A 144,179-nucleotide genomic window follows, 5' to 3' on the forward strand; every position below is an offset into this window, starting at 1 on the left:
CATCGCCAAGCTGCTTTCATTGGGCAGAATAATGCCATTTACAGAGATTCGAAAAGGCACATCACATGTGGAATTAAACAATCAACTTTATTTTCACCACTAAATTTTATCACCTCTTCATGTAATTGAGAAAATTATATCCAATAAAAATTTAACCTTCAGATAATCTTTTTACTTGAGGCAAAAAACTACTAACAAACCAATTTCTGAATGTTGAGATGTCGATCCAACCATGGTCTGTACGGTTAGATCATTATCCTTTTCAGAACCTCCAAGTCTGATAGCAACATGGTGGAATGCATGGAGTTCACTCTTTCCAGAAGTCATAATGGGGAAGAATTTTGTATATGATATAGGGTAGTAAAATCACACTATCATCACAAATCATATCAATGTGACACATCGAGAATAATTCATTGCCTTTTCTAGGTATTTGTCATTTCTACGATATATCCCTATCTTCTTCCCTGGATCATCACTCAAGTTAGAATCGTTGTAATTGAAAATATTTGAGTCAGTCATATCTTTAAAGTTTTTTCAAGGTCACTGAAATATTTCTCAACATTTTGTCATACTTCATTAGTGAGTATGCCCAGTCTTGCCCAGGAAAGTTGTTTTTAAATTTAGAAACTGTTCTGTCTCGTCTGTCTAAAAGGGATTTAGCAAATATGCACAAAGCCAAGATTGTGAGGGGATGTCCCCCCCATTCAGAACATTTGGCACCAGCTTTAGACGTAATTTCTCCTCATTTCCGGCAAATACTGGCTGTGCTCCTGGCCCTTTTACCTTTCCATAGTACTTATTGAAAATCATACTACACAGTATGTTAAATTTTTTGGAAGCATCCTGCAAGATCATACGACCTTCTGCAAAAGCTGTTACATCTCGCTCCATCATCTCTTCATTATAACTTCGATAGGTGCGAGCGCCTAAAGGCTGTGTACACATTCCTGGTATAGCATTGAAAGTAAAAAAAAAGCATATAAAACAGTCACCATTGCAAATATATTAATTGTTCATGTTAAGAATGACAAAAAGAGAAAAACTGCTAGATCCGGGGATGAGTTTGATTTATGATCAAAGAAGTCCCATGCCCATAATCAATCACACCCCATAAAAATGAATAACCGTAAGTGAATGAAATTTTTGAGGCCAGAATATAAAATAAGATTTGTTTCTCAAGCTAATCAATAACATAGCAATCTAACCTATAATTTCTTTCTAGCGCCTTTCATATCCAGTCTGGTACCCTTAAAGTTAGTTAAGCCTTTGAAATAGTTAAAATGCAGTACTCACCTTTTTTTATTAAAATCGCTGATATAGATTCTTTTGTACATGTAGCACTTGGGCAATGACAAAGAGTGAGGTGCTGTGCTGCCAATGCAAAAAATAAAATTGTACAATTGCGTCCAGAAATGAAGCAATTCTTCTTTTTAATAATTATTAATTTCTTTATAACATTCACCATGAATCAAAGTAACCGCATTCCACAGTACATCATGACCTTGAATATAAGTGGTGGTGTCCTCCTAGGTAACCTTGATCAGATACTGTCATTGTCTATAAGGTCTGGCCTATTTGTAACTACAAAGATTAAGATATTTCCATTGTATGGGGACTGCAGAGTTAGCTGCTTAAGACAGTTTTCAGAACATGTGTTCAAATGTATTTCACATGACTGTCTGTCTGTGCCCCACACAATGAATCCATAGGCATCCCAGTCTGTATTTGATAGGTTAAAGTCGCCTCCAACTAGTATTATTCATGATCTAGATATTTACACACTACTGACCATAGGCTTTCTTTGAATGACTCTAGAACTGCCTTAGCTGAATCGGGTTACCAGTAAAAATGTCCAACAGTTAACTTGGTTTCACCCACAAATCTTACATATGTGTCCAGGGAAACTTACTGTTGCTGTCCACTTCGACTTCAATACAGACAATGTTTTTGCCAACTGCAATGAATACTCCCTCTCCTACGGCCTCAAATCTGTCCTTCCGATATATGTTCCACATCTCGCTAAATACACTCCTGGAAATGGAAAAAAGAACACATTGACACCGGTGTGTCAGACCCACCGTACTTGCTCCGGACACTGCGAGAGGGCTGTACAAGCAATGATCACACGCACGGCACAGCGGACACACCAGGAACCGCGATGTTGGCCGTCGAATGGCGCTAGCTGCGCAGCATTTGTGCACCGCCGCCGTCAGTGTCAGCCAGTTTGCCGTGGCATACGGAGCTCCATCGCAGTCTTTAACACTGGTAGCATGCCGCGACAGCGTGGACGTGAACCGTATGTGCAGTTGACGGACTGAGAGCGAGGGCATATAGTGGGCATGCGGGAGACCGGGTGGACGTACCGTCGAATTGCTCAACACGTGGGGCATGAGGTCTCCACAGTACATCGATGTTGTCGCCAGTGGTCGGCGGAAGGTGCAAGTGCCCGTTGACCTGGGACCGGACCGCAGCGACGCACGGATGCACGCCAAGACCGTAGGATCCTACGCAGTGCCGTAGGGGACCGCACCGCCACTTCCCAGCAAATTAGGGACACTGTTGCTCCTGGGGTATCGGCGAGGACCATTCGCAACCGTCCCGCACACCGTTAGGCCGTCTTCCGCTCACGCCCCAACATCGTGCAGCCCTCCAGTGGTGTCGCGACAGGCGTGAATGGAGGGACGAATGGAGACGTGTCGTCTTCAGCGATGAGAGTCGCTTCTGCCTTGGTGCCAATGATGGTCGTATGCGTGTTTGGCGCCGTGCTGGTGAGTGCCACAATCAGGACTGCATACGACCGAGGCACACAGGGCCAACACCCGGCATCATGGTGTGGGGAGCGATCTCCTACACTGGCCGTACACCTCTGGTGATCGTCGAGGGGACACTGAATAGTGCACGGTACATCCAAACCGTCATCGAGCCCATCGTTCTACCATTTCTAGACCGGCAAGGGAATTTGCTGTTCCAACAGGACAATACACGTCCGCATGTATCCCGTGCCACCCAACGTGCTCTAGAAGATGTAAGTCAACTACCCTGGCCAGCAAGATCTCCGGATCTGTCCCCCATTGAGCATGTTTGGGACTGGATGAAGCGTCATCTCACGCGGTCTGCACGTCCAGCACGAACGCTGGTCCAACTGAGGCGCCAGGTGGAAATGGCATGGCAAGCCGTTCCACAGGACTACATCCAGCATCTCTAGGATCGTCTCCATGGGAGAATAGCAGCCTGCATTGCTGCGAAAGGTGGATATACACTGTACTAGTGCCGACATTGTGCATGCTCTGTTGCCTGTGTCTATGTGCCTGTGGTTCTGTCAGTGTGATCATGTGATGTATCTGACGCCAGGAATGTGTCAATAAAGTTTCCCCTTCCTGGGACAATGAATTCACGGTGTTCTTATTTCAATTTCCAGTAGTGTATATCAGAGCTTTCCACTTCGGGTTTCAACCAGCTCTCGGTCCCAAGAATAATTTGAACGTGAGAGCTACCCTGGGCGACAGTAAATTCAGGAACTCCGTTACAAATACTTTGACAGTTTACTGATAAAATTTTGAGAGTCGAAGTGTCTTTACTCTGACCCACAGTCTGACTTCCTTTGTTGTGTATCGACTAGCGAACGTTCATCAGAGTACCTCAAACTACTGTCTAGTCTAAAAGACCCTCATGTGCACTCCACAAGTATCCTGCTATGCGAGTAGCGGGAGCCGTCAAAACTTTCTTCCAGAGAAATCTCGACAGTGCTGTGATGCGAGGTTACGTGTCGTGATGTGATGGGATGGCCACTGCGGACGTCGCCATTTGAAATGCATTGAGAGTGTTTTGACAAGACAAAACGTGACGTGTTATGATGATCAGTGTGAAATGGCCTTTAGACTGCATAGTCTGCATGTCTTGATTTTACATAAGAAAGGAAAACCAGCTATTAGTTTTTACAGCATTACAAAAATAAGGAAGCAATAAACATGAAAGACAGTCATGTGATAATGTTCTGGCGTAACCACAAGACCCTAAACGAATATGAAGTACGGAATACCAGAGAAGGTGGTGAGGAATAGCTCGCTGCCAAGCACCGAGCCGCGCCAGGAGCGCTCCCCGTAAAAAGTGAATATAAGCGCCGCTCCTGTCAGCCTTGTCCACTCAGATCGGCTGTGTACAGACATTAGTGGAGTGTGCTACAAGAACCACTAGTTGAGATCCTTGTCAGTTACTTGTCTGGACTTTGTCTATAGCAGCAAATGTTACTGTCTGCATATCACTTGCGACACCAATTAACTCCAAAGTTAAGTATTGTCAATTGTTTTATAGAAATAAATCTACTAATGTTATTTGCTTGTATTGTTGTAAACAATTCCGAGAACGCTGTATTCTTTAGGCACCCTATAAGCAACGAGTGGGCAAGATCCAACAACTGGCGATGAGGTGTTACAAACAATCCCCATACCTGACCATTGCATTTGCGTCTTCTAACGAAACATCTGCATTAGCTATGTGGCATCTAATGCTCGTGGCTGCGGCCCGATGAACAGGGGCTGGGATAGGATTGGTGGGCATGTCTGGCCAACGATGTGCGCCCTATGGAACAAGTTTAGTGAACAAGAAGAACGGCTTGAGTGGTTGTCCCAGTTCAAATCACATCTCATCGCCCACGACGTCCCAGCTACTGTGAAACATCCATATCTATTATCCACGGTCGGAAGTGCAGTGTTAAGATTAATTCAAAAACTTATTTTCCCAATGCCACTCCGATTGAACTTAATTATGAACAGGTGGTACAGGCCCTAACAAACGATTATGACCAACAAGTGAATGCGGTAGCAGCTGGGTATCAATTCTTTAATTGCAAAAAAACGGTCAGAACGACGTTATTGTGAGTGGGTAACAGATTTGCAAGGCATGACAAGGAAATACAAATTCAAATGTCCTTGCAGTGCTTTATATTCAGGTATTATGCTGCGTGATGCGATCGTGTACAATGTGCATGATGTCAAAATCAGAGAACAAATTTTGAAACATTGCTATCCATCACTTCAGAATGTAGTGCAAATACTAGATCAGTATGATTCCAGTGCCTTGTCAGCTCATACATTGGAGCAGCCAGCTATTTGTCAGGTTGAGTCCCTTGCTGGCGGCCGGCCCTTTCTGCACTGGCGGCATGTGCTAGCCACGCCGAGTAACCACCACCTCTCCATGTCGCGTCAGCAGCTCACCAAACAGGCGGCTACACAGGCGAACAGGGCTAAGTCTTGCCCACAGTGTTATTCACAGCACAAGAGCCCCTACCGACAAGCTCAGTGTTAAGCTTGTGGTAGGAAAAGACATGTGCAATCCGCATATTTGCAACGGAACAAACATAACAATTCGGCGCACTCACAAAAAAATCTAGTCACAAGGCCCATGCCATTAATGTAGTATATTCCCAGTCTGCAATGGGCATTAGCAAAACAAGCAAGCGTGCAGTTTCTACAGAGATAGCTCAGTCAAACAAACTTTTCGTTCCATTTACTTATTTGCGGGAAACGTGTGAAATTTCAGTTAGACATGGGTGCCTCTGTCACATTGCTAAATCGTCACACACATGAACTGAAAACTAGCACGCAACTGATGGCTTATAATGGACAAGACATTCCCGTTTGCAGAAAATGTACTCTGCCTGCCTTGTATTGCTCACATACGCAAACAGTGACTTTTTAGTGTTACAGTCACGCGAGTGTGAGAATATATTTGGACATGATTGTTTTGATTTGTTTGGCTTTAACATTCAGGACAATGTGTTGTCAGTGTCCTTATTTAAAGCAAAAGACAGTGTAGCTAGCTTGCTAAAACAATTCCCAGAACTCTTTTCTGAAGGTTTAGGCAAAGCTAACAATTTTGTTAGACATACTACTCTGAAAGACAATGCTCAGCCGAAATTTTGCCAGGCCACAACTGTTCCCATTGCCTTATGGGACAAAGTCATTGCTGAAGTTAAAGGATTGCAAGATAATGGAGTTAATGCGCTCATATCAGCTAACCAGTGGACAAGTCCACTAGTTTTGCTTCCCAAACTTTTAGCTCGCATTCGCCTCTGTGTTGACTTTAAATCTACAGTCAACAGACAAACTGTGACTGATACTCATCCACTGCCGCGCCAAGAGGATCTTATGGACAAATTAGGTGCTGGATGCTACTTTACAAAAATTGATTTACGTGACGCGTATCTTCAGATACCACTTGATGAGTAATTTCAAAAAGAGTGTGTAGTGAATACTAACTTGAGTTTGTTTAAATATTTGCGTTTGCCTTTTGGCAGTGCTTCCGCACCCGCTATTTCGTAGCGGTATTTGGGACAGCTGACTGCCCAAGTGCCAAGTAGCTCAAACCATTTGGACGACACTGTCATGGGAGGTTGTACACCTGAAGAATATCTTGCAAATTTATGTGCTTTGTTTCATATGTTGTCTGATCCCCAGGACTGAGGTGTAGACTGGGCAAGTGTGATTTTTTTAAACCTGAGTTGCAGTATCATTGTCATGTCACAAACAATCATCGTGTACATCCTCTGCAGTCGCATTAGTTAGACATACGAGATTTGCTACTTCCTCGCAGTAGCACAGAATTGCAGTCAGTTTTAGGTCAAATGAACTATTATATTCAGTTCATACCGAATGCTGCCCAAATTGCATCTCCATTGCATCGCTTTCGTTGCAATACTGTCCCCTTTGTTTGGACAGATGGGTGCCAAGTAGCTTTTCAAAAGCTTAAAGATGCACTGCTCAGTGATCACTGCTTAGTTCACTTTGATACTGACAAACCAGTTGCACTGCAAGTTGACGCTTCCTCCTACGGAATCGGTGCAGTGCTTTCGCACAGATTTGGTGCTTTCGCATCAAAATTGTTGTCCAAAGCGCAGTGTAACTATTCACAAATTGAAAAAGAGTCTTTAGCTATTGTGTGTGGTGCCACCAAATTTCGCTACTATTTTTATGGTAGAAAAGTCTACTTAGTAACGGATCATAAGCCTTTGCAGTCCTTGTTTCATCCGACGAAACCGGTTCCTGTACGAACTGCCCGAAAATTTCAAGGATGGGCTTTGTTGTTGTCTCAATACAAGCACAAGATTGTGTGTCGCCTGACATCTCAACATAGTAATGCGGACTCGCTTTCACATCTTCCGATTGGCCTTAATACAGACTTTGACGCTTCTGCTGCATCTTGTTGTCACATCGATGCTCAGGATTCTGAATTGCTTCAGTCTTTTCCACTGAACTATGAGACAATTGCACAGGCCATGGAAACTGATTCAAATCTGAACATTTTGCTCAACTACAATCGTACATCTTAGCCTCGTTCCTTGCATAGCATACAGAACTTTGTAGTGCGCCAATAATTCGCATGTCAGCATAGCTTCGGTGTATAGAAAGGTGTGATTCTTGTTCAGAATGACAATGGACAGTCACGTGTGTTGATTCCTAAAGTTTTACAGAAAGAAGTGTTGCAGTTACTTCACCGAGGACACCGGGGGATTGTTCGTATGAAACAGTTAGCGTGTCGACCCTGTACTTGACAGGGCATGGATGGCCAGATAGAATAGATGACGTCATAGTGTCACGCATGCGCGGAAAGTCAGTCCGCTCCATCACAAAAATTCCCTGTTTGGCCTGAGTCACAATCGCCATGGAAACATGTGCACATAGATTTTGCGGGAACGTTTTGGAACAACTGTGAGAACGAACTCGACAACGTCCCATAGCACAATTCAGGTGTTGTCAGAGATTATTTGCCTAGAAGGGTTATCTGAAGTAACAGTGTCAGACAACAGACCTCAGTTTATGGCAACTGAATTTGAAATATTCTGTGAATGCAATGGCATACAGCATCTAACTAGTGCACCATTATATTCGCAGGCAAACAGCGAAGCGGAACGTTTTGTAAGAACAATGAAGCAGCAGATGGTCAAACTTCGCTCCACGCACACCAGACATCAGGCACTGCAACTGTTTCTTGCCTCGTACCGTTCGTACCCACGAGATGGACCATCGCCGGCGGAATTTCTTCACGGCCGCCGCCATCGCACACTGCTCCACTTGCTTCACCCTCCTCAGCATCCGGTGCCGCAAGAAAGCCGCAAGTATCGCTTCACGCCGCATGATATTGTCTCTTACAGGGCTTTTAGCGGTAGCAGACGGTGGGCGCTAGGCAAGATCGTCACTCCACTTGGCGATTGCATGTATCTTCTTTCAAGTTCAGATGGTTTGCAGCGCCGCCATCAAAATCAGCTTCGCCTCTCTCATGTACACGATGATTTTCAGTCTCTCTTCCCCCAGATTCACTGGTCCAGAGGACAGAGCGGCCACAGCAGCCGCCATAGGTTGTCATCACAACACTGCAGGACGACCCAATGGAGACAGAGCCTTCGCTTCCTCCACCTCATCTCATCCTACCGATGGAGCTGAAGCCGCCCACAGCGCAGCAGTCGCCGCCTTCTTCATCTGGTTCATGGCAGCAGGAGGTGGACACGTACCATTCTGGTCGTTTTCCAGGGGATATTTTTAGCAGAGCTCAGGCCGGATGGCGGGGTGCAGCCGGAAGCTTGATGTCCCCTGGAGCCTCAACTACTGGCCTGACGTTGCACCCAAACTCCTGCATCCCCCGCCGTGGTCGCACTACAGACATGACGACAGTCCGTCGCTTTGGAGAGGAGGAATGTTTTGGCACAGCAGGGACGAAGACGGATAATGGAGAACCAGAGAATGTGGTAAGGAAATGTCAGCCAATAGCTCTCTGACAAGTGCCGAGCCGCGCCAGGAGCGCCCCCCACTAAAAGCGAATATAAGCGCCGCATCTGCCAGCCTCGGCCACTCAGATTGGCTGTATACAGACATTAGTTGAACGTATTTGCGGAGCGTACTGCAAGAACCACTAGTTGTGATCCGTATCAGTTACTTGTCTGAATTTTGTCTATAGCGACAAATGTTACTGTTTGCATGTTACTTGTGACACTGAAGTAGCTCCAAAGTGAATTATTGTCAATTGCTCCATGGAAATAAAACTAGTAATGTTATTTGCTTTTATTGTTGTATAGCATTCCCATAACGCTGTATCCTTAGGCACCCTATGAGCAACGAGTGTGCAAGATCCAACAAGTAATCGGACAAAGCGGGTTCTGGGACCATTTTGATGTTAAATTGTTATTAAATTTATCACGCAAATTAATTAATTGAACAATTAATCCGCCTCATACTCTAATGTTGTCATGTGTTTTCCCCAGCTGACATGTGGGCCCCGCTCAGGGAACTTCCAGCCCCCTCCCAGCACCATTGGAAACTGCGGGAAACGGAAATTTTGGCAGAAAATTCAAAAATGGCGGGAAATTCAAATTTGTTGGTGGGAATATCAAATTTTGTGTGTGTTCACTTTGAGATTTGGAGTCCAGTTGGTCTAGTTCACAACACCACCACCACCAGAAGGAGCAGTTGACCCTCCTCTGCTTCCCTCTCCCCTTTCCCCCTCCTTCCCTGGGAAGTAATCCAGTATGATGGTCCAGGAAAAAAGGGTGAAAGTCAATGAGAATACTGAATTGAATCACATGATAGGCTTCAGCCAATAGTATCACAGTGTCTGGTGACAGCAGCAGAGGAGATACAAGGTGGGCTTAGCAACTCCACCTCAGTCTCACTCACTCTTGGACCGCAGCAACAGAAGAAGACCCATAAAGTGTCAGCGGCAGCAATAGTTGAGATTGAGCACAGCCCTGCAGAACAGGAAGAAGTGGAAAAGTAAGTATCACATATTACATCTTTGTCTGTAGTTAACATTATTATTGGTTGTTTCATGTCTTGGTCTGTATGTGACACTTCCTCCTCCTTGTTCAGCAGTAGCCTTCAACCTGTTGAGGCCTACAGGCATGACCACCAACACGTTGACCTGTGATGTATCTGGACCTGCAGATAAACTAGAAGTGCCATCAATGAATAAAAGCAAAATAAAAGAAGATTCACCTCATGACAGTTGCTGAATCTCTGGAAAGGTGCAATGCCAGTAAGTTAACATTTCTGATTGCCATGCCACCTGTTTTTCCACAGGCCAGTTGACTGACCAGTTTGGTGGTGGGGACATACATGTGCAAGTTTTCGTTGTCTGTGGAAATGTGGCTTCAGTTGTGCTTTTCCACAGCTGCCTCCAAGTAGATCATTTTCAAATTTTCTGCACTGTGCATGTGCAGCTTTGTAATAGTTTCAGCCATCAGAACCCTTTGGGTAATTTCAAATACAAATTTTGGTGTTTCATTGTCTGGCCATGTGTAGCACTAGTTGACACCTCTACTCTCTTCATGTTGCTCAAAAGTTCTGATTTAAATAATGAAACAGTGCACTGGGTACATGATTTTTTGTCCTTAGCACTATGTTTTTCCAGAATCTATTCTCATTGTCAGATGAAATTAAGTATTTTGTGAGTTGTTTGTATGTGTGTTGTGCCTCTTTTCCACAACACACATACAATTACTCACAAAAACTTACATAAATGTTTTCACCTGACAATGAGAATAAATTCTAGAAAACTTTTAAATGCTAATATCCTTCTCAGGTATCTCAAAGAATTCTTTAATGGCCTAAAACGGATGATCTGACAACAGCTGTACCTCTTAATTAAAAAAAAATCCATAGACTGAACATGAATTGGCAATTTATTGAACATTTTGAGTGGGTTTGCTTTGTGGGAATTTCCTGTTCTTGCTAATCTGTGGCATGGTATGTCTAAATTACCCTTAGCTCTGGTGTTCACGTGTTTCCCTTCTGCCAATATATTCTGAAATATTATTTTTAATATAGAGTACAGACACATAAATGTATAAATTTATAATTGTGAGTATTATGAGTGTGGAAAAAAGAGGACGACAGTGCTTCCTATGACCCCTTTTACATATTATGTGTAAGATTTTTTTTTTTTTGTAATTTCAAGATGTTCTTGAAGTGAGGGAAGTGCCCCCATCTAATCAGACCATACTAAATATGTGACTGGAGGTTAGGTACTGCACTGTGCCTACTACATTATGCAGTTTAAGCAGACATGCACATACGCTGTGAAATTCCACAAACAATATAAGTAATGGTTTGTGTGTGGCTTGTTTTCTGCACAGTGGAGAAGGCACAGTATCTGATAACCACAAAATGATTGCTACAATGCAAGACAGGCAGCGCAACACACATATACTGCTGTAAATATTTCATCATTACGATGAGAAATTCTTGAAATGTGTCATGTGAAGCATGAAAAAATACGTAAGTGGTGCAGAGTGTCATGACCTTATTTAAAGAATGAATGATAGTTGTAAGCTTTCCAAAACCATTGATTATGAAGAATGAAATTTAGTCAAATGTTTCTGCTTCCCACTTGTCCTCGGTACTTCTGGGAGAACTAGTGATACAAGATGTTAACTGAAGACGTTCTTAATTATTCCTGATTTCACTATCCTCTTCAACATCCTGTTTTTTTTTTACATATTTTGATTACATACATATAACGAAAACATTTGATTAGTGTGTCTCATTGGTTTTGGTAACAAAAATTTTGCTTCTGATCGACAATACACTGCCGGTAATTAGTACCAAATTTAATAAACAACTAAATACACTCCTGGAAATTGAAATAAGAACACCATGAATTCATTGTCCCAGGAAGGGGAAACTTTATTGACACATTCCTGGGGTCAGATACATCACATGATCACACTGATAGAACCACAGGCACATAGACACAGGCAACAGAGCATGCACAATGTCGGCACTAGTACAGTGTATATCCACCTTTCGCAGCAATGCAGGCTGCTATTCTCCCATGGAGACGATCGTAGAGATGCTGGATGTAGTCCTATGGAACAGCTTGCCATGCCATTTCCACCTGGTGGACCAGCGTTCGTGCTGGACGTGCAGACCGCGTGAGACGACGCTTCATCCAGTCCCAAACATGCTCAATGGGGGACAGATCCGGAGATCTTGCTGGCCAGGGTAGTTGACTTACATCTTCTAGAGCACGTTGGGTGGCACGGGATACATGCGGACGTGCATTGTCCTGTTGGAACAGCAAGTTCCCTTGCCGGTCTGGGAATGGTAGAACGATGGGTTCGATGACGGTTTGGATGTACTGTGCACTATTCAGTGTCCCCTCGACGATCACCAGAGGTGTACGGCCAGTGTAGGAGATCGCTCCCCACACCATGATGCCGGGTGTTGGCCCTGTGTGCCTCGGTGGTATGCAGTGCTGATTGTGGCGCTCACCTGCACGGCGCCAAACACGCATACGACCATCATTGGCACCAAGGCAGAAGCGACTCTCATCGCTGAAGACGACATGTCTCCATTCTTCCCTCCATTCACGCCTGTCGCGACACCACTGGAGGCGGCCTAACGGTGTGCGGGACCGTAGCCCAGCTTCTTGGAGACGGTTGCGAATGGTCCTCGCCGATACCCCAGGAGCAACAGTGTCCCTAATTTGCTGGGAAGTGGTGGTGCGGTCCCCTACGGCACTGCGTAGGATCCTACGGTCTTGGCGTGCATCCGTGCGTCGCTGCGGTCCGGTCCCAGGTCGACGGGCACGTGCACCTTCCGCCGACCACTGGCGACAACATCGATGTACTGTGGAGACCTCACGCCCCACGTGTTGAGCAATTCGGCGGTATGTCCACCCGGCCTCCCGCATGCCCACTATACGCCCTCGCTCAATGTCCGTCAACTGCACATACGGTTCACGTCCACGCTGTCGCGGCATGCTACCAGTGTTAAAGACTGCGATGGAGCTCCGTATGCCACGGCAAACTGGCAGACACTGACGGCGGCGGTGCACAAATGCTGCGCAGCTAGTGCTATTTGACGGCCAACACCGCGGTTCCTGGTGTGTCCGCTGTGCCGTGCGTGTGATCATTGCTTGTACAGCCCTCTCGCAGTGTCCGGAGCAAGTATGGTGGGTCTGACACACCGGTGTCAATGTGTTCTTTTTTCCATTTCCAGGAGTGTAGTACTGGTAACTGCCCAAACATTAAAAATGCCGGAAATTACCTAATTTTAAGAAAAATTATCGTTTGTTTAGTTGGTATGGAGCGGCAGCAATATGTCCACAGGTTAAGAATCTTACAGCATAGCAAGCTTATTTTTACTAAAGTGAGCCATCTTAATGTGTATGTGTCATTTACAACAATTAATATAGTACATTATCAGCTCTTGTGATAGGCTCCTTGTATGCAATAGAAAAATTTGTTCATTTCGAAAGTGACGTTAAAGGATAGTGAGATCCTTTTGCTTTTGATAAGCCAGGTTTTATGCAACACATTTCTACAGAAAAATCACTCGAGGGTATAAAATTACACTAGAGTGTACTAAATTTTCACATAAGTTTGAGATATATAGTTCCTTTAAAAGGCTAGCAGAAAACTGCTACTTTTTATTTTCAACGTCAATCCTACGAGACTGAACACAAAAACCTTGGCACATGCGCGCGCTGGAAACTTTGAGTTTGAAGCAGGCTTGTTAAGTTAAAGGCTTTGGAGCCAATCAGAAAACTTCCTTTGATCAGTCGAAATTGTATGCAGTAGTCCATTGACTGCAATTCGGATAGAAACCACGAGAACTGGGAGAATGCCTGCGTCGAACGCATCCGCGTGATTGCACTTGTTGCAACTGTATTTTGAACGAACGTATTAATAAGGTCGGCTGTGAATATCCACACAAAACATTCATCTCTGCACTCAACGCTCCCAGCAGGGGCAACATCTTTGATTATACGTGTATATGTTTTGTTTATATGTAATGTTCGCGGGGAAGTATTTAAACTTGTGGTGCATGTTCGTGTAGTTATTGGTGTATTATCGTGTTATTTAGGTTTTGTAAAAAGATTTCACCATCTGCTGCTGTTCAAAGCCTCGTCCATATGGCGGAAGTACTCCTGAGTACAGCCGAAAAGACTTACATTTTGCACGGTGTTGACGAGGATTTTAGAACGGACGGGAGGAACAGACGAACGTACAGACCCATCGAATTAGAAACAGAAGTGGTAATTCATGCAAATGGTTCGGCTCGCTTGCGCTTAGCAAACACCGATATTTTAGTGGGCGTAAAAACAGAAATTGACACTCCTTTCCCCGAGAGACCAAACGAGGGGAAGATAGAGTTCTTCGTTGACTGCTCTGCAAATGCGACGCCTGCATTCGAAGGTAGAGGAGGTGAAGACTTAGCCACAGAAATTAGTGCAAGTTTGGCAAGAGCGTACATGTCTTCACAAGTTTTCAACCTTTCGCCTTTGATAATTACACCTGGTGTTCATTGCTGGAAGCTATATGTTGACATTCTTATCTTAGAATGTGGAGGTAACCTTTTTGATGCAGTCTCATTGGCAGTTAAAGCAGCCTTGCACAATACCAGAGTGCCAAAAGTCGAAAATGAAGGCAAGGATGGTGACGAGGAAATGCTTGTGTTATCGCAGAATTATAACGACTGTACCCATTTGGATGTTTCAAATACTCCTGTTCTAATTACACTTTGTAAAATAGGCGATAACTGTGTAGTTGATCCGACAGCCGAAGAGGAAGCGTGTAGCGTTGCAAGTGTGGTCATAGCAGTAACTGAATCCGGTTTAGTGACCTCAGTTTTCAAGACTGGGGAAGGAAGCCTGAGCCCCCATACATTTCGGGATGCTCTAATTGAAGGCAGAGACATAGGCTACAATCTTAACAAGACACTGAAGAATGCCTTACTTAGAGAAGCAGAAAAGGTAAATGAAGGAGGAGTGTATGAACCATACGGATTTTTAAAATAGCGGATATATGGATCCATAGAGCTGTTTTGTGTCATTTAATTCTGATGTGCATAAAAATAAAATATTTAATGCCATATTGTTTGTTACCAAGTCGCTTGGGGTAGTAAAATTTTTCTTTGAGTTGTAAATATCACATGATTCCAAGCCAAGAAATAACTTAAGACGTAACCAGTTAATACTAAGTATGATTTTCAAGAAAATGTGTAATTTGCTAAGGTGTCATTTTTGTCAGGCTTGAAAGTGTAGGCTAATTTCAAATTGATTTGATTTATTATTTTGTATCTTAGTTTTTGTACAATAAAATAGCTGCATATTTTCCAAAGACATCCTAATACTGCTTCTTTAATTGCCTGTAAGATTAAAATTATCATGTTGAAAGTTAAGTAATGCACTTCACAGGTGCAATTATGATGAAGTGACATTTTTATCAGCCGCACCATTAGTACCTCAGTGAATGATGATATTCCCTGCCATGGGCAGAATTTTGATGCAGTATGGATTGGATTGAGAATTTCTGGATGAAATTTTGCTAAACAGAAAAAAAGGAAAAGAAAAATATGTTCCTCTGTTTAAGAATATCAGTAATAAAATTTTTAAACACATTTGAAATTCTTTATTGTATCCATATTTCTGAATCAAATTGTGTAATGGATGCTGCATAGAACATTAGCATTTCTCACTCTTCATTTAACATTCTCCTGACACCACAACAAGAAATATTGTGCCGAATATGTCACTGGTTAAGCAAAATTCTGAATTCCTGAGGTGAATCAGTGATTTATTCTGTAAAGTCTGATTTGAACAATTTATATGCATTGCAACTGTAGTAATGGATGTATGGGATGGTACTCTGCTGGCTTAGTTTTCCCCCCTCCCTGTCATTTGAGATATCCATGAGTACAAAGGTATTGAATTTTGAGCATGGAGAGTAGGGCCTGTTGTCAGTTCACAATTACAGGCAAGCATAATATGCCTCCCATACCAGCAGCTGCGCAGTTCCATACTGAATATGTTTCCCATTAATGTGTAGGATCATAAATTGTCATCACTTTCTTAAGTAGTTTCACATATGTTTGTGAAAGAAACATACAGCACTGAGAAAGATAAGCTCATAAGAACAAATCACAATTATGTTACATACTGCAATTTTCAACAACGGTCCAGTAGCTGGCAGCTGAGGTATCAGAGTAGTTGTTGCTATGGTCGGCATCGTGTTAAGTCGCCTTGTTATTCTGATCCAGATATAACTTATTTTGCTATTTAGTGCAAGAGTGTTGATTTTGGCATGGAATGGCCATGTACATGTGAAAGTCAGTTCTACATGTGATACACTGAGTGAGATGCTGTGGTGGTTACGACATTGCCTCTCGTCAGGGATGAGGAAGGTTCAAATATTATCCAGATCTAGACTCTTAATGGTTTCTCTGAACATTATTAGGCACATGCTGGACTGATTTCTAGGGAAATTCCGTGGTCATCTTCCTTACCCATCCTTGCCCTATCCTACATTGTGCTCTGTCTATGAAGACCGTTGTCAATGGGCCGTTACACCGACTCTTCACTTACATGTAATAATCTTCGAAGTGTTTCTAAGGTTACATGTTAAGTCATCTGCACATCAGTATGTACATCTATTTGTACCATGAATACAAGTAGGCCTAGTTGAATTTAATTCTGGGATTTTTGTTGTAGTCACACATTTTTTATATTTTATTTTAATTCTAATCCATTTTCTTTTTAAATGTTCTGTATTTCTTGTTACAGTGACTTGTACTGATTGTTAGTAACTCTTAATTGTGCCTGTAGTCAGGGGTTTATTGGTATTAGTTTGTTTCTGACCCAGTTCTGCTCAGACTTTACCTTAAGGTGACAACATCCATAACTGCATGCTTGTTAGGGAAGCTTGAGCAAGGTTGCACAAATTCCTGGTGGCTACACACAGTTCAAGCATGGTTGTCCAAGCATTAGTTTGTTTGCCATGAAGTGTCGAGCTCAGATGATGATGCGCTTGCTTTGGCAACACTTTTGCTTGTGTTACAGAAAAAAAGAGAGAAGACTGGATATGAGGAGTAAAGAATGGTTAAATAAATGAAAACATAATTCCTGTATTAACTGTTTGTGATACACGCGCTATGGAAACTATCTCTCAGTGCTATTGATCCTTCTTGTCTCATTCTCTGACTTGACCTACAGTACAGTACCTTTGTACAGAATGTAATTTATCAGAATCAAATAAAAATTAAATCAAAGCAGATCATTGACAAATGCTTGCACAAGCCTCCCTGCACTTGATACACACAGTCAAACATATACATGCATGCACAAGCATGCATAATCGAAAAATGATCAAGCATCGAGCAGCTTGTACAGTGCTGATGCTGGCACAGATTTATCCTACACATGCTTTATCAAGCATGGTTGCACAAGCCTGCTTGCCAAGCTTGTAGTTACATGTGAGGCCACCTTTCATCAATAAAGGATTCTCTTGTCTTCTTCTCCACAATGTATCTTCACTTAACTGACACCAGATGTCAACTTTATTCTGTGATGGATTCATGATGTGGCATCACATGAGTAAAAGGAGAGTAAACATAACATGGACATTATTTATGTTCATGTAGCAGGATGTGAGATGTAGGTTAACTTAGGAGGGGATAGTTTAACTGAGAGTTGGGGGAGCTAGTAAATGTGAGGTCACAAGAATGTTAAAAGTGCACTTAGGTTGACAGCAGGTTATCCATTCCATGCCACAGTTTGTAACTGTTTGTGGAGTGAATGATGGAAAGTGGACATGACAAACACTGAGTCAGATAATTAGAAAATATGGCAAAATCATGAGAAAATAGTGTTTTATAATCATCATGATGATGTGGAGTGTTCAAAATTATGTTGTAGCATAATGGAACAGGTTGTGAAGAATGTTGTCATAAAACAGAATATCTTTAAAATTTGAAAGGTCCTCTAAGGGTCCAGGGTAGCCACAACCTCGGGAATTGGTACATTTTGAAAGTACCCTACTGTAGCATAGCGACTGTATTCGGTCCAAAAATGTGCCCGAGCAGAAGTGAGTTACAATAGAGTCAGACGCAGGTGTGTGAGAGTATTATGAATTGCAAAGCAAAACACAGCCAACAGGCATTGCAAAGTGGAGCCAGCTGGGTGCAGTATAGCAACAGCTGACGCTGCAGTACACTAGCAGGACGACAGAAACCTTTCCTCCCTTGCCACCACAGACGTATTTAGAGTACATGCCTTAATCCCTAAACAAACACAGTCTGGAGTCTGTAAATACTCGGCCATAACTGTAATAAGCTACTCTCATCTCAGTATCATAGCCTGCAGCATAAGCTAGTGCCATCCTTGAATGCAGTATGGAGTTCACTACTCGAGTACAAGACAGGGCAGTGTGTCCTGAGACACAAGTTAGCCGCCTGCTAACTGGAGGAAGTTCACAGCTATCATCAGCTATGCCATCATGCTGTCATCATGGTCACAGCTGGAAACATTGCTGGCAGCAGCATTCAAGTAATGCCATGCTCAGCCCCACTCTTTGCGATGTCAGCAATGTCGACATCTATTGTTCTACATGAGAGGCGACTGGATGCCAGCACCAAGCTGTTCCTGATGTACTACAGCCAAGGGCTGAATAAAGAAACTGAACAAATCTACTGTTGTCCTGACACCTCATTTCATTCCCCATGGGTGATAATCCAAGGGACATTCAACGCCACAGAGTTTTCTGAATGATCATTGGGCTATGCTACACATCAGTTTGTCTCCACAGCCAAGTTTCCTCCAGTTGCATTCGTTGACTTCGCAAACTCACAGTCAAACAGTAATCTTTCAACATACCCTAGAGTTTTGGCTATGCTACAGATAATTACTTACCGCAGTCTATTTTCCTCGAGTCACATTCATTGGCTTCACCAACTTATAACCAGGTCATAACATTGGAATGATATCCTAAGGAATGTAAAATACAAGAAACCTATGAGAAACTAATCAGTTTATGTAATCCATAATAACCAGAACAATATTTGTCAATCTCGTGCTACCAATGTTGAAAACAAAAGTAATTGTTTCATGTCTGCCACTGAAACAAGCCATTTGGTTCAGTGATTCTCATTTGGCTACTGTACACTAACACCCAGTCACCTATAAGCAACTGTGATGTGACATATCAATGTCGATAACAGATATATAACAATTCTTGAGCCTTTATAATGATAAAATATGCTCACGAGATTTGAAGAAAGTTTATTTTTATTGGTAGTTATATTTTGGATATGATACTGTGGTAGGAGTGGCATGCGATATGTACAGGTCTGATGTAAGACGTAGAGGCTTCCCATCTACGAGGCAGGATGGCAAGTTAGCGTCTCCACCTTTTGTGAGCCACTTGTTCCTTAACATTGCGGCTTGGAGGTGTTTTGCTGTCCAAGAGGAAAGGGTTGTCATGAAAATAATGTAAACAGAGTGATAAGCAAGTGACCTGCATTGGAAGTATGAATCATCAAAGTAGGTAACAGCAAGAAATTTTATTAGACTTGTCATCATCAGGGCCAAGAGAGGGACAGATCATAATTCCACAAATCACACTTCCTTGACCACATTTCACTTCACAGTTAAAACAAATTGCGAACAGCAGCATACAGTTGAAGAACACCTGACACCATAAGTACACTTTAACCCACAAGAATAATTGCAATTCTTGTTATGGTGTGCACTTCACAGATACTGGATTTTTATGATCAGTTTGTGTCTGCAGTTTTGTTGACTCCAAGGGTTAAAACAGAGGGGGAGTGCCAGTAGGTTCAGAATTTCCCCATGGACATCTGTCCCTCTGAAACCTGTACTGGGGATACCAATTTATCTTGCACTATAGCTTAGCTGCACTGATTGCTCTTCTCAGTCAATTTAATGGTATAGTTTCCTTTAATTGCCGTTTGTGGCTTGAAATTAAGGATTACTATTATAATGTTTGAACTTTTGTACTCTGACATAGTTGCCTTTGAAGTTTCTCTTCCCTGTAAATTCTATGAAATAATGAGTAATAAAAAGATATTCCATCTTGCCATCTTCTTGCCTGTACCAAGCGAGTACAAGTCTTCAGAGAGATTGTTGACTCCGTACCATACACTCCCTCAGTATTTGGCTTCCACATTTTGCAACTGTAAATAGCTTGAAGTATCCTTCTAGACTGTCTTACTGTTTTTCATTCTATTTCTAACTGTGATTCACTGTTGGGTAATGAACAGATCATTCAAAAAGATTTGACACACAATCTTATTTTTAGCTGGGTGGTTAGGTTGTAGCAGCATTTTCAACCTGTGCTCTAAATGTGCAAGTGAAAGCCTTTTTTTCCCCTTAGATTTGTCTTGTAACAGCTTAATTATCACTGTAAGGCAATATTTACACTGAGGTGACAAAAGTCAAGGGACAGTGATATGCACATAGAGAGATGGTGGTAGTATTACATAAACAAGGTACAAAAGAGCAGTACATTAGCTGAGCTGTCATTTTCACTCAGGAGATTCATGTGTAAAGGTTTCAGACATGATTATGGCCGCATGGGGCATTTCATTTCGGAAATTGTTAGGGAATTCAATACTGCAAGATCCACAGAGCCAAGAGTGTACCAAGAATACCAAATTTCAGGTATTACCTTTCACCACGGACAACACAGTGATCAAAGGCCATCACTTAATGAGAGAGAGCAGTGGCACTTGTGTACAGTTACCAGTGCTTACAAATAAGCAACACAGCATGAAAAAAAAAAACACTGCAATCACCTTTGCCAGCAGCATGACATTGCCTGCAGTCCCTCTGCTAAGCTCGTGACTGACCGTTGACTGGAAATGGTTACGTTCAGTACTTGTAAACCATTTGCAAACATTCATGGACTTCATGTTCTCAAACCATGATGGAATTTTTATGGAAGACAATGCACCATGTCATAGGGACACAGTTGATTGCAATTAGTTTTAAGAACATTCTGGACAATTCTAGCAAATGATTTTTCCACCCAGATTGCCCAACATGAATCCCATTGAACATTTATGGGACATAACTGAGAGGACAGTTCATGCACACAATCCTGCACTGGCAACACTTTCACAATTGTGGATGCCTATAGAGGCAGCATGACTCATTATTTCCGCAGGGGACATCTAATTGAGTCCATTCCATGTCAAGTTGCTGCACTACGCTGGGTACAAGAAGCCCGACATGGTATTGGGAGGTGTCTCATGGCTTGTCACTTCAATGTGTTGCCCTGTTACCATATGTGAGCCCTTTGAAAGCACCCATCTGTTGTCGACTCAATTCTTTCCCAGTCACTGATTTGGTTTTGTGCACAACAAAAAGCAAGGAGGGACTGCTGTTGTTACTTTTCACGAGGGCATGCTGCTTTTCCGTATGACTAAATGATGATGATATCCTCTTGGTAAATATTCTGGAGTTAAAATAGCTTTTTATGAAGGCAGTAACTGTTCTCGAAAGAACAGATACCATTGGTGACTGTGCAGCTTCTCTAGAATAAATGATAATTAATCGAAACCCTCAGCTGCCGACAGCTGTCCCCATCAAGGTATATCAACAACACCTGTCGGCAGCTGAGGATTTCAATTAATTATCATTTATTCTAAAGAAGCTGCACAGTCATCAATGGTATCTGTTCTTTCGAGAACAGTTACTGTCTTCATATATAGTTAAATGCCATTGACCTTCATCTGTGCGAATGCGCACAGGTTGCCCTAACTCTTACAGGAAGCATCACCTTAGTGTGCGCGAGTAATGAGTGGATGGGCAATATCTATTACAAACATTACGTAAGTAGATTGTGGACAGTTCGGAATGTTGGTCTCACGGGAAGTATGCGCTATTCATTCTGTGTCATCGGTGGCTCAGATGGATAGAGCGTCTGCCATGTAAGCAGGAGATACCGGGTTTGAGTCCCAGTTGGGGCACACATTTTCAGCTGTCCCCATCGAGGTATATCAACAACACCTGTCGGCAGCTGAGGGTTTCAATTAATTATTGTAAAATAGCTTGCCATTCGGATTTCCATGCCGAGACTACACAGGATAATGTCGACAATGTAGGAAAAGACATTGCTACTTATTGTAAAGATGGCCGGCCGCGGTGGTCTCGTGGTTCTAGGCACGCAGTCCGGAACCGTGAGACTGCTACAGTCACAGGTTCGAATCCTGCCTCGGGCATGGATGTGTGTGATGTCCTTAGGTTAGTTAGGTTTAAGTAGTTCTAAGTTCTAGGGACTGATGACCACAGCAGTCGAGTCCCATAGTGCCCAGAGCCATTTGAACCATTTTTTATCATAAAGATGGCACGTTAAATTGCAGATACGCACAATTAAAAGACACTTAAACATAAGCTTCCAGCCACTGCCTTCACCATTAAAAGATAAAGGCGCACCATTCATTCACACTAGCAACTGCACCTCACATACACAACTACCATCTCTGGCAGCTCGAGTCAGAATGCGAAGACTGGTATTCTACTGGTCTAATTCTGAAATGCTACTCCCCTTAAGCAGGTAGTGAAGTTAGAAAATTTAAAAAGGGAAACGGATAGTATGAAGTTAGATATAGTGAGAACTAATTGAGTGTGATGATAGGAAGAACAGGACTTTTGGTCAGGTCAGTAAAGGGTTATTAATACAAAATCAGATACAGACAATGCAGGAGAAGATCTAATAATATGAAAACAGAAATGCGGGTAAGCTACTATGAACAGCATAGTGAACACATCACTGTAGCCAACACAGAGACAAAGCCAACACCCACCACAATAGTACAAGCGTGTATACCACCTAGCTCGCAAATGGTGAAGAGATTGAAAGAATATACGATGAGATAAATGAAATTATACAGGTGGGGTAAGGCGGAGAAAATTTAATTGTGATGGGTGACAGGAATTTGGTGGTAGTAGTAGAAGGAAGAATTGCTGGAGAACATGGCCTACAGAAAAGGAATGAAAGAGGTGGAATTTTGTACAAAGCATAATTAAATCATCCCTAACACTTGGTTTAACAATCACAAAAGAAAGTTGCACATGTGGAAGAGACCTGGAGACTCTGGAAGGTTTCAGATTGACTTTACAATCGTAAGACAGAGATTTCAAAACAATATTTTTAACTATTATACATTTCCAGGGGCAGACTTGGACTCTCACCATAACTCATAATTTATTGGCTATAAACTGCAGTCCAAAACTGAAGAAACTGCAAAAAGGTAGGAAGTTAAGGAGATAGGACCTATTTAAATTAAAAGAACCAAATGTTGTTGAGAGTTTCAGAGGAATATTGTACTGGCTATATTGTACAGAAGCAGGGGGAAGAAATACAGTAGAAAACAAATGGCAGGCTTTGAGGGATGAAATAAGGAAAGGGGCAGAAGATTAAAAGTAAACGGATGAGGCCTTGTACAAATCCTTGGCTGACTCAAGACACCAAATTTAACTGATTAAAAGAGAAATTCATAAATGAAGCAAGCAAAGGGTAATATTTACATCTAAAAATGTGAATAACAGAAAGTGTGAAATTGTCAAACAGGAATAGATATATAACAAATTCAAGGCTGTAGAAGTATGCAAAACCAGTGCGAAATTGTTAAACAGGAACAGATATAGCATAAATGCAAGACTGTAGAATTGTGCAAAACCAGGGGAAACGTAGGTGCTACTTGTAAAAAAATGTAATATATACCTTTCAAGAAAAGAGAAGCAACTCTATGGATATCAAGAGCTGAAATGGCAAGCCAGTGCTAAGCAAAGAAGGGAAAGGTGGAAGGAATATATAGTGGGTCCATATAATGGGAACACACTTGAGGACAACATTATAGAAAGAGGAGAATAATTAAGTAAAGATGAGTTGGGAGATATGATATGGCAAGAAGAATTGGACAGGCACAGAAAGACATAGAGGAAAAAAGGCCGGGGCAGGATTCCCTCAGAATTATTGAGATCCTTGGGTCAGCCAGCCAGCCATGACAAAATTATTCAATCTGGTGAGTAAGATACATGAGAGATCAAATACCTGTGGACAATCATTCCAATTGCAAAGAAGGCAGGTGCTTTCAGGTGTGAATACCATCAGTTTAATAAGTAATGGTGTCAAGATACTGACACAAATTATTTACTCAAGACTGGAAAAATTGGTAGAGGCTAATGTTCCAGAGAAATGTAGGAACATGCAAGGCAGTGCTGACCCTATGATTTATCTTAAAAGATAGGTTGATGAAAAGCAAATCTACATTTATAGCATTTGGAGATAGCTTTTGGTGATGTTAGATGGCCTACATTCTTTGAAATTTTGAATATAGCAGGCATAAAATATAGAAAGCAAAAATCTACAGCTTTTACACAAAACAGACTGTAGTTGTAAGATTTGAAGGACGTGAGAGGGAAGCCACAGTTGAGAAGGGATTGAAACACGGGTGTTGCCTATCCCCAATGTTATTCAATCTGTAAAATTGAGCAAGCTGTGGAGGAAACCAAGGAGAAATCTGAGAAAGAAATTAAAGTTCACTGAAATTTTGTCACAGACATATAAGGATTTGGAAGAGCAGTTGAACAAAATGGATTGTGTCTTGAAAAAGAGATTGTAAGATCAAAACCAATAAAACTAAAACATGGGTAATGGAATGTAGCTGAAGTAAACCAGGGGATCCTGACTGTTAGGTATCATGGCTACAGTACTGAGAGTGAAATGGTAAAGATAGCTTGGGCAGACAAACATGCATGTTTGTTCCTGCTTTGAGGTGTTATAACAAGCCCCAGGTCAACAGGTCTGAGAGCACGGTCAACATGAAGTTAGATCGACTGGTTGTGTTAATTATAAGGATGAACATGGAATTGACTTCTGATCTTACTATTGTCGGATTAGCTAGTCCATTAAGTAAGTAAAACTGGGAACTTTTCTAGCAGAGGCAAATGACGATATCTATAGACCCAGGTATTTATCTTGATTGCTTGCAGTGGCAGTGACACTAATGTAAGTAGATTGGTTCAGCCGTAATACACAAACACCAGTGTCCAAAATTAATCTCAGAGGTGTTTACCAATGAACGCACCCAAATACTTTTTTGGGCTGCATTTTGCCGAGTTGGCACTTCAGTAGATTGCTCAGACACTTGGCTCACTTCCTCAGTTTGGGATGTATCTGCCTTGAAACAGCTACAACATATATCTTGGAAGTGTCCTTTTTTCCCACACTTGTGGCATGTTGAACGCCGGTTTGAGCATGCACTACATACTTGTCAAAGACAACAGTGTTTACAGCTGGGGAAGAGCACCACTGCTGCTGCACTTCATCACCACTGGTGTGGTTGTTTACGAGATCATCAGGGCTGCAGAGCGGACAGGGCCATCAGTGGCGACACATGTACCGTGTAACTGCTGTTGGAGAGTTGACTGCAGTGACAACTTCTTCCACCGTAAACAAACTCTGTGCTGCTTGAGCACTTTCATGAGCTTTTACTATTAGCATAACTTCCATTAGAGACTGATATGATTTTCTCGGTATGTGGTTTCTTGTTTCTGAGTTGGGTGTAAGCCACACTATAGTGTCCCAGGGTAGAGAGTCTGTCTAATTCTGCCTATATGAACATTTAAAATTGCAATTTTTACTGAATCCTTATAGATTAGCTGCCCAGTCCACATATGAGTGACAGTTGCCCTTTTTCCACTGCAAAAATTCTGACTTGATTGCAATAAAATGTTTCTCCACTGAAAACTGTTCTTGCAGTAGATAAAACATTCTAGATGGTTCAAGTTCCACCAGCTTTGTCAATGACTCTTAATTTTTACATTAGCTGGTACAGTTTGGGGTTCCTGACAAGAACATGGCCTTTTGTCTTTCTGAGTTGGGAATTTGACAAGCTGAAAAATATAATAATTGCAGTTGTTGGCAGTAAGCATCCCCCTCCTCACTTTGTTCACTAATTGGTTGAAAGGCCATAGAAACAGGTGGCAAGAGAAATGTTGCTTCTACATTCATTAATGCTTGCACTACCAGTAATATAGCTGTTGTTAGCTCCTGATAACCCTGTGCAGTTTGCACTAGGTGTTGTAAATATTCCATGATTGAAACCTGCACTCTTGCCTAATAACATAATTGTTCAAAATTTGATTTGTACATGTCACAGGTCCTGAGTCACTGCCACTTTTGTAATACACATGCAGACAACAGAGTTTATTTACAACAAGAGGTGTATATATAAGATGTTACTAAGAATGTGCAGACTACCCTAAGTCTGTACTCCAAAGCAAAATCCAGTTGAAGCCGTATCAGAGTTCTATCTATTATAAATTGAGTCCACCAGAAAAACACCATAGCCAATATGATAACACTCGGTGTGTGCAAACAATTGTTCACATCAACACAGGCTTAGGCCGGCCTTGAGGAAGCATATATGCCAGAATGGGGTGTGATCCCATCAGAGGGTGCACCTGAGTATCACTCGAATATGAGTAGTGATGTCATGATGATTGATGTCCGCAGCTCATGATCTAAGGGCTAGGATTGCCACCTCTGGATCACAGGGTCCCTGGTTCGATTACTGGCCTTGTTGGGTATTTTGTTTGCCAGGGGACTGGGTGTTTGCATTGTCCTCATCATTTCATCATCATCATCATCATCATTCATGACAGTAGCTAGATTGGAATATGTAAAAAAATTGGACAGTGAAAACAATTGGGACTATGTATGGGCACTGATGACCGTGCAGTTGAACACTCCACAATCCAATCATCATCACAGTGATTGATAGTAATGCTACGCCAGCTACTCGGTTTGCATGGTAGCATCAAGTGGTGCCACTATACTAATGTAAAAATTATGTTTTTATGGGATAATTGGTTCAGGATGTGCATGGTTTACATCCTATTTAAGAAACATTAAGCAGAATGCTACATTAGGATTTCTGAGTAATACAAACAGGGACACCATACTATCATGGGGAGAAATCATAATGGGTTTTCTGCGAGGTTTGATCTAGGGATCATTACAGTTCTTTCTCTACATTAATGGTCTACCTTTTTATTTAAATCAGGAGACAAAAATAGTCATTTTTGCAGACAGTGTGAGCATTATTGCCAACCTGACCAAAGAAACATTCACAGTGAAAATAGTAAATGATGCTTTATTAACCATGTATTGTGAATGCAGTTTACCAACAAAAAATAATAAACAGGTTAAAAAGTTTTAATTTCTTCGTGTGCATATTGATGGAAACATAAATTGAAAAAAAAAAAAAATAGCTCTGCTAAAGTGTTCAAGTTCAGCTACTTTTGCCATAAGCATAACTGCCAAATTTGGGGACATACAGATTGGTAAGTTGAAGTATTTTCATGAACCGAAGCCCTACATATAATATTCTGCGGTAATTCCTCAAACAGTATTCACTGCACAAAAGAAAGTAATTGGAATGACATGTTCAGTTCATACCTGTTCATTCTGCAGGTGTCTATTTAAACAATTGGGAATATTAACCACCATTTCACACTACATTTATTCACTCATGAAATTTTTTGTCAATAAGCTAATGCAGTTTGAGAGTAATAGAGATATTCACCCACACAATTCTAGAAGGAAAAATGATCTTCACCTCTCTCTAGTGAATCTAAATTTTGTCCAGAAATGAACACAATGCTCAGCTAAAAACTCTTTGACAATGCGCTTATTGGAATGAGACGTCAGACAAGCAGTGTAAGTATTTCCAAATGTAGATTAAAGATGTTACTCCTTAACAATTCCTTTCATACCAAAGATGTATTATCGAAAACAAATAATTAGTCAATTACAAACCTGGAAATGGCCATTATATAATTATTCAACTAACATGCTACACATCATAACATTTATCATTAATATGATCTACAGTATGTGTAATGGACTAACTAACCTGACGATCACAAGATCAGAAGTCAATTCCATTTTCACTCGCCAAGCAAGCTGACCCCACAGTGGACTATGTTTTTTGAATAGACTCTTTCCATACTTTCAGATTTGCGGTTCATGAAACATTGCTCACCATGCAATCCAAAGGGCCTTGCAACACCTTAAGGACTCTCTGTAATAAGTATGCCCTAATTTTCTCACCTAGAATAGGGAAGATGACTGATTTTGAAACTTACTTCACACTTAAAATGACAGCAGCCCTGAATTTTTTGAAGCCTGCCTGGTGCCCTTGGCTCTTAAGTATGCCCTCAAAACAGATACGGAGAAGCTCACTCATGAAGACACATTAACACTTATTTCCCATACTCGATGGGCCACTCCTCTGGTAGCAGCATGCAAACCCCCCTGGTAGCTGCATGCAAACCCAAAGGCACCTTGAGATTTTGTGGTGATCATGAATGCACAAGCTGAAGTGTAAACTTATCCTCTACCGAACCCAGATAAATGCTTTCAAAATCAGGCTATGGCACCTTATTCGGCAAAACTGATCTCATAGAAACATGTTTTCAAATCTCCTTGGACACAGCATCACAAACTTATCTAGTGTTATACATGCCATTAGGTTTCTGCCATCATACCCGGATACCTTTCAGAATTCCTTCAGGCCCTGCCATATTTTAGTATTTTATGGATCAACTACTTCAGGTTAGTCCCAACTGTGCTGTGCCTTGATGATATTTTGATCAATGGTGCAACTGCAGTGGATCACCTTCATAATCTCAAGTTTTTCTTACAGAGACTGGTGGCAGGACTTAAGTGCTACATGTGCAAGTATTCTTGTACATAACTTTCCTTGACATATTTAAAGTTTAAACTTTGGGCAAATGGATTAGAACTAATAAAGGGTTACATTGAGCTGATTAATAAAATGAAATCCCATAAGAACAAACACTCTGCCCATTGATCCAGCTGAAGCACCAAAGCACACTTTTTGAATGGTCACCTGCCTGTCAGCAAGCTCTCTGGACTTTAAAAGATTGCGTGAAGTGGGCACCATGTTTTACAACCTACACTTCTAGTCTGCCTTCATTAATAGCAATGGAGGTGTGCCCACCCCTGTCCCTCTCTGGTATTGGCACATTCCTATCCCAAGTACCCCCAGCACCAAGCTCCCTGTTGCATATGCTTCTAAGATCTTACCTGCTTCTCGGCAACACTATTTTCAAATAGAGTGAGAGGCCCTCAATGTTATTTGCACAGTTCAGAAATTTAAAGTATTCCTTTATGGACAGAAATTTCATCTTGTAATGGATCATCACCCATTGCCCACTACCTTCGGCTCCAAGCATTGCTTATCAGACAAGACTGTCCATCGTCTTCATTGTAGGGTGCTGTATTGTCAAATTTTCGTTACTCTATTCACTGTCAAGCAGCGAAATTACACACAAATGTGGACATGCTATCCCAGTTTCACCTTCCCACTTTACCCTTAACATCACATGATTTCGCAGCTGCTGTCTGCAAGAAACTGACATTATGCCACCCTCGTTCAATTTGTACAACGGGAATGGCCGGACACATCTCCCAATCCCGAATTTTATGCCTACTGGTCACGGTGGCATCGACTACACCATCATCAAGGGGTTCTGTTGTGGGTCTCGGACAAGAACCACTGCTGCATCCACCTGATTCCTCTTTCTCTTTGGCGAAAATTGCATTGCCTCCAGCACATTGGCCATTGGAATATGTCCCAATGAAATGTTTGGGGCAAAAACATGTATTCTGGCCAAATACTGCCTTTGACATCACAGATGTGATCTGCTAACTTTTCACCTGTCAGGTCCATCAAGCAGCACTTTCCCAGTGGTTTTCTCCCTCGCCTGGAACCTTGGGAGGGTATCCAATTATATTTTGCTGGCCTGTTTTTGGGCTCATGAAGTTAGTCATGATTGATTCCTTTTCTTTCTTCCCTGATGTGCCACACATGTCTCAAGTAACTAGTGTGGCCTTGGAAAAAGTGTTTGTCCTTGAAAGCACCTCATGCACCTTGGTTCCTGATAATGGAAAGGCGTTTGCTTTTAATGTCTTTGAATAATTTTGTGTCCATAACAGGGTCCAACACCTTTGCACCATGACTTTTTTGCCTGACCCCCAACAGTTGTGAAAAACACTACCTGCACTTTTAAAACCCAGTTCCTCAAGGAAATGATGTTAAAGACTGCAATCTAATGATCTATGTAGCTTTCTAGCAACTTATAAGGCCACCCTAATTGACGGTCGCAGTGTAGCAAAGCTGCTTCATGGTCAGCTTCATCATACACTTTTGGATATGCTGCACCCACTGCCAGCACACATCATTCCTGAGACTTCTCCCTTATGGTTGACATCCCAGTCTAGGTCTAGTAGTTCAGCACCATTCAATGTGGATCTGCGGGATGATCTCTGCCCACCACAGATCCTTGTTACATACTGTGGCCTATGCTCATGGCCTTTCATAGTGCCACTGGAACCAACTTCATCTCTGCCATCTTGGGCAGCAGCCACCTGCTCCCCCACTCCTGATGGATCCTCTCATTCCTGGAAACTTGGACATTTCCCATCAAGCCTCGTCCTGCCCTGGCCTTCCACAGTGACTCCTAAGGCTATCAACTCTCTCATTTCCCCAGTGGCTGCACATCGGGACCACACACCTCCTGCATCTTATTCCCCAGGAGTTGCTGCTTGGGGCGGAAGAAGGGAAGGAGGGGGTTTTGGCGCAACACAATGTTACCATGGAAATGTAATAGCTGGCACAATTTTACTATAAATCACTGTGGCTCCACTGCTCAGATGACGCTGATTCTCATGCTCACCAACTGATGCGATCACACCACACTCTCTCATATACATTTTGGCTCACAGCTGGCCTAAGCCACTGGAACAAGTGGTGGAGTGTGCACTGTGAGTGTTATTGTACTGGCCATGGTGTTATCTTGGTGGAGTATATTTGTAGTAGCTGGAAGTCTGATACAACTTGGGAATACAGACATATACAGATGATCCCAAATACTGATCTTGTGTCATTTAAAAATTTTATTATGTGCTCAAAGAAAATATACACAGCTTCCTCAGTAGAGCAACCTTTTTAAAATCAAACTGCACTTGACCAAGGGTATTCCACCACTACTTGGCTGGGTTACAACCGTCCAGTACATTACTTCTCAGAAATTTTGGAAAAGATGTAACACACGAGACTGGCAAATAGCTACAGACATCTAAGGAGTCACCTTTCTTATAGTCAGGTCTAAAACTGGCAAATTTTAATCCCCTTCAAAAACAAATTACAATGAGTGACTGAGAACATGTGTCTCATTACAGTTCTTTCTTAGTGTCTCATGGGAGTTTTCATAAACTCCACATGAATTTTTACTTTTGAGGGTCATGATAACATTCCTTATTTCAGATGGAGATGTGTGTAATATTTTCATTTCAGTAATTTTCTCTGTACTGATCATCAGAATTCTGTTTTGCTTTCGTTTCTGATCAGATTTTCCCAACAACATTTAAAAAGAAATTATTAAAAATATCAGCTATACATGAACCGCATTTTATAGTGCTCCAGTGCTCTTTAATAGAAATAGTGTCATCCTGTAGAGGGTTCTTTCCCTGTCTATCTTTTAACAATGCTCCATACTGATTTTATTTTATTGTTTGATCTGCCAATTTCTGACAAGATGTGAATACTCCAGGATTTTTACAACTTTTCTTAAAATGTTAGAATTCTGTTTGTAGTGAAAGCACTTGAGGATCCTTACTTGTTCTGGCTACTATGTAGATTTTGCTTTTTCATTCTGGAGATACTACAGTACCTGTAGTGACACAAGGTGTCGACACCAGTATTGATCCAAGATTTCTTTGAAGACTTCCTAATGCTGTGTTTAATTATTTTCTTAGTAAAACTGCTTTAAAAAATAGTTACAAACTTACTAAGAAATATGTTGAAATTATAGCTGGTATTACAATCATTGCAAACTTCACCCACCATTTTTAAACTTTCCATAAAACCTTTCACTGTTTTGCTTTTATTAGGTCTACAGCTTTGCTTTCACCATTTTGCAATAGATGGCACTAGTGACAAACGGTGACACGAGTGGGAGGTTATAAGTGTCTTACAATAAGCTTAGGCATTTATAAACATAATGCCATCAAAAATCAGTCAATTTGTGATTGCATCCTAAAGTTATTGTTGATTCAATATGTCAATTTACAAGCCCAAATCACATCATTTGCAGGAAGTTGTAATTTTCTGCTTTAATATGAATAAATCTGTCGCTCAGGCTCATAAAATGCTGGGTAAAAACTATAATGAGGCTCCTATTAGTGCTGAATGCACAGAGAATGGTTTCAGTGCTTTGAGAATGATGATTTTTGACATCAAAAACTGGCAATGCGTTGAAAGAGAGAGGTTCTCAAAGCTACTGGAACCATGGAAACAGTCATGGGAGATTGTTACTGAGAATGCATTTGAACCGAGTGTTGAAAGACCAATGACTACAACACAATGATAGACATGAAAAGGTAATTTTGCAGCATAACAATGCTTGGCCCCATGTCTCAAAACCTGTCAAAATTAACCTGGAAATTTTTAACTGGGAAGTCCTACCCCACCCAGCGTATTCTCCAGACATTGCTCCCTCTGACTACCACCTTTTTCAATCAATGACACACAGCCTGGATGACTAACACTTCCAGTCATATGAACAAGGGCAAAATTGGATTGACCCGTGGATCTCATCAGAAGATGCCTAGTTCTTCTGCTGTTGAATTTGTACACTGCCCAAAAGAGGGGAAACAGTAGTGGCCAGTGATTGCCAATAATTTGAATGATAATTTTTTCATAGTATAGCCTTGATGTTCGAGAAAAAACAGCAGAAGCAAAGTTGTAGAAATAATAATCACCATTATCACTTTAGTTGAGTGTTTATGGAGAGTATGAAGTGTAACTCACTGTACATCATGATCTGGCACTGTTCGCCATGTAAATACATTATATATCAGTGTACCATATCATGAGTGACCTGAATGGAGAAATTTATAGCTGACATCAAATGATATGTGGTTAATAACATCTCTAGATCATTTTTCCCATAAGATTCCTTTTTATTACACTTACCCAGTAGTAACCTGAGAACTGTAACGATGACAAATGTTACAGCATTGAATATTAACTCACAAGCACATGTTTCTATATTTTGAGCTATTCAAAATTTACTTACTTTTGTATTTTTGAATTTATATTCATTTTTTTTATAAACATTAGAAATCCTCCTTTAAGATATTGGATCTACATTTGTAACCACTCTGTCCATTTGTAAGACTTTCTATCCCAATTGTTACATGGTGTTCATACAAATGTAATCAATTTCATTCCAACTTCTGAGATCTTAACAAACCATTTTCTTCACTTTTCATCCCCCTTATATTCTAATGAAAGAATTTAATTTCTCCCTATTCTTTTTGTGACAGAGTGGGAGTCTTGATCAGTTGAATTTTTTTCATTGCTGTCTGCCTGAATTTAACCAAAAACATTCATCTTACCTGAATCCTGGAACCACAGGGATATGTTTTTGTGTGCTGGTAGATCCCCTAAGCTTTCTTCTAATATATCTGCTGACTTGTCTTTAGCCATTCTATTTAGGTGTAGGCTATGAGACGTACATCCCAATCTTCCTATATAACCCACTGGAATAGCACCAACATGAGAGCTTGCAACCATTCTAAGGAGCTAGCCCCAACCTGTGCTTCACTCACATCACAGCAGAGTTAACCCAAGGCTACTAATCACATCACAGGACCTCAAACAAAACCCAGACCTCCTATTCTGACCATGTTGTTTTCAGCTCCCCTATCTACAAGCACCTGATCATCCTTGCTGAAATCCCTACACATTTATTTCATGTTTTCTTTTACCTGGCTAAGACTAGCACTTGGTTTTACAAAACTTGTGATCTGGTATCCTGAACCTAATGTTTCCTCATGGCTGGTGGTCTACACTCATTTGCCACGAAGACCTAGGCTGTAGGGAAGGGACCGTTTGATGTGGAATGGGTGGCAGCTGTCTGCTCCAGTCCGGAATCCTTGAACCATTACACCAACAACCTGAAAACAGCTTTCGCATCCCGCAACTACCCTCCCGACCTGGTACAGAAGCAAATAACCAGAGCCTCTTCCTAATCCCCTCAAACCCAGAACCTCCCACAGAAGAACCACAAAAGTGCCCCACAGGATACTTTCCGGGACTGGATCAGACTCTGAATGTGGCTCTCCAGCAGGGATACGACTTCCTAAAATCCTGCCCTGAAATGAGATCCATCCTTCATGAAATCCTCCCCACTCCACCAAGAGTGTCTTTCCGCTGTCCACCTAACCTTCATAACCTCTTATTTCATCCCTATGAAATCCCCAAACCATCTTCCCTACCCTCTGGCTCCTACCCTTGTGACCGCCCCCAGTGTAAAACCTGTCCCATGCACCCTCCCACCACCACCTACTCCAGTCCTGTAACCCGGAGGTGTACACGATCAAAGGCAGAGCCACGTGTGAAAGCACCCACGTGATTTATCAACTGACCTGCCTACACTGTGAAGCTTTCTATGTGGGAATGACGAGCAACAAACTGTCCATTCGCATGAATGGACACAGGCAGACAGTGTTTGTTGGTGATGAGGATCACCCTGTGACTAAACATGCCTTGGTGCACGGCCAGCACATCTTGGCACAGTGTTACACCGTCCGAGTTATCTGGATACTTCCCACTAACACCAACCTATCAGAACTCTGGAGATGGGAACTTGCCCTTCAGTATATCCTCTCTTTTCGATATCCGCCAGGCCTCAACTTCCGCTAATTTCAAGTTGCCGCCGCTCATACCTCACCTGTCTTTCAACAACTTCTTTGCCTCTGTACTCCCGCTTCAACTGACTTCTCTGCCCGAACTCTTTGCCTTTACAAATGTCTGCTTGTGTTTGTATATGTGCAGATGGATATGTGTGTGTGTGTGCACGAGTGTACACCTGTCCTTTTTCCCCCTAAAGTAAGTCTTTCCGCTCCCGGGATTGGAATGACTCCTTACCCTCTCCCTTAAAACCCACATCCTTTTGTCTTTCCCTCTCCTCCCCTCTTTCCTGAAGAAGCAACCGTTGGTTGCGAAAGCTAGAATTTTGTGTGTATGTTTGTGTTTGTTTGTGTCACAATATATTAATCTACATATGCATATGGCTCTTGCATCTCATGAATTTGCTTGGTAATCAGCAAATACTATTGGTTAACTTAATTTTGAATTCGCCACTAAAGTTATTGCTTGTCTTCCCTTTGCTTGCCACCAAATTTCAGCACCACTTCTCTTTTACTCCTTTGACTACCATATCCACATTTCACATGTTGTAATTCTGCCCGCATGGTGGTTAAAAAGCAGAGTAAGCCTCGCCAACATAGTCAATGTGTGGAAATCTTTAGGGGATGTTAAACTATAAGATTTACATTTTTATGAACAAAATCGAAGTTTATTCCTTTTAAGCAAGACAGATTGGTTCGCAAGGCACCTGCCAATTATGGCAGGCCGAGAGGTGATGTGTTCGAAACATAAGTTGGGCATTTTTGAACTAAAGTCCGTAAAAAGAGTTAGGAAGGTAACATGCCCTAGCCAGTTGGAAGTTGGTACCAGAGAGAGAGTGTGCTTAGAGTCCAAGTATTTGGTGCCAGACAAACACGTATCTCCTCTCCCACAATCTCTATTGGCTGCACACACCAAGCGCATACAGGGAAGATTGTCAGCGGTTCATGTTTCAAGAGAAAAATTATCTCTGTCAAAGTGATGATCTTACTTTGTATGCAGACTACACTGAACTGTAATTGAACATTTCTAGTAATCTATTTAATAAAAATTTCAAAAGAAATACAGACCAGCTGAGTGACATCTACCTCTTACTCTATGATTTTCTGAGCTTTCTGGCATACTCTACAATTCCAAGGAAAAACCTTGTTGAGTGCCTCAGTATCTTCCTCACTGCATGCCCAATGAAACCACATCTACAATTTTCCCTAAACACTCCCATTTTAACTGGTATAGAACAACATCAAGTCTTATAAAACATGAAGTACAAAATCATGATGATGATTTATGAATGCTTCTCATGTATAAAATTAGGCACTAAAATAGGTACAGTGACGTGAGAAGAATTATGCACTTTTCCATATTTTACCTGCTTCAATTAAATACTAACATGTTGCTATTCACAATTACTTGATTATTTTAGTGATGTAATTGTTTTATAGAATGTCATGATGAAAATGTAGTTGTGAACAAACAAATTCAGGATGTACCATGTATCCAGCACCATCTAGCAATCTAATCCACTTGGTTTTCAATTTGTTCCTTGAAAGCAGTTTGCATTTGTCTCATGATTAAGAATATTGATGACATATAATGTGTTTATTGAACAATTTTATATGACTGACATAACAATGGTGAGTTAGACATAGATGTTCTCATTTAAATATGTCTCTAATCAATGGTGAAATGTAACATGTTTTTATACCTTTTGGTACCAGTTTTGTGTTGAATTGTATAGCCTTTGAAATTCACAATGTCGGGCAATTTGAGAAATAGTCAAAAATGTGGTCAAGACATCCAAAAGTTTTAAAGTGCATCCCAATGGCCACTTCATCTCACAACATTTTTGTGCAAATTGCAATTATTTTACAGGCTCAGTGTTGGGGTTTAAGAACTCATGGCCTACATTTCAATAGGAAAGAAAAATTGGCTGGCTGGGTTGATAACAGAAACCTTGGGGGAGGGGGAAGAGACTGCCATTCGCGGAAGTATCATAAAGTAACTGGTGTAAGGGCAGAAAACTTTTAGTGTAAACTCAGGTTCCATGTTGTTGATGTCAAGAGAAGTACATGTACCTGAATGTTTCGAATCCAAAATGTAGTGAAAAAGGATGGTTAAGATAAACTTTTTGCATCAAGATGATAGTGTGTTAATAAATAAATAAAGAAACATTGGAAAATCCAGGATGGAATGTAACAAGACGAGAGAAGGAAAGTTGCTACTCACCATACAGTGGAGATGCTGAGTCACGGTAGGCACAATACAATCATAGCTTTCGGCCATTAAGGCCTTTGTCAGCAGTAGACACACACGCACGCACACACTCACGCAAGCGCAATTTGCACACATGTCCGCAGTCTCCGAGAGCTGAAACTACACTGCGAGCAGCAGCACCAGTGCATGATGGGAGAGGTGACTGGGTGGGGGCAAGGAGGAGGCTGGGGCGGGAAGGGGGAGGAATAGTATGGTGGGAGTGGCGGACAGTGAAGTGTTGCAGTTTAAATGGAGGGTAGGAGAGAATGTGCAGAGGTTGGGGGGGGGGGGGGGGGCTAAGTAGCAGAAAGGAGAGAAATAAAAATAAAAGGAAATTAAAAGACTGGGTGTGGCAGTGAAATGACGGCTGTGTAGTGCTGGAGTGGGAGAACAGGGAGGGGGCTGGATGGGTGAGGACAGTGACTAATGAAGGTTGAGGCCAGGAGGGTTACAGGAACATAGGATGTCTTGTAGGTTAAGTTCCCATCTGCGCAATTCAGAAAAGGTTGTTTATGAACATCAGTTGACCACTGAAAAGGAATGCTGAATATAACTTAGCACCCAGCTAACTGCAGGTTAGGTATGGAGAAAGGAGCACTTGCCACTTATATGTACGCAAAAGGATACAAATATAATAGAGATGACACACTTAGATTTTGCACTATTATTATTTTTTTGTGGTTTGCATAATCCTTTTACACTCTTATATACTGTAAATGGTTACACATACATATAAATTACATAGTATAAAAACAAACATAATATAAGAAATAAGGACTTGAAAATTTTATAACTGAATATTTAGGTCTCTTAAGCTGTCCACTTATTTTATTGTCACCAAATGCAATTCACTGAGATTTTGCACTTATCAGCATTCTGCAGCTTGTGAAGAGGAAGAAGAAATTCAGGGATAACTGATAGTAACAGTCAATAGACAGGGATCTATCTGGCAATTTTGAGTTATTTATGAAACAACTTTGAATGCATTTTTAAATTTCTAATCATTATAAGGCAAAATAACTGAAGATTTTAATTTTAATTTTTTGAACATACTTATTCTACATCTGTATTTCAGTCCCTTGCTATTTCGTATAATCTAACATTTTATATGTTGGTATGTGACGTAAATAAAAAGAACTGGAAAACTACAAGAGTAACAAATAAAAAAAACTACAAGAGTAACAAATTAAAAAAACTACAAGAGTAACAAATAAAAAATATCTGCATCTGTTGTAGCTGAGTGGCCAGAATGACTTACTGACATGCAGAGGACATGCCAGAAATTTTTTCTTGGTGAGAGGAATGGGATGGGGTGAATTCATCCATGTGGTGCCAACTTTAAAGAGAAGTAGCACCTCCAAGGTTTGGAAAAAAAATGACAACAGTTGGGGGAGCAGTGGGCTGGAGCCCGTATTGCTTCCAAATGAGACCAATAGCAAAGGATGACACAATGGCTGTATGCCATTGCATGGTCCTCAGGTCTGGAACAGAGCTTGTAATTAAAAAAGAACACAATATCTTCAGTATTAATGGAAAAATATAAAATAATCTTATACTTTGAAAGCTGTTGTCCTAAGATGTCCTAAGATGTGCAAATAGAGGGTTATAAATAAAATCCAAATATCATGCAAAACTACGGGGGAGGGGTCTTAAATTACATTACAAAATGCACTGTAAAATTCTGAGAAAAGTCATCTGAGAATCAAAATATATCTATTTTCAAGGAAAACAAAGCTCATGCAGCAACAAAAACTTTTCAGAGCATGGTAAAAAATTTAGGCAGGAAAAATTAATAAGGATATTTCTTTAATGAACTAATCAAAGACAGTCAGACTTTTGTCGGTAGTTGATAATTTAGGTCTGAATAATGTTTCTATGAAATGTGTAGATGAGTGAGAAGAGTCTCATCTCTTTGTGGCTGGAAAGAGGTATGCCATAGCCACTTTTATTGACTTTACTGGTCATAATTTACTGTTTGTCACTTCCAGCTCTTCTTCTTTCCATCTACACTTGCATTTGTACCTCGAGAGTGATGTGATAGCATTTAAACAAATGGCACAATGAACAACCTGATTATCGCTACATGCCTTCTTCACAGCTGTATCTGGTAATTCATTTCCATGTATTCTCATGCAGTCCAGTATCCATCAGAATGATACTTCCTTCCCCAGCCTTCATAAGTGGTGACTGGTGTCCTCGGATTGATTTTTACAGCTTTGTAATATACTTACTCCATGAAAAAAAAAATTCAACAGTCCATATATATTACAATCTCCTGCAACATGGGACACTGACACTTCAACCCTCAAATCTGACTTTTCTTGGTCCCATTTCAAGTATGTTACCCACTTCACTGTTATCTCCATTACTGTCCTCAAATAAGGAGATTAACACTCAATTATGTTACTTCTCCAAAATAGGATATGTTGACACATCCAGGAAGTTTCAATCTTCCTACAGTACAGTTCACAACATTGTCTTACAATAATTCTATTTACAGAACTTGGAGAACTTAATTAACGTTTCTTCTTGTGAGTGGCTGCTTCTGTTGCATTATTGGCTACCCTGTCTGGAAATCTTATAAGTATTTCCTTTCCAGCAATTGTACGCCCCTGCATAGCCTTCATAGCTTTCCCAGGAGAGCTGCTGTCTTTGTAGTTAATGAATGCACACGTTCTTTCTGGGTACACATAGACACTGAGTATAGTTCCATACCTGAAAAAGAAATTTTAAAATATATATATATCGGTTATCTGCTTTATTAGAAGCATATCATATGTGGATATATATTTTATAATGGGCCCAACTTTTAGAAGTTTACACAAAGTAATGTATCTATGTCTACACAAAGTAATGTATCTATGTCAGACACCTGTGGATAATATATCGATAATCATACGAAGATCATAATGTGTAATTAGTATAAATAGCAGTGAAACAAGGGCACCACTCCCTTTTGCTCTGTTCTGTTGCTCTTTTATTTTTGCTCTTTACTCTTTTGCCTTTGTGGTTGTCTCTTTTGGATAGCTTGATTTATGTTACACAATTAATTCTACAGATTTAATGAACTGGCGATAAGAGAACATTTTTGGACTGTTACTTAATTATTTGCAACTGGATCTATTATTATAAATCAGAATATCAAGAGCATGCATTTGAATGTCGCATGTTCCATGTAGAGGATCTGTTGTTTTAAATGTTTGGCATCAAATGTGTGAAATACTGTAAGTAGACTTTTATTTCTTTAAAATAATATGGTTAAAGTTTAACCATATTTCATTTACAAAGCTATCTTTCCTTTACAGATTCATAAGTTTGTGTGTTTTCTTAAATACAGAAGCCTTAAATACGGAAGCATTTCTTTTGGTTATTATACACTCCTGGAAATGGAAAAAAGAACACATTGACACCGGTGTGTCAAACCCACCATACTTGCTCCGGACACTGCAAGAGGGCTGTACAAGCAATGATCACACGCACGGCACAGCGGACACACCAGGAACTGCGGTGTTGGCCGTCGAATGGCGCTAGCTGCGCAGCATTTGTGCACCACCGCCGTCAGTGTCAGCCAGTTTGCAGTGGCATACGGAGCTCCATCGCAGTCTTTAACACTGGTAGCATGCCGCGACAGTGTGGACGTGAACTGTATGTGCAGTTGACGGACTTTGAGCGAGGGCGTATAGTGGGCATGCGGGAGACCGGGTGGACGTACTGCCGAATTGCTCAACACGTGGGGCGTGAGGTCTCCACAGTACATCGATGTTGTCGCCAGTGGTCGGCGGAAGGTGCACGTGCCCGTTGACCTGGGACCGGACCGCAGCGACGCACGGATGCACGCCAAGACCGTAGGATCCTACGCAGTGCCGTAGGGGACCACACCGCCACTTCCCAGCAAATTAGGGACACTGTTGGTCCTGGGGTATCGGCGAGGACCATTCGCAACCGTCTCCATGAAGCTGGGCTACGGTCCCGCACACCGTTAGGCCGTCTTCCGCTCACGCCCCAACATCGTGCAGCCCGCTTCCAGTGGTGCCGTGACAGGCGTGAATGGAGGGACGAATGGAGACGTGTCGTCTTCAGCGATGAAAGTCGCTTCTGTCTTGGTGCCAATGATGGTCGTATGCGTGTTTGGCGCCGTGCAGGTGAGCGCCACAATCAGGACTGCATACGACCGAGGCACACAGGGCCAACACCCGGCATCATGGTGTGGGGAGCGATCTCCTACACTGGCTGTACACTTCTGGTGATCGTCGAGGGGACACTGAATAGTGCACGGTACATCCAAACCGTCATCAAACCCATTGTTCTACCATTCCTAGACCGGCAAGGGAACTTGCTGTTCCAACAGGACAATGCACGTCCGCATGTATTCCGTGCCACCCAACGTGCTCTAGAAGGTGTAAGTCAACTACCCTGGCTAGCAAGATCTCCGGATCTGTCCCCCATTGAGCATGTTTGGGACTGGATGAAGCGTCGTCTCACGCGGTCTGCACGTCCAGCTGGTCCAACTGAGGCGCCAGGTGGAAATGGCATGGCAAGCCGTTCCACAGGACTACATCCAGCCTCTCTACGATGGTCTCCATGGGAGAATAGCAGCCTGCATTGCTGCGAAAGGTGGATATACACTGTACTAGTGCCGACATTGTGCATGCTCTGTTGCCTGTGTCTATGTGCCTGTGGTTCTGTCAGTGTGATCATGTGATGTATCTGACCCCAGGAATGTGTCAATAAAGTTTCCCCTTCCTGGGACAATGAATTCACGGTGTTCTTATTTCAATTTCCAGGAGTGTAGTTTGCATGCACCATTTCATGCACTATAGTCTTTTGTTTGTGAAATACCACAGAACATGCAATCAGTTTAATATTACAAAGTTCGATAATCAATTTAATACTAATTGCCACAAGGAAACAGATTTAAATTCATAATCAGCAACAAATTTTATTGAAAGATTTGCTCTCCAAGCCAAAACTGTGAGCTGTTGCTACTTTCAGAAGAAGCTGCACAAACGTTTGTAAAAGTTCAGAATTAAGTCAGTCATTTAATGAAAGAGGCCCCAGTTTCATTTAACATTGCCACCATTGCTTTCTATTTTAATATAAAAATAGTTCACAACCTGAAATTGCCTTCCATATTAATTGCAAATAAAATAATTAAATCCCAATTAATGGGTTGTGACATTAAAATCTGTACACTGCAATTACACAGTCATGGCAATAACAGACTTCAGAAGTGTACTTACTGAAAGATAAATGTCAACATTCATGATTGCTTTTATCCATTCAACTGCACAGTCATTCATTGCCCATTTAAATTATATCTTATTCATAATTTTGATACAATTATCATTATAGATACTTAAAGCTTATTTTCACAATACTCCTATTCTTATAAACTTCACAGAGGGAGTATATGGCAGAGAACAGCTTAAACCAAATCTGACATTTGATTACAGCTTCCTGGATATGAACCTGTTCCAACTTTGATAAGAGATCTCTCCTTTCCATCCTCCAGGTCTCACGTTCAGGGTGGTGACCTCTTCCAATCTGGCAACTCCTATTTCCTCACACACAATTATGTTTACATGTAAGTATCTGTCTGTTACATTGTGCTTCGAAAAAATAGCATACTGAAGTGATACTTACTTAGAAAATAATTCCTTTAGCATCTTTTCAGTTACTGCTGCAGTTATATTACCAATCCATATTGTACAGCTTCCGAATGGATTAGAAGGGCTAAAAAAGAAAATATTATGTTTGTATAATGAACACAGCCTGTTGAATAACTTTCAGGGTGCATTGTTTTTCCCTAGCCAACAAAAATTAGTTCCATTACATATTTTCTGTCAAGGGCTTTCTTAAGAAAGCATTCAGTGTCAGCATTTGTCAGTAAGTAAGTATATGGTTGAATCATTTATGATCACGCCAGGCTAAGTAGCAAGTTATTTTACTACAAATTACCAAGAGTAAGTAAGAATGATCATATTTCATTTGCAACACAGTAAGATGTGTAAATACCTGTAAAAGTCAAAGTCTGCTGCACACTTACCTTGTTACATCTACTATAAAGTCTGCAATTTACTGTACGCTGTGTGAGGAGGGTAATTCATACCTACATTATCAGTTTCATGTCCTATGCCATTTACTTCTTAAGTGAGGGGAAATCGATTGTTCATATTCCTCTGTACATGATCAGTCTCCTTATCTTAGTCTCACTATACCCACACCAGACATACAATGGTGACAGCATAACTGTCACCTAGACTTCGAGTACAGCTTCTCTAAATTTAGTCAACAGCACATCTTGAGAGCTGCATATTTATTTATTTATTTTGCTGAGTATTCAAATATAAGTTCCCCAAGCATTTCTATTACATTTTTGCATGGGCTATAATACCCCGTTAGGATCCAAGCAGCTTGTGTCTCAATTTATTCTCTGTCTGGAGTCCATATCACCAGAGCCATGATAGCAAACACTGGTACAATACTCATGAATTGGCCAAACTAGTGTCTTGTTCGTGAATTGCGTTATAGACGCGGATTTTACATGATTGCCTCATTTAATATCACTTCTTGGTATACGTCTACACCTACGTGACTACTCTGCATTTCACAATTAATTGCCTACCAGAGGGTTCTTCCAACCACCTTTCTATCATTCTACTCTTGAACGTGGCATGGGAAAAAAGAGCACTTAAATCTTCCTGTGTGAGCTCTGATTTCTCTTATTTTGTCATGATCATCATTTCTCCTTATGCAGTGGGTACCAAATGAATGTTTTTGCAATCGGAAGAGAAATTTGATGATTGAAATTCCTGCCACATTGAAAAATGCCTTTTAAACTTCCTGGCAGATTAAAACTGTGTGCCAGACCAGGACTCAAACTCGGGACCTTTGCCTTTTGCGGGCAACTGAGCTACCCAAGCACGACTCACGCCCCGTCCTCACAGCTTTACTTCTGCCAGTACCTCGTCTCCTACCTTCCAAACTTTACAAAAGCTCTTCTGCAGAAGCTGTTAAAGCTTTACCATAAAAACACGACAGGAATATGCCTTCGTAACTACCAGTAGATCAGACTACATGCCGCCATCTACCTGTCATTTGAAATATGCCCTATTACATGTATGTTTTGCTAAATGATCACATAACGATAATAACAAGAATAAGTACATCCAAGTTAAACAACAAATATGTTACTCTAAAGTAAAAGGAGTCTTCCTCAAGTGCTGTTTTACTGTTTTCATAATGTGATGTCGACCAGACAACAAGGTACGTTTTTTTGATACCAAGTATTTCTGTATATTAAATGCCACGCAAGGAGTCGCGTAAATACCGCTGTTGGTGTCTACAGCTGTTCACATGCGGCGAGGTCCTGCCCCTCCCTATCAGCTGGCGACACGACCTTCTCCCTCCATCCCTACCTCCCGCCCGTCGAGTGAGCAGCCATTCCAGTTCTCTTTCCCCCGGCCCCCACCTCAGCCATTGGCGCGGGCAGCATTTGCACATTTCCCCTCGCCCCTCCTCACCGCCATCCCTTCGTACATTCATACGTTGCAGCATAACCAGTAAATCCAAGAAGATAGTTATGAAAATAAATTCACCAGCTTAATATTGCCCTACAGATTTGATTAGTTTTATTTAAGGATGTTAATCTATTTGTGTTGTCTATTTGAGTTTTCATTGAGGAACAAAATCGTGAGAGAGAACTTTTTCCTTGTACGCATTGTCTAAACCATCAGGATTAGTAAACGTTGGAGTTTCAGATCCATCTCCAGCTATGTTGTATAACCATCGCAGATAATAAATGGATCTATATGGCGTCAAGGAAGCTGGACCTTGCTGTGATATTTGTCCTGTAAACAACGGCTGAGTGGGAAACGCATTAGCCAAGGAGTTGAGTTTGGAATGCCATTGCAAAATACAATTTATTTAGAAGCATAAAATCTACCAGTTACCTAAATCTTAGAAGGACAGAGCACCTAAACAAAAAAATGAGTCACGATCATTTTGTGAATTTTAACACTTGAGTTATCTGAGTTCCTTGAAAACATCCGCCATGCATAACTGCCGTGAACAACATAAGCTAACTCTTGAAGGAAATTTTGTGACCATACCGAGGAACTGAACTCCATGCGTAGCAAGAGGACAGACCCAGCATTGATGCCCGTACTACCGCCAAGCTAGTTAAAACCGGACGCAGCCGTACTGTCAGCTGTGCTGTCAGCAACTTACATGTCACGAGCGCAACATGTGTCGCACCTTAGCACCTCAAGCTGTACTGAATCTCAATATAGAAATTCTTAAACATTATTTATCGAACCCTTTGAATAACTTTACACACATTTTCAATACTAAGGAACTTACATTCCTCCCTACACACTTTATATATGGCAAATGAACTCTAATTTTATTAAAAACGTAAGTGCTGACAGGTAAGTCATATCGACGTCTTCGAGATGCAACTAGCTTCGTCGCACCGCCAATAATGATTATATGGAAGCAGGTAGGTGAGAGAATTAACAACAGGAACAACAATCATACCCCTGAATGATTGATTGGGAAACTGATAATCACCAATATTTGCAAATACAAATCAACCCAGAAAACAGCATATCACATGTTTAATAATTATTGGTCTGTTCATTGAAGGAGACATAAAACCACTTTTCCTCAGAATCTTGTTAAAGGAAGTATTAACATGACACTACACTATTCCACAGCATTACAAATAACATTTCCATGACTTAACGACAGTTTTCTTGTAGGTAGAAGTGCCAAAGACTGTCAGTTGGTATGAAAATATAAACGAGAGCATAAAGGAATACCAGGCGATACTTACACTTATTTTGCTACGAAATGTAACTGGAGAATAAGGGAATTTTGTGTAAAGGAAATGATATTTTGTACTTTTGTTTCTGTCGCAGTTTTGCCACTACTTGCATCATTATGATGGGTTGCCAATTACTCATATCTAATTACTTGTGTCCCGTCACTTGTGTTGATGTTTTATTTTTACTATTGTTCATTTTGTCCATGTCTTATTTATGCTATTATCAAATGTTTAGAGAGTTTTAGTTGGAGTCTGCCAGCAGCAGTAATTTAGAACTTGTATCAACCTAGTGTTTCCCTGTGTCACTGTGTTACTCGAATGATGAGGATAGTAATTTTTGTGGGATTTCAAGTATGCTAGGATAAGTTCCCGAGTACTGCCAATTATTTAAGTGTTTAGTAATAATGATGTCTTAGGTAAGAAATTATTTTGGAAGGGTAATTTAAGATTTAACCATGTTTTATTTCATTTGTATTTGAATGTTTATCTGGAGGGACATACTACATCCATACCCCCGTGATAGGTAACATAAACAGAATGAATCATGCCCACAGAACGAGCAAGCTTTGGCCATATACCAAGTCTGTTGGATGAACAGGAGAACCACACCTACAGGGGCACGTACCTTACGTGACACGACTGGCAATTGTGCGGAAAACCTAGCCGTCTGTGGCGTTTCTTCACTTTTCAATTTCACAGCATAGTCCATCCTACCCACTTTCATCTTTCCTCTCTCAACAGAACAACACATGAAGAGTCATGCACCACCCGCAGTGGCACGTATCTTATGTGGCGCGACTGGCAATTGTGTGGAAACCCTAGCCGTCTGTGCCGTTTCTTAACTTTTCAATTTCGCAGCATAGTCCACCCTAACCACTTTCATCTTTCAATTATCGACAGAACTATTCAGTTCAGGTGAACCAACACAGTTGGACCTTAATCTTTGATGCCGAAGAAGAGTTCAGGAGAACAGTGTTCCATGCTCTCTGACGACATCTGATTAGACACCATCAGACATGAACCGCATCTAGCTCGCAGCTAAACTGCCAGTAAGCATAAATCTCTGTTCAAAACTTGAGCCTTCTATGACACTGTTTTTCCATTGTATTTTCCGAAGGAATACCAACTATTGAAGTAGTAGCATTTAATTGTATGATGTGTCTCAGGACCCTGGGATATACCCAAGGATAGACAGAGTTTTAAGCAACTAGCTGTGCCCAATGAGGCCAGCACCATGGAGTTATAGAGACAGCGAGTTTAGTCACAAAATGTTGAGAGGATAAAGACGTTGAATTTGGTTACATCATAAAGGCTTTGACACACACACACACACACACACACACACACACACACACACACACACACACACACACACACACAAAAGAAAAAAAATCCTTGCACTTTCTGTTTCCACTGTGGAAATCTCTAGATTCTTCTCAAGTTTTGTTGTTCTCCTCTCTTTAGCAACAGCACTTACATCCAACGACACAATGTACGCCCCACCTGCACAAAACTGGTGTCATTTATCTTTGTCATTCTCACTTTATGGTGTTAAGCAAATATACTGATGCATAAGAAACTTCCTCTCACAACGTGAACGTTATTGCACTTAGATGGTCAGCTCACAGAGGCATTTAACTTTGTTTACTTATTGATACAGCATATGTAGCAATGTAACAGGATAGTTTTGTACCTCATTTTTATATTTTCATGTCAATGTAACAATTTTTTTGGGCTCAAATGGATTTCATAGGAACTTTGTTATGAACCAATTTACTATTGCATAATGTAATTTTAAACAGAACTCACTGTAACAACACATCTAGCGTGATGTCATGTGTAATCCCACTTCTGTTTTGTTGGTCATAGTTGAATAAACCATATCGAGCAAGCAAATCTATTCCCCTTTATTCAGTAACAGTATACCCCTTCTGTGACATTAATATTCGTCACTTCTCACTCTGAAGCACATAAATACGCTCATCGGGCGCAGGAGCCCAAGAACATGTGAAGAGACTGTAAAGTACAGACAGCGTAGTGAACACTGTCAGTTTGCTTCATCTCTCTCTCTCTCTCTCTCTCTCTCTCTCTCTCTCTCTCTCTCTCGCAAACCTGATGCTTGCCTCCTGCGCCATGCATGTGCACACTGTGTGCGGCATTTGACAGTCGCAGACCCCTCAGCTGACACGTGCACCTCTGATGCCGCATTGGTCTTGGAAATTGTCTGCTGCACACCTTTCTGATGTAACGATAGATTCGGCCTTGCAGCCAGCTGCCGCTCTGGAGTAGCTCTCACGCGCCGCCCTCACTTAGTCTAGCCTCGAAGTCATCTGTAGCGTGCTGCTCTGTTGTAGCTGCCACACTCCCACCCACCTTATTAATACTACCACGACGTTACACACTAAACTTACCTTGTTATAACCATTCTTATTGTGATATTATCCTGCTGCTAACAACTTTTCATGCCACTATGGCTTACTCCCTTAGTATTAGCACCCCTTCACTTATGTTTTTATACCTGAAAACTCATTCGTGATTCTGTTGTCAGCTAACTTGCCGGTTTTATATAATGTATCAAATGATCACCTCTTAGCATCAATCAATGACCTCTTAAAACATGAAAAAGGACAAATTTCTTATGATCGCCTGTTAGCACACTTAAAGGAATAGTAAACAGCCTCCAAACTATATACAACCATTGAACCCAGCGCCACAGTAACCCCAGTCACTGCTACCAGAAGAAAGAACCTGTCAGGCACATGCCCTCCCTTAGTTTTAAGACTGCAATAATGATATCAAATCATGTGGAAAAACTAGTGTAGCGTAGTGAAGTGTTCCCTTAGTGATAACCCCTTTGTAAATGTGTTTGAAACACGTGAATCTTCCCTCATACCCCCTGCGCTGAATTCCAGTGCACAGACCTGGCCACGGCCACAACCCCTTCCTGCTTGGCAGCCTACGCACTGCCCGCTGAGGACAACACAACACGCCACCTTGCGCCACTCTTCCTTGCTTGTGACATCAGTGGTGATATCTTTACATTTTCAACTTATTTAAGCAAAAAAAGGACACTTTTACTTCACCCTAACAGCAGAAACACTTGGCATGTTTGCCTCATTCAAGCCATCGTGTTTTGTTCTAATGTGTTTCATTAATGTAATTTTGTTTTGATGTTTTATGATTTTTGATGTTTTATGATGATTCTTGTATACATGTAATACTGTTGATGTGTGTAAGTCCCTTTTGGACCAATACGAGGTCTTTAGAGTCTCTACACCCTCCCATAGGTTAAGACCCATGCCATCTTCCATGAGGGCTATTTTAATGAAGTGATATTTACTTTGTTTTACAAACTAAAACATGTCACAATTAAATAATAATTACATTGAGCAAATTCACATACGTTCTCTGCTCCCACAGAAGGGGAAGGAGTGTAAAGAATGAGACAGTCAGTAGGAAAATTTTAATTTATTTTTTAGCCCCCAGAGGTAACTTCATTTTTCCATTACGGACAAGCCACAGTCGGCAGCATTGGCTGCCTGTAAATTCTTTCGCCCAGGGTCTAGCAACAGGAAGTCAGCACCGAGGAAGGGTACCTTGATCACGCGCTTCCCTCATATGCTGAGAAGTTAACTCCGCCCCAGGCATCACTTAGCAGGCAATGCTCTGGAAAGTTCCATTGCCGTCCCCACGGGTTTCTCGGTCCCGACCAATCAGGGTGGAGCAAGCCGCGTGGTACATCGAATATGCCTGGCCGCCCGTCACCGGACCCGCTCTCTTGTCTTCTCGCTCTCTTGGACGTGCGTTCTGTAGCAGTGAACTATGTTTCGCCAAACTCTACACTCTGGCTCAACCTCGCCTCCCTAGGCCTAGCTATGTGACCCCTTTTTAACGTGCTTTCACCAATAACTGGCCTTTGTCTAAATATTATCCTATTCATTCTATAACGCCCACCGCCTTCCCAACACCCCATCTTTTACAAGTCTATCTCCCTATAATCCAAGAGCCAACCATTAGGATCACAGTGAGACTGTTGGAAATTACGGGGTGAGAGCTTACAGGCCATATGAACTCAGTCGACAGTGACCAATGCAGCTTCAGCTGTTTGTGAATGGCAGCCACCTCCTTCATCACAATCCTGCTTTGGGCACTATCCAAAGACATATCTATATGTGAATATAGTTCTTTCAACAATTCAGAAAGAAACAGAGGATTTAATTTCGAGTCTAGGCTGTGCTCGCATAAAAATGAAAGCAAGAGCAATGCAAGATGCTGCAAGAGCTGCTGTACCTAACTCTGGTATCACAAGATCTGAGGCACCACTGTTACTTAATAGTTACTGATTCAAATTATATCAGACAATAGTGGCAATAACAGCAGCATTCATTTATGCTACTGAAATGAAATGTCATGTGACTAGGGCTTCCCGTCGGGTAGACCATTCACCTGGTGCAAGTCTTTCGATTTGACACCACTTCGACGACTTGCGTGTTGATGGGGATGAAATGATGATGATTAGGACAACACCCAGTCCCTGAGCGGAGAAAATCTCCGACCCAGCTGGGAATCAAACCCGGGCCCTGAGGATTGACATTCTGTCACACTAACCACTCAGCTACTGTGGGCGAACATTTATACTACTTTGTCAATACATGAGAACCTGCCTCTGGTGAATAATTTAAAAAAAAACACCAGTGTAGAAATGCAAAAAAGTGAGTTGCGCGCACGCACGCCCATGCCCCCACCCCCCCACCCCCCACCCCCCACACACACACTGTTCGTGGGGCACTCAACTGTGTGGTCATCAGCGCCCATACAAAGTTCCAAGTTTTACACAATCCAATCAAGCCACTGTCACGAATGATGATGATGAATGATGAAGATAACACAAACACCCAGTCCATGAGCATAGAGAGTGAGTGAGAGAGAGAGAGAGAGAGAGAGAGAGAGAGAGAGAGAGAGAGAGAGAGAGAGAGAGAGAGAGAGAGTAGGGGGGGGCGGAGGTTAAAAGAAGGAAAACACATAGAAAATGGATATCTGAAACAAAATATTAGTGAATGGAGGTGGTACAAACTGAAAAATTGGTGAAAGTAACATCATCAACAAAATAAACCAAATTCTTTAGTGTCTGTTACAACTCTGTCAAGTGCTTCCAAAAAAATCACAGCTACACAAAAATGGTCAAAACTTCTGCTTACTCTGTCAGTGGATCATATGCCTTATTCTCGGTGACAGTGGACACTGGAGTTTCATCATCAGAGTGGTACACATCATCGTCCTGTAAGTCAGTGTCATAGCAGGAAATATCAAATTCCCCTAACTTCAGCAATGCAACAGCATCCTGAAAAAGAGGGAAACAAAAGAGATTAAACCTTTAATTTGGAATGGCAAATGAAGAAATTTATGCCAATTACAGTAACTGACAATGAGGATGACAGTATAATAATGAATATCTACACAAAACATAACAAATAATAAAATGGTGTCAGGAATAGGACCGATGGAAGTTTCTAGGAAAAGCATTTTATTTTCTTGAAATGGACAGCAGTACCACACTTTCAAGAATTTCACACTGAGCCATTTCAGTACTTACTTTTACTCAGTACTACTAAGCATCTACAGCTGGATGACTTGCTAGCGTAGCAGTAATAAAGTATATACACAAACCTTCCTCACGAATTCTGTCAAAATCGCTACAGTAGTTCCCAAAATTAACCTTCCATACAAACAGAAAAACGAGGGCGTCGAGATTGGGTGGGGCATTAGGGGACGACTTTATAATATATGTACATGTCTGTTCTCATGTGTTAGACCATTTTCATTACCTATGTTTATGATTACAGACAAGGGCTCCCCCCCCCCCCCCCCTCCCCTCCAGTTGTTGACACAACTCAGACCTCCTGGTCATGACTGCCTTCATTTGAAGAACAGCTGAAAATTAATTAATTCTCTATCTGAAAAAGGACGCTATTGGCAAGGTGCACTGTTGGACTGTGTAGTGTGGTTTGTTCACTTTTACTTGATTTTTGTAGCTCTGCTTTACACTAATTTTGCCTATTGAATGTTGTTTGTCAAGGTGCTATAGATCCAGCACAGACACAAGTAATGTTTCATATTTTTAAGCATATGTTTTGCAATATAGTAACACCTCAAAAACGTAAAAACCAAACCATTGATTGGAATGAGGCTCGGTGTAAACAATGAACATTTGGTGTGTAGCAAGCAATAAGAGATTTAAGAATAATAAATTAAAAATGTCTTTAATTCGAGACTCAACAGGACATTGAAAGCCATGATGTGTATACACTCATTACAGCATCCAGATGATACACACAGACACTCTAGCCTCTATCAGTGATTGAGCTCTCAGTCTACTGCTAAAAAAAAACACCATTCTTCAGTTCAATAATAATCAAGCAATGGAAAATCTAGGATGGAATGTTACAATTCGAGAGAAGGAAAGTTGCTACTCACCAAACAGCTGAGATGCTGAGTCGTGATAGGCACAATAAAAAGATTCACACGCTCATAGCTTTCGGCCATTAAGGCCTTTGTCAGCAGTAGACACTCATACACACACGCACACGCACACACACTCACGCAAGCGCAACTTGCACACACGTCTGCAGTCTCAGAGAGCTGAAACTATAATTTCTTTAGTCCAATAAAAGTTGTCATGACTCACGCAGCACAGCATTCAACACACAGCATATCCCTCTCGAGTAGATTTTGCATTGTCACAACCAACAGGCTTCGCTCTGTTACACCAAATACCCAATAAATTGATCCACTACCTGATGCAACATCGCATTCTGAATTGCTATCAAACCATTTTAAAATAGTACCCTACAAGTCTGTACCAGGTAAGACAAACAGCAAGACACTGAAACCACTAGGCAGGGCCCAGATCTGGTGTCTGAGGCAGGTAGTACTCTAAATCCCTTTAAGTGGCTACTGGCGAAGGGAATGAACATTTGTTTGGGACGAAAAAACCAGGAAACACTCTAATCCCTTACCCCGCCACTAAGCATTGGCAACAGACTAGCACTAAGCGCAAGTGGGTCATGAGACCACACCTAGGACAGCAACAGTTTGTCAGCAGCACAGAGCTGCAGACAGACGCACGGCCACACAACATGGGTATCAGAAACTTTTTTGGTGAGTGATTCCTTTCAGTTTTTATATACATTTATTTATGATTACTTATTAGTGTTGATATGAACGTCAGTTTTTGCACACTGTTAATTTGAGAAAAGAGTCATTAATATTTTGACACCATATTTATGATTCTGTTCAAAATTGTGGCTTTGGTTAAGCCCTTTAAGATGCTCACAAGCAGCATTAAACCACCTGGAAGGAGCAATACAGAAAATGGGTGTGACCCCTGCTGACTTCATGTAACGATAGATCTCATTCATTTTTTTGCTCTAAACAATACTAACATATGAATTAGCAGTTTCACTCTGTAACTACAGATCGGCTATAAAAGCAGTGAATAAAAGAACAAATGGGTGAGGAGTGCGAGTATCTCACAGCTCACAAACATGTCAGATGTGTCTGAAGTAAACCTCTTATTATTGTGGTGAAGCCAATAACCCGAATCTATGCACACATAATGGTAAAACAGAGAGAACTTCTTGATTTTAAAGGAACTTGCCCATCGTGCATCTACACAGTGACTTAATTTTTCTGATGGATTAGAATTCTAAGTTCTATGAATACATGAGACTGTACAATACTTCAATGACGAAGATATGGATAGTAGGACACTGATAAGGTAGTATACATAGAGCCCAAATTGAAAGTAATGTGTTTTGGTACAGAACCAACACAATTTCTGTGGTAATTACAATAAATAAAATCTAATTCTTTGTTCAAATAATTAAGTACTGTTACTAAGAGATTCGAACCAATTTCTCAACACATTTTACTTGACTTAGACCTGCAGCAAAACATACTGATGATAGCTGCTCTCAACATTAATTAAAATTAAAGAAAGAACAAACCGCCTTCAGTCACAAGTTGCATTTATTTATTGCACTATGCATTTCGAGCCCTGGAGGCTCATCTTCAGGTGCTTTTTAGTGATTTACTTCATGTGTTTTAGTTGTTTGCCTGTTGATATTACATTTTTGGTTACAACATGGTATATTGTAAATATAAAAAAAAAAAAGTAAAATTAAAGAGCTGCAATGTTGCACCTCACTAGTCCTTAGTAGGCCTACATGATTGTTTTTAAGCGATTGGTTCTATTGTACCTAATACAAACTTTTTCCTATCAAACAGTGCATTATAAATAGAGTCTTTACTATTATTGTCGGTAGAAGGTTTTATTCAAGCACCTTGCTACTTATTATTAACTAGCTTTTTCTTGTGACCTTCCACGCAAGTAAAGAGCTGGTGCGACCTACAACCATCAAAGCCTTGCCATGTAGGCACATTTCATTGTTCACATCAGGTGACAATGCCCTGCGGTGCACAACTACGCAAGCTTTTATGGCAAAAATCTGATAACTCAGCTTCTAGGCTGTGGCAAGATGGAACATCAAGCACCTACTAACATACCAACAGACACACAAAAAGTTTAAAAATAATAGTTTTGTTGTCTATTTCCATTGCAATGACTGCTCATTTTAAGTTTTCTATGTATAAACATCGGCCAATTACATTTTAGTTATACTTATAGATGCTGTACCGTGAAAGAGAATTTGCATATTTATTGCTAACAATTCCATATTTCAACAGTTGTTTGAAAATTGTCAGTTAAGGAAATGCTTATCTCGCTTCGATGGAGTTGCTCTTGGATCAACAGCTAAGGATACACAATTCTGAAGGCCACCAATTTGGATAAACTAGGGACTTTGATAAGTGGGTCAATGGTGCCTTTTGTTGCTATCTGTCTTCATTCACTCATATAAACATAAAAAATAAATAAATAAATATTAATTTTAAAAAATAAAGTAAAAGTGACTTCTGAAAATTCTCATAAATTGGGGGAAAAAAAACAATAACTGATTCTGATTCTGTAGCCATTATGCTTTTCAGCAACTAATCTAAAAATAACTTCTTAGTGACCTATACAATGATAAATTTAATGGTGGTGCTTGCTTCTTCCTGTTTTTTCCTTTCTGAATTTCACTTTGGTTTAGTTATCAATCTGTGAGTTCCAACTGGTGAATTTATTTCATTTAACTTCCTCAACATACTGGTTGCTATAACGTAGTACAAACTAAATGACTGTCACGGTTCATTTGTAGTGGCAGAAACAAACGAATTTATGACAACTTCCCTGAAGCAGATAGTGTCTCAATAAGTGTTTTTCTATTCTTGTGTGACTTTGGGAAAACTTACAAATGCAAATTACTTTTAGTAATATCTCAACAATACTAGGCTATAATATATAGATTTTCCGTTTATTAATTAACAGAAAATTTAAAAAACTTGTACATATGACATTGGCATGTAAAGGGTTTTACACATAACTGTTATGTGTAATTGCTTTCAAAGAAACGTCCTTGCAAAGGAGATGGTTTTACACCTCAACTAACTAAAAAAATGTATCGTCTATGGTAAGCAAACTAACAAATTTTATCAATAGTTAAATAAAATGTCAACACTATAGTATGTTTCTATTATAATTCTGCAGTAAGTTTAAAGAGAAAAAGGATAGAAGACAGAAACATTGACAGCGAGAAGCCAGATAAAGATTGCAATTAGCAGGATGAAGGAGTGAGAACGAGAAAGACCTGGATTTCACAGTTGGAGATTCTCAATCTAGGAAACTATCTCAATAGCCTGAAAGTGATGCTCTACTTTGTAATGATTATGTGGGTGTCGCTTTGTCAAAATCCAGCACTTCCAGAGGTATGTTTTTCATGGAGTCTAGGGGAAAAACTTTGGAAATTGTTGACTTTTCTGGTTTCTGAGCCTTACTATAAATAATTTTTTTACAGATCTGGAGATGGGCTCAGATGCCAATTTTGGAATGAATGACTGCAATCAAAATGACATTGGTCAATATGTCAATCAAGCGTCAATTATATCGACCGAACTGAAGAGAGAACCTCTTGATAATTGTTGGACTCCTCCAGTGTCTTATGACTTTATGAAAGACACGACATATTTAAAATGGAAATTCAGTTATTCTTGGTTGGAGCCTTACTCACCATGGCTTGTACATTCCCGTTACAGAAAAGGAGCCTCCTGCAAATACTGTGCATTGTTTCCTCCAAATCCTAAATGTGTCAGGGGCATATTGGGATCTTTTACTATAAGTTTAAAGACATACATGAGCAATGCAAAAAGCCCATAGAAACTCACTTCCAAAAAGTTACTTTGGAACATGCTGGGGCATTTGTCGCAAGTGAACCAAGTGGATGTGCAAATCCACACACACTCCCAGAAAACCTTCGAAGAAAACAGGAAAATTATTAAATCCATTATTTCTGGCATTACATTTTGTGAGACTTACAACACAGATTATATTAGATTCAGTTTTCGTTCCATAGGCCCATCCAAGAAATGAGATGATTCTTGTGGGTGTGGAACATGTCAGAAACTATAACATAAACATTTGAATATAATACTTACTACCCTGATCATCTGTCAGGAGATTGTCAAAATAGGTGAATACAATGCAGTAAACTGGAACAGCTAATATTTACAGAATTAACACGCTGTCAGAATGAAACATTGTTATGCACTATTAATAAATTTATCATACACGAAATACCTGACTGTTGTGACCAAGTGCTGTCAAAGCTGGAATCTAACAGACATTTTTACTTAAGCTGGCTTAACAGTCTCTATAGAGTAGAAGGAGTTGCCTATCAAAAAGTCTTTCAAGCTCTGTTGAAACCATGCTTTATCTGAAACAACATTTTTGAAGGTTGCTGGCAATTTATTGAAAATGTGTGTTCCTGAATATTGGACCCCTTTTTGGACCAAGGTAAGTGATTTTAGGTCTTTAAGTAGATTGCTTTTATTCCTAGTATTGATGCTATGTATTGAACTAGTGGATGGAAATAGATATGTATTACTTGCAACAAATTTCATTAACGAATAAATATACTGAGAAGCAGTGTCTAGAATTAAAATTTCCTTGAACAGGTTTCTACATGATGTTCTTGAACTTACACCACAAATGAATCTTATCACATGATTTTGCACCCTAAAAACTTTTGCTCAATTTGGTGAGTTCCCCCAGAATATGATCCTACATGACGTAATAGAATGAAAGTAAGCAACATATGCAAGTTTTTTTATACTCATATCTCCTAAAACATCATTATCACTGCAAATACAGACTTACTTAGGCGCTTAAGCAGTTCTGTGGTATGCCCTTACCAACTGAATTTATTATCAAGTTGTAATCCCAGAAATTTAACGCTGTCAAGCTCTTCGATCTGCATGTCTTCATGTGTTATACACGTGCTGGAAGGAAATCTCTTGCAGGTTCTGAACTGCATATAGTGGGTCTTCTCAAAGTTTAATGAGAGTGAATAACCTTTAAATCAGTTACTAATGTCAGTGAAAATTTGATTAGCAGCTATTTCTAAATCTGTACTTGACCTGCTACTTATTGCAACATTTGTACCACCTGCAAACAAAACAAACTTAGCATCTGGCAATTTAACAGCTGAGAGGTCATTAATGTACACAAGAAAAAGCAGTGGACCCAAGATGGAACCCTGAGGAACACCACATGTAATTAATTCCCAGTCAGATGAAGACTGACTGCTTACTGCACAGGTATTTCACAATGACAACCTTTCTTTCCAGTTAGATACATAAGACTCATTGCCAGTGACACCATAATATTCTAACTTAAGAGGATACTGTGGTTTACACAGTCAAAGGCTTTTGACAGGTCACAGAAAATGCAAGTAGCCTCTAATTTATTATCAAATGAATTAAGTACATTCTCACTGTAACTGTAAATAGCTTTCTCTATATCAGAACCCTTAAGAAGTCCATACTGTGATTTGGACAATACGGATGTTCGAGTCAGTTACACGAAACAACACTTTATTAACAGTAGTTCATTTATTCACCTCTTTACACAAGCAAGGCTTACAAAGAACTGCTATGGCGGAAGAGAGCAAATATAATCCTAACTTAGCATCCAAAGACGATGCTCGGAGTGTAGAGACAACCGTATATCAATGCTGGTGTTGACCTCATTGGCGCCACATAGCCAACCCCCCCGCAGTGATATACTATGGAGGGGCCGGGGGGAGGGAGGTTGACCAAGATGTCGGCAGGGGTTGTCCGCAGGCGCAGGAGCCGGACCACAGTCAGCTCGACAGCGTCGTCAAGGAGCTGCATGGGTAGATGACGTGAAGGAAGGTTCGGCCACCGAACCTGGAAGACGAAGCGCGCCAGGCATCGTACTGGGCATGCTGGCTGTGCGGCAACAGGTGGGCCGGCGGTTTGCATGTGGAACGGAGCGGCGATGACAATGTCTCCAGGGGGCGTAGCGAACACACGTAGAAACGTCCAGGTTGACATCGGTCGAGAGGGGAATACATTTCCCCAGGTGGCAGGGAATGGTGGAGGTTGTGTCATGAGCACTGGATGAAGGGAAACACGCGATAAACACCGTATCATCACGTAGTATTATAGAGATGTCGTGGATAATGTCCGGGGGAACAGGCACAAACACTTCGAGCGAGGGCATGTTCAAGATTGGGGGGGAGTGAGAAACCTCGACAGGGCAAGACAGGCGACAGGGGAGAGGTCGAAGGGACCGCCAATGGGCCTGGCGGCAAGGACGTGATAGTAGGGAAGCTCGATGTGGGGAGCATGGGGTCACTCAACGGAGTGCGTGAAACCGGAGTAGCAGAAGGGCTCACGAGTTCGCCAGGGAGAACAATGTTCTGCCATATACGAACTCGGCTATTGTGCCTTTGAGGTCTTCCTTATAGATCGCACAAATGCCGAGTAGCACAAGTGGAAGGGCTCCCGTCCAAAGAGAGTCATGGCATCGAAGAGCCGCCTTGAAAGTGTAGTGCCAGCACTCAACTAGCCCGCTACTTTGCGGGTTATATGCTGTGGTATGGATGTGCTGGATGCCGCAAATGTTTCAGATCTCATTGAACAGGGCCGGCTCAAATTGTCTCCTCTGGTCAGTCGTGATGATAGCTGGACATCCGAAAGGCGATACCCATGATTCAACGAAAGCTCCAGCAACAGTTTCTGCCATAATATTGGGGAGGGGGACAGCCTCGACCCAGCAAGTTGTTCGGTCAATAGACGAGAGAACATAACAAGAGCTGTTAGAAGGGGGATAGAGGGCCGACAAAGTCAATATAAATGATGAATGTGCTAGAAACGCCCAGGAGGGATCGGAAAGGCACCGGGGGGGGGGGGGGGGGGGGGGGTGAAGTGTGCTTGATTACTTTGCATCGTTGGCATGCGATGCAGGAGCATGTCCACTGCTGGCAATACTTGTTGACATTTCTCCACATAAAGCGCTCTGCTACAAGGTGGGCAGACACACGGACACCAGGGTGGGCTAAATTATGCAATGCATCGAAACAACTAGACGGAGCGTGGTTGGGATGAGGGAGCGTAACGTGCCCGTACTGTCATTGCACCACATCTCACCATAAATGCCAGGGAAGGTGGTGCGGACGAAGTGTAGTGAGGAGGTAGAGTCTGAAATCAGGTTTTGTGTGTCCTCGTCAGCGGGTTGGAGGTTAGGCAGTTCAGAGAGGTCTAACAGCGAATGGACGGCGTCGACTCGTGAAAGGAAATCAGCAACCATTTTATCAGCACCCTTTATGTGTCTGACATCAGTAGTAAACTGAGATATGAAGTCCATGTATCTGAAGCGCCAAGGAGGCAGGTCCGCTGGCGGGTTTGTGATAGTCGCAGCCAGGGGTTTGTGGTCCGTTAAAACATAGAAAGGGCGGCCCTCAACGTCAGTCTTAAAATGCTTGATCACTTCGTAGACCGCGAGCAACTCCCTGTTAAACGCGGAATATTTCCGTTGTGCATTGATGAGCTTGCGCGATAAGAACTGCAAAGGCAAAGTCAGGCCGTCGATAGTCTGGCTAAGGACAGTGCCAGTGGCAGTATCGCTCGCATCTGTGGCGATGAAAAGCTGCACATTGGGATGCGGATGCGCGATGGTGCAAGCCTCGGCAAGAAGATTCTTGAGAGCGGTGAAAGAGTCAGTCATAGTAGGGGTCCATGGAACGGGCCAAGATCCAGAAGTGTGGTTACCTGCCAAGGTGTCCGTCAGTGAAGCCTGAATCTCCCCAGCCGAGGTAGCCCGGCGATAATAATTAACCGTCCCCAGAAAGTGCAGGAGCTCTTTGAATGACGCAGGTCTGGGTAGGTTTAGTATTGTCTGTACTTTCTCAGGGAGCAGTGAAATGCCGTCAGCAGCGACCCGAAAACCAAGCAAGGTGACAGCAGATTGATGTAGCTGCAATTTGTCCTGGTTGGTCTCAATGCCTGCTGCCGCTAGAGTGTTCATCACAGTTTGCACATGTCGAATGTTCTCCTCGACAGAGGAGCTAAATACAAGAATGTCATCAAGATATGCAAAGCAGAATTTTAGGTCTAATTGCGCTTCGTTGATGAAGCGTTTCCAGGTCTGGGTTGCGTTTTTCAGACCGAAGGGCATGAATCGGAACTGAAATAACTCGATTGGGGTGGTGTTGCTGTCTTCCCGATGTCTTCAAGTGCCATGGGGATCTGGTGGTAAGCCCATTTGGAATCAATGACAGAGAACGTGGTTGCACCTGCGAGGGAAGTGGAAAGTCGGCAATGTTGGTTATGGGGTAGGTGTCCATAATTGTTCGTGCGTTTAGCCGACGGTAGTCACCGCACATGCGCCAGGACCCATCTTTCTTGGGTGTCATATGAATGGGCATACACCAGCTACTGGCAGAGGGTTCAATGATACCGCAACTTAGAAGTTCAGAAATCTGTTTTTTAAGGTCGGAGAGGTGCTCGGGACAAAGTCGACGTGGTTTACTGGAGATTGGGGTACCTGGCTTGAGGCAAAGTTTGTGAACCATGTCGTTAGTGACAATGGAAATGTTGCCGGCAGCGCGGGAGGCAGTTTGTTTACAGTATGCGGGGGGGCAGGGCGGGTGAGGGGTGGTCATGGTGTTCAGAGCCACTTGGAGGGTACTGCAGGATCCGAGGAGGCAAAGTGTCCCAGGAGCCAACACGACAAGATGGCCACCAGCCCAAAGCAGTGGCACCAACGTCAGGTGAGCTCGGTAGAGCTTGTAAGCTGTTAGTGAGTCCATAGTCTGAGGGTGCGGTCTGTGGCAGCACAGTCGCAGGCGAAACGCTAGGCGCGAGTGAACTGTTTGTGTTGTCAGTGGTGGTCGCACGGCGGCACGCAAGAGCTGAAGTTGCATAGCTTGAGATGCTGTCGGCGAGGGGAGGGGTAGGAGCTGTCAGTTCGGGAACACATGACGCTCGACGAGCATGCCCACTCGTGTCCGGCCGAATGTCAAATGCTGCCGTGTTAGGGGGGTATGGCCCTGTGGAACTGTCAGTACATGTTATGGCAGACTTGATAGCACAGTTGTGAGGGGTAGCGCGAGGTAAGCATATGGAGGCTCAATTGCTGGGACTACAAGCAGATTTGGTGCACTTACTGACCTTTCTTTGTCCTTGCTGCAGTGTCTGTAATTCCTTTGTAGTGCCAGAGAGCTGGAGCTGAGTTTCTTGGAGCCGGAAGGAGAGCTCAAAGTTTTCCTTGCATAGGCAAGCGACGTTTTCAAGCTCGACAAGGCACTTGTGCATTGCTTCTTGTAACGTCATCGACAGAGACGAGCATGTACGGATGAGATGAGCCCGGACCGATGTGTCACAGGGGGGTTTGCTCAACAGAGCACAGGGGAAGTGAGTCTTGGACGGGTGATGAAACAGGATGTTCCGCACTAGGTCTGGTGAAAGTTTGTGGTGTCGCAAGAAGTCAATGCCTAGTATAGGTTCCTCAATATTGCACACTAAAAAAGTCGACTCAAGTTTGCAGTTTGCGGACAGTGAGACAACGTGGGAGGTTGGACCCGAGTATTGCAGTTTAGTGGAATTCACGGCTTGCAGTGAAGTATGATGAAGTCAGATGTTCAATGACACTAAGGACTTGGGCAGCAGCGAAACATCGGCACCTGTGTTCACTAGGAAAAAGTATTCCAACGAAATGTCTTTAATATAAAGTCGTCACAATTATCCAGTTGTTCCCGGGCAGAATGGAGCACTGAGAGTTGCCTGTCAAGTTGCACACAGGAGGCGGCACCCAGACCTACCTGCAATTGGCGTTTGGGAAGCAGCAGGGTGGTCTGCAGTTTCTCACCAAACCGTGTGTGGAAGTAACAGTATGGGTAGTGCGGTTGCATTTACTGCGGAAAGTTCGTTGCCAGAGGTGGTGGCCGAGATTCGGTGGCCGCAGCAGGTTCAGTTGAAGGAGGGGGCGTGACCATGGGCAGAGCCGGTGACATCCTAGCCGCTTGTTTACTGCTTCCCGGAGTGAGCGGAACAGTTGGTACAGTGCAGCCCCGGCTGCATGACGAACAGCCTGAACCTGCCAGGTAGGCAGTGGGTGGCGAAATAGAGCAGTGATGCATCATGTAGTTTGTCGGCAATAGTAATTCATTGCTCGACAGATTCGGGAGACCTCTGAGCCAGAGCAAAGCGGATGTGAGGAGAGCTGTGTCAGAAAGTAGATCGGCACTGACCAGGGCATGTAGCCGTCTCCAGGTTTGTCGTTGCCTAGTTGCTCGAGTGGAGCACTTGCCGTATTGCTGTCTCAGTTGAGTGCGCAAGCCGACGTAGAACTGTCTTTTTGGCTAGAGTGTACCAGGTAGCTGAGTCTGGGGCATCGACCAGGTCAGCAATCAAGTCCTCCTGGTCGTGCAGGTGGGTGATAAGGCACAGAAATCTGGTTGACTCATTGAGTTTGTAACGGTCGAACACTTCATCCACAATCTTGAACCAGGTTGTTGCCCTGTCGGGATTAAATGGCAGCAATGTCGGTAAGCATTGTAGAATGTTCAGAAGAACAGGTTGAGTTGAATTCGTCAGGGCACTGCCTGACACGAGCTGTTGCTGCTGCAGTATTCCAGGAAAGAGTGCCTCCAGGGGATGTGGCGACGAGGGCTGGTCGGGTGACAGCGTAAAGGTGACGCATTGTGGTTGAGTGTGATCCATCACGACGCGGAAGCCCGACGCAGGTGTGATACCATAACATGTTGACTACGGTTGCGGAAGCTCAACATGTTGCAGGCGTGTTCGTATTGATGTTTCGCGGATGAGGCACCAAGATGTGCCGAGAACAGTGGCGGGAGCTCGACTGGAGCCAGAGTGGGGGTGACAGGTGAGAAAAAGTTTAAAGTTTGAAAGCGCGTGCTAGGCAGTGGAAAGCTTGACGTACAATCTTAGCCAGAGCCACCTGTGTTGCAGGGAGGCTGTGGAGGTGCGGGCTGTCCAGAAGCGCAGTGCGGAAAATGATGTCGACGTCGGACGGAATGTGTGAATGTTCACTGTTCATAGTCACTCCACTCAAAACGGTGTGCGGGTAAGATGAATGTCATGGCACAAAACAGTGAGGCGTAGCAGTGGAACGGAGATGGAGGTCAGGCACAGATAACAAGCCATTGTTCCTGTTGCAGGCCGAGGTATCGAAACAGGAAGGCATGTGCTGATGTCGAACCAAGGCAGGCGCAAGCGTGGTCAGATGCTGAGGAGGTTGACCTGTGAACAAAGCAGTTCCGTCCACATGGCACGAATCTGTGTGGTACTGCACAGATTGTGGTGTGGCAAATTGTTGTCCAGGCGGTGGTAGGTTGTCCAACAAAGCATTTGCAGAAATCGGCATTGGTCCCACACTACACAGAGATCCGTAAGAGGTAACTGCACCGTCGATGAGGGAGGGCATATGTGGTGGGAACAAAGGTGTCTGATAGCCAGAGTCATGCACTCTCCTAACCTTACTTATTGTTGCAGGCTCGAAAACGTCCGGCGAAATCTGCATAATCGAGTGAGAGGCATTGTGTTGCAGTCCTGGCAGGTGTACATCGCCCATAACACGCTGCATGTCGATCACAAAATCCGTGTCAGGTGTTGGGCCGAAGTCATTGTTCAAATGTTGTGTTGACGTAATAAATCCAAAAATAACCGATGCAGAGGTCGCGGACACAGTAAAACAGCGAAAACGGAAGACATTACAACTCAGGGTCACCAGTGCGGTGGATGTTCGGGTCAGTTACACCAAAGAACACCTTATTAACAGTAGTTCGTTTATTCACCTCTTTACACAAGCAAGGCTTAGAAAGAACTGCTATGGCAGAAGAGAGCAAAGATAATCTTAGCTTAGCATCCAAAGACAATGCTCAGAGTCAGAGACAACCGTATATCAATGCTGGTGTCGACCTCATCGGCGCCACACATTATTTGCAGTCAGATGCTTAAGGAGACACCTGAAGACAACCTTTTCAAATATTTTTGAGAAAGTCGGCAAAAGTGAAATTGATCCAATAGTTTGATGGTATCTCTTTAACCCCCTTCTTGCGAAGTGGCTTATCTTCAGCATATTTTAGCCAGTCTGGAAATGATCCACTGCTCTTAGAGGTAAGCACTATGGTGATGGAGTTATTGAAGGGTTTTATAAAGAATGGATTGAAGCAGGAGACATAGTTCTGAAACACCATGTTGAGAACAGGGAAAAAAATGTAAGCTATCGATCAGTCCATATCCAAAATGAAATTATTGGAATATGTGGGAATGTTCTAGGCTAATATTAAAGTGAATGTGAAAAAAGGCTGATTCGTTCAGTATATTACAATATGAAACAACTGATATTTCTGGAAGCGAACAGTTATCTATTAGTGCTTGGTATTTCAATGAAGAATCAAACAAAGTTGATGAAATGTTTTCTGGCTTTGTCACACTGAAAGCTCTAGATGCTAAATCCATTGCACAGATCGTCGACAAATTTTTATCTAAAGCAAATCTTGACCCATTGAAATGTGTTGGTTTGGGACTTGATGATTGTTCAACAATGGCCGGTAAACACATGGCAGTTCAAGCAATCTTATGCAAAAAGTATATGAAAGCTTTATTCTTTCACTGCTCTTCGTACAAACTTAATTTAGTGATCAATGATCTCAACAAACTTTCTGGTATTTGGAACACCATGGGAACCATCAAAGACATTATTAATTTTTTGGTGAATCAGTGCTCAGGAGGAAGCTTATATCCAACATTTCATTGTTGTGTGAAACAAGATGGAGGGAAAAACACAAAAATGCCACACTTTCAAGTAGTATTTTCCTACTATAATATAAGCCTTAGAAACCTTATAAAGTGAAGGAAACAGTTTGACCTGAAAATATGCTTTTCAGCTCCATGCAGCTGCTTCTGGCTTCCCGTTTATTGTTAGGATAATTTTAATTGCCAAATATTCTGCTTTGATGGAAACTGTGGTTCATATTCTGCAGTCCATAACTTTAGACACAGTCAAGGTCTCACAACACACAAAATTAATTTTGCAGTTGCTGAAAATTCACCGTGACAATGCGGAAAAAGTAATGGACAAGATTTTGAAAGAAGCTATGGACACTGCAGAAGAAATTGGTCTTGAAGACATAAAAATAATGCCATGCATTGCTGGAAGTCAGCAACATCAAAGCAACCCTCCAGCATAAAATTGATTGGAGTTTTGGAGAAGGTCATTTGTAATACCTTATTTGGACTCCATTACTACCGCTCTCGAAGTGTGTTTTGCAAATGAAAACAATCCATCATTTGCTTTCCCTAAATTACATCTGGCACAAATGAAAACCATATCAGCTGATCAACTGACAGGAGCTTGTGAAACCTTTGCTCAAACCTTTACAAACATTAAAAGTGAAACTGGAAAAAATATGATGGAATACACAGAACCTGAGAGGAGCAAACTATTTGTGATACAATTAAAGAAATGAAGGACTACTTTCCAGAAACACAAAAAGCTTTGAAAATTTTGATTACTCTCCTTTGTACAACATGCACTGTCGAACAGTCTATTATCAGTTTAAAGACGAATAAAAAGAAGCATGATGGTAGAAAGTCATCTCAACGGCCTAGCAATGATGAGCATCCACAGAAAATTAATTTTTGACAATAAAGAAGTTTTCATTGACAAAGTGTTGCAGGAATTTACAAAAAATCTGCAAAGATTCTGTTTTTACTAATTTCCCTCAAATGTAAGTCATTTAAAATATTCATTTTAATTTTTAGTAATATTAACTGTTAAAAAACAATTTCCTACTTGAGTCATTGTACAAGAATTTATTCATTTTCTCATCCTCTTTCTCACGCTACTCCCCTAACATATTGGCTGGTGACCTCCTTGTGCTCAGGGCTGCTGCTAGGACCTATGGGCTCCAGGGAAGTGTTCTTGGGCCCCTTCCAAACATTTTTCATTTTAAATTATGGATTTTTGGATAAAGTCAGCAAATTTTAATGCAAAAAAATCAAATAACGTCCTTTTTCATGCTCATAGTTTACATAAATTCAATAGTATTTTCCATCATTTTAATCATGAGTTATTCATGTATATGTGCTTTTTAAACAATCCAGCAGGCTCAGTGAAGGCCTCTTCCCCCAGACTTTGATTGAAAATCATAGTGCAGATACTAAACTTGCATTTCTTGTGTACTGATTTGGGCACAGGCCGATGAGCCCCATTCAGGGACCTGCGCCCGGGTTACCTTTGTCCCACTTACTCCCCTCCCCCCTAATGCTGGCCCTGCTTGTGCTGCCATAAACTGTTTTGATTTGAATCTTCAAGCTTGCCCAGCAGATTTGTTGTAAATAATCTCCACAGGTTTGCTGCCTGATGACGCTGTGCAAATTCCACAATATTTCCTCGGAGCAACAGTCCGACACCTTGATATAGTTCAACCTTACTGGTGGCTAGGTACGACTGACGGTATCCTCACTTTTATGCCCTGTATATAGAATGCGCAGTCACGGAAATCATTTATGCGCAATGATTTGCCCTCTGATGAAAATCTGAGAGCGGCCCTCTTGCACGTGCACTGTATACTATGTTTACAAACAGAAGGATCGCTCTGTGATTTTCGGCAAAGGGCATTTTAGTACGGCACAATCAATCTGCTAATCACTGTGCATGCTTGATTTCCGCCTCTGCACTTTCTTCACACCTGTGTTCTATATACAGGACGTTGACATGTGGATACCGTCAGTCGTACCTAGCCACCAGCAAGGTTGAGAACCACCTGAAGATGTCAGATAGTTGCTATGAGGAAATATTGTGGAATTTGCACAACACCATCTGGCAGTAAAGACTATTTACTGTTTTGATTGTTTGGAATATATTTCACAACAGTGGAATATATATCCAATTCACAAACCTAGTATCCAACAGCAGTCTTTCAATGCCAGGTTTTTCCTTATCTCATAGTTTTAGTTTCTTATACATTATTGATGATATTATAATTTACTTGTGCAAAATGAGTACAATAATGGCAATGTCCTCAAAACCAAGTTTGCAAGTGAATAATTGTTATTAGCACCTGGCAGCGATTTATCCATATGGGGGGGAGGGGGAGGGGGAGGGGGAGGGGGAGGGAGGGAGGGAGGGACGGACGGAGAGAGAGAGAGAGAGAGAGAGAAGAAGAAGAAGAAGAAGAAGAACTGGTACTACTTCTGGTGACCTCTCATACTGTGACTGTGCCTGCAAGATTATATCACGCAGCATTATCTCTGCCATAAATGAGATATGCTTTTTTCTTTTTGTGTAGTTCCTCTTTCTATTATTTCAGCTTCAAGTCAAGAAGGCACTCTTAATTCTTCTGCTTGTATATGAAAAATTATGTTTCACACCTACCTGTTAATATTTATATTCGATCCACTCACCTGTTACCCCCCGCCCCCCCCCCCCCCCTCCCCCTTTTGTCAGGCTGGCTACACCCTTGACTACAGCGACTGGGGGAGGGATTTGGGATTGGAGCAGCAGTTGAGTGAATTGGGGCAGGTATGCAACCCATGTCAGTTTTACCTGTTTTGGGATGCAATAAACATATTTCAAAAGTATTTTGTGTGTTTTGACTGCATTTTTTTTGCTGAACTCATCACAACTATATTAAATCTGAGTTACACACCTCTATCATCTCTATGACATTCAGCAATTCATAAGTGAAGTTTAGCTTAAAACTGGTTAGATTTTAATACGGTGTTTGGAGCTGGGATATACTGACAAAGTCAGAACAGAAGTGTTAACCACTCTTTGACTTTGATGTTTCTATGCATCACAAAAAGAAAATTCTAAATTATGGACCTGGACAGTGTCAACAGCATTATTGACTAAAACTGAAACAAATGGATGAACAAAGAAATGTGGCAAACTAAGTGACAGGAAATCAATTACACGGAGCATCACGTCATGGACGACAAAATAATAGGTATTGTAATAATTACATTTTTGCTGTGCAGTTGCAAATAACAGTGGTTAGGTTGTGTGAAATATGATTTTTTTTTGTGTGTGTAGTGAAAAACTGTTCAACATGGAAAAGTAAAACAAGGGAGCTACAAAATTTGTAGGACTTAATTACTATTTTGTTGAACAGTTAAAACATTTTATGCTGGAACAATCTGATTGTCAAACAAAAGAATTAGTCAAAATAGTCTTGCATGCCAATCAAGGCAATGACAAGTAAACTATGTAACAGTTTAGGACAGTCGTTTAGTGGACTAGAACACGACCGGCGGTCAACTTGATATTATGAACAATGAAGTAAAAAATTTGAGAAACGAGGTATTGAATTTTAGTTACCAGGCCACAGAACTATAAAAAGAACTTGAAGTAGAACGAGATCATAAACAATTTGATGCAGGGCTCAGTCTTGTAGAAAATAATACTGTAAATGTAGAATTAGAGCTGAAAAATATAATTGAAAACATTTGTAGTGTAGAAAATGGAATATTATTGGAAGATATCAAAATTATAAATTTCAACGTGGCTGGGTTGGCAGTAGTGGATGTTACTTGTTAACAAAATGTTACTTAAGTCAAAAACAAAATTCATAGATTGGTGCAAAAGTTGAAGTAAAAGCAATGACAAGAAGTTAAAATATCAAAGAATTCAAATGAAATGAGAATATTTAAACAAATGTGAGATATTTGCAAATGTGTATTAAACAATTTTTGAAAGAAGATGCTGTAGTATTTGTAAACTTAAGAAATGTTCTTTGAAATGTAAGTAGCTATGAAAATGTCTATTTGATTAAAATAATGTTAAAGGTAATAATATTACTGAGCCGAGATAATCTAAAAGTGTCATGGATTTGTGAAGTGCAAAACTGAATAGTAGCTATGTAGTGTATCATTATACTAAGAAATATTTGAAGTCAAAAGTACTATATTCCAAGGCACATTTATGCTTTTTGATGATCATTTGTAATCTATTGTCGAAGTGAGTGCTTTCAAAAAAATTCACTTGAAAAATTGATGCATATGATTTTGAAAATAATGACAAATTATGCACACCAAAACTTCAAATAATCAAAAGGGATGTACTTCCAATTGTAAATTATGTGACTGAGCTAATGTGGAACCTACTTTAAAAATTTTGGTTTCCAGAGCCACATTCACACACTGATTATTCTGTACATCTTTCAAGTTATCTCCTACTATCATGCTGTCCTTATTCATTAGGTATTAGAAGTAGATATTGTAGAATTTTTCAAATGTAGTTTCACAACAGTATTAACGATAAGTCCTCCATTAGTATTTTTTTTAATGAAGTTTGTGTACAACTGGTTAAATTAGAGAAATTTTCCAACATGGTTACACTAATGTTTTTTTTAAGGAGAAATAATTTTTTATTTGTTGACATTACATATGCTTTGAGTTGTTGCACTGTCTAATTTTATGGAAGCTGCATATACAAATATTGGATCTATTTGGGGAATTTCTTTTGTATGGTTGTAACTGAAAAATAGAAAGTTAGTCTTATTGGTTTGCTAACATCATTTTCAATATCTATAGTCAGCATTTGAATGTGGTTACTATAATGAAAGCATTGACAAGGATTTTATTATCAGATGACTATACTAAACTGAGATTTCAAACTATGACAACTTTTGTGCATTATCCCAAGTACATTTTACTGTAGGTGATGCTCAGACTGAGGAGGTTATTTTTCTGACCATATATGTCATTTCTGAAAACTGCAACAGGTGAGATCTGTGTCTTATATGAGTAATTTTATGTGTGGACTGGATTAATGTTTAAAATATCTTGGAGAAGAGGTTTAGTTATTTTTAAAAGTATCTGTACTGGACGATTATGATTTAAGAGTTGATGCATTATTCTTCATCAACATCATCATCAGGATATCTTTCCAGCGATCCGGGCATGAACAATATGCCTCCACTGATTCCTCTCCACTGCATCCCACATTACTCCTCTCCTCTCGAGATCTTCATTAATCTGGTCTGTGCATGTCTTCCTAGGCTGCCCAATCAGTGTTTTTCCTGGTACCTCCATCTCCAAATTCTGACACAAAGTTCGAGTCAGGTGCATCTGCTTCAGATCACTTCAATCTTGCAGCACTCATTCTTTCCTCCAAGGTCATGGTCACCTGCAGGTCTCTCCTTCCTTTTTTTTTATTTTTTTTTTTTTATTTATTTATTTATTTATTTTTTTTTTTTTAGAGCTGCCCTAAGAAACTTCATTTCACATGCCTCTATCTGACCCTCTTCTCTCTCATTTATGAAACAATTCTCCAGACTATGTGTCTTGTTTGGTGGGAGGTATGTTTTATACAGGGTCTGTTCAGCACTTCAAGGGGCTCCTTTGTCCCAGATTATGTTTCGTACTTGGTGGAAGAAACTAAACCCTTTTGCTACTCTGATTGAAACTTCCTGTTTGGCACTACTGAGATAGCTGAAACTTTTCAATTCAACCTTCTCTCTTTCCAGTATCTTTCACAGTGTAGGTCTCATACTAACCTTTATTGCCACTGTCTTGTTCTTACAATCAACTTGAATTCTTTAAATTTTTTATTCCAGTAATCTAGCCTCCTCTGAAACCTCCATTTACGCCCTTCCACAAATAGCAATGTAATCAGCAAAATCAAAGGCACTGAGATATTTATTTTCTACTTCCTTGATTTCTTTCATGATTGACTTCATAACTGTAATGAAGAGTAATGGGGAACATGATTTGCCTTACTGAACATCTCTCTTTGTCTTAAACCATTTTGATCTTCCACTTCCTACTTATACACTGCTTTCCACAACCTTCATATACTTTCTGAACCTATTAAATTAATGAATCAGGAACATTGTATATTCTCAAGCACTTCCGCATTTTACCCCTTGGTACATTGTCATATGCTTTTTCCAAATCCGGGAACACTATCATCAGATCCTTTGCTTTTTCCCAATACTTCCCCATCAACTGACTGAGGGGAAAAAACGAGGTCTAGCAATCCCCTGTTACTTCTGAATCCATGCTGTTTTTCCTCAAATTGATGTTCTAGGATTTTTCCCAGTCTCTTTTCTATGATCTTTTCCATTACTTTAAGGTAATGTGACAGCAGTGTGATTTATCAGTGGCTGGTGCAATTATATTTGCTTCCTTTCTTAAACAGTGGTATTGTAATTCCCTTTTTCCAATCACCTCACACTTTGTTCTCTTTCCCTATCACCTCCAGCATCTGATGTAGCCACTGTATTCCTTGGGTTCCAGCTGCCTTAATCAACTAAACTACTACTGCTGCCTTCCCACCGTTAATCTTATTTTGAGGCATTTTCAGTTTCTGCCAAGAAAATTGGATGCTGCTCTTCCTCTACTTTAATGACTTAGAAGTGACTTTCTTGTTCATTTTCCCCAAACGGTAAGGTTTCAAAATAATTCTTCATCGCTTCCCTGATGTCTTCCACATCCCATACAATATTCCAGTCATCCTCCCCCCATGAACCAAGGCCCTTGCTGTTGGTGGGGAGGCTTGCGTGCCTCAGCGATACAGATAGCCGTATCGTAGGTGCAACCACAACGGAGGGGTATCTGTTGAGAGGCCAGACAAACGTGTGGTTCCTGAAGAGGGGCAGCAGCCTTTTCAGTAGTTGCAGGGGCAACAGTCTGGATGATTGACTGATCTGGCCTTGTAACAATAACCAAAACGGCCTTGCTGTGCTGGTACTGCGAACGGCTGAAAGCAAGGGGACACTACGGCCGTAATTTTTCCCGAGGGCATGCAGCTTTACTGTATGATTAAATGATGATGGCGTCCTCTTGGATAAAATATTCCGGAGGTAAAATAGTCCCCCATTCGGATCTCCGGGCGGGTACTACTCAAGAGGATGTCGTTATCAGGAGAAAGAAAACTGGCGTTCTATGAATCGGAGCGTGGAATGTCAGATCCCTTAATTGGGCAGGTAGGTTACAAAATTTAAAAAAGGGAAATGGATAGGTTAAAGTTAGATATAGTGGGAATTAGTGAAGTTCGGTGGCAGGAGGAACAAGACTTTTGGTCAGGTGACTACAGGGTTATAAACACAAAATCAAATAGGGGTAATGCAGGAGTAGCTTTAATAATGAATAGGAAAATAGGAATGCGGGTAAGCTACTACAAACAGCATAGTGAACGCATTATTGTGGCCAAGACAGATACGAAGCCCACACCTACTACAGTAGTACAAGTTTATATGCCAACTAACTCTGCAGGTGATGAAGAAATTGAAGAAATGTATGATCAAATAAATGAAATTATTCAGATAGTGAATGGTGACGAAAATTTAATAATCGTGGGTGACTGGAATTCGGTAGTAGAAAAAGGGAGAGAAGGAAACGTAGTAGGTGAATATGGACTGGGGCAAAGAAATGAAAGAGGAAGCCGCCTGGTAGAATTTTGCACAGAGCACAACTTAAACATAGCTAACACTTGGTTCAAGAATCGTAAAAGAAGGTTGTATACATGGAAGAATCCTGGACATACTAAAAGGTATCAGATAGATTATATAATGGTAAGACACTAGATTTAGGAACCAGGTTTTAAATTGTAAGACATTTCCAGGGGCTCTGAGCACAATCTATTGGTTATGACCTGTAGATTAAAACTGAAGAAACTGCAAAAAGGTGGGAATGTAAGGAGATGGGACCTGGATAAACTGAAAGAACAAGCGGTTGTACAGAGTTTCAGGGAGAGCATAAGGGAACAATTGACAGTAATGGGGGAAAGAAATACAGTAGAAGAAGAATGGGTAGCTTAGAGGGATGAAGTAGTGAAGCCAGCAGAGGATCAAGTAGGTAAAAAGACGAGGGCTAGTAGAAATCCTTGGGTATCAGAAGAAATATTGAATTTAACTGATGAAAGGAGAAAATATAAAAATGCAGTAAATGAAGCTGGCAGAAAGGAATACAGATGTCTCAAAAATGAGATCGACAGGAAGTGCAAAATGGTTAAGCAGAGATGGCTAGAGGACAAATGTAAGGATGTAGAGGCTTATCTCACTAGTGGTAAGGTAGATACTGCCTACAGGAAAATTAAAGAGACCTTTGGAGATAAGAGAACCACTTGCATGAACATCAAGAGCTCAGATGGAAACCCAGTTCTAAACAAAGAAGGGAAAGCAGAAAGGTGGAAGGAGTATACAGAGGGTCTGTACAAGGGCGATGTACTTGAGGACAATATTATGGAAATGGAAGAGGATGTAGATGAACATGAAATGGGAGATACAATACTGTGTGAAGAGTTTGACAGAGCACTGAAAGACCTGAGTCGAAACAAGGCCCCCGGAGTAGACAACATTCCATTGGAACTACTGACGATGGCCTTGGGAGAGCCAGTCCTGACAAAACTCTACCATCTGGTGAGCAAGATGTATGAGACAGGCGAAATACCCTCAGACTTCAAGAAGAATATAATAATTCCAATCCCAAAGAAAGCAGGTGTTTACAGATGTGAAAATTACCGAACTATCAGTTTAATAAGTCACAGCTGCAAAATACTAACGCGAATTCTTTACAGACAAATGGAAAAACTAGTAGAAGCTGACCTCGGGGGAAGATCAGTTTGGATTCCATAGAAATGTTGGAACACGTGAGGCAATATGTCCCTACGACTTACCTTAGAAGCTAGATTAAGGAAGGGCAAACCTACGTTTCTAGCATTTGTAGACTTAGAGAAAGCTTTTGACAATGTTGATTGGAATACTCTCTTTCAAATTCTGAAGGTAGCAGGGGTAAAAAACAGGGAGCGAAAGGCTATTTACAATTTGTATAGAAACCAGAGGGCAGTTATAAGAGTCGAGGGGCATGAATGGGAAGCAGTGGTTGGGAAGGGAGTGAGACATGGTTGTAGTCTCTCCCCGATGTTATTCAATCTTTATATTGAGCAAACAATAAAGGAAACAAAAGAAAAATTCGGAGTAGATATTAAAATCCATGGAGAAGAAATAAAAATGTTGAGGTTCGCCGACGACATCGTAATTCTGTCAGAGACAGCAAAGGACTTGGAAGAGCAGTTGAACGGAATGGACAGTGTCTTGAAAGGAGAATATAAGATGAACATCAACAAAAGCAAAATGAGGATAATGGAATGTAGCGAATTAAGTCGGGTGTTGTTGAGGGAATTAGATTAGGAAATGAGACACTTAAAGTAATAAAGGAGTTTTGCTATTTGGGGAGCAAAGTAACTGATGATGGTCGAAGTAGAGACGATATAAAATGTAGACTGGCAATGGCAAGGAAAGTGTTTCTGAAGAAGAGAAGTTTGTTAACATCGAGTATAGATTTAAGTGTCAGGAAGTCATTTCTGAAAGCATTTGTATGGAGTGTAGCCATGTATGGAAGTGAAACATGGACGATAAATAGTTTGGACAAGAAGAGAATAGAAACTTTCGAAATGTGGTGCTACAGAAGAATGCTGAAGATTAGATGGGTAGATCACATAACTAATGAGGAAGTATTGAATAGGATTGGGGAGAAGAGAAGTTTGTGGCACAACTTGACCAGAAGAAGGGATCGGTTGGTAGGACATGTTCTGAGGCATCAAGGGATCACCAATTTAGTATTGGAGGGCATCGTGGAGGGTAGAAATCGTAGAGGGAGACCAAGAGATGACTACACTAAGCAGATTCAGAAGGGTTTAGGTTGCAGTAGGTACTGGGAGATGAAGAAGCTTGCACAAGATAGAGTAGCATGGAGAGCTGCATCAAACCAGTCTCAGGACTGAACACAACAACAACAACATTCCAGTCATCTACTTCAATCAATTCTCTGTCACATCTTTTACTTTTCAACACCAGTTTTTGGTTTCCCTTGCTGTATTCGTCTAGTTTCTTTGTGTATATTTCGCAACTCTTCTCCTTTCCTTCTTTCACTACTCTTTTTGCTTGGAGTTTCTTCTGATGGTATTCCTGCACCTGTGTTATCACCTTGTGCTCATCTTGTGGCACCAGCCCTTGGTACTGATATCTTTTTTTAACTGCTACATCTACATCTACGTTTATACCCAACGGTGTGTGGCGGAGGGCACTTTACGTGCCACTGTCATTATCTTCCCCTCCTGTTCTAATCGCGTATAGTTCATGGGAAGAACAACTGCCGAAAAGCCTCCGTGCGCGCTCGAATCTCTCTAATTTTACATTCGTGATCCCCTCGGGAGGTATATGTAGGGGGAAGCAATATATTTGATACCTCATCCTGAAATGCACCCTCTCGAAACCTAGACAGCAAGCTACACCGCAATGCAGAACGCCTCTCTTGCAGAGTCTGCCACTTGAGTTTGCTAATCATCTCCATAACGCTATCATGCTTACCAAATAACCCTGTGACAAAATGCACCGCTCTTCTTTGGATCTTCTCTATCTCCTCTGACAACCCGACCTGGAACGGATCCCACACTGATGGGCAATACTCAAGTATAGGTCAAACGAGTGTTTTGTAAGCCACCTCCTTTGTTGATGGGCTACATTTTCTAAGGACTCTCCCAATGAATCTCAACCTGGCACCCGCCTTACCAACAATTAATTTTATATGATCATTCCACTTCAAATCGTTCCGCACGCATACTCCCAGATATTTTACAGAAGTAACTGCTACCAGTGTTTGTTCCGCTATCATATAATCATACAATGAAGGATTCTTCTTTCGATGAATTCACAATGCATTACATTCGTCTATGTTAAGGGTCAGTTGCAACTTCCTGCACCAGTGCCTATTCGCTGCAGATCTTCCTGCATTTCGCTGTGATTTTCTAATTCTGCAACTTCTCTGTATACTACAGCATCATCCGCGAAAAGCCGCATGGAACTTCCGACACTATCTACTAGGTCATTTATATATATTGTGAAAAGCAATGGTCCCATAACACTCCCCTGTGGCACGCCAAAGGTTACTTTAATGTCTGTAGACGTCTCTCCATTGAGAAAATGCTGTGTTCCGTTTGCTAAAAACTCTTCAATCCAGCCACACAGCTGGTCCGATATTCCGAAGGCTCTTACTTTGTTTATCAGGTGACAGTGCGGAACTGTATCGAATGCCTTCCGGAAGTCAAGGAAAATGGAATCTACCTGGGAGCTTGTATCTAATATTTTCTGGGTCTCATGAACAAATAAAGCGAGTTGGGTCTCACATGATCGCCGTTTCCAGAATCCATGTTGATTTCTACAGAGTAGATTCTGGGTTTCCAGAAATGACACGATACATCAGCAAAAAACATGTTCTAAAATTCTACAACAGATCAATGTCAGAGATATATGTCTATAGTTTTGCGCATCTGCTCGACGACCCCTCTTGAAGACTGGGACTACGTGTGCTCTTTTCCAATCATTTGGAACCTTCCGTTCCTCTAGAGACTTGTGGTACACGGCTGTTAGAAGGGGGCAAGTTCTTTCGTGTACTCTGTGTAGATTCGAATTGGTATTCCGTCAGGTCCAGTGGACTTTCCTCTGTTGAGTGATTTCAGTTGCTTTTCTATGTTGGAACAATTTATAATGTAGAGACAGTAAGGTTTAGCATTTATGTTAAAGTAAGAGAATTTTTCTAAGAATATAGTGGATATGTCGAGGTAGGTCTATATATGCCATGGTGATGAACTGTAGGGATTTGGATTGGGTTGGTCTGGATTGGATTGCTGGGTTAAATGGACCAATTACTAGGTCACTGGTCCCTCCATCCTACACACATCAAGCTGCAATGAGTCCTCTGGTATGAAGGATACGGAAGACAAATTTTGAAGAACCTGACTGCAACCGAGAATCATAGAACCAAGAGACTGAAGCAAGTAGAAGTGAGGGAGGTGTGAGAAGAAGTAAGGTGGGTGAGTTGCTCCACCCAGAAAGCAGACTGAAACCACCAGGACATGTTACACAGTAGGAGAGGAACCCTCTGCATCTGACCAGTGTTGCTTCCTCACCCTCCATTAATAAAAGAAAGACTAACAATGCAGACAAGCTGATAAAATATCAGGAAAGAGAAGAAGAAGAAGAAGAAGAAGAAGACATTAAAACAACGACAAATGTAAAGAATAAGAAAAATGCAAAGATGGGAAGGGCAGAAGCCATGCCAGGTCACTGAAAAGAGTCAAAAATAGGGCCCACTAAGTTAGAGCAGGCAATGAGCACCCCTCCAATCCCTTAAGAAGTCAGCAAGGCCAAAGTGCCCTACCTCACTGAAAGGTAGAAATCGCCTTCATGAGCAAAACCTGTAACAAGATCAGTTGCTTTGACATTGTCCACCAGCACCAGAGGCAGCATGATAGCAAGTTTATGATTTTGTCATATAGAGGCTAAATTAGGGCAATCCGCATGAATGTGGGCCACCATCAGACGGGCATCACACTGACAGTGGAGTGGATCCTCATATTGTAGGAAGTAGCCATTGGTTGGCCTAGTGCGTTCAATGCAAATCCAACAGAGATCACACTGACAGTGGAGTGGATCCTCATATTGTAGGAAGTAGCCATTGGTTGGCCTAGTGCGTTCAATGCAAATCCAACAGAGCGGTGGATTCATGTGGAGAGCATAAAAGGAAGACTGAAGACTGTTACATGGTCATGGCCCCCTTTATTGCAATTTGTTCTGAGAAACCAGGGCACACCATTCTGTGTTCCAAGCTTCCAAAAACTGATGGCATAGAGTCAACTGAAGGTACACTTCCTGTACCCTAATCTCGTAAGTCGGCATCCTGGTAGCCAACTTGGCCAAAGGGTCTGTATATTCATTACCTGGGATCCAATGTGACCAGCGGTCCAGATGAAGATGTCCAACCGCCAAGATGAAGATGACCCATCATCTAGCTTGGCGGAGATCGGAAATGAGATCCTGGATATTGTCAACCAATTGGTGTTAACAGTAGCCGTGGACGAAGACTACTTGAAGTGTTACTGCTGATTAAGAACATTTCTCCAGTGCAAGAACTAATATGAGTGAGGGCTTGATTGGTGTCCACCAATTCAGCAGTGAATACACTGCATCTGTTCAGCAGGGAGCATAATGCACAGCACCTTGCATCTGTGTACCTGGTAAGCAAAACCGGTTCATCCGTAAACCATTAAGTCACCAGTGTATACCACTTTAAATCCGGAAATGCATCAAGGACAGCTGGGAATGGGTGGTAAAACACCATGGGGTCAGCAGAGTCTTTCAGTCCAAAGGGTATGTCAAGACAGATCCAAGGATGGGGTACACACCATGGGGCATATGTGGTCACTCCCTGACAAGAAGCAACAGTGGGGGAAAGTGTAGTTCAGAGCAGATACACTGATCACAAACTGTGACTGAGACTCTAGTCTAGGGTCTTCTGTTGCAGGGGATGGAATTCCCTACCAGGAAAAAGAACACAGTAATTCAAACACTCAGGGGAGCAGCGAATGGTATCATTTGTTTGAGCAGCATTTGTTGGCATCTGAGATGTAGCAGAGGGATCCCAGCCTTCACCAGTATGCTAGTCACATGGCTGGGCTGAAAGGTACCTGTTGTAAGTTGCACCCCACAATGGCGTAACGGGTACAGCACCTGCAACTTCAAAGGCGATGTCAGGCCATGTGTCAGACTCCCATAGTTAAGAAGCGGCAGGATCAGAGCTTGGTGAAGCCACAGAAGGGTCGCACAATCTGCATCCCAGAAGGCATTACTGAGGCAGCGAAGAATATAGAGATGTGACCAACACGTTTGCTTATGTTGGCGAAGATGGGGCAGCCACATCAAATGGGCATCAACAACCAGTCCCAAAAGTTGGTAAGATTCCACCACATTGAGCAATTGATCATCGAGATAGCTCTGGTTGTGGATGGACAGTACAATGGTGACACAAGTGCATGACTTGTGTCATAGTGGCCGATAGGTGAGAGCCTAGGACTGGGCCTTTCACATGGCACCTTGCAGTCAGCATTCAGAAATATCTGGTTGAGGAGCAATGGTAAAAGCAAAATCATCAGCATATGAAGAGGATGACACTGTAGGCCCCCCAGCTGTAGCTAGATCATTGATAACCACTAGGAAAAGGGCACACCCAATTGGGAGCTCTGTGGAACCACCTTCTCTTGTTTTGGAGGGAGGGAGGGGAGGGGAGCGGAGGGGAGGGTAGGATTTACTATAGGAAGCGACAACCTGAATTGGGAAAGTAAGGTGTGACAAGCACTACCAGACAAAAATCTGGAGTGGGTACCAGAGCCCCCCTCATGTAGGATAACGAGGATGTGATAGCACCATGATATGTCTTAATCTTTTGGCCAGTCACAGAAGACAGTGATAAGATGTTGTCGGCAGGCAAAAGTAATCTGGAGAGCACACTCCAGACAGACCGAACTGTCAGTGGTAGACCAGCCTTGGCGAAAACTGCCCTGGGTCAGAGCAAAAAGGCCCCAAGATTTAGCATACGAACACAGCCACCAGCTCCACCATGTGTCTGAACAACTCACAGAGAATATTAGTAAAAGTAGCTGGGCAATAGACCTCAATCTCAAGGTGGTGTTTACCAGCTTTCAGCACTGGAACGATCATGTTTTCTTGCCACTGAGATGGGAAGTCACCCTCGCTCCAGATACGGAGAAAATTGCTAGCATGCAATGTTGGCAATCCACGAACAGGTATTCAAGCATTTGCCTAGGGACGCAACGTAGCACTGGAGACTTGTCAGGGCAAAGGGATAGGGCACTGAGGAATTCACACATACACTGAATGGAGCATTAGATGGCTCCAGGTGACGTGCAGCGAATTCTCTCCACCCGTTATTTCAGGACACAAAATGCAGGCATAACACAGAACAAAATGTTAGGTGACAGCATCTGGGTCAGTGTAGAAAACATCATACAGGGAGATTCTAGGTACACCTGTGGGGGACTGGTGTTTGGCAAGTGCTCATTTTGTGGGAAATGTTTGGAATACAGTGATGTTGCAGCCTAATATTTAGTATCAACTAAATGTCTCTTGTAACAAGTCTAGACTACTGAAGAGAATCAAACAAGGGAAACTCTAGGTTGGAATGTCAAGAATGCAAGGAGAAGATAGATTGGTACTTATTGTAAAGAGACACATTAGCCTGCAGGCAGGCAGAAACCGAATATCAGGCTAGACTAATTTGTGACCACTCTATCAAATAGGCTTGTTAAATTTCACTTTGAAAATAATTTTATTTATGAGAAGAAACAAACAAACAGGGGTTTTCCACTGGCATCAGATATCATAGGAAAGTGGACAGCATTTGTTTGGACTGCCTCTAGTTACACACTGCAAAAACGAAATTGTAAATATCTACCAAAACACTGGACACTATGCACTTGAGAACTCTTCTTTAACTTTTAACTGGATAGTATTAGAAACAGCAAAGCTTAACTATGCGTACTGATCATTCAGAATTGTATTTTACTGCAGTTGAGCTCTGACTCAACTGTCAACGAAAGAGACTTGTGTGTCATTTAAGAGAAAGATCAACACCTGAATAAAGTTCAGGATAAGTGGGATACTGAGTGGTGATTCTTCAAATACAAGCTTTGAATATGCTTGTGAGTTCAAGATGTGGAGGAAGGGCGTTCACAAGGAATTTATAAAAGAAAAATATACGTTAATGATTTTTACATTGATGAGAGTGGTTTGATAAGACTGGTTAATTCCCATGGAAGAACAGAACATTTTTGTTGTGTTTTCATGGCTGATAAGCCTGATTGTTCCAAAGACCATACAAAGAATTTCAAAAATTTACAGTATACAGTTCATTATTGACAACAGTCTGAAATTGGTCAGTGTGTCGATTGCAATTGAAAATGGAGAAAACGGAGTTTTATATTGTTATAAAACATTTTCATTTGAAGGGTTGGACTGACGTACAAATCAAAATGGAACTGGATGAAGTTCATGCTGACACTGCACCAACTGAAGACAATTTACTTTTGGATTAATGAATTTAAACATGGCTGGACAAGCACTGAATATGAACTGTGCCTCAGCCATCCAGTTGAGGTCCCCACAAAGGAAACAACTGACAAAATATTTGATATGGTAATATAAGATCACCGAATAAAAATTTGTGAGATTTCTGAAGGTGTAGGCATCTCAAATGAGTGAGTGCATAACTTCCTGCATGGGGAATTGGCTACGAAGAAGCTGTTTGTGAAGTGGGTGCCAGAACTGCTCGCAGTTGACCAAATGTGCTTCCAACACAGTGTCTGGCAATGTTTAACCATAATGTGCTAGACTTTTTGTGACCATTTGTGAAACCTGGATTCATGATTACACACCACAGACAAAATAAAAGCCAGTGAAAGTGCACCGAAGAAGACAAAGACCATTTTGTCACCTGCTAAGTTGATAAACACTGTGCTTTGGGATTCTCTAAGAATAATCCTCAAAGATTATTTGAAAAAGACAGAACCATAACAGTACCCATTATGCTTTATTGTTGTATCATTTGAAAGTTATGTTGGCTTAAAAAAGACCAAGGTTAGCATGCAAAAAGTGCTCTTTTACTAGAATAATGCACTATCCAACACATCAGTGATAACAATGGTGAAAATGCATGACTGGGCTTTGAATTGGTTCCTCATCCACGCAGTTCAACAGATTTAACCCCGAAGCACTTCTTCCTGTTCCCTAATTTGAAACTTTGATTTGTCAGGATGAAATTTTCATCAAATGAGGAAGTGTTAGTTGCATTCAAGGAGTATTTTCCAGAGTTTGACAGAACCTATTTTTCTGATGGGATGAAAAAGATGGAGGATCACTAGACCAAGTGTATATCCCTCAAAGGAAGTTGGTGAGAAGTAATGTGAGTTGTTTACTGAAGGAACAGTTTTCTTGCTATTATACCAGATTTATCAAACCACCCTTGTAATGTTAAAGCTGAACTTTGAATAAAATGTCAATGTAATGTAAGCAATTTCAATATTTTATTTCACAAACAGATACAGACACTACAGTCACTTTGAAAAGCAAACGTCCCATTCTGGTGCATGTTTGCGGTGACAAAGTCTCAGTAATTATTCTTAAATGTGATACATTTAGTGGGGGATTTGTAATGTAGTAGAATACAACAATATCAAATGAGAAGTGCGGTTTCACACATACTGGAGATTGTGACACTATCACATGATGTTTACGGGAAATTATATATGTGCAGAAGTTTAAACTGTAACATTTGTAGCTTACTGTTTCTATGAAAACTAGTAAACTCATCATGCAATTAAACAAGTAATATACAATTCTGACCTATTTATAAAAAGATTCTATTACAAGCAAAAAATATGTCAAACATAATGTAAACACAGCCCTAAATTATCCTTTGTAAAATTAATGCACAGAAGAGAAGTAGTATTTGTGATAGAGACACTCTAAAGATGCAAGATTCATATTAGGAACAGAATTTGTGCAGCAATTGTAAAGTAATTAACAGACATAATTAAGGCATTGTTACTAGTGAATATTTCACTAAACTAACGATTACAGATATTGTCATGATTTGTAAAGTTAAAAATCCATAACCAGTTCTATGAAAACATATAAATAGCAATTGTAAATTCAACTGTGTTCAGTTTAAACAATACATAACATGATCAGGTAATTGTTGCCTCTTATACAAGCAGCTACAGCAGTAGCTGTGGAGAATCAGTCTTATGTCAGTTTTTTGGCAATAAACCCATGTCAGTTTTATCTGTTGTCATGCAATAAACAATTTTAAAAGCATTTTGTATGTTTCGACTACTGTTTTTGGCAAACCCATTGCAAACTGCCTTACATTATACAAAATTGAACCCAGATGCCATTTTAAGTGGAATAACTACATTAAATCTTAGTTACACACCTCAATCATCTCTACATCAATCAGCAAGTTAATAATTTAAATATAGAACAAAAGCTGGTTACATTTTACACTCTTGCACTTTTGCCAATGAACTGCTAAGATTTAATCACCAGAATGCGGAACTAACTATTTTTAAGATTTTGTGGTGTGTCAATTGAATGTTTATGAGTTGTCCACAGAAATGAATATAAACTATTCAAACCAGTTAAAACATCTTCCTATCATATACAATTCTGACTGTTCCAAAATTCTTGAGCTCATTTTGGGCGGGTTCACATCTTCAAATAACAAAAATATTATCAATAAATGTTGCTCTTCTGGTATACACATTTCAAGAATTGACATTTAGAAATGAACAAAAGAGGTTATGTTCACTTTAATTTTCTTCAAGTAGCTGACAGAAAACGTCCCCCTTGCTGCCAATTTACATCCAAATCAATGGAAATATTGAAAAAACTTGAGAGCTTGTGCTCACAGACAGTCGACAGACAAATGATCAACAGTCAGAGATTAGTGGTTTATCTTGGAGCTCGGTTCAGCAAATTAGTGGCAGACAGAAGACTGTTTCTTCTACCACGACAACACACCTGCTCACACAGCCATCTCTGTTGGACAGTTTTTTGCTAAAAATAGCAGGGTTCTGCTCACACACCTTACTTGCTCGACCTTCTCCATGTGAAGTTTTCTTATTTCCAAGTATGAAAAGGGTCATGAAAGGACAACGATTTGACAATACTGAAGAAGTCAAGGCAAAAAAAAAAAAAACGAGGCAGGAGCTGTCAGCCATTTCTAAAGATGATTACAAAAAAAATGTTTCGAGCAGTGGAAGCACAGGTGAGATAAATCCATTAGTTGTAATTGAGAGTATTTTGAAGCAAACAAGGTTATTTTGTAAACAATTTGGAAATATATAGCTTTTAAAAAATAATTCCATTTCTTTTTGATACCTCCTCATACTTTGTGAAAATGTCTGGGAGTAGAATTCTCATTGCTACAACATTATCTGTTTACAAAACCTTTCCCTTTCTTGTATCTCTCCTCTTGTTGCATAAGAAGCAACAACTTGTTGCATAATAATATTTTTCACCAGTTTTCTGTTTTTGTGCGTGTGTTCTAATTACCATGTGCCTTACTCAATTCTGGAAAATTACTTCACCACAGATTTGAAACATTGGAAGGATACAATGACAGAAGCAATGAAGAGACAGGTGCTCAAAATTTAATGGCAACTGACAACAGCTGTGAAAGCATTCAATCTTACAGGATTCTTGCTATTCTCTCCTGACTAAAATCTCAACAGTTTGCAGCAGACACTTTGGTTTATCACCATTTCTACAGAAGTTCATTTTGCAGGCAACAGAATACACTACTTCAACTTAAACAAATGGCTTATTGGTGTACAAGTGTTTTAAATGGAGTCTTCTGTGACTTCGGTCGGTGTTCTTTCAAACTGCACTTTGCAAACTATTTTTCAAAATGAACATAATCATTCAATAGCGAAAAACCAGTAATCAATATAACAACAAATGTTCAGTTCCCCCCCCCCCCCCCTTCTTTAACTGTGGGAAGTTTCATCAAATTCAGTGAACTCTGAGGCAGTGGGCAAGCAGTTTACAACATATATGTTTTTTCATCCTCTGGAGCTGGAAAATGGTGGAATTCATAAGTAAGCTTACACAAAAATGACTGAAAGAAATGTTGTAGGCCATCAAAGGAATTAACACAGATGTGTGTGGTCTGGTATAGATTCTGCTTTGTAGAAAGAAATCATTAATTTAACATATTTGGAAGGTACACAAATTATCAACATGAGTTTAATAAATTTTGTGTCAAACCTCTTACACTACATTTTTATGACAGAGAGCAATTTCAAGTCTTTAGTACACTGTTCATCTACTGCCAATGAGTTGATTGATCTTGGTGAAACTTGTTATATGCCAAGTCAAATTGTTCCTTTCTAAAATGAGCACTCATTGCTTTTGTATCAATGTAGTAGTATACAAAAATTGACACTTTTTCTAAGAGAAGTACTATACTTCTCTCAAATTAATTCTTGCAACACCAAATTCTGTACGAACATTTTACTCTGCAAGTAGAATCAAATTACGTCATTATCTTCACTTAAAATTGCCTTCATTTAAGACATGAAATATTACACAGACACTATAGCCTAAAGTTAAGTACTCATGTATTATAATTAATTAGAGATTGCCTTCCTACATGCTACAGTACCTCAACTGTCCCTGTTGCATTAAGTGCATCAGCAGCCTGAAGCTCCGTAAATGGATGGTTTGAACATATCTCTAAAATTTGTGTTTCCAGTAACTGTTGACGAGCCTCTTCACAAGAAGGGTCTAGTTTTAAAACCTCAAGAAATGCTTTCTCTGCTAATGGGTACCGCTGTGAAGGAAGAAAGAAGCAATGTTTAAAATGTAGTTGATTTGTACGGTATGTAGGCCTATTCAAGAACGAATGGGAAAGTACAAAATTAGATATAAAATTACAAAGAGGCAAAATGTCTGGCCAATATTTACTCCAGGAGGCAAATTCCGGTACTGACACATTTTAAACACAAAAAACTAATCCCCACTGTTGGAACTTTGTTTATTATTCTGCTCACAATGTGTAGGCCCACTCATCCTGGAGTCTGGGTGATTTATTACTTCTTTTTAACATTCCCCAACTTCTCTCTCTTTCCTCCCTGAGGAAGGAACTAATAGTTTGGGAGGAAAACTGGGATTAGAGTCTTCACTTTTAAATGTGTCTATCGGCAGTACCAGAAGTTTACCTCCTGGAGGAAAGCACTGGCCAACCATTCTCTCTCTCTCTCTCTCTCTCTCGTATTGGTGATATAAAATCTCCTTGTCTCACATCACTTTCAATTATGAATTGCTATGTTCTGACGAAGTCTGATGGAGCTATAGCATTAATTTACATGTTAGCCAGTATACAAAGACAAACTGAGCCAGTGCCTTGTCTGTCAAAGACTGTCAACATAGATTTTGCAGAAATTGAGTCAAAAGCTTTCTCAAAATCTAGGAATCCTGGGTAAAGTGGTAATTCGTGCTCACTGTTCTGTTCTATATGCCACATTCACTTCTAAAGCATATTTGTTTCTTTTCCTATATAGTTGGTGCTAAGTTTAGTGAACATCTTGTACATTACAGAGGAGACTGACAAATCTGTAGAATTTTTGTTGTGTCTACATCCATTATTGTAAAGTAGAGCAACTGCTGAGTTCCTCTGTTTCAGCACACAATGACTGTCGATGAATGAAGCAATAATGGCTCAAACCGTCTTTCAAAACTGACTTCGGACTTTTTCTTTTTTTTTTTAATTTTCAGTGCACCATCTGGAGCTACAGCATGAAGTGTTCCCTGTTATCCACTGATTTACAAACAGTTTCAAAAATATCAAGTAATGCTGAATGTAACTGAGTAGTATATAGCTCTGGCCAGGTGTACTAACAGGTGGCTGTTGGCACGCTGTTGCCAGATTGTGATTCACATGTACTTGATAGTCACATGCACCTCTGTTACTGTAATGGTTTCTTCAAATGTAAAAATCAATGTAATTATGTATTACATTTTTGCAGCAAAATATTGATTTAGGATTTGTCAGTCACATCATTTTCAGAGCAATGTAAGTGTATAATATTTTAATTTTTTAAAAAAATTTAAAGCCTTCTCATTCAGTTCTTCATTTCCAGTCCACAGTGTGTAGAATTATTATAGACAACATCAGGTACTGCAATTTCAAGCAGATTACCTCACTAACAATAATGCATAACTGGTCTATATGACATATTCTAAATGCACTAATACCAGCTATAAGACAGCTGAAATCTGAACTGGGGAAAAAATACTAACAAACTCATTGTTGTAAACACCCACCTTATTTTCCAAATTGTAAATTGCTGTACAGGCACTGAGCACACCAGTTCACCAGTTCACTTTGGAATCCAGTGTCATATAAATGGGTTTTAGTTGTGAAGGAATACAAAACACTAATGATTTAATTTGTTTACAATACAATAATTTATTACGTTATTACTCAGAAAATATTAACATTGTAACTGCACAGTAAATTGAGAGAAAAGTGTCAAATCTAACAGATGACCCACCCCAATTGTCTTCGCTCAAGTTCTCCTGAATGGCATTTTTCTTATTCTTCTTCCTTGCTGTTCTCATCACCTATGGTTGTTGAGTCATCATTGCAGTTGATGATTATAAGCTTCATTACAGTGTCTCTCATAAGTCTTTCTGTAGATTTTCTGCATGCTGAACACATCTCTGACACTGTTCATTTCTGAATTTTCCAAGGTCTCTTGAAGTAAGCACCCAACATCTACGGTTTCAAACTTGTTTCTCGTGGTTACTTCTCTCTTGATTTTGGCCCATATGAGATCAGTCATGTTGTAGTGGCAATGATAAGGCTGTTAAGTGTACTACTTGGTGACCCTTTTCAGTTACCAGTACTTCTAACCCACAAATAAGTAATCCAACATTTCAGCTCCTGCTGTTGGAACTGCGTTCATGACTACCAAATGACATTTAGTGTTGTAGATGGTGGTGAAGGAACCTCCATCCACTAAATTCAAAAAATTGGCCTCAAACTGATTTATACACTTATCTGTGTTCCTGTGTTAGTTTTGGAACGGTGAGCACCTGAGTTTTAATTTTTCTTTATCTGAAAACTAATTTTCTTCTTTAAGGAAACCAGTCTTCACTAACCCCCTTTGCATAATAATCAGCCTGGCACATTTCCAAACAGGTACCTTACATGCCCCCACTTTGGCTCAAAAACTGCCACATATGCTTTAGTGAGAGGGGATGAGGAACCAAAGTTTCATCCGAACAGAATATAGGTTGCATGACACCTTTAAGTATGCAGCGAATTCATCATCAACAAAAGCTTGATTCTGGAAGACATTATGTTGCTGTGTTCAACTAAACCTTAACCTACCATCATTTGGACACTTATATCTAAATCCTCTATCATTTAACATGTGTCTCACAGATTTAACAGATCCAGTAAAATTTATTTGTTCAATGAACTTTTTTTCAGTTTTTCTGGTGTGCACTTGCCAGTATCATAAAATTCATAGACTGTAAGCCTGACAATGCCTTTCTCAAACTAGTTTAGTTTGGTTAAAAAATTGTGTTGTAGAATATTTTTCCGAAGAGAATCAAATGTTGGGGATTTTCTCCTCATGGCACATGCGCTCTGGATAGTTCTTAATCCAACATCACAAGCTGCAGCACAAATAGCCTGTATGTTACCCACATTTATTTTTTTCTTACAGTGGTTGCTTTTATTGGTAAGATATCACTGTATTTCTTGATATGCCACTACTGATTATGTCTACATTCTGCAAATATTTCCTAATGAGTGTGCATGTGGATACTGACCCTTCGCCTTCACTGTTTATGGATTTGCTTCACCGCCAAAACACAGTTGCCTTTCTCAACTGCATTCTTTCTGTTGTCAAAGTCTGTCTTTTCCAATTTGTTTGTAAATCCGACCTACAGGATTTTTCATTTTCAACTTAACACAAACACTTCCACTCAGTAAATAAATTGCACTAATAATAACATAAAGTAGACACTTCACTTCAAGTCAAATTGTCAAATGAGGAATGGAAAACAAGAATGGCACAAATCAACACACCATCTTCATACTGACACTCACTGCCACTCGATCTAGGCAACTACAGATGCTCAGCATTGCTATTTCTTTCATGTTAAGAGTGAGAGTGCTACACAAGGCTAGGCACAAGTGCGGCATCAGCACCACTCACTGCAGGCATCTGCCAGTATGCAGTATGCAGTAATTTCCTGCCCTGCTGACTGCATCCTCCACACAGGCTCTGAGCCATGGCAGAGAGCATTCCTGAGTGCTCCTGATGTGTGGTGCCTTTACAGTGTAAGGCACTTAGGCACTTCAGGTGTTAAATGTTCAGGGGGGATCCTGTCCAGCGAACTCACAATCCACTACCAATGTCAGAATTCCCTGAAGTAATCGCTGTTTGAAACCAACAGGATGGGGGCTCTGGCTTCATGCATTACAGAAATAGTAAGCATTTTTCATCATTTTCCACTACAGAACAATAGATTAATGAAACTGTAGAGAAATATCTTTTCAGTCTTCCATAGTTTATGAACTATCATTTTGCATTCTTTGTAATTTCTTAGGTTTATCAGCTGTGTCCAATTAAGATTGAAATAACAAAAAGTTTCACTGGAAATCCTGATCTGCTCATTTCTTATCAAGCTCTATGCCCATGGGCCGTGTTTTTTCCCCCCAGCATCAGTACTGCTCTGCCACAGATTACTTCGATTAAATCAATCATATATCATTTGCTTTCAAGAGATTTCTGTTTCTGAACTTACTTTCTCTGTAATTTCTCCACATATTAAAAATATAGAGATCAGTTAAAAAAGCTAATTTCTTTATAAACTGAAAAACACTCACAAATATATCCTGCACAAGCATGCATCTTATGTTGTAGGTACCACCAGCATTCATCCTTGTGTAAAACAAACAGTTACATTACTTTACTAAAATATAATCAAAATTATTGTATATACTGCTGTTAACTTAGATACTATATTATAAGATTCATTATGCCACCCTTGCCATAGTTACCAAATATTCTACACTCTGAAGTTAGTATTATGCAACTCATTAGTATTATGCAACTCACCTTCAACAATTTCATAATTTCACCTTGGCGATAAAACGATTTTTTGTATTTGGGATGATATTTAACTAATTTATCAGCATCCTTCATTGCACTGAAATTGAAGCATAATGCTGTGTCACCACATAAAGTATTTCCAAATACAGCAACAATGTAAAATTGTGAATGTCTGGGCTCATCACATTCCCACATATTTCATTTTTGCCTTTTTCCCACAGAATATGAACAGTACTTCAAAAAGAAAAAGCATGGAGCTTACCAACAATATTTTAAAAGAATTCTTACTCACTTCGCATAGTCCTTAAGTTTGATGTAGCACATGCATCTGTTATTTAAAAACCGTTTATCTTCCCCATGTTTCTTTATAGCTGCAGAATAGATATCTATGGCTTCACGATACAATTCAAAAACTTGTTTCTGGTATGCTTTCTTTCCCATCTCTTCAAGGCTCTCCATTACTATCCTGAAATCAGAAATAAGCACTGTCGTTGCAGGTTATTAGGACAGCAAATAAAAGGCCTACAAAATCAACATGGATTGGTTACTATCTCTACAAACTATGAACTTAGATTCATTGCAAGATTTTAGAACACACACAAAAATTTTTCACAGAAGACTAGATCGCAATCTGATCATATCCAGCCCTGGTTTATTTTTCCAAAGATCAATAAAATAGTTAAAATCTGACAACAGTCCAATTTCAATGTCCTCCTTTTACCTCTCTGTCTCCCGCCCTAATATTTAACTTAGTCTCTTCCAAAGAATATTCGCAAATCCCTCTAAGACATTAGCCCAAAAACATAAAAAAAGGCTATCGTTTTTAGATAAATCCAAACCAATGGCTAAGCACGGAAATGGATAATAAAATGTCCCTCCGATAACTCGTCTGACTGCTGGTGGTGGAAGAATTCATCAGTAGAGATGAACATATGGTTGCAAGTAGTTCTCCTTAACGACACTGTCTGACTGTCTCCAACAGTAAATTTCAAGAGTTCTACAGTGCCTAGAGGAGTGAGAGCATAAGATGCTGTCAATGGTGGGTCTTTTACTTGGGTGATGATGTTTAGCTTGAACACCCTCTTTTGATATTTGAGAGGGAAATGCTGAGTGCCAGCACTGGGTTTTGACTTTAATTTACTGACTTCTGCTATTACACAGTACAAGAACTCATCAAAGTCACAGATAATATACAGCTGGACATTTGAAAAGGTGACCACATGCCACTTTAAGTAATACCCTATCAAATGCTGTTACCAGATTATGAGCTGTACTAAAATAAGTACCTCTGGCAAAGTTTTGTGTACGCTAAGACATATCATGGTCTGAAATCCATGTTACAACTGTAAATGTTCCCGTGATGGTGGTGGAGCTGAAAACCTAGTTATATGTGTATGTACATGCAATTGCCTGTATAAAGCATTTCACCTAATACAGAGTGGTTGACTGTATTCTCTTCGTATATTGTTTCCCTCCGGAAATTTACATGACTTTTTTTAACTGCAAACAACGCAAATTAGTGAACTACTGATCAAGAAACTGTTGTAAATGCTCTATATCTCTACAAGCAGGACGTATTTAATAAATTTTGTTAATTTTCACACCTATACTTCCAGCAAAAAATTAAGAGTAATCCTTCAACAAATAAAAAAATATGATCTTCAGTAATGAACTCCACACTGTTGGTACATGGTAAACTTTTAAGGAAATGAGAATATAAAAGTGGTATAAATCACAGCATAAAAGCAAATTACATCAGCAACAATTATAAATATAATGTAAAGGAGGAGATATCAATACTTACTGCAACGTTCTGAAACAAACATATAGCCCAACCCCTCAAAGCATTGACAGTGCAACTTGGAAACAATTTCAGTCTTAGTTATGTGTCTGCTAACTGTCCAATGATGCAACAATGGCACTTATTTTAAAGGCCACAAAACGGCTGATTTTAAAATTGCCCAGATAAGGATTTAATATAGGCCATTTTCTAGGGAAAGCACTTAGTGAGTCTCAAAGTTCGTTGACACATAGAAGCCTAAACAGCATTAGCAGCGGGATAAAATATAAAAACAATGAATGTGGAACACTTGTTAAAAGTAGCAACTTAGTTACTTATACTGGCCATGCAAAATGCATCTAGCCCTTGGCCTCATTCATGCCAGCCTTCCTGTCAGCTGCATCTTTATCTCCCAGACCCAGTATCTGTATGCCTCCCATGGTATTTTCTTTTCATCTTGTTCTTGGTCATCTTAGTGGTTCTGTACCTGTGGCTTCTCCACCCATCATTGCCTTTATTACTTTGCTTTCCCCTCTCCTCCTCACAGGTCTGTACCACATGAGTCTTTTAGTTTTCACATGTTACTATGTAAAATAGTGTATTATTGTCTGAGTTTCCTGTCTTTCCTTATTCTCCACTGTTCATTTTCTACATTTTTTTTTTTTTTTTTTTTTTTTTTTTTTTTTTTTTTTTTTTTTTTTGACAGGGTCCATGTCTCACTTGTGAAGCTCACTTTTTGTTTGACAATAGTTTGTTATATTCTTATTTTTGTCTGCCTGGATAATAACTTCAATACTCCTAGACATCTTCCCCTTGGCTTGAATTTTCATTATGATCTCTTTTTCTATAAGATTTTGCTGGTTGATGTTGACATGAGGTATATGAATGTGTGTCTTCTTTATTGTTAGGTTCCTGATTGTTAAATGGTTTGGTCCTAACTGAGCTCTTCTTCCTATATCATGAACTTTGTTTTATTTTTATTTATACTTAGATCTATGGTCTTAACTTCTTCCATCAGTACAGTTCCCATCTTCTCCAGGTCTTCCATGCTCTTTCCTATCACCACAATATTATCTGCGAAAGCCAGAACACATATCTCTTTCCGCATATTAACTCCTGCACATTCTTGTGTTACTCTCCTCAGGGTGTTGTTGAGTGCCAAGGGTTTGCGATATAATGTCTCCCTGTCCCACTCCTGTTTTTGCCTCAAATGTACACCCCCTGTACTTTCTCTGTACACTTTGATTCCATCACACACATTTTAGTTAGCTTTATCAGCTTGTCCAGTATTGCACGATCTGCCATTACCCCTCCACATCTCCTCTCTCGCTATGCTGTCCTATGCTTTGCTGAAGTCTCTAAACATACAAAAGGTAGCCTGACTATGCTCCCAGTTCTAATCTAGTATTTGTATTAATGTGAACATTTGGTTGGTTGCTGAATTATCCATTCTGAAACCTGCTTGTGCTGTGTCTAATATTTCTTCAGGGTAAGGATTGAGGCTTTTCAGTATAATTCTTGATGTTATTTTATGGCACATCCATAGCAGATATATTCCTCTACAGTTCTGTGTCAACATTTTGTCTCCTTCTTGTATATGGGACATACAGCAGCAGTTTTCCATTCCTCTGGCACTATTTCTTTTTTCCACACCTCTATTATCAATTTGGCTAACCATTCATATGTCTTATCACCCCCTTCTTTGATGAGCTCTGCTGATATCACATCTATTCCTAGGGCCTTTCCATTTTTCAGTCTTCTCATTGCCTCCTTCACCTTCATCAGAGTTGGTTCTTTGATTAATGGTTGAACGTTTTATTTTTTTTCTGCCCTGTTTTCATTCCTATAGGTGTTTACCGGGTTGTACAGCAGTTCTCTAAGTATCTCCTCCAGATCTCTAGATTCCCTTCATTTGTAGAGTTCAGTTTTCCATTCTCGTTCTTCATTATCACATGATTAGCTCTGTACTCCTTTCTATAGCTTCTCATTGTTCTGTAAAATTATTTACTATTGTTCTGGGTCCAGTCCTCCTCTGCCTTCTCTGTCTGTTTATTTATAAATGATCTTTTCTCTCGCCTAACTGTTCTCTTCATTTATCTCATGGCTGTCCTGTATTTTATTTGATTTTCATGTTTGTTATTGCTCATCATTGCCAGTCTGGCTGTCTTCCTGGCCTGAAAAGCTTTCCTACATGTTTCATTGAACCATGGTTTGCACTTGATATTGCCATTATTGTTATCTCCTAATAGTACCTGTGCTGTCGTCTTTATAACTGCTGTTACTATTCCATTTTTTATTGATATCTTCATCTTCTTTCCTACCGCTTTTGTTCTCTAATTCTGTGAATCTATTTCTAAGTTTAATCTTAAATTCTATTCACCTCTTCTTTTTTTAGCCTACTCACACCTACTCTTTGGGTTATTTTGCCAGTGTTGCTCTTACTTAGTTGTTTTTTGTAATGATTGTTTCATCTTTATTAGCATGAGAGAATTATCCATTCCTATCACAGCACTTCTCATTGTCCTAACATCTGTTACTGTCTTTTTATGTTTTTTCTCTATCAACACCTGGTCTCCCGCACAATTTCTATCTCAGACTGTGGTGACCTGGAGTGCATATGTTCTAAGGTGTCATAGAATTCATCTTTTATGTCTTCCTCCTTGTCCTCAGTTGGGGCATGGACACTTACTAATGAGATGTTTCTGTATTTACCTCTGATCCTGATGTACCATATCCTTTCTTTGCAACAAAGCACAAACAAAAATGAACAACTACAATGACAATCCTTTAAGAATCCACTCAGTATAAGTCTCTAGAATAACTGTAGTCCACACTCGAAAATTAAATCTTTGCAAATTGCTACAGTGAGTAAAGAGCAGAACATGTTCTACAGCCTGTGCTGCGCCTGCTAAAACTTTAGATATCTCAGATGTCAAATGTACATGAAAGTGTAAGGTGTTAAAAAACTGACAGTGGATTAGAATGTGGTGCTGTTAGTGGTTTGCTACAGTGCCAGCGAAGTAGAGCATGGTCACTGCTTAGCAGGTAACAATGGCTGAGAAGACAGTACCCAATAAGCAATCTGGTTATAATATCTCCACGTACAATATGGACAAGATGTAGTTGCCCAAGCCATAGAGAGGGGTTTATTCTCCCAGAATTCGTTCCCATGGAGAGATGAACTCTGTTTGTGCCAGAATGATGACATATAGCAACGCTGAGATCATCCAGGGGGACAAAACTGCTATGAGGCTGGATAGTAAAAACGCAACCTTGGCACTGGCATCAGCAGCTTCATTCCCCTATACACTGACATGTCCAGGAATCCATATAAACAACACATTAGTGCCTGCATTGAAGAGTGAGTGTCAACCTTTTTGAATACATTAAACTACAGGGTGGTGTGTGTACATTGCACAGATGCTCTGAAGGACACTGAAGGAATCAGAGCATACAAGTGATTGAGAGATTAAATATCGCCAGATGTGCAACAAGGCTTGATAAAGGGCAAGCAACTCTACAATAAAAATTGAGCATCGGTCTGAAAGGCAATTCGTAAAAACCTCTTCATTAACAACAGAGACACATCCCATGCCATGGTCATCCATAGACCCATCAGTGTAAATGGAGTTGCTGTCCCCAAAAGCTCCAGAAACGTCAAGCAAATGATATAAGCCAGAGTAGTGTTCCTGGGAAGCAAAGTAGATGGGCACAGATCTCTGCACAGATCAACTGAGGGAAAGACTCTCAATCCTGGGAGCAAAGCAGATAACATGAGATTAAGCTTTCAAAGTAGAATATGAAAGCAATCTCCAGGAGGCAACCAGGAAGCAGAGCTTGCCTCATACTGGCAGAGGATGGAATAATCAAAAGAGGAAGTATCAGATAGGTGGCTAGGCACAGAGGACCATTGGCAAGCATATCTGCAGAGTACGTCACACAGGGGCTCATAACTGGACTGGTGGGGAGTACACCAGTAGCTAAACAGATTCCGCAATGGTGAATAGTGTTAAAGCAATGTAAAATGGATGATTCCCTCCCCCATACCCAGTGGAAAAGTGGAAGGCACTGTCTATGCTCCACGGGCAGACATTGTTGAGGCAACACTGAGATTGCCACTTGAGTTTGCTGAGGGCTGCAACAGACTGCAAAATTATCAACAAAGGGAGGCACCTAAGATGCCCAGTTGGAGACAGTTAATAACATGTTTGAATGCTATAGCAAATAGGTCATGCTGAACACAGGAGCCCTGAGGTAACCCATTCACCTGAATGAAAAGGTTCAATAAAGTCGGATCCATGTGTATATTAGAAACAAAGTCGTTCAAAAATTCCATAATAAATTGGGGCAGGTGGCCTCAGAAGCTCCATCTTTGCAACTTATGGAGGATTCCCATCCAGTGTCATATGCCTTCTCTAAATCAAAAAATATGGCCATAATATGGCCCTTACACAGAAAGTTGTCTATGATGTGGGTCAACAGGATGATGAGATGGTTGACTGCAGAGTAACACCAACAAAAGCCACACTGAACATTTGTTAACACTTTTTATGACTTGAGGCACCTTATAGCTGTATTTTTGGTCATTCATTCCATCACCTTTTAAATATACTGGTGAGGGAAACTGAATGGTAGCTGGAAGGAAACTCTCTGCCTTTACCAGGCTTAAGTATAGGGGTTATGGGGGCTTTGCGGCACCATGTAGGAAATGTGTCATTCTTCCAGGTACGGTTTTATGTATAGAGGAGAAAATACTTGTCATTATGAAAAAAGTGCTGCAATATCTAAATGTAAATGTCATCCAGTCCCAGAACAGAGAAATGTAGTAATGGAAGTGCATGCTCTAGCTTCTTCACAGTATTGTAGCCTTCATGAAAATGAGACACTCACTTCCGAAATAGGAAGGCGGAATGGTAATGGGAAGCAAGATCAAGATCTCTGCAAAGTGCCGGTCCAAGATACGGGAGATATCCACTACAATATTATCTGCAATGGTCAGACTAGGTATCAAAAGATAGATCTTTTTGCCAGCAACATGAAGATGTTTATCCTAAATGATGGGAGAGGGTGCAAATAGTCAAGAGAGTTAACATATCCAAGAAGCTTTTTTGCTAGCTCTGATAATTCAACAGCTCTTTACACACGTCTGTTTTAATCGGACAGTGCTTGGTATTTAAGGACACATAGAGCATCTCTCAGCATGTGAACTGCTTCTTTGCATTCCTCAGTCCACAAGAAGACTGGAGTTTATTGCAGGAGAGAAGACATTCGGGGTATGGTACATTCAGGGAGAGGATGATGTCCATACAGTACTCTTTCTGGTGCTCACTGCAGTAAAATTGTTTGTCAAAGGTTGCCAATAAGAAGCAGAGTTTCCTGCCAGCTCTAGAAAATTGCCAAGTCATCTTAGACATGGATTGTACAAGGTTCAGCAAGTGAAGTATGCACAGGAAATGGCCGCTTGGGTGTGTGTTTGAGACAATGGACCATTCTAGATGGTGGGGAACGGTGCACTGCAAACGAGAGACCTAGGTGACAACAAATGTGTAGAATCTGAAAGAAATGGGGGTTCACATGTGTTAAGGGAAACAATGTTAAGCTGCTCTAGAATATCTGATCACAATGTGCCCCCTGCACAGGCACTGGGAGATCCCCAAATGAGATGGTGTGCACTGCAGTTGCCGAGCAGCAATAGAGGAACTGTAAGCTGGGCAATAAGTTGTAACATGTCTGCTCCGGGAAGGACGAGTAGTGTGGGTATGTCATGGGTAATTTCTCTGATGAGCATCATTACACTTTCCTGAACTGGAGTCCTCTCCTCTGGAGGTAGAGCAAAGCACACCGAGATGAAATGTCGAAGGTCAAATTGGCCTTGAGTCTGCATTTTTGTTTCTTGTAGGTATATGAATTTTGAGATTGTGAATATCAACAATGTAGGAAAACACAGATTGCTACTTACCATAAAAAAGACACGTTAAGTTGTAGACAGACACTTGTATAAAGCTTACACAACCACCAACTCCAGCATCTCGAGGCCTGTATTCAACTTAATGTGTCTTCTTTATGGTAAGTAGCAATCTGTCTTTCCTTACATTGTTGATATTCCTACTTGTGAGTTTCTATTGTTTGAGATTGTGAATATAGTATCGGATGCAGTTCTGCCTTAAGTGATCCAACACCACAGTGGACAGGGTTTGTTCGTCAAATACTGATGATTTTCACGTGAAAATCATCGGATGGTATTACTACCTAAAAATTACTGGAAAAATCAGTGACTCCCCTGTCACAACTATCAGATAGATTTAGTGGGGCGGCATCTAACTTCTTAGAAGAAAAATATACTCTGTAGACGACTAGATATATTGTGAAACAAACTCTTCGAAAATACATGCCACGATCGAGTCCTTTACCGCAATTGTTTATGCAGTGGTGATTAACACCCCCCCTTCCCTTCCCGTGAGAAACTGAACTGCAGTGTAGCTTCAGGTCCAAGTTAGGTTTAAAGGTGATTTGTTGCCAACAAATGTTTCAATGTTTTTTTATATGTACTTTGTCCATTCCATATTTACATTTATGTCACTGATTGAGAATCCCTATTTTCCCACTGTAGTCCGATATTGTCTAGTTTTTAACATGTTTAACAGCATTAATAACAAGAAAATACCCAACCCAAATGTCCATATTCCCATGTAAGTCTCATTAGTTTGTCAGATTTTAATTTCCTAATATTTTTTGTATTGTTAGTAACTCAGCCATTCATTGTTTCTAAGAGTCATGTCTCTGCACACATTAATGAAGTCACTGGTCTACTGGTATGGTATTGCCGGTGTTAACTAATGCTGACAGGGCTTTCACATGGGGAGGACCAAACTTCAAAAACCTTTCTAACCATTCAGTCTTCCAAAGTATTAAATTAGTGCTGCGTCACAAACAAGTACATACATAGATTTGAAGAATTCTTGAAAATTATGCGAAGCTATGGCCAGAAGGTAGAAGTGAAGAGACTGATGGGCACATTGGATAGTAAGTGCTGGTGATTTTGACATTAAGCAAATGGTTCCGTGAGGCAGGTTTACAACATCACTCATAGGTCAGGAAGAACGACCTGGCAGGCACTATAAACAAGTGAGGAGATGGGTGCGCAGTAATTAGGTGCAGCACGGGGCACTAACATACTACGAAAAAAATGTATGTTGCAATTACAATATAACCTAGCAAACTGTTATGTGGCGGCCAAAGTGAGCCAGAAAAAGCTGATGTTATAATTATTAAGGATCACTCCACTTGTCTTTTCCAGAGGGACTAAGTCAGAGGCATAGGAACAGGAATATAAATAAGGGAGCTTAGAGACTCAAGGAAAGCAGTCATGTTGCCATTCTGTGCATGCCTCGAACCAGAGAGAATAATGATTATTTCAGCTGTAGGCCAGCCATGACGACCAACTGGTGATGAATTTCAGCAGGCAGCTGTGACGAGGTGGGTCTGAAATTTGGCACTGCACAGTTGCAGAGAGCAGGGGGCAGGCCAGCCTCTGCCCTCTGCCTTACATAGTCTGACAGTTTGCAAGCTGCCGTCTGCAAGGGTGGGGTTGGGGTGTGATCATGCGGCCTCCCGGGTACAAGGCTGTCCTCAATCACCAACTGAGCTGCCCTGGGCAAACGACTGGAGCTGCTGTGGCTTTATTACAGTGGCAGCTGCTGGCTGTTTTCCTTTGCCTTCTACGTGGTGACCAAGAGTAGTGCTTGAGGGAATAGACAGCTGCACTCCAGAGGTCAGGTGCGGACTTCCGGCTCGGGTGACACACCCTGCTGGCCACGCCACCAGCTGAGGACAGGAGTCATTATGTCTGCAAGGACAGAGCAGCCTGGTGATAGAGCAGCAGATTCCAGTGATGGAATTTGCACTGACAAATGTACACATGCTGCACCGCTGTCTCCTGTATCAATAGTGGCACTGTGTAGTCATTGCATGTATAAAGCAATGACAAACTTGCCTGTGTATCTCTGCACATATCCACATGATTCATCGCTCTCTCTCTCACATCATCTCTCTCAGTCATCCTACAGCAGATCACTCAACAGTAGTGTGGCACATTGACTAGGAGATACAGTATTACATTATATGAACTATTTTCATTATTAGTAGAAGCACTGAACAAAAATCAACTTCAATGTTTGTAAGAATTTTGACTCATACAGCCATGTACAGGTTGAATCAAAAAAGACTTTACAACTTTAAAATTACAAGGAAATTTACTGAGATAACTTGTAGAATCATTAGATGTATCATTTTGTAGAAACAACCTCAAGTTTCTCATAAAAGTCTCAAGTGTCATTTTGGTTAAATGTGACTACCACTTGTGATGCAGCAAACATCCCACAGGTAATCAGTTTCTTCTCATACTTGTAGCCAGTCGGGCATAACTTGTGTAAAGGCAGAGTAGATTCAATTTTTCAGATCAGCTAAATTGTTTGCCAGGGAGGAACGTACACAAGGTCTTTAATAAAACCCCAGAGAAAGAAATCCAATGGTGCCGAGTTTGGGGCGCAACATGGCCAGCAATTTGCCCTCCACAGCCAGTTCACTGACTTGGGAAGCGATTGTCAAGGAAACTTCGAATTTCCATGAGAAAATGAGGTGATGCACCATCTTGCTGGTAGTAAACTATTCCATCTCAGGCATTTTCACTGATCTGTGGAATTAAAAAGTTTTCAAGCATATCCAGATACACAATTTCAGTGACACACAGAGAACATGCTACACACTGCTGGAAGTAACTATTTCAACTCTGCACTATGCTGGCACTCCTGAGGATGGAATGGGGTACTGATGCAATAAGTGAATCAAACTTAAGGTTGTCTGCTACAAAATGACATGCCTACTGATTCTGTAAGTTATCTCAAAAAGTTTCTGTATCTCTCCACAGTTGGAAAGTCCTTTTTGACTAAACTTGTATAAATTAGTGACCAGAAAACTGCAACAAAAAATCTTGACTTTTACTTGAAGAAATAAATTTTAATTATTATTTTTGATTGAAGCTGCACTTATAGCAGTGTGTGCCAAACAGCAGCATGGATTTATCATCTGCATCATACCACAACTACCCTAAATGTCTCATTTTTTCACAGATGAAAAGTGGTGGGAAAATTACCTACACTGTATTTGACTAGAATAAGCAACATTAATGAATGAAAATGCAAGTTTGGGAATATAAAAGTTTCAGGTCAGACTATTGTCAGTATTTTCTCATATATGTAATATAAGTAAAAAAAATTCTAGAAGTATTCCCTACATTTTTCAAAAGCTTTTCCCATATAAAGTTTCTATGAAAGTTTTTGTTAAAATCGTAATTTACATCATGTTTCCACAATGATGTCTGAGCAATAAGCATCCTAACACATAGGCTGTTTCTAGGATTAAGTGTCACAGGGGCATTTCACCTAAATATTACTCGTGACTGGCTACAAAACTTTATCCCTAATAAAGATCGTCTCTAAACATAGAAATATACTTTTTTCCCCCAAGTGCAGTGGCAAACCAAACTTGGGGTGAAGCATATTTAGAAAACACAGATGATGCAATATTTCCTACATTCTTCACATTAATTTTTGAGGATACATTTAAAAACTGGCCACATCAACAGTAGTAGCTAAGGGAAACACAAGGATAACATAAAAATAAAAGATGGACATAGATTAATGGAAAATTCGCAAGACCTAGCAAATTTTGTAAATGGCGACTTTTTAAATAAGGTATGTTACAGAGTACACAGTGTGGGATAGAGTGTCCCCCTTCAAATCTAATTTTGTGCAAGATTGATCTGTAACACAACCCACTGACTAGTTTAGACTGCTACATTACCACTGTCTACATTAGGTGGAGGATGACAGTTTAGTTGTTAGTTGGTGAATCCAATACATGTGAATGTGAAATAAAGGTTGTGGAAACAGACTGATCTGTAGCATATCCCCATTTCTTACATACATGACACTTTTAGCTCTCTTTTTCATATTCAACACAGTTATAGTTATAGAGCAGAAAATTTTGGTTGCATAACAGGCTAATCTCCAATGAGGTGGTTGATTGGTTTGTTTGGGGTATAAAGTGACCAAACTACAAGGCCATTAGTCCCTTTTTCCTCATGCAAACAGGGCTCAAGTTAAAACAATTCCCAAAAGAAGTCAGGAAAAGGAAAAGAGCAGAACCACATGTAAAGAAACAAACGAAAGAAGCTAACCAAAAGGGGAAAATGTACACTAAAAGGAAAAGTATTGGAAGGTATTAAAATAATATATCAGATGACCGAGGCTGGCTGATCACAAGAATAAAAAAAATATGAGCCAGTCACTCTGCAACACACTAAAATCTCCAGAAGGTGAGATGAACACACGTAGGGACAAGAAGAACACCAAGGCAAACAAACAGCAAAGAAAGAGTGAAGATGAGTTAAAATGGAGGGAGCATGAGGGCCTGGGAGAGAAGGCCAGACTCCCACCCTTAGATTGAGTGATAAAAACCCCCCTTACAAATAAAATGTTAAACAACAACAGCCATTGAGGCACTGTCACCCAACACCAGAGGCAGGGTGCTGGGAAGGTCAAAAGTCCACTGCAGAGCCGCTAAAATAGATCCGATAAGATGTGGACGACAGTGATATGAGAGCCACAGCAACACCGAGGTGGGTCCTGGGGACAGAGGTTGTGATCATGTGTTAGCCAAGTATGGTTGATGCGGAGCCGACAAAGGGCAATGGAGTCCCTGCAAATGGCTTGCATGGATGACTGCCATGCATTTGTTGTCTCCTTGATAACACGTAATTTATTTGGTGTACTGAAGGTGTGCCATTCAATTTCCCAGGTACTGAAAACTTTGAGGCGGTAGACCAATCCAAGATTAGTCTCCAGCAGACCTATCTTCAGAGTTGGTTTACTGGTAGCCTGTTTGGCCAGGCAACCACCAAGTTCGTGGGTTGGGATTCCAATGTGTCCTGGGGTTCAAATTAGGGTCACTGAATGTCCATTGTTGCCGAGGGCAAGCACCAGTCGAGAGCTCATAGGCTGCTTAAGGAGTCACTACAGGTGATGAAGGACTCTCTGGCACACGAGCGGATAAGCTCAAGAGCATGATAGATGGATATCAACTCTGCAGTGAAAACAATGCAGCCAGCCGTCAAAGAGCACTGCTCAGTATGTCCAACGTGAGCATATGTGAAGCCAACAAGACCGTTAACCATTGATCCTTCAGTGTAGACTATTTCTGAGCCCTGGAACTTGCCGAGAATAGAGAATAATTGCCAGCAGAGGGCCCGCAGGAAAGGTGGTAGAGGGAAAGTGTCAAGTTCAGTAAGAAGTGAGGAAAAAAAGGAACAGTAATTGGGATAGTGAGGCAGACAATGAATGTGGGTGGTGTGATATGCAAGCAGTAGTTTCTGCCGTAGCTGCAATGGAGGAACACCAGCTTCCAAAAGGAGACTGTTCATTGGACTTGTTCAGAAAGCTCCCTTCACAAGCCGAACTCCACAGTGGTGGATTGGGCCTAGCAGCTGCAGCGTGAAGGGCAATGCTGAGCCATAAACCAGGCTCTGTAGTCAAAATCGGACTGCACAAGGGCTTTGTACAGCTGCAGCAGTGTAGGGCAATCAGCACCCCAGTCGATGTGGCTCAGCATTGAATAATATTAAGAAGCCACCAGCACTTTTTCATAAACTGACAGAGGTACAGAAGCCAAGTTAAGTGGATATCAAAGACTAGTCCCAAAGGAGGTAAGTTTCCACTACATCAAGTAGTTGGTCATTTGGGTAAAGTTCTGGTTGGGGGTGGACAGTACAACGACAGAACTGCATAATGCAAGTATTGGTGGCCAAAAACTGAAAGCCGTTGCGATGAAGCAAGCTGGGACGATTTTAATTCCCCTCTTGTTTTGCCAACTGCCTCCATAAATTCATTTAGTTACTTTTAACTCTTTACCATTAACATACATGAATATTATCTGCATTTCCATAAAAGAGAAAGGTTGGCCCTTAGTTTTAAGGAATATAACACCAGATCTAATTTTGTGCTTAGTTTTATGTATGTAATTGATTTTCTAATTTATTTTGACTATTCCTTGTTAGTATCTTTCATTATAGGGTGAAATCAATAATTGTTTCGTAACTTACATTCTATTGTTGACATATAAACAAATATAAATTCTGTACTAATTATAAACACTTGGAAGACAAAATACTAGTAATCTTAAAGTATCTATTTAGCTCTCCAGCCCTTCATTAATTCCAAAATGATTAACAGTTTTGCCCAAAGTACTGTTTGTGTAACTATATTTGTTAATTTCATTATTTAAACAAATAATTCGGCCTAACTCTTGTAGTAGAAGAAACTGTTAAAAAGAACCAATTTTCTGATGTATTCAGAAATTTGTAATTTCTGTAAATTTAACTTTAAACACTTTGTAGTTTCAGTACATATTATTGTGATGATACATAAGGGCCTGATTTTTGGTCATGAGACAGTCAGTCCACAGCCAAGTTTCAGATGAGGAACCTGTGTTGCTTAGAATGACAACAATGATTGACTTAACAGTGAAATAAGTGTTACACAAATAGGTCGCGTGTGAAAACAATGACATTGTCTACTCCATATATACCTGATTATTCTTCAACAACTTTGAACTTTGTGGTTAGGTTTTACTGCTCATAGATGTTCAACCGTAAACTACTGTAGCAGTATGTGGATGGTTCACCTGCAAACTATTAATGAGGCTTATCAGAAGTTTACACAATAGTGCACTGGTTATACATATATGCCTTTATATTATTGGGGGTTGTGAGTAGTGAAATTAAAGTACTGTGAAACCTAACTGTGCACATGTTGGCTACATGATTTACAGTAGTCAGTGTTGGAATCCACAAACAATTTTTCAACCAGTGTAGGAACACAGTACTTCGACACAGACGACAACAAACGAAGAAATAAAAGCAGGCAGAACCACTACACTGCGAGTATGGGCTCATGACTGCACCTCCCATATGGCTCCCTGGAAAACAGTGTTCAGCCACACCAATAGAAGAGGAGCAGAAGGAAATACAAAAATCGTCAGCATATAAAGGGGGAGATACTGAGGATCCTACTGCTAGTGCTAGACCATTAACAGCAATTAAAAAGAATGGGACACTCAGGACAGAGCACTGACTTCCACCGCAGGCAACCTGAGGAATGAGGGATTGCCAATTCAGCTGTTGCAACAATGGTAGTAGTGACACTATGGATCACTTCGTCGATGTGGCCGCGGAACGGAGATTCAACGGTGTTTTAGTGTTTATTATGTACATACATCACACATCAACTACAAAAAATTCAACTGGAGAGAGGGGGAGCAGGGGAAAGGAATATGAACATAACTCTTACAACAGTTGTCATATTCTTCAATGTCTGCAGTACAGATGATCTCTTGCAAGGGCACTGTTATTTTTTCAACAATTTTTTAGGAATTGTTCAGGTAGGCAGTAAGCTTATTTTGGTTACATTGCCATTTTCAAGCGATCTGCAATTAAATCTACATTTACTCTGCAAGCCACCTGACAGTGTGTGGCGGAGGGTACCCTGAGTACCTCTATCGGTTCTCCCTTCTATTCCATTCTCGCATTCTTCGTGGAAAGAAGGATTGTCGGTATGCTTCTGTGTGGGCTCTAATCTCTCTGATTTTATCCTCATGGTCTCTTCGCGAGATATACGTAGGAGGGAGCAATATACTGCATGACTCTTCGGTGAAGGTATGTTCTCGAAACTTTAACAAAAGCCCGTACCGAGCTACTGAGCGTCTCTCCTGCAGAGTCTTCCACTGGAGTTTATCTATCATCTGCGTAACGCTTTCGCAATTACTAAATGATCCTGTAACGAAGCGCGCTGCTCTCCGTTGGATCTTCTCTATCTCTTCTATCAACCCTATCCGGTACGGATCCCACACTGTTGAGCAGTATTCAAGCAGTGGGCGAACAAGCGTACTGTAACCTACTTCCTTCGTTTTCGGATTGCATTTCCTTAGGATTCTTCCAATGAATCTCAGTGTGGCATCTGCTTTACCGACGATCAACTTTATATGATCATTCCATTTTAAATCACTCCTAATGCGTACTCCCAGATAATTTATGGAATTAACAGCTTCCAGTTGCTGACCTGCTATTTTGTAGCTAATGATAAGGGAGAAGGAGGATGAGGAGGGAGGAAGGAAGGAAGACAGAAAATTATAAATGAAACAACAGAAAGTCCAGATTGGAATCTCAATAATATTACAAAACAAACAGATTGCTATTCAACATTAAGATGACACATTGTGTTGCAAGAGGCACGACAAAAGGACTGTTATAAATTGAGCTTTCAGACAAATCTCTCTTCAAAAAGGATGTTCTCCCCAGCCGCTATGTCATAACCAGCAACGCCGTAATGGCCGGAGAAAGTGGCCATATGTGCATGAGATGTGCTTGCTTGTGTGAACGTGTGGGTGTGTTTATTTTTCTTTCTGGTGAAGGTTTTTGGACAAAACTCAGTGTGTAACAGTCTTTTTGTTGTGCCTGCCTGGAACTTATAAATGCTCAGCTTGCAGCCATATTTACATAAGAACGCAAAATGGTTCATTTCACATTATTACAATTAATCATACCTAATTATGCATGGAATATAAGACTATCTAGTAAGCAAATGTAATATGTGAATCTGTTAATCCAAGCTTTTCTCCAGAGTTTCTAAGGCATGCACAAGGTTTCCTACCAAACAAAAGGAATACAGAAAATATTGTAAACAAAAAGCCAATTTTCTGCACTCAGCATTCTTAAAGCTTATGGAAGACAGACCAATAAGTTATAAACACAACCTTCTTAACACAGCACAGTTTGGTTTCTACGGTACCAAAGGTACACTACTGATCACAACAGGGTTTACACAAGTGGTCCTTTAAGTCCTCTACAGAGACAACTGTGTTACATACATACTGACACATTGAAACCATACACAAGCCCAAATTCAAAAACAGGATTGTCAATGAAATGCAACATTTAGCAATGAAAACACAGCTATTACAAACACCACCGCACAGCCAGAACAGAACCAAATTCCCCTTCAGAGAGCACAATTATATACACACATCTTCGAATATTACACATTTTATATATTGTATTTATATAAACATCAAATATTCCAGAATAAACAAACATTAAAAACCTAAGATATTTCAAGGCTAGTCCAGAAACGATAAATAATAAATAATTACTGGTGGGCAGTTTTGAACTGGCAATCTGCAGTACACCTGCCAGCAATTTCAACCACCACGGCACACTGTATGCACCACAGCTTGTGGCATTGCTTCCAGGTGTAACTTAACTCAATGAGGGCAAGATAACATCCTCACTAGCAAAGAACTACCCAGAGCAATATGTTGTGTGCTTCTTGGAACACGTTTGTCAATCTAGAGCACTCATCTTCCACAGTCATGTGTGGCAACCTCACCTCAATGAATAGTCGCCTCGCTTAGTTTTCCTAAGTCAGCAGCTAGACGAGTGGCTAGTACATCTGTACAGTGACAGGGAATGGTTGCAGTCTGCAGTGACCACCTTTCTCTATACATGCCACTGGAGCCAAATTCAGAAGTCTGTCATATTTATTTCACTCGTTCATGTTCAACAATGTTGGATGTATCCTCATCTGGCAAGATGTGAGGACACTAATGCACCCAGGAACATTGCTGAACATGATGTTATATGATATGAGGAGGGAAAATGTTGCATGGAGATACTGAACTTAAAATCTTTGAAGATAGTACACTCACCAGTCAATGATATTAAGCCATTACTTCCTTCTTTTTTAAGGATGCATGCAGCCCAGACTTCATTTTTATGGACGACAGTGCACAGCTGCATGGACTAGTGCAGGTAAAGCAGCTCTTCGAATAAGAGGATATTTGGCAAATGTACTGGCCCGTCCATTTCCCCCAACTAAAATCCCACTGAGCGTATGTGGCATGCATTGAGGAGATGTACTGCAGCATGTCCACATGCACCAATGGCCACCTAGCAGTTGTAAACTGTGCTGGTTGAGGAATGGAACACCCTACCCCAATAACTCCTTACAGACAGGTGGCCAATATGGGAACACTTTGCAGGGCATGCATTGTCATCTGTTGTGATCACACATGCTATTAAGAAGCATGTCCCATTTTTTGTAACACCCAGGCGACCATCATGAATTGCAATGACTTCAGTGTAATTGTTATCTTTGAATAAAAGCATCATTTGCTGTTTGGTTACCAAGTACCAGACCAGGTTTGTGAGTTGATCCAATAATTCCATGCAAAGAGAACTCAAAATGTAGTTCATAATGGAACAAAATCAACAGACATAAAAGTAATTTCCAGAGTACCTCAAGGAAGTGTCATAAGACCAATGTTACTGTTTACAATGTACCTACATGATCTAGTAGAAGGCATTGGAAGCTCATTAAGACTGTTTATGGATGATGCAACTTTATACAGTGTTGGAAGACAGTACTGACTTGCAGTATTGCCCGCAGAGGACTGATGAACACTGTAGTCTCTGGCAGTTGACCCTAGACATAAATAAATGTAACATAATGCGCTTACATGGGAAAAGAAATCCGCTACTGTACAGCTACACTACTGATGAAAAATTGAAGCAAACAGTATCTGCCAAAAAATATCTAGGAGTAACTATCCAGCATGACCTTGAGCTGGATGACCATATAAAACAAACAGTAATAAAATCAGATGCCAGCTTGAGATTCCTAGGATGAATCTGGAGGCAATTTAGCTCATCCATGATGGAAGAGGCTTGCAAGAGACTTGTTCCATTAATTCTCAAGTATTGTTTCATCAATCTGAGACCCTTACCAAGTATAACTGATAGAAGTGATGGAGAAGATCCAATGAAGAGCAGGTCATTTAGTCCGCACAAGAGTGCTACAGAGATGCTCAAGAAACTCCAGTAGCAGACATTACAAGGGGTGTCACGCATCATAGATGTGTTTACTAGTGAAATTTCGAGAGTTCTTTGGGAAGGAGAAGGACAACATATTACTTCTTCCCACATACACCTCACAAAATGATCACAATGTGAAAATTCGAGTCCAGCATCTGACAGGTTATAACTTAACTGAATCTAGGTATGTAAAGTTGAATCTGATGATAATAGCGGAAACTAGTCGTTTATGAAAATAAAACTGGCGTTTTGACGGAATATTGTAATAAACAAAATCTGTTTCGTTACAAAATGACCCTTGGCCAACTTAACAGCTAAACTATACATACAGTTCTGCATAAAAAAATAAGTGATTTTCAAAATCTTGTTACGCCCTAAGGAGCACAGGTGGATACCGCCCAATGTTCGCTCCGGTACTAACACTTTATCGAGATCACTGATACCATCTCAGTAAATGAAGTTAACTGAAACATGGAAAAACAGGTTATTTCATTGTTGATGAAAATAGATGCAGGAGATCATTTTAGATCACGAACTATTCATTTACATAACGTCATTAATTTCTGTTTTTCAGTATCAACAAATTTAATCAGTAGCAATGAATGACAATTCTTAACATTCAACTGACGTGTATCACGTAGCAAGATAAATGACGTCTACCCGTCTGTCAACCACCCAGTACAGGTACGATATATCAAAGGCAGTGAGAAATTATTATCTCAGTTACGATTCGCAACAAAAGCTAAACAAAGTGCGCAAATTTCAACAATAATCAACAGACGTCATTGATATATAACATATAATAACGGGGCACTCTCACCCACTTCAATAGCAGAAGACTTCCCGCTAACAAGCTATCACTAGTATTAACGAGAGAATAATCGACTACATATATCGAATATGCAGTATGATTGACAATTCGGGGATTAACATAAAACATCAGCACACACTCACCCTATTCAATAGCAGACGACTTCCCGCGAACAAGGTATCACAAGTATTAACAATCGAATAATCGACAGCATATATCGAATATGTGGTATGACTGATAATTCGCGGATCGTTTTCGTGAAACTCTTAACAACACCACGGCGTTTGTCCACGCAAGACTGAATGTGATCAGAAATTTCTCTAGTATTCACGTGCATGAAAGGACTGGACACAGGACATAGATTTTGGGGAATAACAGGGCATCACAGTTCGGTGATTTGACATGTTCCTGGAGGACCTCCTCGCTACGTATCAATAGGAATGAAAGTAAATCTAATCTAATCTAAACCCGACAATACATTGGAAGAACTGAATAGAGATTTGAGTACGTCCCACAAACGATAGTAATAGGCCTCAAAAGAATCGATACAGTGAGAGGTAGCTGTAAAGCCCCCTTTACACCAAAGCGAATACGAGCGAACACAACTACATGCGTAGTGGCAGGCTATGAGCAGGTGTCTCTGTTGCGTGCGCCATTGACTTGTACCTGCAACGACGCCATTCATTTGTGTGTGTATGTGTGCATGGTTGTGTGTGTGTGTATGCAGGGGACATGAGGGTTTTTAGTACTTTGGAAGACGAATGGCAATTAAGTAACTATAAAAAAGCTCTAGTTCTGATCCTGTTAAAAACCTGGGCAATATCGACGTTTAAATCAATTGCTTGAAAGAAAAACACCTGACTACACTATTTTTTTTTTCTTTTGCCTGAAAGCTAGTGGGGGAGAACCGGTATGGGCGTCTATATGTAATTGCGAATATAAGCATCTGCACTAGAGCGAAAGGAAGAGAAAGCATATGGTGAATTTTGCTTTTTCGCGCATAAATGTTGTCGTGGCAAAATTGTTTAATCCATATTAACTATAGCGTGAAGGAGAAACGAAACATACAATTTGGTTTATTTTGTGTAGTGAACATACACTTCTGGAAATTCAAATAAGAACACCGTGAATTCATTGTCCCAGGAAGGGGAAACTTTATTGACACATTCCTGGGGTCAGATACATCACATGATCACACTGACAGAACCACAGGCACATAGGCACAGGCAACAGAGCATGCACACTGTCGGCACTAGTACAGTGTATATCCACCTTTCGCAGCAATGCAGGCTGCTATTCTCCCATTGAGACGATCGTAGAGATGCTGGATGTAGTCCTGTGGAACGGCTTGCCATGCCATTTCCACCTGGCGCCTCAGTTGGACCAGCGTTCGTGCTGGACTTGCAGACCGCGTGAGACGACGCTTCATCCAGTCCCAAACATGCTCAATGGGGGACAGATCCGGAGATCTTGCTGGCCAGGGTAGTTGACTTACACCTTCTAGAGCACGTTGGGTGGCACGTGATACATGCGGACGTGCATTGTCCTGTTGGAACAGCAAGTTCCCTTGCCGGTCTAGGAATGGTAGAACGATGGGTTCGATGACGGTTTGGATGTACCGTGCACTATTCAGTGTCCCCTCGACGATCACCAGAGGTGTACGTCCAGTGTAGGAGATCGCTCCCCACACCATGATGCCGGGTATTGGCCCTGTGTGCCTCGGTCGAATGCAGTCCTGATTGTGGCGCTCACCTGCACGGCGCCAAACACGCATACGACCATCATTGGCACCAAGGCAGAAGCGACTCTCATCGCTGAAGACGACACGTCTCCATTCGTCCCTCCATTCATGCCTGTCGCGACACCACTGGAGGCGTGCTGCACGATGTTGGGGCGTGAGCGGAAGACGGCCTAACGGTGTGCGGGACCGTCGCCCAGCTTCATGATGACGGCTGCGAATGGTCCTCGCCGATACCCCAGGAGCAACAGTGTCCCTAATTTTCTGGGAAGTGGCGGTGTGGTCCCCTACAGCACTGCGTAGGATCCTACAGTCTTGGCGTGCATCCGTGCGTCGCTGCGGTCCAGTCCCAGGTCGACGCGCACGTGCACCTTCCGCCGACCACTGGCGACAACATCGATGTACTGTGGAGACCTCACGCCCAACGTGTTGAGCAATTCGGCGGTACGTCCACCCGGCCTCCCGCATGCCCACTATACGCCCTCGCTCAAAGTCCGTCAACTGCACATACGGTTCACGTCCACGCTGTCGTGGCATGCTACCAGTGTTGAAGACTGCGATGGAGCTCCGTATGCCACGGCAAACTGGCTGAAACTGACGGCGGCGGTGCACAAATGTTGCGCAGCTAGCGCCATTCGACGGCCAACACCGCGGTTCCTGGTGTGTCCGCTGTGCCGTGCGTGTGATCATTGCTTGTACAGCCCTCTCGTAGTGTCCGGAGCAAGTATGGTGGGTCTGACACACCGGTGTCAATGTGTTCTTTTTTCCATTTCCAGGAGTGTATTATTGGTCATGAAAGCAAAACGGCTTGACACAGAAAAATGTGGGTGTTTGAATGTTTTTGCAAGCATTTGAGAAGTGGTGCTGTTGATCTGAATAGCGCCCTGCAGCTGCAACCATCGCTTACTTCATTCCAAAGCTTCACCCACACATCGATGGACTATTTTCATCTTGTTATGCCTCAGATGAAGCCCAAAATTTGAAAGTAAGACACAAATCACCGACGATCTATATCAGCAGGAGAGAGGTTAGCACTAACACTCCGATTTTTAGCAATGGGTGACAATTATTCTAGCCTCAAATATCAATTTCATATATCACCCTACCTGGTTTCCAAATAACAGAAGTATGCAGTGTCATATGCGAAACACTTGCGAATTTTATAAAGGTAAATGCAAAGGAGATACAGTAATTAAAATGAGTAATGTAATGTAAGAAAAAATACGAAAGTCCAGCCACATCTTTGTTGGAGGGAAAACAGTTCTCAAGTTTTCTGTTCATGTATTTAAATTTCGTAAAAAAACTTGTTCTGTGGCACTGCCGGCACTCCGGTAATTTCTTGCCAAGCACCTTTTTTGTTGTTGGTCATTTTGTGATGTGGATCTTTAGGATCCCAAACGCACCTATGGGATCTGTAGTCTTCTATCAACAGAAGTAAGCTGCACATTCAACTGACAGCTCCATCACCAAACAAAAGTCTTTCAATAAGCAACACTAATAACTGTTCGCACGCTAACGACAGCACTCTGCGGGAAAGCGAGTGAGCGCACTATCATCAGAGGTAGTACCGAAGCGGAGAGCACACGAACTTCCTTTGATGTTTCGCTCTAAAACTGACACCCAAAACTTGTGAATCTGACACATTTGCGACTGAACACCACATGGCAAGCATTTACACCAGAGACAATTCTCATTCGCTGTTGCGCGTTCGCTTCGTTTTAAAGAGATCTTAACTCATTAAAGACCCCATTCACGATCAAACAGTTTGTGAAACTTGACTGTTTGCCATGTTTGTCGATCATAGAGCGTCTTTGAGAGGAATTTTGGTTGACAGCAAATCTGACAAGATGCCAGGCGTCAGTTTGGTTGATGTTTAAGGAACAAAGTTCTGTCACATCTTATCTAACTGTACTGAAGATTTCTACCAATATGGAAACAGTGTACACTGTTCAGAGCAAAATAGCTCTGGCTATTACCAAAGTGGTAGAGGTGTTGCAGCGTTCCTGGTCATGTATTAAGAAGTTAGGAAGAAAATAAATATTCTATACACAACATATAAATGTATGTGCAATAAAACAAAATAAAAGAAGTCTGAGCTGCCCAGCTCATCCACGCATGATGTGTATGTTCGTATGTTGTGGTATTTTAATGAACTTCCATTAAACGACGAAGTAGAAAAGAACAATGTTTCATATATCTTTGTCTTCTTTTTCGAATGCGAGGACTAGGTAATTCTGTTATTAAAAATTTCACTCTCCTTTCGGAAAAGCTGATGTAATAATCAAGATCTGGATGTAATAGTTCCTTTTCACAGACATTCATCGGTATATTTCACTCCTGATTTTAACTATTTCCTTTGCAACAGCTTCGTGGGACTCTACAAAATGGAAACGTTTTGGCCCAGCGACCTCTTCACTTGCATTTCTGTTATCATAATGATCATCGAGATCAAGAGAATTTCTCGTCAGTTGTGTCGCTGACTTGGGATCAGAAGTTTTTAAGAGATGTCGCACTGTCAACAACTCTACATTGCAAGCCAAAAGACTCAAGCAAAAAGAGAAGTTTCCGAATTCCAACTGCCTGGGTATTGGATAATTATTGCAATGAAACTTCTGGGCAGATTAAAACTGTGTACTGGACCGAGACTCGAACTTAGAACTTTTGCCTTTTTCAGACGACTGCTCTACCAACTGAACTACCCAAGTATGACTCATGCCCCGTCTTCACAGCTTTACCTCCGCTAGTACCTCGTCTCCTATCTCCCAAACTTCACAGAAGCTCTCCTGTGAACACTGCAGGAGTAACACTTCTGAAAGAAAGGATATTGCAGAGACATGGCTTAGCCAAAGCCGGGGGATGTTCCCAGAATGAAACTTTCACTCCGCGGTGGTGTGTGCGCTGATATGGAACTTCCTGGCCAATTAAAACTGTGTGCCAGACAGAGACTCTAACTCAGGACCTTTGCCTTTCACATACAAGTGCTCTGCTAACTGAGCTACCCCATCACGACTCATCATCCGTCCTCACAGCTTTAATTCTGCCAGTATCTCGTCTCCTACCTTCCAAACCTTAGAGGAGCTCTCCTGTGAAACTTGCAGGACTGACAGTCCTGGAAGGAAAGACATTGTGGAGGCATGGCTTAGCCACAGTCTGTTGTGATATATCTTTAGAAATCAACTTATGGCAACCAGCATACACTGAGTGCAGCAGCCTGATCTGAATTGTTCTGCAAAGCCCCAAAAACACATGATTATTAGTTTTTTCAATATGTTCCTTCAGCATGGAATCCAGTTTTGCCATCAGATTGACCAAATCCCGAAAAATACCAGATACTATGAAACATCTGTTTCCTCATGTCTCCTTAGTCCAAATTCAAAATTTCCACAGAACTTGATATAGTCAATCAATTCGCTAAGAATGCAAGGATTTTTACAAACATCCTCATTCTGTAAGCTGTATCCACTTGACATCTTACATCCACTTTCCCAAGCATAACAAACTCGATGCTACTGTTTATGTGTCGTTCACTTAATTTATCTTTGTTAACTTTGTCAGCTAAGTGTTAAATATCTGTTTCCCCATCTGTGGACAAACGACATTCCGCATCATTCACAGCCAGACACATTTAACTGAACAAGGCATTTCTTATTTCACGTCGACACACCCGCTCTGCATGTCTGTGTAAAGTAGGAGTAAATTTTCTGGTAAAGCCACTTTTGCTTTTGCACACATTTTGAGTCTGTTCAACTTTTAAAGCGGGTCTTGGTGCCCCTAAAATTCATTTCCAACTTTTGCTCAAAAGTAAGATTTTGAGTATCAATAGTTAATACATTATTTATGCTATTACACCACTGGCCGCGGTGGTGGAGCGGTTCTAGGCGCCCAGCCCAGAACCGCGCGGCTGCTACAGTCTCAGGTTCGAATCCTGCCTCGGTGGTGTCCTTAGGTGGCTAGTTAGGTTTAAGTAGTTCTAAGTTCTAGGGGACTGATGACCACAAATGTTTAAGTCCCATAGTGCTCAGAGCCATTTGAACCATTTTGCTATTACACCATTCATTCTGAACAGCAAACTAGCACATTAGTCAGTCACCAGGTAGCAGTTTCAATCAATCAGATTCAGAACAAAACAACAATATTGTATCAACCAGGTAGCACTATTTGTATACTTCAACCCCACTTCGTGCAGTCGCCACCCAAAGTAGTCCTAACACAACACACTGTTCCCATTCAATTCCCAATACTCTTCCTCACGCATCCATTGTCCCCCTTTGAACTCTGGACTGGTTGTCTGAGAGTCAGACAATCGACCTACTCTAAAAACATTGATCATTCACTACTTACATGGGCTGTTAGCCACCTCATTCTAAAAACACTGATTACTCACGTACATGGGCTGGTGGTATACAAACATTAAATGAGTCGATTTTTTATTCATGATTCATACATAATGCAACCTTTCCTGAGAGTGCTATTATTGGAGCATGCCTCAACTGTCTGGAATATAGTTAGAAACCTGTGGTCTGATATTGTAGGTTTCTTGTAAACCACAATTATGCAAAAAAACTTTAATGGAAATTTTGGAAATAGATTATAACCTCAAAAAATAATTTGTTCAAGTAAAAAGATGGTGTATCTTATGCTTAAGCTTACTGTACCATATCCGATCTTTTCTGGACTGTCGTAGGTGGACATTAACAGTCTATTAATTATTGTTACTGCTTACTGTCGTTGTTATGCCCATAGGATCGTGATTCTGTTACATACACCAGTTTGCAAATGTGGTCTATGTGTTTTCACTTTTCTATGCTTCATATTATTTTATTCCAAACTTTATCTTTGTCTTTTACATGTATGCTGAATGTCAGTCACTGAAGGTTCATTGACATATGCCTGCACAAATAAAAATAAATTCAACGAAACAGAGTTTTTGCAATATTGATTTTCAAGGTCACTATGAATAATGTTGAGTATGTAGCAGAATATTTCCCCTTTCATCTCATATATTCATAAAAATTGACTGGTAATTCTAATAACTGACAACAGAGTGTACAATTCTTGTCACATTCTTTTTGATATAGGCTATAACTCATTCACATTCATTTGGCATCTCTTTAATAGCAAAAGTAATATTGCAGCACTCACCACCAAGCACAGAAGGTTTTGGTGTCCGTCTTACCATTGGAGATTAAAAGCTAACCAACTTCATACATAGAATAGTTCCTAACCTAACTTAACCTCCCTGACCTCACCAAAAACTGATGGATGAGATCAGATGCTTTGTGACTAAGCTGTCGGCTCATGTTATCGAATGACCACTGTCAGTGCCACCACAGTCTAATATATATGATCATGACACTCTCTGGTGTAAACTTTGCTGCCCTTTATCAGCTGGAGCGACACTAGCGCTCCAAGTGGTGAGAAAGCAGACACTCACATGTGTCGTAGGAATAATGTTTGTTTTTTGTTATTTTCTACTTAAATAATGCAATTGTTGTTACATTTTTGCTTTCCATACGTTGGTAAACTACCAAGAGACATGAATTGTCGTGAAACACATGTAAAAACATCCGAACGACAATGATTCAATACATAATCTACAGTTTATTCATGAAGAAACACTTCCCAATATGTGTATCTCTGCAGCTTATTCTGCTGAAAACAAGAGCATATAAAAACGTATACCATGTATGAGAAGCATACATTGCTGTTGACATCTGTTTTATTGTCATAAACCCTTCCCCTGGCGCTTAAAAAATTTTGCATGTACGCCAATGATTCGTCCATTCTTATACTCTCTTGATTTTCTAATATACGAATAATTGTATAAATATAATTACTTTTGCTTCAAAAGCGAATGTGTTGAAGACTCTTGCCGTTTGTGGTCCAGAATTAGCAACAATTGTGCAGTTGTTTTCTTCTGTGTTGTGAAATAACATTATTGCTTTTGACAGTTGATTACCATATCTGTGTTGCCTTCCCTTAAGATAACAGATGTGGTGGCTTATTTGGAACATCCAATAGCATACATGTTACATTCTATACAGGTTTCCTACACCCCACTTTCACTAATTTGGCTGAAACAGTAGCGAACAAAACTCTGCTTCGTTGGGCAGATATGGGATGTCTTTCAACAAAAGGTCCGATCTTCTGGTGTTTATTAGCAACTTTTTGTTATTGAAGGAAAACAATATTCTTCAATAAATGTCTGTCATTAAAGAACTGAACTGTTTTGTAATGTACCATTCTGTACCTCCCAGCGTCCTTAGGAAACTAAATAACGGCATTTTGGCGGTGGCATATTTTAGTTATTGTCGACTGTTGTCGCTACACACACTCCTTATTGAAAAAACTAATTGCAAATCATTATAAATGTTATTATTCGCAATCGTCCAATATCATTGTCAGAAGTGTCACTTTCTGACCACTTGACTCGCTGCTTTAACTGTAGTAACAAAAACAAGACAGAGTATGTCATTTAACATGCCAAAGATGTATGGGCTCACATGCAGTTCCCCTTCATCGAAATGTCTTGGTTCAAACTCGTCTAGGGGTTGAATCACACATGTCGCATTACACATCCTAAATTAGATACTTGCGACCCTTTGATTAAATTGTTTGGCTGATGGCAGGTTTGCGAAATACAACGTTAATATAATCTATAATAACTGTAATAATCATATCAGGAACTAAATTAACGACCCTTAAATGATGTAGGCCACACAGTTGCGATTTGGTTAGAATAATGTTTGTTAGGAAAGCGAAATACTAGCAAAAGTGGTTTGTATTTAGAGTTAATGTTACAGTTGAGCGCACATCCATTTGACACAGTTCGATCATTCACAATCTCATTGCAAATCACAAGTTAGATATTCCCCCTCATTAACCCTCCACTACTCACATGGGTTTTGATTTACCTGTGAAGAGTACAAATGTACTCCACCACTTTTTTTGGTTAAAAATCCGTTTCTTCTCTATTTAATTATTTTATTTGTTTTTTTATGTCCTTTGCGATACATGAGTAAATTCGTTACTAATACTTTTCAAATGAGGGAAGGAACTAAACATTTAATTTTTTAAACACAAAATGAGTTTTTGTCACTCCACCCATTTATTACTCACAACATGCTACATTACACAAGAAGTAATTAAACTATTCAAAATACCTTTAATGAAGAAGCTCATAATCCACAAAAAAGTAATCACAGTAGATATGTACAATAAGAAATCATGTACAATTCTTACAAACAACTCTAGTTGTCGAATGTTCAACACACACCCATTTGTAACATTTTGCATACACTCTTTGTGTTGATTTATTTCTTGTTCTGCCACATATTTTACAACAACCTCTCCTAATAACATCAGGCCTCGAATTTTTAGTTGTCTGGGTATCAAGTACTGTTTCATGCGATCATGAGTCTGCAGTTCTCCTTTTTCCAACTAATTTCATCAAGGCAATTTGCTCGTTTCACTTTGACATAGTTTTTGATTGCTGAATAAATGCAGAAAGCATTGATAGCAGTGATATTTAAAATATTGTAAAAATTGCTGTTGGCCATCTTTTAGTAGTTCTTGCTCCATCATAATCTGAACAAAGTTGATCGATCTTTTAGTAGTTCTTGCTCCATCATAATCTGAACAAAGTTGATTGAGTACGTCACCTACTTTTGTGCAACTGTAGAATGTAACAATCTTTGGTTTATTTTTTGAACTGGTGGATTCGTCAATTGCTGCATCATTGTGCATTCTTATAAAATTACTGCTTCGTTTTTCCTTTTGCAGTAGGATACAAGTGTTGTACCACGTCTAAAGCCAAAAACAGAAGTGTTTATTTCTTGAGATATTCTAGGTAAAAATTCCTGAGATTTTCTTTCTTGTTGTGTCTGATTGTTCCAACTTAAACTGTCTTTTTTGCAAGCAGTTCTTGAAGCAGAGGTAGCTGGTAAACCAATTATCGCCCATGATGTTACATCCTGTGCCTAAAATTGGTTTCACAGTTGTCTTGATGACCTCCTTTCCTTCATTTCTTGCAATCAAAAGGCCTCGCCGGCTGTTTTCCACAATAAATTTCCATATTGACAGTGTTCTACAATGCACTAATGTAAACAGTGGAGTATAGTACTTCTGAAACGTTTCTAACACCAAACCCATAAGTTCTCGTACTGGTGCCAATTTGTCAAGCTTTTTCCTTCCATTTCTGATACTTACGTCATCAAATCTGAGGCAACGAAGCAAGAAATGAAATCTGTTCCTCGACATAGTCAAATAGACTCTTTCAGTACCACTGCCTTTCTCATTGTCCCATATTTTGCAAGTATTCAACTTGGAAGACTTTAGCATACCAGTGGAAAAAAGTATACCAAAAAGGGCACGCATTCCACATTGATTTGTAAATTTTGCATCTCGTTTTCTAGAAAATTTGTGTCTGATTGTTTCTATATAAATATTGATACTTTTTACGATCAACTCTATTATTCTCTCATCAATAATCAGCTTAATGCAATCAATTTCAGATTTTGCCTTTTTGCCTCTCCTTTTGGACCAGGAGCACAAAGAACGATATTAGGACTAGGCGGTAATTTATTACAGCTAATTTTATGTTTTCCAAAATAAAAATCAGATTCTTCAATTGCCTTTTTGATGTTCTCTTCCTTTTTCGACATTTTCTTCACTTGTCTTGTTGAATGTCTCTTCCATATCCGCATTGTCTTCTTCCAATTCTTCCATGACATTCTATCTAGTTTGCTCGTCTGCTCGATCATCATCCTCACTTGTATACCCATCACACAGATCAGAAACACAATCGGAAGGATCATCAGTCTGCAGTTCTTCCTTTAGCCATTGCATCCAAATCCTTCCATCAGAAGTGCGATTTGCCATTATACCTAAGTAACAACAATAAATTAATACAATAGTATTCCAAATATATTGCAAATATAATGGAAATTGAAATTTTTACTTACCATATAAAATATGTGCTGGTACTTCGATACTCATATAGAGTACATACACGACAGGGAGTATTCAGGACTTTCCTATGAGAAGATCCGTGCAGAATGGCGCACGCCACTTACTGTAGGTACAGGTTAGAACAAGAACGTCAGACTCTGCGAGTTTGAGCCTCGCAACTCCTGCCAACAATAAGAAAATAACGTTTAGAACGACAAAGGAGTACACTTGTACTTTGCACGAGTAACTGAGGGTATGCGAAAAGTTAGAGTTCACACCAGGGTCTCGGCTGCTCACCACTCAGAGACTGATTGGCTACAGCTTATTCTACATTACTTTACGTTTTAACACATTTAAATAATCAAAACTTGACCACTTTCATGTTCTAAATAAAGTAACAATAATATTAATTACATAATAAACATTACATTTTTTTTAACTTTGAATGTCATGGCCAGTAGCCTTGCACCAATGTGCTTTCTGATAAATAAATTAAGTAACTATTGTGAACTAAACTTTATAACAAATATTCTATTACCTAATGATACAATACCATGTTATGCTGTCGTCGTTCAATGTGTTTTGTGTGGAGGAAATGATGATCTCATGCATAACTGAGAATACTGATAATTTAAATTTACTATATCTCTTAAAAATAAAGTTACCGAGTTTATATTTACAATGTTTGTCATTTTAATGAAGCACTTCTATATGAAATGTCTATCGTTAAGATCGACCAAAGCGTTCAGGTTTTTGCATTGAGGTCTTCGTTACAAAACTTGTTAATTTCACTTTAACAGTAAATCCAAAACCATTACAGTTATGATCAATATTCAAGTTTCATTAGGATCACCATGAAAATTTATGGAGGATGGTAGATTAAAATTACTGTGGCTTGATTCCCTGCATTATTACAGAATTAAATAGGTTCCATAAATGTTTCCCTTTATGGCCAATCTTAGGTCCGCCATATTTAACACTGCTATGTCTCCTCGGCCACAGATGCTTTCTACTGGATTTACCTATGACGTTGGTTCTCGTTTGTCTCACTCATACACTACAGTGGTTAGGCCTCAACAGACAATAGACACCTGTGAATTTCCCCATCTCGTGGTGAATCTGTGCACTTTGTGACCTGCAGTCTTGGACGACAGGGTTCGTTTCCCAATTCCTGTAGGCAGACTCTTTTGGCCATATATTTAAATGAAAACGCAATGCTCGTTAACTCACACACATCCACTTATAACATGCTGGCGTACCATATATGTTATGAAATAGCACCCAAATTTACAAGACACAATTCATAATACAGTAACATAAATATTCTAAACGCCAGATCAATAGTGTAATTATTTGTAGCAGTGCTGATGCAGCATGCCTTAAATTTAAAGAAACTTATATTTAACATAAATTATGATTTGCAGCATATTAATTAAATGCCAAATGAAACTATACAGTTATCAAAATCGACTGTCCATTGAAATGCCGCAGAAATATCAGTGGCACTGCGCTCACTTTCACAGACACTTTTTGTTACAACGAAGTCTGCATCGGCGTTCCACAGATTCGGAGTCGAGAACCCTGCCAAAACTCTGTAAGGCTCTGCATTCCATCGTCATCGTTTTGCAGGAACAAATCCGTTGAAATTCGAATCAGGTGAAGATACCAGAAAATAAACACTTTGCGAAACCACCCAGGACCTGCAAAGAACGCTTCCCCCAGTGGAATCGATACAAACAAACTACACAGTAAACAATTGATTTACAGCATTTGCAAAATGCTCATAAATTCTTCAATGATTCTGACACATCAGTCAAGTCCCACTAGAGACATGCATCTCGCAACAGATTCCCAATCGACTTCATCGGCAAATTAATATTTTCTTTTAATTTAAATAACTTCCTTAGACTCAAAGGCCGGCCGCGGTGGTCTCGCGGTTCTAGGTGCGCAGTCTGGAACCGTGCGACTGCTACGGTCGAAGGTTCGAATCCTGGATCCATGGATGTGTGTGATGTCCTTAGCTTAGTTAGGTTTAAGTAGTTCTAAGTTCTAGGGGACTAATGACCACAGCAGTTGAGTCCCATAGTGCTCAGAGCCATTTGAACCATTTTTTGGCTCGAAACAAACAACGAACATGAACAAATCTTACTCCTCGTTTAATTCCGTGCGGTGAAGCTGCGTACACAAATCGATACTCCACACAACAATAAATTATTCCCCCAAAATCTTCCCATATAAGTAGACAAACATACATACATTTTTCTAGGCGAGCGTTATTAATTTACATTTTCCAAATTTCTCCGACCTCCATGCACCCAAATAGGTGCGACCATAACTTATAACTTGAAAATTACAAGAAACATAAAGCCATCCAAAAACATAAACCTAACACACACATACACATAAATAAAGCTCTTATATACCCCCGAAAACCTAATTTGCATACTGTGCACTGATTTTTGACTTGATACCTGTTCACCAAATAATTGAGTTCACCGACCTTCTCGTACCAAAATGTGTGTCTAAACTATCTCTTTACAACTGCACAGACCTTCTGCCCAAAAAAAAAATCCGTATGCAATTAAACAACAAACAAGCTACAACAATCATGAAATAAAACATTGCTAATTACCCCTCCAAATAATCTTATAATTTAAACACAGATACACTTATTTCTTAACCTGCTTTCCCCTTCTTAATGTACAGTCTCAATTCTGTCACATTTCTTAATGCTAGAACTTTTCCTGAGACAGGATATTTGAGTCAATAGGCATTAGGGTATGGACATAATGCCACTACAAATGGCCCATAGTACAGCTCAAACAATGTTTTTATTTCTTCGTTCACTTCTCTGGACATGTCTTCCATACATACTAGGACTTTGTCTCCTATTTTATATTTAATTGATTTGTGCCGCCCATCATGCCGTTTCTTCCTTTCCACTGCCAACCTCCTCATACAGAATTTTACTGCCTGCCCACTCTCAGCGGCCGATTCAGCCAGGCGCTGCGGGAACTCAACAATTTCCATTCATAGAAATTTCGGTTTGACTCCCGTCATCATCTCCAAGGGCGAATGTCCAGTTGCATTACTCTTCATGCTATTTAGAACGTCCTCAAATCAACGAAAGTATTCCACCCACATTGAGTGACCATCACTCACGTAAGTCTGACAGTCGTCCAACATCTCCCATATACACTTGCAAGGGTTACTCGCCGGGTGGTTCAAGGATTTTTTTTTATATCCTGGTCGTTCATAAATTTATTCCAAACGTTCGATGTAAACTGAAATCTGTTGTCAGATAACAGCCTTTCCGGTTTGATTACGTTTTTAAAGAAATCCTGTTCTAACTTGGCTATCAGCATGGTGCTGTTAGCTTTCCATATTGGATAAAGTTTAATAAATTTTGAAAAGAGGTCCACAGCATAAATACGTACTTCATACTGCCACGTCCTGTGGGCAGTGGGGCAAAATTGTCAACTACTAGTAACTCTCCTACCTTGGTCGGTATTGTTGTTGTTGTGGTCTTCAGTCCTGAGACTGGTTTGATGCAGCTCTCCATGCTAATCTATCCTGTGCAAGCTCCTTCATCTCCCAGTACCTACTGCAACCTACATCCTTCTGAATCTGCTTAGTGTATTCATCTCTTGGTATCTCTCTACTTCGACCATCATCAGTTATTTTGGCCCCCAAATAGCAAAACTCCTTTACTACTTTAAGTGTCTCATTTGCTAATCTAATTCCCTCAGCATCACCCGACTTAATTTGACTACATTCCTTTATCCTCTTTTTGCTTTTGTTGATATTCATCTTATATTCTACTTTCAAGACACTGTACATTCCGTTCAACAACTCTTCCAAGTCCTTTGCTGTCTCTGACAGAATTACAATGTCATCGGCGAACCTCAAAGTTTTTATTTCTTCTCCCGGCATTTTAATACCTACTCCAAATTTTTCTTTTCTTTCCTTTACTGCTTGCTCAATATACAGATAGAACAACATCAGGGAGAGGCTACAACCCTGTCTCACTCCCTTCCCATACACTGCTTCCTTTTCATGCCCCTCGACTCTTATAACTGCCATTCTAAATAGCCTTTCGCAGTATTGTATCTCCCTTTTCTTGTTCATCTACATCCTCTTCCATTTCCATAATATTGTCCTCAAATACATCGCCCTTGTATAGACCCCCTATATACTCATTCAACCTTTCTGCTTTCCCTTCTTTGCTTGGAACTGGGTTTCCATCTGAGCTCTTGATATTCATACAAGTGGCTCTCTTTTCTCCAGAGGTCTCTTTAATTTTCCTGTAGGCTGTATCTATCTTACCCCTAGTGAGATAAGCCTCTACATCCTTACATTTGTCCTCTAGCCATCCCTGCTTAGCCATTTTCCACTTTGTGTCGATCTCATTTCTGAGACGTTTGTATTCCTTTTTGCCTGCTTCATTTAATGCATTTTTATATTTTCTCCTTTCATCAAGTAAATTCAATATTTTTTCTGTTGCCCAAGGATTTCCACTAGCCCTCATCTTTTTACCTACTTGATCCTCTGCTGCCTTCACTACTTCAGCCCTCAGAGCTACCCATTCGTCTTCTACTGTATTTCTTTCCCCTATTCCGGTCAATTTTTCCCTTATGCTCTCTCTGAAACTCTGTACAACCTCTGGATAGTCACTTTATCCAGGTCTCATCTCCTTAAATTCCCACCTTTTTGCAGTTACTTCAGTTTTAATCTACAGTTCATAACCAATAGATTGTGGTCAGAGCCCTGGAAATGTCTTACAATTTAAAACCTGGTTCCTAAATCTCTGTCTTACCAGCATATAATTTATCTGAAACCTGTCAGTATCTCCTTGCTTCTTCCATGTATACAGCCTTCTTTTATGATTCTTGAACCAAGTGTTAGCTATGATTAAGTTGTGCTCTGTGCAAAATTCTACCAGGCGGCTTCCTCTTTCATTTCTTTTCCCCAGTCCATATTCACCTACTACGTTTCCTTCTCTCCCTTTTCCTACTACCGAATTCCAGTCACCCACGATTATTAAATTTTCGTCACCCTTCACTATCTGAATAATTTCGTTTATTTGATCATACATTTCTTCAATTTCTTCGTCATCTGCAGAGCTAGTTGGCATATAAACTTGTACTACTGTAGTAGGTGTGGGCTTCATATCTATAGTGGCCACAATAATGTGTTCACTGTACTGTTTGTAGTAGCTTGCCCACATTCCTATTTTCCTATTCATTATTAAGTCTTGTTCCTCCTGCCACCGAACTTCACTAACTACCACTATATCTAACTTTAACCTATCCATTTCCCTTTTTAAATTTTCTAACCTACCTGCCCGATTAAGGGATCTGACATTCCATACTCCGATTCATAGAACGCCAGTTTACTTTCTCCTGATAACGACATCCTCTTGAGTAGTACTCGCCCGGAGATCCGAATGGGGGACTATTTTACCTCCGCAATATTTTACCCAAGAGGACGCCATCATCATTTAATCATACAGTTAAGCTGCATGCCCTCGGGAAAAATTACGGCCGTAGTTTCCCCTTGCTTTCAGGCGTTCGCAGTACCAACACAGCAAGGCCGCTTTGGTTATTGTTACAAGACCAGATCAGTCACCCATCCAGACTGTTGCCCCTGCAACTACTGAAAAGGCTGCTGCCCCTCTTCAGGAACCACACGTTTGTCTGGCCTCTCAACAGATATCCCTCCATTTTGGTTGCTCCTACGCAAGCATCTCCACCAACGGCAAGGTCCATGGTTCATGGGGGGGGGGGGGGGGCGGTATTATACTTTGCATTTTCCCTTGTTGGGCTGTCGTACAATATTTTACTCGCTGACATAGATCTTGGCAGCCAGCTGTGCGTGTACTCGTCTGGCGAGGTTATTAACGTGGATGTATCTATCTATAAGGCCCTTGCACTTCTGGGCGCTATAATGACTGTGACTTACATGTACATAAACTATCAGCTGTTCCACATTTTGTCTGGGAAGCACAGACTCCAGTGATCCATCTTCTCTTCTCTTCTGCGAAACACCACACCCTTGTGGATCTCAAAATAGTGGGGTATTTTTTTGTAGCCCTTACTGTCAAAGTTGCTTTTGATGTTCTTCAGTTCAGGGTAATGATTTTGCGCTCTCCTCATATCCCTGCAGGCAGCACGAATTTTCTTTTCCCCTGGTACTCCTTTCATGTACAACACCTGAAATTCGTTCTTTGTCTCTTTCCCTTCATTGTCTTCCTCTCCAGTGGGCAGCCATGATAGACAATACAATTCTCGGTCCCTTTAATGTAGCGTACCTGGTAACTAAATTGCTGCTGGAACACAGACCAGCGCATCAAACGGTCATCGAGTATACTACAGTCTTGCAGAAAGCTAAGGGCCTTATGGCCAGATAGCACTGTTACCTCTCTACCTTCGAAATACATATGGAACTTTTTGAGTCCATACACTCTTGCAAGCAGCTTCTTCTCTGATATGCTGTATCTGCATTCATGTTTGTTGAGCATGTGGCTGGCGAAAGCCACAGTCCGTCGATTTGTTTTTCTTGGAAGACTTCATGGCCTATCCCATAATCTGAACTGTCTGACAACAAAAAGAAAGGAAATATCAAGACGGGATAATAGAGCACCTTATTCGCACACAGTTCATCCTTTATGTTCTGAAATTCCTTTCCACATTCCTCGGTCCATTTCTATGATACGTTTTTCTTTAATAATTTACATAAATTTTGGTTATTCATTCCTCCATCCTCTCAAGAATTTTCGATAAAACCCACATAATCCGAGGTATGATTTTAACTGATTTCTAATGTTGGCCTTTTACAATCTGTGATTGATTTTAGTTTCTCAGTACTCAGTACAATTCCCTCAGATGTAAGTGTGTGTCCTAGAAACTGAATTTCCGCTCGGACAAAATTCGCATTTGGCACTATTTAATGTCATTCTTCCTCGTCTTAAGGCCACAAGCACTTCCTCCAGCAATTTATAGTGTTCGTACAAGGATTCCGTCGCTATTAAAATGTCGTCCACATTGATCACCAACTTGCTCATTAAGTGTTATCCTAAGATATGGCTTAGTACTATCAAAAATACTGCCACTGAAATCGTGAGGCCAAATGATACATGCTTAAACCGGTAACTTCGTCCTTTGACTAAGAAAGCTGTGTAATGTCTGCATTCTTCTGCCAATGGGATTTGCAAAAATCCTGAGGTCAAGTCACCACTAAACATCAGTTTTATGTTCCTGAAGTTTTGCAGCAGTTCCTTCATATTAGCAGCTGGTCGAGTTCTCTCACAATTACCTTATTTATCTTACACACGTCTAACACGATTCTAAGTGACCTGTATTTTTTCTTTACAGTTACAATGGGATTACAATAAACGCTCCTCCACTGCTCCATAATATTACATTCTAGCATTTGCCTTAACCTAACCCTGACGACTTCCTGATCAGGAATAGGAATTACATAAAGCTTGCACTTAATCGTCTCGTGCAGCTTCCCTTTAATGGATTACTCGAAGTATGTCACTTTACTGGATCAATCAGAAAATATGTCCTCATAACGGCACAGCAATTCACAGAACTCCTTTTTCTCTTCCTCCGATTTACCCTCGATTCTTTCTACCATTTCCTTTACCTGGCCGCACGTATAGTTCTCTTCATCCTAACGGTGTGTCATCATGGTGTGATCAATCTCGTTGTCGCCATGAAAAGATTCTTAAATTTTACTTTTCTTTTTTCACCCTCCGTTTCAAAATCCAAGCACCTCCCCATGCAGTGAAGCAATGTTTTATATTTACATAAGAAATCTGTTCCCAGCACCACATCTTTTACAAGTCCAATCACTACAAAGCATCCTATAGTAAAATGATTCTCTTCACACTTGAATTCCAGGAGCACTTCTTGCCTTATTGGCTTATTTAATCCGTCAACTGCCATTTTAATTTTTAGACTATTTACAGGTAGTTCAAAATGTTCAGATGTGTGTGTGAATTCCTAAGGGACCAAACTGCCTCAACTGAAACAGACTTGGAACCTAGGTCATAGAATGCCGTTAACTGTGAGAATTACGAGGTGCATTCAAATCCTAAGGTCTCCGTTTTTTTTCTTTCTATTTAACTACTCACCCGAAATCGATGAAACTGGCGTTACTTCTTGACGTAATCGCCCTGCAGACGTACACATTTTTCACAACGCTGACGCCATGATTCCATAGCAGCGGCGAAGGCTTCTTTAGGAGTCTGTTTTGACCACTGGAAAATCGCTGAGGCAATAGCAGCACGGCTGGTGAATGTGCGGCCACGGAGAGTGTATTTCATTGTTGGAAAAAGCCAAAAGTCACTACGAGCCAGGTCAGGTGAGTAGGGAGCATGAGGAATCACTTCAAAGTTGTTATCACGAAGAAACTGTTGCGTAACGTTAGCTCGATATGCAGGTGCGTTGTCTTGGTGAAACAGCACACGCGCAGCTCTTCCCAGATGTTTTTGTTGCAGTGCAGGTAGGAATTTGTTCTTCAAAACATTTTTGTAGGATGCACCTGTTACCGTAGTGCACCTTGGAACGCAATGGGTAAGGATTACGCCCCCGCTGTCCCAGAACATGGACACCATCATTTTTTCAGCACTGGCGGTTACTCGAAATGTTTTTGGTGACGGTGAATCTGTGTGCTTCCATTGAGCTGACTGGCGCTTTGTTTCTGGATTGAAAAATGGCATTCACGTCTCATCCATTGTCACAACCGATGAAGAGAAAGTCCCATTCATGCTGTCGTTGCGCGTCAACACTTCTTGGCAACATGCCACACGGACAGCCATGTGGTCGTCCGTCAGCTTTCGTCGCACCCACCTGGATGACACTTTTCGCATTTTCAGGTCGTCATGCTGGATTGTGTGCACAAAACCCACAGAAATGCCAACTCGGGAGGCGATCTGTTCAACAGTCATTCGGCGATCCCCCAAAACAATTCTCTCCACTTTCTCGATCATGTCAGGCCGGCTACTGCGAGCCCGAGGTTGTTTCGGTTTGTTGTCACACGATGTTTTGCCTTCATTAAACTGTCGCACCCACGAACGCACTTTCGACACATCCATACCTCTATCACCACATGTTTCCTTCAACTGTTGATGAATTTCAATTGGTTTCACACCACGGAAATTCAGAAAACGAATGATTGCACGCTGTTCAAGTAAGGCAAACGTCCCATTTTAAGTATTTAAAACTGTTCTCATTCTCGCCACTGGTGGTAAAATTCCATCTGCCATATGGTGCTGCCATCTCTGGGACGTATTGACAATGAACGCGGCCTCATTTTAAAACAATGCGCATGTTTCTATCTCTTTCCAGTCTGGAGAAAAAAAAGCAGAGGCCTTAGAACTTGAATGCACCTCGAACAATTGTAATTTCACAACCATTAAAAAACCTAATATTCAGTCCTGAATTGATCTCTCATTTAGCTTTTGAAAGAGAAGCTGCCTATAAAAGTTCAGATAATAATTATGGAAACACTTTGCAGAATTCAAATCCAATTCTAACCTTTCCAGAGTTCATATTCTGCAACTAACACTTTCCAAAATCCAATCCTGTTCCAACACTTTGCACGATTTTTATCCCTCAACTAACACTTTACAAATTTCCATCCCAGACGAGCCCCCAATTGTGAGCTAACATCCCAAAGATGTTCAGGCTCACATGCAGTTCCCCTTCATCGAAATGTCTTGGCTCAAACTCGTCTAGGGGTTGAACCACATGTGTCGCATCACACGCCCTAAACTAGACACTTGTGAACCTTTGGTTAAATTGTCTGGCTGATGGCAAGTTGGCGAAATACGAAGTTAATATAACATAATAACTGTAATGTTGATATAGGGAACTAAATTAACGACCCATAAATGTAGCAGGCCACATAGTTGCGATTTGGTTAGAATAATGTTTATTCGGTAAGCAAACTAGTAGTGAAAGTGGTCATATTTAGATTTACTGTTACACTTGAGCGCATATCCATTTGACACAGTTCGATTATTCAAAATCTCATCGCGAATTACAAGTTTGATGCTCCACTTCATTAACTATGAGGAAAGTTAGACTTCGCACCAAGCACATAGCCGCTCACTGGTCAGAGGCTAACTTCCACGATACCACACAATGTGAAATTTTCTTAAGTCGTTTCACTTCCTAGCTATCTAAAGACCGACTGTCCGCATTCGCGTCTCAACTCGAACTGTACCCTTTGGTGTCTCCAGCCGAACTGTACTCTTTGGTGTCTGTACCAAAACTGTCCTCTCTGGTGTCACGACCAGAACTGTCCCTCTGCCCGTCCCTGGCCATGTTTTCCCGCGCCCCGAACACCTTCGTTCAACTGACTAGCGCAGTTCCCTTTCCTGAAGCCGTCCATCTGAATAGCAACAGCTTATTCTACATTACTTTACATGTTAACATATTTAAATAATCAAAGCTTGACCACTTTCACGTTTAAATAAAGTAACAATAATATCCATTTCAAAATAAACGTTAAATTCCTTTACATAGAACCAATACATTTTCTTTCTTAGCTTTGAATGTCATGGCCAGTAGCCTTGTACCAATGTGCTTTCTGACAAATAAATTAAGTAACTATTATGCACTAAACTTTACAACAAATATTCCATTACCTAATGATTCAATAAGGTGTCATGCTGTCATTGTTCAATGTGTTTTGTGTGGAGGAAATGATGATCTGATGATCAACTGAAAATACTGATAATTTAAATTTACTATGCCTCTTAAACAAATAAAGTTACCGAGTTCATGTCCACAACGTTTGTCATTATAATGATGCGCTTCTACATGAAATATAGATAACTAAGATCGACCAAAGCGTTCAGATTTTAGCATTCAGGTCTTTGTCCTAAACTATTATAGATATGCTCAATATTCACGTTTTATTGGGATCACCATGAAAATTTATGGAGGATGGCAGAATTAAATTACTGTGGCTTAATTCCCTGAATTACTACAGAATTAAATAGCTTCCATAAATGTTTCCCTTTATGGCCGATCTTAGGTCCGCCATATTTAACACTGCTATGTCTCCTCTGGCACAGATGGATTCTACTGGGTTTACCTATGATGTAGGTTCTCATCTGTCTCGCTCGCACACTACAGTGCTTAGACCTCAACAGACAGTAGACGCCTGTGAATGTCACCATCTCGTGCTGAATCTACACCTTTGTGCCAGAGTTTGTTTCACAATTCCTGTAGGCTGATTCTTTCGGTCATATTTAAATGAGAGTGCAGTGCTCGTTAACTCACAAGTGTCACGAGTGCTATATTAAGCCGGGTTCACACACGCAACGAAAGTATCACCACAAGTCAAGTCATTCTGGAGTGGCTCTGTGAGCTACCGTTCACACAAATTCTTCGTAATTGTGCAGTTTGCAAAATGGCGTCACCTTACTCAGCTGATTAAACGGCTGTACATATTACTAAATAAGATGTTTTGGAAACATAATAAAGGTAAAATATTACTTACCAAAGTGTTTCTCGTCTCTCTTGTCTCGACTACATGTTTTAAGAACCGGCCTGTAGCTTCAAACCAAGCAAGGCTGGATTTACAAATACCGTCTGTAGACGCACCACTCATAAGTGATTTCAGTACTTTTTTATGTTCATTCATGCAAGCATTTCGAATTCTTCGAATTTTTAATTTTGTTGTAGCTACATCAATTCCAGGTACATATTCACGCATTCTGTTTACTATTTGAGTTGTGCAGCATCTCTCAAATTTCTGTCTTTGTTTGATTCGCTTTTGTGGTTCCAAAGGCATTCTCGTTCTTGATACACGTCGAAGAATCTCATAATTGTCGCTGTTGACCACTTTCTCGGCATATTAATAGCAAACACACAAACAAAAGCACTATCTGCGAACGAATACGCAGTAGAAAGGTTTAAATCCAGCCGCGAGGTAGCAATCGAATGACGTTATTCGATTATGGAGAAGGCAAAATGGCGTAACAAAGTAGAACAAAGTTCAACTTTTTGTGGCATGCGCTTCTTAAATGGCGCCACCGAAAACTAGGAGTTCACACATGCAACTACAAAGCAACTGCAGTTCGCCATTAGTAATGGCGATACTTTTGTTGCCTGTTTGAACCCGGCTTTAGACTGGGGTGCCACATCAGTGGAAGAAGGCTGAACTTTACAAATCAATACAGCACTGTGTGTGCAGTCACTGTGCAGTCGATATCAACGCCAGAGTGTATAGAATTTGGACAATAATTGGCGAGATTCAAAACAGTTTATTTGCTTCGATCTAAGCAGCCAATATTCTCATACACAGAATATGAACTTTGAGAAACAGATACGTTTAATCCAAGAATAAAAGAGTTTGTGGCAGACTGAGGATAAAAAATAATAGTTCAGATAAACATTAGTTCAGAATCCATGGACTGAAATAACAGCTTTATTGGAAACCAAAAGTAGGCAAAGTATTTATTGGAAATTTATAGTAATTAAATAATTTGTTCATGCGAGAAGAATGGCGCATTTTACGCACAAAGTTACTATAGCGGATCTCTTTTTGATGGTGGAAAGTGGGCTTTAGCTGTCTACAAATCATAGGTACTGCCTACTGACGTTTTTATGTCGGTAGAGTGCTGATTCTGTTGTATGAAGTGGTTTACAAATGTGGTGTATGTTTTCCCACTTTTCAGTGCTATACATTTTCAGGGTATCTCATTTTACAATTTATGCTTGTCTTTCACAAGCATGCTGAATACATTCATCGAAGGTTAAGTCACATATGTCTGTTTTACTGAATTTACTTGGAGCTGTGCATAAAAAGTCATGCTTTTCAATGTAACCATGAAGCATCTCATGTATGTATTTTACCTTTTCTCTCTTCATCTCACATACAGTATTCACACTAGTCTGTTCTTTCCAGTAACCGTGGAAAGGGTGGACAGTACTCACTAGTTTCTTTTTGCGGCAGATAGCCTACAGATCATTCACATGCATTAAACGTCTTTTTAACGACAAAGGCCGCAATTCAACACTCGTTTCCAAACACAGAGGCGCCATCCATCCCACCCACAGACGTCAAAATAAATTCTAACTTCCTTAATGAGATAGATTCGAACCTAACTGAATCCCGCTAAAAACTGACGAAGGAGATCAGATGCACTGGACCAAGTTGTTACGCGATGTTATCTGCTGAACTCTGGCGATGGCGCCTGGCAATCATTGTCGGTGCCACTATGAATGCAGCCTGGTATGACACCGCTGTGCTTGGAGACAAGTACTACAATGTGGCTTTTACTATTTAATTTTATATCCTCCTTTCAAAACACTGCCCATTCGTTCCATTGCTTTTCCGAGTCCTTTACTGTCTCTGACAGAATTACGATGTCGTCAGCAAAACCCACAAAAACGGCTCTGAGCACTATGAGACTTAACATCTGAGGTCATCAGCCCCCAAGAACGTAGGTCTACTTAAACGTAACCAACCTAAGAACACCACACACCTCCATGCCCGAGGCAGGATTTGAACCTGCGACCGTAGTGGTCGCGCAGTTCCAGACTAAAGTGCCTAGAACTGCTTGGCCATTCCGGCCGGCGAATAACCAGACAAGTTTTATGAATATATGAGAGGCAGGGAGAAATGTTCTGTTACTGCTCAAGATGATTCATGGTGGCATTGAAAAGTAATATTACAAACACTCTGTTGTGCAGTGCTTATTTGAAGTTGTGCAGACATACATCAATTACACTTCAGGAACTGCTGTTTAGCACAAACGTGAAAAACAAGCATAAAGTTTAGGACAAAATACTCTGAAAGCCTAAAGCACTGAAAAGTGGAAATACACAGACCTATCACTTTTGAAAATTACTTCACATAACAGGTTCACTAACGAACAGCTATAAAACGCAAATAAGTAGTATTAATCATTTGTACACAACACAAAAAAGTTCCACTACAGTAACGACAAGCATAAATACACCACCATTCTCGCCTGAGAAAATCCTTTTTGTGGTTACAATTTACACTTAAAATCTCCATTGACATGCCTCCCACATATCCTCAAGAGGCTAGAGAAGAAAAAGAATGCGACGAGACCATGAGAAAGAACCATCTTTGCTCATTAATTTGGCTACATAACCCAGCCCCGGGCATGGCACAAGCCCCACCCATTTAGTCCCTCCACACCAACCAAGTTCACGCGTAAAGTCTTTGTCGACACGTTACATCATAAACCTGTCCAGCTCTGAACTTGTGTGGGTGGAAGAAAACGTGTTTTCCAGAAACACAGTGCCACTGGGGAAAATCTCCATAAACTCGCAGACGATTCCCTTCTGTCAGTAACTTAAGAGGACTGGGTAGGTTACTGCCGGAACGTGGTATAATTGGAGAAAGGGTATTGCACAAGTGATGGTATAATTGAGGTGCCCATTGACGACATAAATTTTATTGTTGGCACAGGTGACTGCAGTGAATTGGCATAACCCATCTCAAATAACGGGGACCCTGTTGGAGGGGTGTTTCAAGTTGACTAACTTTTCATAGACTTCATACTGTTTCTTGTTTGATTTTCACATTGTATGAGATCAACAGGAAGTGCAAAATGGCTAAACAGGCATGGCTAGAGGACAAATGTAAGGATGTAGAGGCTTATCTCACTAGGGGTAAGGTAGATACAGCCTACAGGAAAATTAAAGAGACCTTTGGAGAAAAGAGAGCCACTTGTATGAATGTCAAGAGCTCAGATGGAAACCCAGTTCTAAGCAAAGAGGGGAAAGCAGAAAGGTGGAAGGAGTATATAGCGGGTCTATACGAGGGCGATGTACTTGAGGACAATATTATGGAAATGGAAGAGGATGTAGATGAAGATGAAATGGGAGATACGATACTGCGTGAAGAGTTTGATAGAGCACTGAAAGACCCGAGTCGAAACAAGGCTCCGGGAGTAGACAACATTCCATTAGAACTCCTGACGGCCTTGGGAGAGCTAGTCTTGACAAAACTCTGCTGAGCAAGATGTACGAGACAGGTGAAATATCTCAGACTATCAGAACTATCAGTTTAATAAGTCACAACTGCAAAATACTAACGCAAATTATTTACAGACGAATGGAAAAACTGGTAGGATCCGACCTTGGGGAAGATCAGTTTGGATTCCGTAGAAATGTTGGAACACGTGAGGCAATACTGACCTTACGACTTATCTTAGAAGAAAGATTAAGGAAAGGCAAACCTACGTTTCTAGCATTTGTATACTTAGAGAAAGCTTTTGACAATGTTGACTGGAATACTCGCTTTCAAATTCTAAAAGTGGCAGGGAGTGAAAGGCTATTTATAATTTGTACAGAAACCAGATGGCAGTTATAAGAGTTGAGGGGCATGAAAGGGAAGCAGTGGTTGGGAAGGGAGTGAGACAGGGTTGTAGCCTCTCCCCGATGTTATTCAATCTGTATATTGAGCAAGCAGTAAAGAAAAACAAAAGAAAAATTTGGAGTAGGTATTACAATCCATGGAGAAGAAATAAAAACTTTGAGGTTCGTCAATGACATTGTAATTCTGTCAGAGACAGAAAATCCTCTAAAGGAGGATATAAGATAAACATCAACAAAAGCAAAATGAGGATAATGGAATGTAGCCGAATTAAGTTGGGTGATTCTGAGGGAATTAAATTAGGAAATGAGACACTTAAAGTAGTAAAGGAGTTTTGCTATTTGGGGAGCAAAATAACAGATGATGGTCGAAGTAGAGAGGATGCGTTTCTGAAGAAGAGAAATTTGTTAACATTGAGTAGAGATTTAAATGTCAGGAAGTCGTTCCTGAAAGTATTTGTAGCCATGTATGGAAGTGAAACATGGACAATAAATAGTTTGGACAAGAAGAGAATAGAAGCTTTTGAAATGTAGTGCTACAGAAGAATGCTGAAGATTAGATGGGTAGATCATATAACTAATGAGGAGGTATTGAATAGGATTGGGGAGAAGAGAAGTTTGAGGCACAACTTGACTAGAAGAAGGGATTGGTTGGTGGGGATTGTTCTGAGGCATCAAGGGATCACCAATTTAGTATTGGAGGGCAGCGTGGAGGGTAAAAATCGTAGAGGGAGACCAAGATATGAATACACTAAGCAGATTCAGAAGGACGTAGGTTGCAGTAGGTACTGGGAGATGAAGGAGCTTGCACAGGATAGATTAGCATGGAGAGCTGCATCAAACCAGTCTCAGGACTGAAGACCACAACAACAACAAACAACATGTTGTTTGTATTTGAATTTGTAAAGCAAGTAAAAATCAACAGTGAGTCTCTGTTGTATGTACCACATCTGCCTAATTACTATGTACCGCATCTGCCTAATTACATTTCATATACATATTTTGCAGCTACTACAATACGTAATTTGTAACAATGAAAATTTCAGCAAGTAATAGGTGTTATTCTGAAGCAATCATGAACTCTTTCACATTTCCTACCACCTGAACAGATGACATTCTAACTCTTTAATGCTTTCTGCTAGCCAAGTCAGGTTGGCAGTGAGAGAAAGCTTGTCACTGCTAATCGAATATGTTTGATTTGTATTGAATGAGGATCCGTAGTCAGCACGCCGAGTGTCAACTTAACACTCACTATTAAATACTTCAGTCAGCAGTAGGTGAAATTCAAATTAGTTGGTTTTCTTTGGTCAAACGCACCAACGTTCTCACACATGAAATATTAACCATGAGAACTGCCAAGTTTAGTCCAAGAAACTGTCTTGAGGATAAGGTTTGTTGGCAACTGCAAGCAGGCAATATCTGTACCGGAAATTCTGAGCATATCGGCAAATTATAACCTCAAAAAATTGTTCAAGTGAAAATGGTCACATATCTTGTGTTAATAGTTACTGTACCAAATCTCATTTTTGGGTTGTTGTAAGTGGGTTTTAAATGTTTACAAGTTACTGTTGGTGCTATAGGCGTTTCTATGGCAGTAGGGTGGTGATTGTGTTATATGAAGTGGTTTGCCAAATTTGTGAATGTGTTTCCACTTTCGCACACTTTTCAGTGTTTTAGATTATGGGAAACGGGATTACAGATAACTTGATATGCAACAAACTGTACGCATAAATGTCTATTCTTACATTTATTCCAGCACAAAGAAAGACACGTGTACACTGTAGAAGGTACAAAGGCTCACTGGAACATTTAACACGGTGGCTTCATGTGGCCAATGTGACATATCGACGCCACACAGCCAGCCATCTCCCCCCCCCCCCCCCCCTAGTGAGGCCTGAGAGGAGGTCGTGTGGGCATTGGAGTGAGTAGTGTGAGGCGGCAGGCACATGACTGGAAGGTCCAGCTCAGTCAGGGCAGCGTGCGAAGGCGCAGTGATGGGCTGCAGGCAACACATCATAATCAGATAGCCAGTGGGGGCATATAATGGGTCAGCCGGCCCAGGAGTAAAGGTGGGGGGAAGGGTGCGTGTGTGCCTGCCTGCCCCTAATGCAGATCGAACAGTCCAAGGTGATGAACGCACGAGCTCTTGACGAATCACACTCTCGGGGGAGACAGGCTATGCACTATCTTGACATCTAGTTCCTCGTCGAGTGTCGAGTCCGCAGTGTCTGTAAGAAGCACGAGCACACGGTCGTCGAAAGTGACAATCGACACGTCGTCGACGTTGTTAGGTGGTACATTGCAGTACAAGTTGAAAGTCGGGGAGCAAGTCTCTCCAGTAGATGAAACGACATCAAAACCTGCACATGGGGTTGATGATGACATGCTTGTGAAACCTGTGAACTGCAGTGACGAATCATCCGAAGGAGAAGACCCTACCCTGGGATAAGCTAACTCATTATCGGGCTCGGCAATGAAAGATTCATCTGGATGATCTGACTGGCATGGCAGAGGGGCGTCGGAGTCCATGAAAGCAGGCTGGAGCCTATGTAACGAAACAGCTCTGCGGGCAATCTTTAACCATAATGTCGAACGTTGTCTCGCCCCTTCGTCGGGTGCTTGAGGCAGGATAACATCCCCACGTAGAACCAGGTTCTCGTTAAAAACGAATTCCGAGATGGTTCCCTGTATGTCAGGTTTGCAGGTTGAACGGAGACCGAGTAACAACCAAGGTAGCCCCTCAGACCAGAGGCAGTCATGGGACCTGAGTGCTGTTTTAAGAGTGCAGTGCCATCCTTCCACTAAATCGTTGCTTTTTGGTTGGTAGGCTGTTGTATGAATTTTTTTAATATCGCAAAGGTTACATAGAATCGTGAAATGTGCAGACTCGAACTGTCGACCCTGGTCGGTGGTGATGGTGGACGGGCATCCAAACCTAGCAATCCATGATGAGACGAATCCCTTGGCCATGGCTTCTGCTGTGATGTTGGGTAGAGGAACAGCTTCCACCTTACGAGACATGTAGTCGATTGTGGAGAGGATATATCTGTGGCCCTCTGACAGTGGCAGAGGGCCAATAAGGTCGTTATATACATGACGAATACATCCTTGTGGAATGTCAAACTTGTCAAGGGGAGAGAGGTGTGGTGTCCGAGTTTGTTGCGTTGGCAGGAAATGCAGCTGTATGCCCAGCTTTGACAGTCCTGTTTAACATTTTTCTAAACAAAAAAGGCCAGGTGTGTGGTGGCGTGGACATCAGGGTGTGCCAGGTTATGCAAGGCATCGAAGGCTTGTTGGCGCAATGTGGGAGGGAGCAACGGCCGCAGAACGCCGGTAGAAAATTCGCACCACACTTCATCCGAAATGCCGGGGAACTTGGCCTTGGTAAACACAACCGATGTCCGAGGATCCGTGAGGAGAGCTTGAGATTCCTCGTCAGAGTCCTGGAGAGCGGCAAGCCGGATAAATCGATCATGCGCGAGACACTATTGAACCGCAAAAAGAAATCAGTGGGGATGTTTTCCATGCCTTTTATGTAACGTATCTCCATAGTAAACTGAGAGGCCAGGTCAGTGGCGGAAACGCCGAAGGGGTGGGTCCTCGGGAGGGTTGTAGAAGTCATCCGCCAGTGGTTTGTGGTCAGTAAGGATGAAGAAAGAACGTCTCTCAATGTCAGAGTGAAAGTCTTTGACGGCTTCATAGACCGCCAGAAGTTCTCTATCAAAAGCGGACTATTTGTTCCATGCTGTAGACAGTTTTTAGAGAAGGAATGAAGTGGTGAAACCATGTCGCCTTTGCGTTGCTGTAATACTGCCCTGACGGCAATGTCGCTAGCGTCCATATTGGTGAACAACTCGGCAGACGGATCAGGGGCGGGCGAGTACGAAGGCGCGAGCTAACGCTGTCTTTAGAGCCCTGAAGGCCTCTGGCTTAGGTTTAGTCCAACTGACTGGCTTTAGGCCCAAAGTCTGTTTGCCGGACAGCGAGTCCATCAGAGGGGTCTGCACGGCGGCGGCAGAAGGTAGATGCCGGCGGTAGTAATTTATAGTACCCAGGAAATATCTAAGTTCTTTATATGTAGCCGGGGGTGGCAATGACGTGATAGCCTGCACACAGCATTTGGGAGGCTGTATTCCATCTGCGGAGGCTGTATTCCGTCTGTGGAGACTGTGTAACCCAAAAATGTCACAGAAGACTGGCGCAATTGGAATTTATCTTTGTTGACCTCGACACCATTGGAGTTCAAGGTCTGGATCTTCGTGGCCCTCAATCGACCTGCTGAAAATGAGGATGTCATCCAGGTATGCAAAGCAGAACTCGAACTGTCAATGAAACGTTTCCATATCCTTTAAACCTAATGGCATGAAATTGTATTGGAACAAACTGAGCGGCGTGATGATAATAGTCTTGGGAATGTCTTCCAGCGCTACAGGAATCTGGTGATAAGCACGTTTACAGTCAATCACACTGAAGATTGTGTCGCCTGATAACATATGGGTGAAATCGTTTATGTTCGGCACTAGGTAATTGTCCATTATGGTACGACCGTTTAAGCGTCTGTAATCACCATCCATTTGAAAAGAACCATCGTGTTTGGTGACGAGGGAGGAATCGGTGAAGACCAATTGCTGTCCGATGGCTGTAGAAAGCCTGCCTCCAGAACTTCGTTAATTTGCTACCGGGCCACGCACAACTTAATGGGGTTGAGGCATCTAGCCTTGTGCCTAATAGGAGGGCTGGCAGTGGTAATTATCTTGTGTGTTGTTCCGTCAGTGACTGAAAACTGCACACTCGGCTGAGTAACGTCCTGACGTGAAGTTTTAGGAAAAGTGGGGCGCAATGAGGCGTAGCCTTTAGCGTGAGTGGGAAAAGGCAGCATGAAAGTCACATGCCTATTACGTGAGCATGGCGTGTGTTTGCTTGGAGATGTTGGCTGCACTTGCAGCACAGAGCAGATCGGGGTGTGTAGCGATTGTTTGTTGTTAGCTTTGCCTTGAGTAACTGGCGCGGGCGAGAGAGGTGTTGGCGTCGCGCAGGGTGGTGGTGGTGGTGGTGGTGGCAGCGGAGGAGGTCCGTTCTCGTTAATCTGTTCCAGAATGTAAACCAGGACATACGGTGCATGTGTGATTCTTGAGTGCTCGGAAAGAGGAGGGAGAGAATGAGTACTGCCTGGTGGTGTAGATGGCATGGTGGCAGAATGAGCCCTGCCTCTGCCCGCAGACGGTCGGTAAACAGGTGACATAGTGCAAACCAGTGGTGAGGGGTGTGCTGGTTGTTTTTGTAACAGTAGTACATACAGCTCATCTGCGATACGCAGGCGAGAACCGATAGACTCGAAGGAATATGGTATCATGGTATCAGATGTATGTGCACGTTGGTAGGTAACTTAACAGACCATACCGCCCACAGGGTAAAGTCTGGCATCGTGTGTTCACTCACAAGTAGCCGAAGGCGGTGCCAGAGTTGTTGATGGAATGCGGTCCCCCAGGTGTTCTTCGTACAGGATCTTGATTATTAATTCCTGTGGCGAGCAGGAGAGTAGGTCCAATATTGTCTTCTTGGCGAACTCATATTTTGGCGGCGGCGGTGGTGGTTGTGGTGGTGGCGGCGGCGAAAGGAAGAGGTCACAAATTAAATCTGAGTGGTCATGTTGTCGTCGGTCATCTGATGTAACTCAAAAAGGTGAAAAGGTGCTCCACAAGTGTGAACCACAAAATGCCAGCATGGATCCTTTGAAAGGGTGTGGCCGATTTTCTTCCCCATCCTTGATATACCCCTAGCTACTTTTGATCCTTCTCTAATGACATCGTCAAAAGGATGTTAAACACACTCTTGTTTTTTACTTCATTATGCAAACTGCATATGCTTAAAAAAAGTGAGGTTGTATTGACAAACTTTGTTGGTATGCAAACCTGTGGATTAAAAAAAAAGCGAATTTGACAAACAATTTTGATAATGTATGAGGGCCAAAGATTTTGCCAAAATCAAAATAAATATGGGCTTCAATTTGGTGAAAAGTTACGTAACAGCAAAAAAAAATTGAGACTGGGTTGGAAAACGTAGGTATCTAATAAATGCTATTGTTGCAGATCATTGTGGAGGAAGTAAAATGTTGTAATGGTACCAAGTAGTTGCCTTTGTTCAAGAAACAGAATGGTACATACACATGTGTTGTGCAAGCTACTGTCTTTGAAAAGTAGGAAGAGACATATACTGGTTCATACTCGTGTAAAAAAAATGAAAATCTATCTTGATTTACTGTTTGCATGTATTTGATAATTGAAAAAAAAATGCAGTTATATTACTGAGTGTTGTCTGCAGTTCCAATTATGCAGCAGAACGAAGGGTCAAAGAATACCACTCCTTATCTTTTAGTTTTCAAAAAATGGTTTCAGAAGATGTGGATAGTTTTATATCAGCCACTCCAGGTGAGACTAGTAGCTTGCAATTGGTACACTGGTATGTTTCACACACAAATGGGATTTATTTCACATTCCACACTAACTGCATATTTAAATATGTTGGTTGTCAGGATCAACACTATGGGCTAGGGTGAATGGTTGATTTTTGACACCGTGACAATTTCAACACTCTTGTTCAGTCTACATATGTATGTAGATGTGCTCATGCTACGAAGTGACAGCCAGGTGACACTTTTGTCTGCTGACCCGTCAACAAGCCCACGACAAAATTGCACCGTGACACTATGTTTTGGTTGCTGTGCACACACTGATGACAAAAATCATCACTCTCCATACAGTCTCTTTTCCCCATCTCCTTTCCCACTGTCATCACACAAACGCCAGCAAAAAGCCTTCTCGCATTGTAACATTGCATGAAGACAATACTGATAACGAAATTCTTATAGAGGAAGTGGGAAAAAGACCAGCACTTCTTGACAAAAATTTGAAGGATGGATCGTTCGTACATAAACATGAAATTATAAAAAAACTTGAATAAATCATTCAATAATATTTTCAGGTGCTTTGGACAATTTGCGTTCAGCATGGACAAGCAATCTCACATTTGCATTTTTGTGTGTTAACGCAGGTAAAATGTGAAGTAATTTGTATAAACTTTCTTTCAACACTCATGAGAAAATATGGGAAATATTTCTTTGGATGTTGTCGAAGTTTATGAAACACTGTGTAAAACTTTCTACTTAGTAGCCTGTCACTCCAGAGGGAGTGTGCCCACTGTTCTTTTTTGTGATATTTTTCTATCTTGCATGTGGTTGCAAATAATGACAGTCTCTTAAAACTGTATTGACAAATGATGGCTGTATTTCAAAAAAAGCTTTAGTGACCATCATCCTTCATGAGTGTACTCCACTTTGATGATGTGACATGACAGTGACAGAAACTTTTTTGTCACAGTAACAAAAATAACTTTGCGTGCTAGCCCTATTCAAATTTTTTTCGTCACAGTGGCAAAAATAATGTCGCGTGCTAGCCTTAAAGTGTGACTTATCAAAAAAACAAAACATTGTTCAGTTTATTGAGGTCCACCCCCATGTACTTTCTAAGTACATTGTCACTATGATGTCACATAATTTGAGACAGTCTATCGGTTTGCATACACATAAGGAACTTCCATAAAAGCAGTTGTGAATATTTTGGGCTGGTGCTGTTTTCAATGCTCATTGAAGGTGTTTCCATACTGCCACATGTTTCCGTGAGCTGTGGACAACTGGTATCTTAACAATCATCCACAGTTGTAGATTTTTCTAACCTTGTGTCACATATTAGTTGGAATATCTTCAAATGATTGAAAGTGGTGATCACTGTGTGAAGCCCAAATACAAGCACCAATGTTCTAAGTGGAAGTGTAGGTAAATGCCTGGAAGGAGGTATACTTGAAAACCCAGTACCATAATAAGGCAGAATTCTTTTGACATGTTTACCCCTTCTAGCTACAAGCTCCGCTGTACTCAAAATCTGACAAATTTATCAGTATTCTAACTTTGCAGCTGGATGCCTTTCCTGTTACTGCAGTCGTCAGTTATAGTAGCTAGTTGTGAATTGTGTAAAACGTTGTTTTACTGTATTTTAACTAGTTGTGTATCATGTATTCTGAGGTAGAATGTGGAGGCCAGCCCAGCAGTTGCCTAAATAAGCATGTGAAACTGGCAAAAAACACTCAGTCTGGCAGTTGCACTAGCTAGTCATTGATCCACTGTGCAGATTCCTTCCTAGTTTATCCCACATTCCTGTCTCGCACACTAGTGCACTGCACATCTTGCAATATGACCAGGTAAAACATAGCAGAGTCCAAAATTAAAAATGAAAAAAAAAAAAAACTCCAGTGCACAACAGCATCATCTAAAACTGTTATTCCTGAAACACATGAAATTCACTGAGAATCAAGCATAAAGCATTTGTCTTTATTCTCACTGCAATTATATGTTGGCATAGATGAGCAGCACTGCATGCATCTTGTGGGGCTGGAATCTAGACTTGGAGATAAAGAGAAATTTTGTTGAGTCCTCCTTTCAGTGTGCATCGTGTGCAGATACTAGCATTACATAGGAATTATCTCACTATTACAGAATACTGATTTCAGAAATGGTTTCATATTGACGTCCAGTAGCCATAAGAATCACATCTGCAGTCCCCTCCAGAAGTAGCTCCATGCTAATGCCTTCAGTTTCCAAGTAGAATACGAGATCACTTCCTCACTGTATATATTGTCAGTGATGGCCAGACCAGTGACAGCACCTTGAAGGAAGAGCGAGAGTTATTGTGTTCCAGTTGGAGTCAGTATGGATGCCAGAGATCTAGTAATTGATGCACTCTGTAGAGGCATGGCTGGGACTTTGGCTGACATAACTGATGGTACATTTTCCACATCAGTGTAGGGATAAGTATCAAGAATGCAGACAAAGCGGTAATGAGTTAACAAC

At 40.9% G+C, this 144,179-nt stretch overlaps 2 protein-coding genes across 16 annotated transcripts; one reads left to right on the forward strand and one right to left on the reverse strand.

Annotated features, from left to right (window-relative positions):
• The first annotated feature begins 13,745 nt into the window (after positions 1-13,745).
• Positions 13,746-15,395, forward strand: LOC126356180 (exosome complex component RRP42). Its single transcript, XM_050006945.1, has one exon. It carries the CDS (start codon positions 13,909-13,911, stop codon positions 14,791-14,793), a length of 885 nt encoding a protein of 294 aa, XP_049862902.1. The 5' UTR covers positions 13,746-13,908; the 3' UTR covers positions 14,794-15,395.
• Positions 15,396-39,073: 23,678 nt separating this feature from the next.
• On the reverse strand, positions 39,074-109,522 carry LOC126356181 (uncharacterized). Of its 15 annotated transcripts, XM_050006954.1 has the most exons (9): positions 107,567-108,869; positions 107,241-107,481; positions 104,067-104,169; positions 89,937-90,110; positions 89,651-89,741; positions 85,177-85,344; positions 50,862-51,004; positions 42,480-42,569; positions 39,074-39,551 (listed from the first exon to the last, which is right to left on the reverse strand). In XM_050006954.1, the coding sequence occupies exons 4-9, from the start codon at positions 90,101-90,103 to the stop codon at positions 39,353-39,355; spliced, it is 858 nt and encodes a 285-aa protein (XP_049862911.1). In that variant the 5' UTR covers positions 90,104-90,110; positions 104,067-104,169; positions 107,241-107,481; positions 107,567-108,869; the 3' UTR covers positions 39,074-39,352. The 15 variants fall into 15 exon arrangements, with proteins under 15 accessions (XP_049862911.1, XP_049862913.1, XP_049862914.1 ...); XM_050006956.1 differs by lacking the exons at positions 107,241-107,481; positions 107,567-108,869 and adding an exon at positions 109,360-109,407; XM_050006957.1 differs by lacking the exons at positions 107,241-107,481; positions 107,567-108,869 and adding an exon at positions 109,226-109,353.
• Between the last annotated feature and the right edge of the window lie 34,657 nt (positions 109,523-144,179).

This window comes from Schistocerca gregaria, chromosome 3, assembly GCF_023897955.1.
Source record: "Schistocerca gregaria isolate iqSchGreg1 chromosome 3, iqSchGreg1.2, whole genome shotgun sequence".
Lineage (NCBI taxonomy): Eukaryota > Metazoa > Arthropoda > Insecta > Orthoptera > Acrididae > Schistocerca > Schistocerca gregaria.

What these genes read in the sequence shown, in the direction of transcription:
- LOC126356180 (XM_050006945.1), top strand. Translation starts at nt 13,909, where the DNA reads ATGGCGGAAGTACTCCTGAGTACAGCCGAAAAGACTTACATTTTGCAC.
- LOC126356181 (XM_050006947.1), bottom strand. Translation starts at nt 109,345, where the DNA reads ATGTTTTATGTTAATCCCCGAATTGTCAATCATACTGCATATTCGATA. An exon ending in AAATTATGAAATTGTTGAAG is followed by an intron (nt 85,345 to 89,650) that starts GTGAGTTGCATA and finishes CTTCCTTCACAG; the next exon opens with CGGTACCCATTAGCAGAGAA. An exon ending in CTAAAGGAATTATTTTCTAA is followed by an intron (nt 39,552 to 42,479) that starts GTAAGTATCACT and finishes TTTCTTTTTCAG; the next exon opens with GTATGGAACTATACTCAGTG.